General features: G+C 38.4%; 1 non-coding gene across 1 annotated transcript; it reads right to left on the reverse strand.

Annotated features, from left to right (window-relative positions):
• Window positions 1-72247: 72247 nt before the first annotated feature.
• On the reverse strand, window positions 72248-72355 carry LOC148548319 (small nucleolar RNA R71). The gene has a single exon (XR_015897877.1). It is a non-coding gene; the product is annotated as a small nucleolar RNA R71 (small nucleolar RNA).
• Between the last annotated feature and the right edge of the window lie 71824 nt (window positions 72356-144179).

The raw sequence follows: 144179 nt of genomic DNA on the forward strand, positions 1-144179 counted from the left end.
AACTCCCATATCCAAACTCTAAGTTTGGTGTTGGAGAGTCTCAACAAAGATCTGCACATCTGTGAGGCTCCATGAGAGCCCACTGTCAAGCTATTGACATTAAAGAAGCGCTTGTTGGGAGGCAACCCAATTTTTATTTATCTAACTATATTTTTCTTAGTTATATGTCTTTGTAGGTTCATGATCATGTGGAGTCACAAAATAAATATAAAAATTGAAAACGGAATCAAAAACAGCAGAAAAAAAATCACACCCTGGAGGAGCATCTGTCTCGCGTTCAGCGCCAGAACAGAGCATGGTGCTGGTGCTGAATGCCCAAAATGGGCAGCTTCTGGGCGCTGAACGCCAGAACAGGCATGGTTCTGGCGTTCAACGCCAGAAATGGCACACAAATGGGCGTTGAATGCCCAAAATGGCCACCAACCTGGCGCTGAACGCCTAGAGTTGTGTGCAAAGGCATTTTACATGCCTAATTGGTGCAGGGATGTAAATCATTGAACACCTCAGGATCTGTGGATCCCACAGGATCCACTCAGGATCTGTGGACCCCACAGGATCCCCACCTACCTCCACTTACTTCTTCTCACCACTCTCTTTCACACAACCCCATAAACACTCTTCCCCAAAAACCCCTCACCAATCACCTCTTCACCACTCACATTCATCCACTCTTCCTCATAAACCTACCTCATAAACCCCACCTACCTTCAAAATTCAAAACCAATTTTCCACCCAAACCCACCCATATGGCCGAACCTTAACCCCCCTCCCTTCCCTATATAAAGTCCTCCATTCTTCATCAAATTCATACAACACACCCCTCTACACCCCTCTTGGCCGAAACCACATCTCCCTCTCCCTCTCCATATTTCTTCTTCTTCTTCTTCTATTCTTTTGTTTATTGCTCGAGGGCGAGCAATATTCTAAGTTTGGTGTGGTAAAAGCATAACTTTTTTTGTTTTTCCATTACCATTGATGGCATCTAAGACCGGAGAATCCTCTAGAAGAGGGAAAGGGAAGACAAAAGCTTCCACATCCGAGTCATGGGAGATGGAAAGGTTCATCTCCAAAGCCCATCAAGACCACTTCTATGATGTTGTGGCCAAGAAGAAGGTGATCCCTGAGGTCCCTTTCAAACTCAAAAGAAATGAGTATCCGGAGATCCGACATGAAATTCAAAGAAGAGGTTGGGAAGTTCTAACAAATCCCATCCAACAAGTGCGCATCCTAATGGTTCAAGAGTTCTATGCCAATGCATGGATCACCAAGAACCATGATCAAAGTAAGAACCCAGATCCAAAGAACTATGTTACAATGGTTCGGGGGAAATACTTGGATTTTAGTCCGGAAAATATGAGGTTGGCGTTTAACTTGCCCATGATGCAAGGAGATGAACGCCCCTACACTAGAAAGGTCAACTTTAATCAAAGGTTGGACCAAGTCCTTATGGACATATGTGTAGAAGGAGCTCAATGGAAGATTGACTCCAAAGGCAAGCCGGTTCAACTAAGAAGATTGGACCTCAAGCCTGTAGCTAGAGGATGGTTGGAGTTCATTCAATGCTCAATCATTCCCACTAGCAACCGGTCTGAAGTTACTATAGACCGGGCCATCATGATCCATAGCATCATGATTAGAGAAGAGGTGGAAGTTCATGAGATTATACCTCAAGAACTCTACAAGGTGGCTGACAAGTCCTCTACTATGGCAAGGTTAGCCTTTCCTCACCTCATCTGCCACCTATGCAATTCGGCTGGGATTGACATAGAGGGAGATATCCTCATTAAAGAGGACAAGCCCATCACTAAGAAAAAGATGGAGCAAGCAAGAGAGCCCAGTCATAGAGCTCAAGAGGCGCAAGAAGCTCATTTCCATGAGATCCCGGAGATGCCTCAAATGCACTTTCCTCCACAAAACTATTGGGAGCAAATCAACACCTCCCTAGGAGAATTGAGTTCCAATATGGGACAACTAAGGGTGGAACATCAAGAGCACTCCATCATGCTTCATGAAATAAGAGAAGATCAAAAAGCAATGAGGGAGGAGCAACAAAGACAAGGAAGAGACATAGAAGAGCTCAAGGACATCATTGGTTCCTCAAAAAGGAAACGCCACCATCACTAAGGTGGATTCATTCCTTGTTCTTGCTTTCTCTGTTTTTTCGTTTTCTATGTTATGTGCTTATCTATGTTTGTGTCTTCATTACATGATCATTAGTAGTTAGTAACTATGTCTTAAAAGTTATGAATGTCCTATGAATCCATCACCTCTCTTAAATGAAAAATGTTTTAATTCAAAAGAACAAGAAGTACATGAGTTTCGAATTTATCCTTGAACTTAGCTTAATTATATTGATGTGGTGACAATGCTTCTTGTTTTCTGAATGTATGCTTGAACAGTGCATATGTCTTTTGAAGTTGTTGTTTAAGAATGTTAAATATGTTGGCTCTTGAAAGAATGATGACTAGGAGACATGTTATTTGATAATCTGAAAAATCATAAAAATGATTCTTGAAGCAAGAAAAAGCAGTAAAGAACAAAGCTTGCAGAAAAAAAAGAGAAAAAAAAAGTAGGCGAAAAAAAAATAGAAATAAAAGGAAAAAGCAAGCAGAAAAAGCCAAAAGCTCTTAAAACCAAGAGGCACGAGCAAAAAGCCAATAACCCTTAAAACCAAAAGGCAAGGGCAAATAAAAAGGATCCCAAGGCTTTGAGCATCAGTGGATAGGAGGGCCTAAAGGAATAAAATCCTGGTCTAAGCGGCTAAACCAAGCTGTCCCTAACCATGTGCTTGTGGCGTGTAGGTGTCAAGTGAAAACTTGAGACTGAGCGGTTAAAGTCAAGGTCCAAAGCAAAAACAAAGAGTGTGCTTAAGAACCCTGGACACCTCTAATTGGGGACTTTAGCAAAGCTGAGTCACAATCTGAAAAGGTTCACCCAATTATGTGTCTGTGGCATTTATGTATCCGGTGGTAATACTGGAAAACAAAGTGCTTAGGGCCACGGCCAAGACTCATAAAGAAGCTGTGTTCAAGAATCATCATACTGAACTAGGAGAGTCAATAACACTATTCGAAATCTGAAGTTCCTATAGATGCCAATCATTCTGAACCTCAATGGATAAAGTGAGATGCCAAAACTATTCAAGAGGCAAAAAGCTATAAGTCCCGCTAATATGATTGAAGCTATGTTTCATTGATAGTTGGAATTTATAGTATATTCTCTTCTTTTTATCCTATTTGATTTTCAGTTGCTTGGGGACAAGCAACAATTTAAATTTGGATTACCTTATAATCCTTTGATCACGTTTTGGGGGCTGGCCATCTCGGCCATGCCTGGACCTTTCACTTATGTATTTTTAACGGTAGAGTTTCTACACTCCATAGATTAAGACGTGGAGCTCTGCTGTTCCTCAAAGATTAATGCAAGTACTACTGTTTTCTATTCAATTCATCTTATTTCGCTTCTAAGATATCCATTCGCACCCAAGAACGTGATGAAGGTGATGATTATGTGTGACGCTCATCACCATCTCCCCTATGAACACGTGCCTGACAAACACTTCCGTTCTACATGAAATAAGCTAGAATGAATATCTCTTAGATCTCTTAACCAGAATCTTCGTGGCGTAAGCTAGAATGATGGCGGCATTCAAGAGAATCCGGAAGGTCTAAACCTTGTCTGTGGTATTCCGAGTAGGATTCAATGATTGAATGACTGTGACGAGCTCCTAACTCGCGATTGCAGGGCGTTAGTGACAGACGCAAAAGGATAGTAAATCCTATTCCAGCATGATCGAGAACCGACAGATGAATAGCCGTGCCGTGACAGGGTGCGTGAGCATATTATTCACTGAGAGGATAAGATGAAGTCATTGGCAAGGGTGATGCCTCCAGACGATTAGCCGTGCCGTGACAGGGCATTGGATCATTTTCCCGAGAGATGACCAAAAGTAGCCATTGACAGTGGTGATGTATCACATAAAGCCAGCCATGGAAAGGAGTGAGATTGATTGGATGAAGATAGTAGGAAAGCAGAGGTTCAGAGGAACGAAAAGCATCTCCATTCGCTTATCTGAAATTCCTACCAATGATTTACATAAGTATCTCTATCCCTATTCTATTATTTATTATTCGAAAACTCCATGATTATTTTATATCCGCCTGACTGAGATTTGCAAGGTGACCATAGCTTGCTTCATACCAACAATCTCCGTGGAATTCGACCCTTACTCACGTAAGGTATTACTTGGACGACCCAGTGCACTTGCTGGTTAGTTGTATCGAAGTTGTGACAAATTATGAATGTGTAATCACGATTACGCGTACCAAGTTGCTCACGTGCCAGGAATAGTTTGAGCCTGGACATCACAATTTCGTGCACCAATGTTAGCTTTCCAATGCAACTGGAACCGCCTCATTTGGGCCTTTGTAGCTCAAGTTATGGTAAATTTAGTACGAAGAGGTCAGGGTTGACAGCTTAACAATTCCTTCAATTTCTTGTATTCCTTCCACTTTTGCATGCTTCCTTTCCATCTTCTAAGCCATTCCTGCCCTATAAACCCTGAAATCACTTAACACACATATCAAGGCGTTGAATGGTAATAAGAGAGGATTAATAATTAGCAATTTTAAGGCCAAAGAAGCATGTTTTCAATCAAAGCACAAAATTAGGAAGGAAAATGTAAAACATGCAATTTATATGCATAAGTGTGAGAATAATGGATAAAATCCACTGAATTTAGCATAAAATGTACCACAAAATAGTGGTGCATCAAATCTCTCCACACTTAAATATTAGCATGTCCTCATGCTAAGCTTAAGAGAAGCTATAAAGATGTGAAGAGGAATGGTAAAACTTATGAAATGCAACATATCTATATGAATGCAACTAAATGCAAAAATACTTCTACCTACTTGGTTAAAAGTAAACAAATTCTCCAAGACAAACATAAATCAGATTCCACTAATTCAAATCACACAATAAAAGACAAGTAAACTTGTAATAAGATAGCTCATGAAAGCCGGGAACAGAGAATCAAGCATTGAACCCTCACTGGAAGTGTATATGCACTCTAATCACTCAAGTGTCTAGGGTTAATTCACTCTAATCTCCTCTAGTCATACTTTCTAAAACTTTGTTCTTCATCTAACTAATCAACAAATATTTAATGTACAAATGCAAACACCATGAGGGCTTTTTAAGGTTGTAATGGGGCTAAGGTAAGGGTGAGGATACATGTATGGCCAAGTGAGTTATACTTTGAATATTTGACTAACCTAAATTTTCACCTAACACACACATATACTCTATATAATTCTAAAATCATGCCTAGCTACCCAAAATCTCACTTTTGTATATTTCACATACTCATGCATCAATTTTTAATTCCATCATATGTGCATTGATCTTTTTATTGAACTTAGCATTGGGGTGATTTTATCCTGTATTCATTTATTTCTTTTTTCTCTTTCTTTTTTTTATCATAAATGAAAATATAATATATTCAATACATATGGTTTTTCTGATTTCATATGAGTAAGCACCCAAATTTCCAATATTTGTCAATAAAAACACAACACTATCTTAAGCTAACCATACTTAGTTGACACACACTATCTTAAGCTAACCAAAAATTCAAATCGGGTAATTAATTATTTTTTCGCTTAAGGCTAGTGATGTGGTAATATAAAGAACAAATGGGGATTAAAAAGGCTCAAAGTGGCAAATAAAGGTAAATAAAATGGTGGGCTATTTGGGATAAGTGAGCTAGTAACAAATGATGGCCTCAATCATATGTATGCATGGATATACACTAAACAATGGACATATAGAATGAAACAAACCATAGATTGCAATCATAAAGAAGAAAACACACAAGAATAAAAATCATGGTTAAATAATGTAACCATATATTTAAGCTCAAAATCTCACAGGTTGTGTGTTCTTAGCTATAAACCATTTTCCAAATTATAATCTTCAAATAAGTTTAACAAAAAAGTTTTAATTTAAATTAGTGAAATGCTATAAAAAGTGTCTTGAAAAAGAACTTATCACTCCAACCAAGTAGTGGTAGAAGAACATGCACAAAATCAAACAAACATGCAATCAAACATGCAAATGCAACAACAAATTTAACAAGAAAAATTAAACATTGGTGTTGAAATAGGAATAACTAACCCACAGAAGTCGATATCGACCCCATTTATTCTAGGAGACACGCGGGAGGGGTGCTGGGCACATAGCCACCAACATACTATGAACAAGAGCCATTCCAAGGTGCGTACCAAGACAATGGATATGGTGGACCCCCTTGTAGTTACCAACAAGCACCACCATATGCATATGAACCCCTTCCTCAACATAGCTTTAAACCACCATACTCACATATCAAGGCATCGAATGGTAATAAGAAAGGGTTAATAATTAGCAATTTTAAGGCCAAAGAAGCATGTTTTCAATCAAAGCACAGAATTAGGAAAGAAAATGTAAAACATACAATTTATATGCATAAGTGTGAGAATAATGGATAAAATCCACTCAATTTAGCATAAAATATATCACGAAATAGTGATGCATCACTTACCTTTAGCAACTGGAGAAGACGACACTACAACTCCTTCTTACGCTGTTGGAATGCGAGGAAGGCGTTGCTAGAATTAATGGCAATCACTTGCTAGCTCATATGGAAGAGGAGAAATAGAGTGCTCTCTGAGGAAAAACCATTCTTGGTGGATATTGTAGCATCTTCTATACTAAAGTTATGCACCAAAGTCCAACTCTCTCACAATCCCTAAATTCTGAAATGTTACTTTCCTTTTCTTCTTTGAGTTTATTTATTTATGGTACTACTCTTTTTTTAGAGTGTTGGGAGAACACCCAATTTCTTTCTTTGTCCTATATATGGACACATGTAACTTTTTTTTAATTGATGAATGAAGTTATCTATCTTAGGAAAAAAAATAAATTCAAGAGATGACGATTAAACAATCTAAACAATATAAAACTTACTATTGTCACTAAGAATTCAATTTGAGAGATGACGTTTAAACAATCTATCATTATTTTAGGCAACATACTTCAATCATATGATTATTTCTATTATGCTCTAATATAGGTGTTCTAAACAAAAATAGTTTACTGAGAATATAACTAAATGAGAATATTACGTTACTAGCTCATTGAAGCTTAACGAGTATATCATTAAAATAAATAAAGTCATTAACTCGTAAAGCTGTTAAATCATGACATTAAAAACATACATTAAAGGAAATAAATACCTAATAACTATTACATCAGAAAGGTATAATAAAGGGAAAAGTGGAACTCAACATGTAATACATCTTTCTCACTATTTGTGAAGAACACTATTGACTTAAGCATTAGAGTGTCTTTGTAGGTTGTCTTCTAAGCCTAGTATCAACGTTGCTCAGATTTGGATCTCCGAATCTCATAAGCCCATGACCTCAGCAAAAGGCACAAACATTTGGTGTCGTCTATAGAGATCTTATGTCCTTGATACCATGGTTGATCACAAGATACAATCAGTCATTAGTCCGAATACTCCCATCAAAATACCATGAGGAGAGGATGGATATGAAATGGATCCTAATACAGAAGAACAACATCATCAAGCTCAAAACACTGGAGGTCCTCATTTCGCTGGCTTAGCTGAGGATTATGTATATGCCCTGCAAGAAATCATAAATGTGCCATTGAGTGCAATAATTAGAACACAAACTTGCAAAGCAATCACAATCGCAGCATTCTCGATCCCGAAGTTGTACGACAAGGGATCATTGTGATAGTCATGAAAAGGGGACTCTAGAAAGAACTCATGCTCGATGACTAGAAGATGATCGTTGTTGTTCGCATTCACCTCAAAGGGTTAGGAGGGATTCTCCCCGACATAAGGAAGGACGTCGTGATCCTGAGAAAAAGGTCAAGGACTGAATCTCGTTCAGCCCAATCTAAAAGGAAATGGACTCCATAAAGGAGTCCGAGTCCTGAAAGACACAAGAATACTCGAGAGCATGTAATAATGAGACAAATCCCATTTTCCCCTCATGTTTTGCAAATTCAATTGCCAAAACATTTTGATAAACCAATATATTTGAAGTATGAAGAAAAGTTGGATCCTCAAGAACACATAGATGATTTTGGGCGAGAATGAACCTGGAGGGATTACGGGATGATATATGATGTAAAGCTTTATAAGTGACATTATCAAGACTAATGATGGTGTGGTTTAATACTTTGCTCTCTATGTCAATATCTTCTTTTGAAGATATCAAAACAAAATTTCTAACTCATTTCATTACCAAAAGAACTTAGGCCAAACACCCAATTTCATTCTTTATGTAGAACAAAGAGTGGGTGAGATCATTCAAGATCATTTGGATCGGTTTAATAAAGCACTGTTGGTGGTTAACCAATGAACTCTTTAAGTCGTGTGCTTATGCCTTATTGCTGGTTTGCTAGAAGGTGATTTCAGACATATTTGACATCCAATAATGTCAAATCTATGGAGGAGATTCATCAAATCTCTTTGGAGTATATGTGGGATGAGAACATCTTGAGGGTGCTGTTGACTAAATGGAAAAGGTTGCTTCTTATTAGGGTTAAGTACCATTTTGGTCCCTAAGGTATACGCTGAAAATTATTTTCGTCCCAAACCTTTTTTTGCATACAAAATCATCCCTAAGGTTTAACTTGGTTTTAAAATCATCCTTACCTTAGGGACCAAAACTGTGTACGGAGGTAGCGATGGAAGTGGGGACAAAGGTGGATCGTGGACAGCTTCTTTTTCTTCTTCCCTTCCCTCTTCTTCTTCTTCCCTCCCCCTTTCACAAGAGCAGAAACACTCTCTTTCTCTTCTTTTTTCCTTTTTTTTATTTTATAATTTTTTATTATGAGTAACTTGGTCTAAAATTTTAATATTTAAGTAAAAAGGACGATTTTAAAACTTGGTTTTAAACCTTAGGGACGATTTTGTATGCAAAAAAGGTTGGAGACGAAAAACATTTTCGGCCTATACCTTAGGGACCAAAATCGTACTTAACCTTTCTTATTACCTAACATTAATAACACAATTGATTCAGCCTTGGGATATCAAGTATTAAGTTTCTTCTAAGCTTATAGTGGTTATATTCAGATACCAATGCATCTACCTAATGAAGATAAAACTGCTTTCATTATCCCAGAAAGGATATACTATTATACTGTGATGCCATTTGGTATAATAAATGTAAGAGCCACTTATCAAAGACTGATGACTAAGGTGTTCAAGTAACAAATTGGGAAAACATAGAAGTTTATATTGACGACATGAATAAAGATAAAAAAAGATTCTAATTTGATTGTTGATTACAAGAGATCTTTGATTGTCTTTGACTTCACCAGATGAGGTTAAATCCAGCTAAATATGCTTTCGTAGTCTGGAAAGATAAATTTCTAAGCTTTATGGTAACTCAAAGGAGTATTGAAGCAAACCCTGAAAAGTGTCAAGCTATTTTAGATATATCGAGTTCTCAAAACCTCAAAGAGATACAAAGACTCACAGGTCGGTTAGCCGCCTTGTCTAGATTATTGGGAGCTTTCGCTGAAAAAGCGAAGCCATTTTTTAATTTAATGAGGAAAGGTGTAGATTTTATATGGACAGAGGAATGTGTGACTACTTTTCAGCATTTTAAAAATTTGCTGTTGTCTCCTCTTGTTCTAGCAAAATCGGAACCTGGAGAACACTTATTTTATACTTGTCTATGACTGGGGAAAGTGTGGTTTTAATTCTAGTCCTTGAGGATGCAAGTAAGCGTCAACGACCTGTATATTTTATTGGTAAGGTCCTCTAAGGACTTGAATTAAAATATTCAAAATTAGAGAAGCTGGCTTTTGCATTATTAACGTCGGTGTGTCGGTTACGTCAATACTTTCAAAGTTACTTAATCATAGTACGAATCGACCAACAAATCAAAAAAGTTTTGCAAAAGCCAAATTTAGGAGGTTAAATGGTAAGTTAGTCCATAGAGTTATCTCAGTTTGACATACAATACAAACCATGTTTTGCCACTAAGGCCAAGCGATGGTAGATTTTTTGGTTGAAATGACTCATTCGGTTAATGAGGTACTGAGATTGGAAGTTTACGTGGATGGAGCCTCTAATGTAAAAAATGGAGGTGCCGATCTCATCCTAATTAAAGGAAAAGACATGGTAATTGAAGCCTCAATAAGATTTTACTTTCCTATTTCTAATAATCAAGCTAAGTGTGAGGCTTTGCTTGCAGGCTTGGCATTAGCTCGTGATGCTGGAGCAACGGACATCACTGTATTTAGTGATTCACAGATTGTAACGTCATAAGTAAATGGCAAATATTAAGCTAGGATCTTGATAAACACCAATTTTGTGGTTTATCTTGTATATAATTTGGTGGATTTTATCAATATTTTCACACTTATTCATATAAATTGCATGTTTTTATGTTTCCTTCCTAATTATGCTTCATGGTTTAAAACATGCTTTTTTAACCCCAAAAATGCTGAATTTTAATCCTCTTCCATGATCATTCGATGCTGGGATGTGTTTGTTAAGTGGATTCAGGATCTATAGGGCAAGAATGGCCTAGAAGATGGAAAGGAAGCATGCACAAGTGGAAGGGACATGAAGAATAAAGCTTTGGAAAAAGTTGGTGGCGACATGATAAACCACTATTTTATGGTTTATCTTGTGCTAAATTGAGTGGATTTTATTAATTAATCTCACACTTATTCATTGAAATTGCATTTTTTCATTCCCTTCCTATTTTAGTGCAATGACTGAAAACATGCTTCTTTGGCCTTAAATTTCTGATCTTTAATCTTCTCTTATTACCATTTGATGCCGTGATCTGTGTGTTAAGTATTTTTCAGGATTGAAAGGAAGCATGCAAAAGTGGAAGGAACACAAGAAACTAAGGAGCTGAGCAGCAAGGATCGACGCGCATGCATGTATGACGCGTGCGCGCGACTTGGAGCATTTTACAGCGACGCGTATGCAAGACTGACGCGTACGCGTGGCCGACGCGTACGCGTGATAGAGCGTCACATGCTACACTGATAAGAACTCGCAGGGGGCAATTTTGGGTTGATTTTGGACCCAGTTTCAAGACCAAAAACACAAACTAGAGGCAGGGGTGTAGCTAAGACACACTTCACTTTTACTTTCACTTTAGTTTTAGTTAGTGTTGGAATTCTAGGGGGAAAACACTACTTCTTCTAGGGTTTTTAGCATTCTTAGTTTTTGGCTTTTGGATTGGATATTGAGAGAGCTGCTACTACCTTTGATTGAAGTTTTCATCATTATAGTTTGCCTTTCTATCACTCTACTCATTTGTTTTCTATTTAATTGCTTGTGGTCATATTTGGATATTGTTAATTTTGAGTTTATTAATGCAATGAACTATTTTTATATTTAATTCCATTACTCTTTTGATTTCTTTCAATTCATTATTAGCTCCAAATTTGCTTTTATTAATTTAATTTTAATTACCATGTCTCCTATTTATTCTTATTCCATATTGTTGAAAATGGCATTCATGTTATTGATTTAAAGCTCTCAACTCGGATTGGAAGTTAATTAATTGGACACCCTTGAGTTGGAATACTCAAGTATTAATTTGTGATTGGGGATTGCTGGCTGACTCAATTTTCACTAACTCTAATCCTTCCCTAGGAAGGGATTATTAGGACTTGTGAATCAGAGTCAGTGTTACCCACTTGACTCTCCTTTATTAGTTAGAGGATAACTAAGTGGAAGCAACAATCTTTCACTGTTATACTTGAAAAAAACCAACAAGGATAGAAACTCCAATTAATCTTCTCCTAGGCAAGGCCTTTTAATTCAAATACATAACACCTCTTGTCATCATACATTGCTTTAATTTATGCTCATTTAATTTTTCCGTTCTCAACCTTAAAAATACTCAGAAAATTCCTAATCAATAATTTACACCATTGTGTCAACTCTTTGAGAAACGACCTGGGAATTCTACTCCCAGTTATTTAATCTTAATTGTGACACAAATTAAATTGATAGTGAAAATTTTGTCGGTTAAGATTGTACTGACAATGCTACTTTTATAAGAATTTCTTAACCGGCATTTTTCCACCCATCAATTTTTGGCGCTGTTGCCGGAGAGTTGCAATAGTGTGCTAAATTATTGGTTGGTCTAAATATTTTTATTTTTATATAATTGCAATTTTTTTATTATTTTATTCGTGTGCTTTCCGTTTATTAATAGTTTTATTATTAAATTTTCTGAATATATTTTATTACCATGAGCTCAATGTTTCTTTCATTGAATGACGCATTCGTTACCAGATCCGAGCTTAGCCGCATTTGATCCTGAGATGGAAAAGACTATTTCACGTATTAGGCGAGCTCGGTGTCGGTTAGCCTCTAAGGGTGGTGAAGAGGTTTCGGCCAATTCACCAGTCTTATCTGAGGTTGAATCTGAACCATCATTTGAGGAAGAAACTAGTCCCTCTTCTACTGATTCTATTGAGGCCTCTTCTGTTGATTTAAGTGCAGATACTATGGCAGAGCCTAGAAGGATTACTCTCCAGGAAGCAGGAGCTCTGGACTTTACACTGCAACCATATCAAGCGCATCATCCGAATTTGGCTGCGGATTTTGAACTGAAGACCGCATTGATTAATCTACTGCCTAAGTTTCATGGCTTACCTGCTCAAGAGCATATCAAGCACCTCAGAGATTTTCAGATAGCCTGCGCAACTACTAGGCGGCATGGTGGGGATGAGGTTACCATTTGGTTATATGCCTTCCCATTTTCTCTTGAGGGAAAGGCAAGGGAGTAGTTCTACACTCAGCCGGAAGCTGTTGTTACTAATTGGGATTTGCTCAGAAGGGAATTCCTGGACAAGTTCTTTCCAGCAGAGGTTACAGATAGATTGCGGAAGGAAATATCCTGCATCATCCAAGGTGAATCAGAGACTCTCTACGAGTATTGGGAACGCTTCAGGAATCTCTTTGACTCATGTCTCCATCACAATATTGACCAGTTAGTGTTGATTAGCTATTTCTGCCAAGGCATGAAGCCTCAAGACAAGAGCATCTTAGATGCTGCAAGTAATGGCTCTCTGACAAAGTACAAGACGGCAACAAAAGCGTGGCAACTGATCACCGATCTAGCTGAGTCTACCCGAATGCAAGGCAAAGGAACAATCATCCCAAGGCTATTGCGAAAGTTTCCTCTAGTAGTGATACTGCTGCTCTCACTACTCTGGGAGAGATGACCAATATACTGAAGCAACTCCAGCTTAATCAACAACAATCTCAGCCTCCTCCACAACAACATTGTCAACAGTTAGTCCCTCAGAGAGTGTGTGGAATATGCGCTTGCTATTCTCACTACACTGATGAATGCCCACAACTCCAAGAAGACAACACCTTGGCAGCTACCAATACTTACTACAACTGTCCGAATCAAGGGTACTATCAACAAGGTGGTAATTATAACCAAGGATGGAGAGACAATTCCAACCAATGATGGAGAGACAATTCCAGCCAATGATGGAGGGACAACTACAACCAAGGAGGCAGAGACAATGGTGGAAATCCAAGGTGAAACAATAACTCTCAACAGAATCGGTACCAATAAAATCCCCCATACCAACAGCAAAACCAAGGCCAAAGTTACCGGACACCTCACCAAAGACAAGCTCAAACACCCCAACATAACCAACCACAAGCCCCTCAAATTACCTACCCTCCTTCTTCCTCTAACTAAGATGAAACACTTCGTTCTATCCTTCAAGGACAAAAAGAGCTTCAAAATTTACTTACCTCTAGCCTCACCGGTCTTACCTCTACTTTTCAAGCCCTTATAACCCGTATGGAACCACCCTCTACCCCCAACAATCAACCTTCAAGCTCTAGTGAACTTCTCTCTCAACCTTTACCCAACCCCAAGGGTGGAATCAATTCCATCACTTTGAGGTCCGGAACTACATTGCAAGAGAGGAGTCCCGAGGAGCCAAGCTGAAGAGAAGTGATGGGAAGCAGAAGCTGGTGAATTAAAAATTTATTAAAATGGTTACGTTGCAAGTATAGTTCTTAAGTCACCGAAAATCTGCCTATCAATTTAGAAATGTGTCACAGAAAGTTTAAATTAAAATTACTGGGAGTTTTAAGTCCCAGGTCGTCTCCCAACGAGTTGCAGAGAAGTGTGCTGTTTTATTAATCAGATGTTCCAAGAAGTTGAGCTAGGTAAATTGGAAATTAAATTGAGGAATTTTAAATAATATAAATAAAAGCCTTGACTGGGAATCAATTGGTTAGAATCTCTATCATTGATGGTGTGATTGTAAGATTAATTTATAATTAATGGTTGTTCTGTTTGGTTATCCCTGACTAGGTAAGGGAAAGTCAAACAAGTGGGAATGCCAGATCTGTTCACAAGTTGCAACCCACTTAGTTCAAAGGGATTGGCGTCGGTGACAGGATAGCAATCCAACATTTAACCCAATTACAAATTTTCTTTCAATCCTTCCAACTCAAGAGTTCCTTTTAATCAACTCCCCATCAAGTAAGGAAACTACTCACGCATTGCAAATAAAGAATCCATAGCATATGAAAGGGAATTAAAAGAAGACATGATTATTGGAATAGAAATTGAATTAAAAAGAAATAATCCTTGCATTAATTAATCATAAAAGTATCTGAATGACAAAATTGAACATAACAAAGAACATGGAAGATTAAAACCAAGTTAAGAGAACAAACTAGAATGATGAATTCTTGATGAAGAAATAACTCTTCTCAATGTTCCAATGCTAAGACCAATTGAAAATTAAAATCCAAAAAAAACTAGAGAGAAAAACCTAAGAGAGTGAAAAACTAGATCTAAAACTGCTGAATGAATGTGTCTCCTTTGTTTCTGCATATTCCCTGACTCTAGTCTGTTGTTCCGGGCCGCAAACTGGGCCGAAATAAGGTCCAAAATCGCCCCCAGCGGATTCTGCAAATTATGCAGATCGCACATGTCACGCGATCGCGTCATCCATGCGGACGCGTCGCTTGCGCTTTTTTTTTCTCTCCACGCGTTCGCGTCGTCCACGCTACCGCGTTGCTTGCGCTTTCCAATCCGCGTGGCCGCGCAAGCCATGTCGCCGCGTCGCTGCGATTTGCGCTCCTTCACGCGGTCGCGTGAGCCATGCGATCGCGTCACTTCTCGCTGGTTATCTCCTTAAATTCTTGTGTTCCTTCCATTTTTGCTAGCTTCCTCTTCGATCTCCATCTCATTCATGCCCTATAAGGCCTGAAACACTTAACACACAGATCACAGATCACAAAACCACACAATTAAACATAATATAAACCATAAAATAGTGATTTATCAACCTCCCCACACTTAAACATTAGCATGTCCTCATGCTAAATTGAAGGAGACAAGGAAATAAGTATGAACATGCAGAAACTCATGAAATGCAATGCAATCCTACGTATATAAATAAATGCAACTATATGATTATTGTCCACTTGATCAAAAGTAAATAAGCCCTTCAAAACAGTTACAAATCAAATTCCACTAATTCTATCATTATACAATAAAACTGATAAAAGTGCAAGAAGATAGCTTATGGAAGAAGGAAACATGAAATTTTAAGCATTGAACCCTCACTGATAATGTATGTACGCTCTAATCTCTAGTGTATAGGGTAATCACTCTATCCTTCTCCAGTCATGTTTTCTAACTTTTGTTCTTCTCCTAACCAATCAACAACAGTTAATATACCAATGCAAACATCATGAGGTCTTTTCAGGGTTGTAATGGGGCCAAGGTGCAGGTAAGGATATACATATGGCTGAGTGAGCTTTATAAATTGAATCTTTAATTAACCTAAGCTCTCACCTAATATACATATATTCTATATACTTTTAAATTCATGCCTAGCTACCTATAATTCCCTTTTTCAACCCATACTCATGTTTCAACTTTGTATTTTAATTCTATCCTATGTGCATTGATCTTTGAATTCTAAATTTAACATTGGGGTAATTTTGTCCCCTTATTTATTGATATTATTTTTTTTTGAATAAATAAAGCTTATCAATGCACATAGATTTTTCATTCTTATATTTTCACATGAGTGGGTATCCAAATTCCCTTGAAATTTTCATGGCATATTCCCTCAACAACTTTTGTTCCCGTAATTTCCCATACTTAACTAGCACACACAATTCTATCTTAAGCTAACCAAAGATTCAATTTGGGATATATAATTTTTTTTCAGCTTAAGGTTAGTAATGTGCTAAAATATAGAACAAATGGGGTTTCAAAGGCTCAAAGTGGTTAACAAGGGTAATTGAAAAGGGTAGGCTTGATTTGGATGAGTGAGTTTAAACAAATAATGGCCTCAATCATGTGCAAGCATGTAAATATAATAAATATTGGACATATAAGATAAAACAAAATATAGATTACAATCATAGAGAAGTAAACACACAAGAATAAAATAATTATGGTTAAATGATGTAACCATACATAAAGGCTCAAATCTTTCACAGGTTGTGTGTTCTTTAACTCAAACATCATGTTCCAAATACAACTCAAGCAAATTTATCATAAAAAATTTTTGAAGAATTAGTGAAATTTTATTCCAAAGATAGATTTTTAAAAGAAACTTATTGTCATTTCAATCAAGTAGAACATGCATGCAACTATTCTAACCTATGCAATTTATTCTATTCTATAAAAGAAAGAAAATCTAACTAAAATATCCTAATTATTGGTGCCAGAGAAGAGAATTTACCTCCGGAAGTCAGGTAATGACCGACCTCCCCACACTTAAGGCTTTGCACCGTCCTCGGTGCCATCTGTCAGGAACAGGGGTAGGCTGGTGGCAGTATCTCCATAGTCGGGACCGTCATGGCTCCTAGTGCTAGTAAAGGAAGTGGAGTCCGGGGTGTCTGAGTCTCTGAAGCGTCCCTTGAGTAGCTCCTTGAGGTGTTTGAATAGGCGCTCATTACGGCGCTCTCTCAGCTTTGCTTTTTGTTCTTGCCGATCCAACCGTTCGATTATCTGCTGGAGTAATTTCTCAGTTGTAGATGCTTGTGGTGTTGAAGAAGGATTATCTTCAACTGGCTCAGTAGGCTGGTTTGTAGTGGCTGCTGAAAGTCTGAGGTATTTCCCGTTAGGGACATATTGATCATCCCGTGGAAGCATGGCTTTGGTGTCTCCAACTTTGTAGGAGACTCCGGCTGCTGAGACAAGATCTGAGACGAAGGCGGGGAAAGGTAAGTTGCCCGCAATTTGTACGTGTTCCATAGCATTCCGGATATGTCTTGAGAGATTCAGAGGTTGGTCTGTAAGGATGCACCATTGTAGAACAGCCATGTCTGCAGTGAAAGAGGACTCATGAGTGCTCGGAAAGATGTAATGGGACATGATCTGTGCCCATACGCGAGCCTCCAAGGTAAGTGCGGAAGCCAAGATTTCCTTAGGGTGGGTACGGTGGTATCCGTAGATCCAACGGCTGCCAGGTAATGCAATGACTCCGAGAATGGAGTCTCAGTCAAATTGGTATCTCTGGCGCTGAAGGGTGGCTTCTTGAAAAGCATCTATTCCTGCTGGAATAGGGGGAAGACTAAGAACTTGCTGAATGGCCTCTTCTGTGATGGGAACTTGCTTCTGCCGGACATAAACAGACTGCAGGGTCGGTATGTAGAAGTTGGAGTAGAACTCAACTACCCAAGAGAGATTGACCTGCCTTGGCTGTCTCCGTAGGAAACCCCATTGTCTTCGCTCAATTTGCGGCTCAACAAAGGCGGCAATATTGGACAGGAGGATAAGAAGGTATTCATTGTTATAGTTCCTTTCGGCTAGGATAGGGAACATCTGCTCACAGTAGCGATTGGGAAATCGCGCAGTGTCCTTTGCTGGAAAGGCTTTCTCCTTGTCGTCAACCTTTATTATCCTCTTAACTCTTTTTGTTGAGGGCTTGACTGCGGTTGAAGAAGGCTCTGCCACTAATGCTCTTTTAGTTCCTCTTCTTGCTGGTGGTTTGGAAGTAGCTTTCTCTTTTCCTTTCTTGGTGGCCATCCTGAAAGAAAGGGAGAGAAAGGAATTTAAATTCAAAAAGATAGAGCAAGGAAGAGGGTATTGTAAGTGATAGTCAATGCACAATAAAGATAAATGGCATTAACACATGGTCCGGATTACATGTGAAAAGCTCATCACTGGCAATATAGCAAGTGCATGTAGGACAATGGAATGCAAGAGGTTTATTGGCATGCAGGCAAAGGCATGAGTAGCATATATCAAACATTCAATGTCCAGTTTAGATTACCATTTGTAACAAACTATCACGTTTGTATTGACAATTAAATTTAATTAATAAAATAATAAGGGAAAGTTGTGAAAAGTAAGCATTGAATAGTATAGGAACATAGAGAAGTGCATAATGCCACATGGGCTTTTTCACAAACACATAGCATGCATGTTAAACAAGATGTAAAAAGTATGAAATTGAACATGCAAGCAATCCCCTAAAAAAATAATAATAATAATTGTTAAATAAATTGTAACAAGTCACAAGCATATGGTGAGGGATAATGACTCAAAAAATTTCTAACACCATGTAAAAAGGGAAAAGAAGAATAAAGAAAATAAAAGTTTGAAAAGAAAAAGAAAAGAAAAAAAATATAATAATATATACATAATATAATAAGAATGATAGAAAAGAGAAGAAGGAAGAAGAAGGTAAAACCTTGTTAATGGTGGTGAGAGAGATAGAGAGTGAAAGATGAGATAGAAGGGGGAAGGGGGAAAGAAGAAAGAAGGAGGGAAAAGAAAAATTAGGATTTGGAGGAAAGAAAGATAAGATAATTTGGCAATTGAGGTTTAGCTGTGCGGCGCATGCAACGCGGCCGCCTGGGGCACGCGTTCGCGTGGGCACGCGTCAGGGAAGGGGACGCGATCGCGTCGGTTACGCGGTCGCGTGACCTATGTTGCGCTGCTGGCGCGAGTGCAGCCTCGCTCCAGCACAACTCTCTATTTGATTTATTTTAATTGCCAAAATTGGGTGACGCGATCGCGTCGGTCACGCGATCGCGTGAGTGTGCATCAGAGAATAGTCGACGCGGCCGCGTCGTTGACGCGGACGCGTGACAAGGATTGTGCTTCCAGCACCAATCCAGCGCCACTCTCGCACAATATAGCATTGTGCACCCTTTTACGTCGAAAATGCAGGGCACGCGGCCGCGTGGGGCACTTGGTCGCGTGGAAGGCCATGATTTCCATGCGACGCGGTCACGTGGGTCAATTTGTGCCATTGGCACGACTCCAGCGCTCCTCCTGCGTAACTTTCTGTTCATTTTTATTTTTCTGTACCCCTCCTGCTACGCGGACGCGTCGCTAGTGCGATCGCGTCACGCGGCAAAATATTTTTTTTTAAAAGAAATATAAAGACATGCATATGAAAGAGCACGAAAGCACGAATAAAGAGAAGAGTTATTTAAGGAAGAAAAACTAAAAGTGAAGAAAAGAACAATCATACCGCGGTGGGTTGTCTCCCACCAAGCACTTTGGTTTTACGTCCGTAAGTTGGACGCTCCAATAGCTCAATCTGCTGCGATGTGGGGATCTTCCAAGCGGAAGATCTCAAGCTCCTTAATTTTCTGCACCTTTTCACCATGGTACAGCTTCAGACGTTGTCCATTAACCTTAATAAGTTCAGAGCTTGAAGGATGGCTTAGGTGATAAACTCCGTACGGTTCAGCCTTCTCTATTTTGTATGGACCTTCCCATTTTGATCTCAACTTACCGGGCATGAGCCTTAGTCGAGATTTGTAAAGGAGAACAAAATCTCCAGGTTGGAACTCTCTCTTCTTGATGTTTTGATCATGCACAGCTTTCATCTTTTTCTTGTATATTCTGGAGTTCTCATAAGCTTCTAGGCGAAGGTTCTCCAGTTCCTGTAGTTGCAACTTTCTTTCAGTTCCGGCTTTCTCAATTTCCATGTTGCACTCTTTAACTGCCCAGAAGGCTCTGTGTTCTATTTCAACTGGGAGATGGCAAGCTTTTCCATAAACCAAGCGGAAGGGACTCATCCCAATGGGTGTCTTGTATACTGTTATATATGCCCACAGTGCATCTTGTAGTCTGGTGCTCCAGTCTTTTCTATGAGGCTTTACTATCTTCTGCAAGATACGCTTAATTTCTCTGTTTGACACCTCGGCTTGCCCATTAGTTTGGGGGTGGTAAGCTGTTGCAACTTTATGGATTATCCCATACTTCTTCATCAATCCTGTTAGTCTCTTGTTACAAAAATGGGTGCCTTGATCGCTCACGATCGCTCGTGGTGATCCAAAGCGGCATATAATATGGTTTCTCACAAAGGAAACAACAGTGTTAGCATCATCAGTGCGGGTAGGAATTGCTTCCACCCATTTGGAAACATAATCCACAGCTAACAATATATAAAAATATCCACTAGAATTTGGAAATGGACCCATGAAGTCAATGCCCCAAACATAAAAAATTTCAAAGAAAAGCATATATTGTTGAGGCATCTCATCCCTCTTGGATATGTTACCAAATTTCTGGCATGGGTGACAAGATTTACAAAACTCAGCAGCATCTCTAAAAAGAGTAGGCCACCAGAATCCACAGTCTAAGATCTTTCTAGCTGTTCTTTGAGGGCCAAAGTGTCCTCCACTCTCAGATGAGTGACAGGCCTCTAAAATGGACTGGAATTCTGATTGAGGTATACATCGTCTAATTATCTGGTCAGCGCCACACCTCTATAAATATGGGTCATCCCATATATAATATTTAGACTCGTTTTTCAGCTTGTCTCTTTGATGTTTAGAGAAATGTGGAGGAAATGTGCGGCTAACTAAATAATTAGCAACAGGTGCATACCAAGGGACTACCTCAGATACTGCTTGCAGGTTGTCAAAAGGAAAATTATCATCTATAGGAGTAGAATCATCCTTAATATGTTCAAGGCGACTCAAGTGGTCTGCTACTAAATTTTGATTGCCACTCCTATCCTTTATTTCTAAATCAAATTCTTGTAACAGCAGTATCCAATGTATAAGTCTTGGTTTGGATTCCTTTTTAGCTAATAGATACTTTAGAGCTGCATGGTCTGAATACACTACTACTCTAGTACCAAGTAAATAAGCTCGGAATTTATCCAGAGCGAAAACAATAGCAAGTAGCTCTTTCTCAGTAGTAGTATAATTGGACTGGGCAGTGTCTAAAGTCTTAGACGCATAGGCAATAACAAAAGGGTCCTTACCTTCACGCTGAGCCAGCACCGCTCCTACTGCATGGTTGGAAGCATCGCACATAATTTCAAACGGCTGGCTCCAGTCGGGTCCTCTCACAATTGGGGCTTGAGTTAGAGCAGTCTTCAGCTTATCAAATGCTTGTTTGCAATCTTCACTGAACTCGAACTCAATGTCCTTCTGCAGTAATCTGGATAAGGGAAGTGCCACCTTACTAAAGTCTTTAATAAATCTCCTGTAGAAACCTGCATGGCCAAGGAACGAACAGACTTCCCTCACAGAAGAGGGGTAAGGTAAACTAGAAATAACATTCACCTTTGCTGGGTCTACAAAAATGCCGTTATTAGATACCACATGTCCTAATACAATCCCTTGCTTTACCATAAAGTGGCATTTTTCGAAATTTAATACAAGGTTTGTATTAACGCATCTATCTAATACTCTAGATAATCCATCTAAGCAAAGGTTAAAAGAATCACCATAAACGCTAAAATCGTCCATAAAAACTTCCATACAGTCCTCAATAAGATCAGAGAAAAGGTTCATCATGCACCTTTGGAAAGTAGCTGGTGCATTGCACAAGCCAAAGGGCATTCTCTTATAAGCATAAGTCCCAAAAGGACATGTAAAAGTAGTCTTTTCCTGATCCTCAGGAGCTATATGAATCTGGAAATAACCTGTGTAACCATCTAGAAAGCAATAATGTGATTTACCTGACAGGCGATCTAGCATTTGATCAATGAATGGAAGTGGGTAGTGATCCTTACGGGTAGCTTGGTTGAGACTCCTGTAGTCAATGCAGACTCTCCAAGCTATCTGAACTCTAGTTGCTATGAGCTCTCCATGCTCATTCTTCACGGTAGTGACTCCGGACTTCTTGGGCACCACTTGTACTGGGCTTACCCATTCACTGTCTGAAATGGGATATATGATACCGGCCTCCAATAGTCTGGTCACTTCCTTTTTGACAACTTCCAAGATGGTGGGATTCAATCTTCTTTGTGGTTGACGGACATGTCTTGCTCCCTCTTCTAAAAATATTCTGTGCTCGCATACTTGAGGGTTGATTCCTACTATGTCTGCCAAACTCCACCCAATTGCCTTCTTATGCTTCCTCAGTACATCAAGTTACTGCTCTTCTTGTTGAGAAGTCAGTTCCCTTGCAATAATAACCGGAAGCTTCTGCTCATCCTCAAGATAAGCGATTTGAGATGTGGAGGGAGAGGTTTCAATTCTAACTTTTGATCATGGGTAGGATCTGGATTATCTGGGGCTTACGAAAATGGCGAAGTGTCCTTATTGTCAGTTAAGAGGGTCCCCACACTTGGACCTTGTCCAGTGTGCCTCTCTTCAAACTCTTCTTTTTGAACTTCAGCCACACTTTCGTCTATGACATCACACTGGAAGATAGAACGATCTTCTGGGGGGTTGTCAATGACTCCATTCAGATTGAAGATTACTATGCGGCCATCTATTTCAAAGGAGTATGTTCCTGAAAAAGCATCTAATTTGAATTTTGATGTCTTCAGGAATGGTCTTCCAAGTAGGATTGATGATGGCTTATCTGAATCATTATGGGGCATCTCCAAGATATAAAAATCAGTGGGAAATGTGAACCCTTTAATGTTCACCAAAACATCTTCAGCAACTCCAGCCACTGTAATAATGCTTTTATCTGCTAACACAAAACGAGCTGCCGACCTTTTTAAGGGAGGGAGCCTTAAAACATCATATATAGACAAAGGCATTATACTGACACATGCTCCTAAATCACACATGCAATCATAAATTACTACACCACCAATAGTACAACTAACTATGCAAGGACCTGGATCACTACATTTTTCAGGTAATCCTCCCATTAAAGCAGATATAGAACTACCTAAAGGAATAGTTTATAATTCATTAATTTTGTCTTTATGGATACATAAGTCTTTTAGAAACTTTGCATATTTAGGTACCTGCTGAATAACATCAAAAAGGGGAACAGTTACCTCAACCTTTTTGAATATTTCTACCATTTAAGATCAGGTTCCAGCTGCTTCCTGGGCTTCCTTGCAAGTTGTGAAAATGGAATGGGAGTAGTGTTTTCTGTGGTGCTTGTGCCTTTTGGTGCTTCTTCCTATGGTTGAGCTATCTCTTCTTCAGTCATGTCCTGTATATCCTCTTCCTCTTCAACATCTTCGATTTCTACCACCTCTTCAGCTGAGGCGTATTCTGGTGAGCTTGGTTCCTCCTGATTCCTCTCCTGCAGTGTGGTTCCGGACCTCAGGGTGATGGCATTAATGGCTCCCTTCGGATTGGGTAATGGTTGAGAGGGGATTCCAGTGGTGCTTGAAGGTTGGTTACTGGAATTTTGTGCTGAACCAAGTTGTGTCAATAAAGCTTGTAGAGTAGAGGTGAAACCATTCAGACTGGCGTTAATATTGTTCATGATGGTATTTTCCATGGCCAGTTGTCTTTTCTCAAACGCTTGTAATAAATCTTCATTAGAAGATACAGAAGAATGAGTAAATTGAGAGGTTTGCTGCTGATTGTTCGGTGGTCCTTGGTTTTGCCTCAGGTGAGGTGCTCGGTAAGGTTGATTTTGCTGCCTGTTGTTGTTATTATTCCACCTCTGATTTTCCTGATTATCTCTGCCTCCCCTATTATTGTTGTTTCTCTAATTCTGATTTGAATTGTCCTACCATCCATGGTTATTATTTCCACTTTGATTATACCCTTGGTTGGGGCGGTCATAGAAGTTGTGAGTGGATGCCACCATGTTGTCTTCTTGTTGGAGCTGCGGGCATTCATCAGTGTAATGACTGTAATCAGCACAAATTCCGTAAATTCTTTGTGGGACTAGTTGTTGGTTTTGCTGCGGTTGAGTTTGCTGAGCTTGTTGATTTAACTGCATTTGCTTCAGTAGGTTGGTCATTTCACAGATGCTTCGATTTAGAGCAGCAGTCTCTATGCCAGAAGATACTTCTGCAACGGCCCTTGAACGGCCTTGCTTTTGTCTGTGGTTCCGAGTAGATTCAGCTAAATCACTGATCAATTGCCAAGCTTCATCAGTAGTCTTGTACTTCTTCATAGACCCATTGCTGGCACTTTCCAATGTGGTCTTATCTTGGGGCCTCATTCCTTGTGTGACATAGTTGAGTAGCACGATCTTGTCGATCATGTGGTGGGGGCATGCTTCCAGAAGATTATTGAAGCGCTCCCAGTATTCAAAGAGAGTCTCATTGTGGTGGGGGCATGCTTCCAGAAGATTATTGAAGAGCTCCCAATATTCAAACAAGTGGGAATGCCAGATCTGTTCATAAGTTGCAACCCACTTAGTTCAAAGGGATTGGCATCGGTGACAGGATAGCAATCCAACATTTAACTCAATTAAAAATTTTCTTTCAATCCTTCCAACTCAAGAGTTCCTTTTAATCAACTCCCCATCAAGTAAGGAAACTACTCACGCATTGTAAATAAAGAATCCATAGCATATGAAAGGGAATTAAAAGAAGACATGATTATTGGAATAGAAATTGAATTAAAAAGAAATAATCCTTGCATTAATTAATCATAAAAGTATCTGAATGACAAAATTGAACATAACAAAGAACATGGAAGATTAAAACCAAGTTAAGAGAACAAACTAGAATGATGAAGTCTTGATGAGGAAATAACTCTTCTCAATGTTCCAATGCTAAGACCAATTGAAAATTAAAATCCAAAAAAAACTAGAGAGAAAAACCTAAGAGAGTGAAAAACTAGATCTAAAACTGCTGAATGAATGTGTCTCCTTTGTTTCTGCATATTCCCTGACTCTAGTCTGTTGTTTCGGGCCGCAAACTGGGCCGAAATAAGGTCCAAAATCGCCCCCAGCGGATTATGCAGATCGCACATGTCACGCGATCGCGTCATCCATGCGGACGCGTCGCTTGTGCTTTTTTTTTTTCTCTCCACCCGTTCGCATCGTCCACGCTACCGCGTCGCTTGCACTTTCCAATCCGCGCGGCCGCGCAAGCCATGCAGCCGCGTCACTGCGATTTGCGCTCCTTTGCGCGGTCGCGTGAGCCATGCGACCGCGTCACTTCTCGCTGGTTATCTCCTCAAATTCTTGTGTTCCTTCCATTTTTGCTAGCTTCCTCTTTGATCTCCATCTCATTCATGCCCTATAAGGCCTGAAACACTTGACACACAGATCACGGCATCGAATTGAATAAAGGAGAATTAAAAGTAAATAATTAAAGTCTCTAGGAAGCAATTTTCAAACATGTACTGAATTTAGGAAGGAAATCTAAATGCATGCTAAATTGATGAATAAGTGGGCAAGGATCATGACAAAACCACACAATTAAACATAATATAAACCATAAAATAGTGGTTTATCAAGAAGACATTCAAGTTGAAGACATTGTTGAGGTAGAAGATGTTGAAGAAGAGGATGAGGTACAAGATGCGGTTGAAGAAGAAGTTGCTCAACCAAGGAATGGAATATCTAAGGAAGATGATGTTGTGAGAGAAGCCATTCCCATTTCTTTCCACACCTTGCTTGGAGGACTAAGAAGCAAGTGGAGCTAGACCCCAAAATGGTGGAGATCTTCAAAAAGGTTGAGGTAACTATTCCCCCTTTTGATTCTAATCGCCAGGTTCCTAAATATGCTAAGTTTCTAAAAGATTTGTGCATGAATAATAATAAGATACATGATTTAGAAACTATTCCTTTAGGTAGCTATTTCTGCTTTAATGGGTGCTATCCAGAGAAATGTGGTGATCTCGGTCCTTGATGGTTACTTGTACTATAGGAGGAGTATAATTTGTTGACTGCATGTGTGATTCAGGTGCATGTGTTAGTATTGTGCCATTATCTGTATATGATGCTTTAAAGCTCCCACCCTTGAAAAGGTCGGCAGAACGTTTTGTTTTGGCAGATAAAAGCATAATCTCAGTGGTTGGCATTGCGGAAGACGTCTTGGTGAGCATTAAGGGGTTGATGTTTCCTATTGACTTCTATATTCTAGAGATGCCCCCTAATGACTCAAGAAGACCTTTACCATCTTGCTTGGAAGGCCATTTTTGAAGACTTCGCGGTTTAAATTGGATGCCTTCTGATAAACCACTATTTTATGGTTTGTAATGTGTTTAATTGTGTGGTTTTATCATGATCTTTACCCACTTATTCATATGATTAGCATGCATTTATATTTCCTTCCTAAAATTATTACATGATTGAAACTTGCTTCCTAGATACTTTTAATTATGTATTTTAATTCTCCTTTATTCCATTCGATGCCGTGATCTGTGTGTTAAGTGTTTCAGGCTTTATAGGGCATGAATGAGTTGGAGATTAGAAAGGAAGCTTGCAAAAATGGAAGGAACACAAGAGATTAAGGAGATGACCAGCGAGAAGTGACGCGGCCGCATGGCTCACGCGACCGCGCGGAAGAGAGAAAATCGCAGTGACGCGGCCACATGGCTCACGCGACTGCGCGGATTGGAATAGCACAAGTGACGCGGAGGCATGGATGATGCGCCCGCATGGCAAAGCAAAACGCCGCATGACGCGTTCGCATGAATGACGCGATCGCGTGACATGCGCAATCTGCATAATCTGCAGAATTCGTTGGGGGCGATTTTGGACCCTGTTTTGACCCTGTTTTCGGCCCAGAAAGGCAGACTAGAGCCAGAGAACATGCAGAAACGAAAAAACAACATTCATTCTACACAATTTTAGTTTTGGATCTAGTTTTACTCCTCCTCTAGGTTTTTTCTCTCCACACATTCATAGTTCATAGGATTTTTTTATTTCTATTGCTCTTTGCATTGGGATATTGAGAAGAGTTATTACCTCATCAAGACTTCGTCATTCTAGTTCATTTTCTTTACTTGGCTTTACTCTTCCATGTCCTTTAATTTACTCAATTTTACTATTGGATTATTTTAGAATTTATTAATACAAGAGTTACTTTTATTTTTAATTGATTCCTTTGAGTTTTATTTATCATGTCTTTCTTTAATTCCCTTTCCTATGTTATGAGTTCTACATTCACAATGAGCGAGTAGTTCCCTAACTTGATGGGGAGTTGATTGAAAGGAACCCTTGAGTTAGAATGCTCAAAAGAGAGATTGTAATTGGGTTTTATTGTTGGATGGCTCTCTAGTCACTAACGCCAGTCCTTCCAAGTAAGCGGATTGGGACTTGTGAATAGAAACAGCATTCCAACTTGTTTGACTTTCCCTTACCTAGTAAGGGATAACTAAATAGAACAACCTTCAATTATCAATTAATCTTGAGAGTACTACAATAAGAATAGGGCTTCCAACTAATCTACTCCCAGTCAAGGCTTTTATTTAAATTACTTAATTTTCCCAATTTAAATTCCTGTTTATTCAACTCAAACTCTTTTTGAAAACCTCTGATTAATAAATTAGCACACCTTTCTGCAACTCGTTGGGAGATGACCTGGGATTCATACTCCTAGTATTTTAATTTTAATTTTTGTGACAACCCTTCTAAATTGATAAGCGGAATTCTGGTTAGTTAAGAACTATACTTGCAACGCACATCTTATAACAATTCTTAACTCGCCAATTTCCGCCACGTCAATTTTTGGTGCCGTTGCCGGGGAGTTACAATAGAGTGCTAAAGTTATTGATTGGATTTTATTTATTTGCATTTTATTTTATTTTGCTACTATGAGCTGCTTGTTTCTTTCGTTAGATGACGCGTTCACTTCCTGATCCAAGCTTGCCAGTATTCGATCTTGAGATTGAAAGAACTATTTCACGAATAAGGCAAGCTTGGCGTCGGTTAGTCCTCTCTGAGGGCGGATCTGAAACGTCATTTGAGGAAGAAACCAGCCCCCGTTCTACTGATTCGGTCGATTTACGTATAGGTGACATGGCAGCACCTAGGAGAGTTACTATCCAGGAGGCTGGAGCCCCTGATTTTACAATGCAACCATTTCAAGCGCATCACCCAGCGGTGGCTACAGACTTTGAAATAAAGACTGCACTGCTCAATCTGATGCCCAAGTTTCATGGCTTACCTGCTCAAGAGCCTATCAAGCACCTGAGAGAATTTCAAGCAGCCTGTTCTACTGTCAGGCGTGATGGTGCGGATAAAACTTCTATTTTGCTAAAAGCCTTCCCGTTTTCTCTTGAGGGAAAGGCAAGAGAGTGGTACTACACTCAACCCGCAGCAACTGTATCCAACTGGGATACACTGAGAAGAGAATTCTTGGAAAAATTCTTTCCAGCTGAAGTTACTGATAAACTGAGGAAAGATATTTCCATGATTGTTCAGGATGAATCTGAGACTCTCTATGAATACTAGGAGCGCTTCAATAATCTTCTGGAAGCATGCCCCCACCACATGATTGACAAGATAGTATTACTCGGTTACGTCACACAGGGCATGAGGCCCCAAGATAAGACCACATTGGAAAGTGCTAACAATGGGTCTATGAAAAAGTACAAGACCACTGATGAGGCATGTCAATTGATCAGCAACTTAGCTGAATCTACTCGGAATTGTAACAACCCTAATTTTCGAGTACATGAGATCTTTTCTGAAAGTACGGATTTCTCCGGAAGATCAGTAAAGGGAACACCTCTGTTATATCATCAAGCATCTCAATCCACATTATCATTATGTCATCCTTAAGCTAGAACCTCCTCTGAGGCAAGCTCGATAATGCAATCGGGAAGAACCTAGTTTTTGAACCGTATCGGTTGGCAGTTTTGATTATGATTTTCGAAAATAGTCTCTGTTTGATGAACCGGACTCGAACATGAGAGAAGAGATATAATATTATAATATTATCATTATATTAGTATTAGAACATGCTTGAATGATATTATAAGGTTACTTGGTCTGTTTTTGTTAAAAACAGAAAATCAGTTTAACCGGATTTACGGTTTACTGGTGCAGGTTAGCACCAGCACTCTCTGATGAATTTAGCAATGCTAAGGCATCATCATACATGTTCTATTCTCATAATAAATATGTTACTAGTGTCATTTATGCTAGTAGCTCAAAAAATAATTTTTAGAGATGTTTTTACGAGTGTTCCGATACACCTAGTTTTAGTAGTTATACACCAGAGATATTTTAATATTATTTTAACCCACCACCAAGCCAACCAATCACAACTCACCTTACACCCCCAAGACACTCCAAGGCTGGTCATTTACTCCCTTTGGCCGAAATTGAAAGGAGAAAAAAGAGAGAAAACTTCATGAACACTTAATCTTCAAAGTTTGATTTCTTCTGAACCAAAACTCAAATCAAAGCTCCGATTTCACCAAAATGATCATCTCTTCTTCCTCTACATAACTATGTGACTTATCAAGGCTGGAAATAAGGTTAGATGGCTGTTTTCCTCCCTCTACAATTCGGTTTTCAAGGAAAACCATACAAAACATGTGTTTTCTTGATGTTCTTCCTTAGGAATCATGCTTAACTTGACTTTAGGGCCAAGAAACGTGAATATCCACCAAGTCTAAGGTGAGATATCTCTTCCTAACATACTGAGTGAGATTTGGTCAGTTGAGAGTTTTTGTTTTTAAAGTTGTTCTTGATGTGATTTAGGAGGAAAAAGTGCTTAAGGACCACCTGAAAGTTTAACCGAATTAGGAGCAGCAAAACCAGGTAGGGTGTCACGAAATTAATCTTGATTATTTGTGTTTGAGTTGTGTGAATGTTTTATAAATTGGCTGTGCTAAAAATTGGTTGCTTATATGATTGATTCTTGGTGAAAATTTGGTGAAATTTTGATGAAATTTGATGAAATTCAAGCTTTAAAGTTCATGTTCTTGGGGCAGCTGGAAAAACGAAACCATAAGCTTAAATTGAGGTTCAATTTGTGTTGAAATCATGTAGAAAATATGGGGTTTTAGTGGCTGCTAATTTATTATGAATTATAGTAAAAATCGGATGCTGAAAAGACTAAAAAATGGGTAAAAACAGAGAAAGAATCTGAAGAATTTATGAAGAACATGAAGAACACTTTGAGTGTGGTGAAGAACAATGAATAACACCTTTTTGATTCAAAAAAGGGCAAGGAACTAATTAATTTGGTGTTTGAGGGGTTATATGGTAATTTCTGGAAGTTAGGGTGGTAAAAGTAGAAATATTAAAAGTTACGGGTGGTAAAAAGTGAATTTTAAAGGTTAAAAATAAAAGTAAGTTAATTTTCGAAAATTTAGTATTAAAATAATAAATAATAATAAAATATTAAATAATAATATTTAATTAAAAATAATATTTTAATAAAAATAATAAAATAATGCAGAAAAGACAGTTTTCTGTAAAAGCTTTAGAAAGACAACTTTAAGTGCAGAATCTCATAATTACCTTCATAAAACACTTAGGGAGTGGTAATAACATGATAGTGAGGCAAAGATAAAGAAAAGATAAAAAGTTAAAGAAAAGATAAAAACCAAAGAAAATTCTATAAAGTTTTAATGACAGAAAAACAGACAGAAATTAGTGAACGAACTAGGGCAACATAGTTAGTCCTTGAGTTGCGACTAGGGTTAGGTATTATATGAAAAGTTAAACTGTTTCAGTATAGACTTAATGAACCTATACTTGGGACAGGCATACTATTCATACCAAAATTTACATAAGCTTTAAATGCATACGTTAAGCAGAAAAATCAGAGCAGAATAAAGAAACACAGAGAACAGAGTAAATAGAGAAAAGTAAAGAGATACAGAGAAAATAGTAATCAAAGCAGAGTAAAAAGACAAAGTGAAAAGAGTAATATGATAAAGAGAAATGGTTTGAGCCAAGATATTGTGAAAGTGAAAGATGTAAAGTTTGTATAGTATGATTGAATAGAGAAAGAAAGAAGTACTGCATAAGAATGTGAAAGTGATGATGAATAATGAGAATGATATTGAATGATGATAATGAGGAAAGAGTATTATAACAAAGAGAATAGAGGAGAAGAGTATAAAAATAAAGAGTTAAGTCTTGTGGCATGATATTCTATTACATGTTCATCTGATGCTTTTCTATTGGCCCTAGAGGTCCTGTAGGCCCAAGTTCACCTACAGTAAGTTGTTATTCCTATAGGCCGAAGTTCACCTGCAGTGAATATCAATTGTGTATCTCAGGGTGTTGCTCCTGTAGGCCGAAGTTCACCTACAGAGAGTTGTGATACCTGTAAGCCGAAGTTCAATTACAGAGGTGCTATTTTTGTAGGCCGAAGTTCACCTACAGAAAGTTGTTGTGATTAAACCATTTCTGTAAGCCGAAGTTCACTTATAGAGGTGTTATTTCTGTAGGCCGAAGTTCACCTACAGAAAGTTGTTGTGTTGTGTTTAGACTATTCCTGTAAGCCGAAGTTCACTTACGGGAGTGCTATTTCTGTAGGCCAAAGTTCACCTACAGAAAATAAGCTATATCTAGGACTAGTTCCTAGGTAATGTCGAACTGCAATGTGTAAACCGACACGTGCTCATGGCCTGCATAGGACAGACATGCATCATACTTGGTTGCGCATTTCCTCTGTTATGATTGTTGTTTGAATGTATGCTTTCTTTGTTTTCATTCTATTCTCTGTGTCTGTGTTTTGTTTCCTTGTATTCTTTTGTTTGTGTTTTGCTTTCTTAGTTTCTTTATTTCTCTGTATCTTCTGTTTACTATTTCTCTTTATTCTGCTATATGTCTGCTAAGCGACACGGAATTAATGAACTTAACTAATAACCCCGGCCCTACTAAGAACTCCCCAGTTCTTACCCCTTCTCTCTCCCTTCCCCCTTCAGATGGAAGCAGGAGTACCCTTCCGTAATCTATTGATGACCGTTTCGCAAAGAGTATTCCGCTCTAGGTAGTCTTCTGAGTTTAGGGTGAATCTCTTTATCTGTTTATATGTATATACTATGAGACCAGCCAATGTCTGCACCCCCGTTCGTATGCGCACTTTAGCCTAAATCCTGTGTACGAGACTCCTGTTGTGTGGCTACCTGATGAGGTACCAGAGAGACGTCATATGGCAACGTCTGATCGTGTAGAGGAATAGTAGATGATGTTCTATCCTTTGGTGACGTTCTACCTGACTTGAGTTTTGAAGACTTAGAACGCAATTTCCCTCGCTTTAGTATTTTAGAGGGACTAGGCGAGTATAGAGTCTAGGCTAGCCTAGGTGCCAGCTTAGGGACCTCTTGAACAGGTCAGGACCTGGGATGTTGTATGTATGTATATGTATATAGTTATTATCTAGCTATATCATGGGGTGTTCTATCTAAAAGTCTATACTCTAATAAAGGCTGGATCACTGAATGCTGTTAGCTGCTTGTGATGTATTTATGTGTGATTGTTTATAACTGTTTTATCTGTTTTTATTTGGAATTGATTATAAATGATTATGTTTATTAATCCAAACGTTTTCAGGAAAAAAAGTACCTCACTAACTAACTACGCTTTTAACAACGAATCAGGCTCATATAATAAATAATAGATAATAATTAGGATGACAAATTGGTAGCACTCGGTTTCTGGTATGTCCTAGGCGTACTGAAAATTGGGTCGTTATAATTTGGTATCAGAGCTGTTCGTTCCCAGTAGAGCCTGGGGAGTGGACTGACTATGCTTCGTTGCATACTCTGCTTGTGTGTCTCATGCTGTTAGGGTATCTTCAAGATACATTTGGCATGAATGTCTATGAGTGCTCATTTTGGCAATGTTCGTGCCTAGCTTGAGATATTAAGACTGATCACCTTAATGTTGATTGTTTGGTGCGGATAAGACCTCAATGACTGTGAATAGACATGGTTTAATCGAGCTCTAAAAGACAAATCGACGTCAGCCACAACTATCTTCATAGTTGTTATGATCTTCATGGCTATGGCTATGTGATATTTAGATGCTGTAAGGAACGAACTGATATCTTCGTCAGGATGGCTTGAAGGAAATAGACTGCTTAAAGATGGATTCTTGCATGTGGCTGAAATTTTGAGGGCAAAATTTTCTTTTAGGAGGGTAGAATGTAACAACCCTGATTTTCGAGTAGATGAGATCTTTTCTGAAAGTACGGATTTCTCCGGAAGATTAGTAAAGGGAACACCTCTGTTATATCATCAAGCATCTCAATCCTCATTATCATTATGTCATCCTTAAGCTTGAACCTCCTCTGAGGCAAGATCGATAATGCAATCGGGAAGAACCTAGTTTTTGAACCGTATCGGTTGGCAGTTTCGATTCTGATTTTCGTAAATAGTCTCTGTTTGATGAACCGGACTCGAACATGAGAGAAGAGATATAATATTATAATATTATCATTATATTAGTATTAGAACATGCTTGAATGATATTATAAGGTTACCTGGTCTGTTTTTGTTAAAAGCAGAAAATCGGTTTAACCGGGTTTACGGTTTACTGGTGCAGCTTAGCACCAGTACTCTCTGATGAATTTAGCAATGCTAAGGGCTCATCATACATGTTCTATGCTCATAATAAATATGTTACCAGTGTTATTTATGCTAGTAGCTCAGAAAATAATTTTTAGAGATGTTTTTACGAGTGTTCCGATACACCTAATTTTAGTAGTTGTACACAGAGATATTTTAATATTATTTTAACCCACCTCCAAGCCAACCAATAACAACTCACCTTACATCCCCAAGAAACTCCAAGGCTGGTCATTTACTCCCTTTGGCCGAAATTGAAAGGAGAGAAAAGAGAGAAAACTTCATGAACACTTAATCTTCAAAGCTTGATTTCTTCTGAACCAAAACTCAAATCAAAGCTCCGATTTCACCAAAATGATCATCTCTTCTTCCTCAACATAACCATGTGACTTATCAAGGCTGGAAATAAGGTGAGATGGCTGTCTCCCTCCCTCTTCAATTTGGTTTTCAAGGAAAACCATGAAAACATGTGTTTTCTTGATGTTCTTCCTTAGGGATCATGCTTAACTTGACTTGAGGGCCAAGAAACGTGAATTTCCACCAAGTATAGGGTGAGATATCTCTTCCTTACATACTGAGTGAGATTTGGTCAGTTGAGAGTTTTTGGACTTAAAGTTGTTCTTGATGTGATTTAGGAGGAAAAAGTGCATAAGGACCACCTGAAAGTTTAACCGAATTAGGAGCAGAAAAACCAGGTAGGGTGTCATGAAATTAATCTTGATTATTTGTGTTTGAGTTGTGTGTATCTTGTATAAATTGTCTATGCTAAAAATTGGTTGCTTATATGATTGATTCTTGGTGAAAATTTGGTGAAATTTTGATGAAATTTGATGAAATTCAAGCTTTAAAGTTCATGTTCTTGAGGCAGCTGGAAAAACGAAACCCTAAGCTTAAATTGAGGTTCAATTTGTGTTGAAATCATGTAGAAAAGATGGGGTTTTAGTGGCTGCGAATTTATTATGAATTATAGTAAAAATCGGTTGCTGAAAAGACTGAAAAACGGGTAAAAACAGAGAAAGAATCTGAAGAATTTATGAAGAACATGAAGAACACTTTGAGTGTGGTGAAGAACAATGAAGAACACCTTTTTTATTCATAAAAGGGCAAGGAAGTAATTAATTTGGTGTTTGAGGGGTTATATGGTAATTTCTGGAAGTTAGGGTGGTAAAAGTAGAAATATTAAAAGTTACGGGAGGAAAAAAGTGAATTTTAAAGGTTAAAAATAAAAGTAAGTTAATTTTCGAAAATTTGGTATTAAAATAATAAATAATAATAAAATATTAAATAATAATATTTAATTAAAAATAATATTTTAATAAAAATAATAAAATAATGCGGAAAAGACAGTTTTCTGTAAAAGCTTTAGAAAGACAACTTTAAGTGCAGAATCTCATAATTACCTTCATAAAACATTTAGGGAGTGGTAATAACATGATAGTGAGGCAAAGATAAAGAAAAGATAAAAAGTTAAAGAAAAGATAAAAACCAAAGAAAATTCTGTAAAGTTTTAATGACAGAAAAACAGACAGAAATTAGTGAACGAACTAGGGCAACATAGTTAGTCCTTGAGTTGCGACTAGGGTTAGGTATTATATGAAAACTTAAACTGTTTCAGTATAGACTTAATGAACCTATACTTGGGACAGGCATACTATTCATACCGAAATTTACATAAGCTTTAAATGCATACGTTAAGCAGAAAAATCAGAGCAGAATAAAGAAACACAAGAACAGAGTAACCAGAGAAAAGTAAAGAGATACAGAGAAAAGAGTAATCAAAGCAGAGTAAAAAGACAAAGTGAAAAGAGTAATATGATAAAGAGAAATGGTTTGAGCCAAGATATTGTGAAAGTGAAAGATGTAAAGTTTGTATAGTATGAATGAATAGAGAAAGAAAGAAGTACTGCATAAGAATGTGAAAGTGATGATGAATAATGAGAATGATATTGAATGATGATAATGAGAAAAAAGTATTATAACAAAGAGAATAGAGGAGAAGAGTATAAAAATAAAGAGTTAAGCCTTGTGGCATGATATTCTATTACATGTTCATCTGATGCTTTTCTATTGGCCCTAGAGGTCTTGTAGGCCCAAGTTCACCTACAGTAAGTTGTTATTCCTGTAGGCCGAAGTTCACCTGCAGTGAATATCAATTGTGTATCTCAGGGTGTTGCTCCTGTAGGCCGAAGTTCACCTACAGAGAGTTGTGATACCTGTAAGCCGAAGTTCACTTACAGAGGTGCTATTTTTGTAGGCCGAAGTTCACCTACAGAAAGTTGTTGTGATTAAACCATTTCTGTAAGCCGAAGTTCACTTATAGAGGTGTTATTTCTGTAGGCCGAAGTTCACCTACATAAAGTTGTTGTGTTGTGTTTAGACTATTCCTGTAAGCCGAAGTTCACTTACGGGAGTGCTATTTCTGTAGGCCAAAGTTCACCTACAGAAAATAAGCCATATCTAGGACTAGTTCCTAGGTAATGTCGGACCGCAAGGTGTAAACCGACACGTGCTCATGGCCTGCATAGGACAGACATGCATCATACTTGGTTGCGCATTTCCTCTATTATGATTGTTGTTTGAATGTATGCTTTCTTTGTTTTCATTCTATTCTCTGTGTCTGTGTTTTGTTTCCTTGTATTCTTTTGTTTGTGTTTTGCTTTCTTAGTTTCTTTATTTTTCTGTATCTTCTGTTTACTATTTCTCTGTATTCTGCTATATGTCTGCTAAGCGACACGGAATTAATGAACTTAACTAATAACCCCGGCCCTACTAAGAACTCCCCAGTTCTTACCCCTTCTCTCTCCCTTCCCCCTTCAGATGGAAGCAGGAGTACCCTTCCGTAATCTATTGATGACCGTTTCGCAAAGAGTATTCCGCTCTAGGTAGTCTTCTGAGTTTAGGGTGAATCTCTTTATCTGTTTATATGTATATACTATGAGACCAGCCAATGTCTGCACCCCCGTTCGTATGCGCACTTTAGCCTAAATCCTGTGTACGAGACTCCTGTTGTGTGGCTACCTGATGAGGTACCAGAGAGACGTCATATGGCAACGTCTGATCGTGCAGAGGAATAGTAGATGATGTTCCATCTTTTGGTGACGTTCTACCTGACTTGAGTTTTGAAGACTTAGAACGCAATTTCCCTCGCTTTAGTAGTTTAGAGGGACTAGGCGAGTATAGAGTCTAGGCTAGCCTAGGTGCCAGCTTAAGGACCTCTTGAACAGGTCAGGACCTGGGATGTTGTATGTATGTATATGTATATAGTTATTATCTAGCTATATCTAGGGGTGTTCTATCTAAAAGTCTATACTCTAATAAAGGCTGGATCACTGAATGCTGTTAGCTGCTTGTGATGTATTTATGTGTGATTGTTTATAACTGTTTTATCTGTTTTTATTTGGAATTGATTATAAATGATTATGTTTATTAATCCAAACGTTTTCAGGAAAAAAAAGTACCTCACTAACTAACTACGCTTTTAACAACGAATCAGGCTCATATAATAAATAATAGATAATAATTAGGATGACAAATTGGTAGCACTCGGTTTCTGGTATGTCCTAGGCGTACTGAAAATTGGGTCGTTATAATTTGGTATCAGAGCTGTTCGTTCCCAGTAGAGCCTGGGGAGTGGACTGACTATGCTTCGTTGCATACTCTGCTTGTGTGTCTCATGCTGTTAGGGTATCTTCAAGATACATTTGGCATGAATGTCTATGAGTGCTCATTTTGGCAATGTTCGTGCCTAGCTTGAGATATTAAGACTGATCACCTTAATGATGATTGTTTGGTGCGGATAAGACCTCAATGACTGTGAATAGACATGGTTTAATCGAGCTCTAAAAGACAAATCGACGTCAGCCACAACTATCTTCATAGTTGTTATGATCTTCATGGCTATGGCTATGTGATATTTAGATGTTGTAAGGAACGAACTGATATCTTCGTCAGGATGGCTTGAAGGAAATAGACTGCTTAAAGATGGATTCTTGCATGTGGCTGAAATTTTGAGGGCAAAATTTTCTTTTAGGAGGGTAGAATGTAACAACCCTGATTTTCGAGTACATGAGATCTTTTCTGAAAGTACGGATTTCTCCGGAAGATCAGTAAAGGGAACACCTCTGTTATATCATCAAGCATCTCAATCCTCATTATCATTATGTCATCCTTAAGCTTGAACCTCCTCTGAGGCAAGATCGATAATGCAATCGGGAAGAACCTAGTTTTTGAACCGTATCGGTTGGCAGTTTCGATTCTGATTTTCGTAAATAGTCTCTGTTTGATGAACCGGACTCGAACATGAGAGAAGAGATATAATATTATAATATTATCATTATATTAGTATTAGAACATGCTTGAATGATATTATAAGGTTACCTGGTATGTTTTTGTTAAAAACAGAAAATCGGTTTAACCAGGTTTACGGTTTACTGGTGCAGCTTAGCACCAGCACTCTCTGATGAATTTAGCAATGCTAAGGCCACATCATACATGTTCTATGCTCATAATAAATATGTTACCAGTGTTATTTATTCTAGTAGCTCAGAAAATAATTTTTAGAGATGTTTTTACGAGTGTTCCGATACACCTAGTTTTAGTAGTTGTACACAGAGATATTTTAATATTATTTTAACCCACCTCCAAGCCAACCAATAACAACTCACCTTACATCCCCAAGACACTCCAAGGCTGGTCATTTACTCCCTTTGGCCGAAATTGAAAGGAGAGAAAAGAGAGAAAACTTCATGAACACTTAATCTTCAAAGCTTGATTTCTTTTGAACCAAAACTCAAATCAAAACTCTGATTTCACCAAAATGATCCTCTCTTCTTCCTCTACATAACCATGTGACTTATCAAGGCTGAAAATAAGGTGAGATGGCTGTCTCCCTCCCTCTTCAATTTGGTTTTCAAGGAAAACCATGAAAACTTGTGTTTTCTTGATGTTCTTCCTTAGGGATCATGCTTAACTTGACTTGAGGGCCAAGAAACATGAATTTCCACCAAGTCTAAGGTGAGATATCTCTTCCTAACATACTGAGTGAGATTTGGTCAGTTGATAGTTTTTGTATTTAAAGTTGTTCTTGATGTGATTTAGGAGGAAAAAGTGCTTAAGGACCACCTGAAAGATAACTGAATTAGGAGCAGAAAAATCAGATAGGGTGTCACGAAATTAATCTTGATTATTTGTGTTTTAGTTGTGTGAATCTTGTATAAATTGTCTGTGCTAAAAATTGGTTGCTTATATGATTGATTCTTGGTGAAAATTTGGTGAAATTTTGATGAAATTTGATGAAATTCAAGCTTTAAAGTTCATGTTCTTGGGGCAGCTGGAAAAACGAAACCCAAAGCTCAAATTGAGGTTCAATTTGTGTTGAAATCATGTAGAAAAGATGGGGTTTTAGTGGCTGCTAATTTATTATGAATTATAGTAAAAATCGGTTGCTGAAAAGACTGAAAAACGGGTAAAGACAGAGAAAGAATCTGAAGAATTTATGAAGAACATGAAGAACACTTTGAGTGTGGTGAAGAACAATGAAGAACACCTTTTTTATTCATAAAAGGGCAAGGAAGTAATTAATTTGGTGTCTGAGGGGTTATATGGTAATTTCTGGAAGTTAGGGTGGTAAAAGTAGAAATATTAAAAGTTACGGGTTGTAAAAAGTGAATTTTAAAGGTTAAAAACAAAAATAAGTTAATTTTCGAAAATTTAGTATTAAAATAATAAATATTAAAAAAATATTAAATAATAATATTTAATTAAAAATAATATTTTAATAAAAATAATAAAATAATACGGAAAAGGCAGTTTTCTGTAAAAGCTTTAGAAAGACAACTTTAAGTGCAGAATCTCATAATTACCTTCATAAAACACTTAGGGAGTGGTAATAACATGATAGTGAGGCAAAGATAAAGAAAAGATAAAAAGTTAAAGAAAAGATAAAAACCAAAGAAAATTCTATAAAGTTTTAATGACAGAAAAACAGACAGAAATTAGTGAACGAACTAGGGCAACATAGTTAGTCCTTGAGTTGCGACTAGGGTTAGGTATTATATGAAAAGTTAAACTGTTTCAGTATAGACTTAATGAACCTATACTTGGGACAGGCATACTATTCATACCAAAATTTACATAAGCTTTAAATGCATACGTTAAGCAGAAAAATCAGAGCAGAATAAAGAAACACAGAGAACAGAGTAAATAGAGAAAAGTAAAGAGATACAGAGAAAATAGTAATCAAAGCAGAGTAAAAAGACAAAGTGAAAAGAGTAATATGATAAAGAGAAATGGTTTGAGCCAAGATATTGTGAAAGTGAAAGATGTAAAGTTTGTATAGTATGATTGAATAGAGAAAGAAAGAAGTACTGCATAAGAATGTGAAAGTGATGATGAATAATGAGAATGATATTGAATGATGATAATGAGAAAAGAGTAATATAACAAAGAGAATAGAGTAGAAGAGTATAAAAATAAAGAGTTAAGCCTTGTGGCATGATATTCTATTACATGTTTATCTGATGCTTTTCTATTGGCCCTAGAGGTCCTGTAGGCCAAAGTTCACCTACAGTAAGTTGTTATTCCTGTAGGCCGAAGTTCACCTGCAGTGAATATCAATTGTGTATCTCAGGGTGTTGCTCCTGTAGGCCGAAGTTCACCTACAGAGAGTTGTGATACCTGTAAGCCGAAGTTCACTTACAGAGGTGCTATTTCTGTAGGCCGAAGTTCACTTACAGAAAGTTGTTGTGATTAAACCATTTCTGTAGGCCGAAGTTCACCTACAGAAAGTTGTTGTGTTGTGTTTAGACTATTCTTGTAAGCCGAAGTTCACTTACGGGAGTGCTATTTCTGTAGGCCGAAGTTCACCTACAGAAAATAAGCCATATCTAGGACTAGTTCCTAGGTAATGTTTGGCTGCAAGGTGTAAACCGACACGTGAGCTCATGGCCTGCATAGGACAGACATGCATCATACTTGGTTGCGCATTTCCTCTGTTATGATTGTTGTTTGAATGTATGCTTTCTTTGTTTTCATTCTATTCTCTGTGTCTATGTTTTGTTTCCTTGTATTCTTTTGTTTGTGTTTTGCTTTCTTAGTTTCTTTATTTATCTGTATCTTCTGTTTACTATTTCTCTGTATTCTGCTATATGTCTGCTAAGCGACACGGAATTAATGAACTTAACTAATAACCCCGGCCCTACGAAGAACTCCCCAGTTCTTACCCCTTCTCTCTCCCTTCCCCCTTCAGATGGAAGCAGGAGTACCCTTCCGTAATCTATTGATGACCGTTTCGCAAAGAGTATTCCGCTCTAGGTAGTCTTCTGAGTTTAGGGTGAATCTCTTTATCTGTTTATATGTGTATACTATGAGACCAGCCAATGTCTGCACACCTGTTCGTATGCGCACTTTAGCCTAAATCCTGTGTACGAGACTCCTGTTGTGTGGCTACCTGATGAGGTGCCAGAGAGACGTCATATGGCAACGTCTGATCGTGCAGAGGAATAGTAGATGATGTTCCATCTTTTGGTGACGTTCTACCTGACTTGAGTTTTGAAGACTTAGAACGCAATTTCCCTCGCTTTAGTAGTTTAGAGGGACTAGGCGAGTATAGAGTCTAGGCTAGCCTAAGTGCCAGCTTAGGGACCTCTTGAACAGGTCAGGACCTGGGATGTTGTATGTATGTATATGTATATAGTTATTATCTAGCTATATCTAGGGGTGTTCTATCTAAAAGTCTATACTCTAATAAAGGCTGGATCACTGAATGCTGTTAGCTGCTTGTGATGTATTTATGTGTGATTGTTTATAACTGTTTTATCTGTTTTTATTTGGAATTGATTATAAATGATTATGTTTATTAATCCAAACGTTTTCAGGAAAAAAAAGTACCTCACTAACTAACTACGCTTTTAACAACGAATCAGGCTCATATAATAAATAATAGATAATAATTAGGATGACAAATTGGTAGCACTCGGTTTCTGGTATGTCCTAGGCGTACTGAAAATTGGGTCGTTATAATTTGGTATCAGAGCTGTTCGTTCCCAGTAGAGCCTGGGGAGTGGACTGACTATGCTTCGTTGCATACTCTGCTTGTGTGTCTCATGCTGTTAGGGTATCTTCAAGATACATTTGGCATGAATGTCTATGAGTGCTCATTTTGGCAATGTTCGTGCCTAGCTTGAGATATTAAGACTGATCACCTTAATGTTGATTGTTTGGTGCGGATAAGACCTCAATGACTGTGAATAGACATGGTTTAATCGAGCTCTAAAAGACAAATCGACGTCAGCCACAACTATCTTCATAGTTGTCATGATCTTCATGGCTATGGCTATGTGATATTTAGATGTTGTAAGGAACGAACTGATATCTTCGTCAGGATGGCTTGAAGGAAATAGACTGCTTAAAGATGGATTCTTGCATGTGGCTGAAATTTTGAGGGCAAAATTTTCTTTTAGGAGGGTAGAATGTAACAACCCTGATTTTCGAGTACATGAGATCTTTTCTGAAAGTACGGATTTCTCCGGAAGATCAGTAAAGGGAACACCTCTGTTATATCATCAAGCATCTCAATCCTCATTATCATTATGTCATCCTTAAGCTTGAACCTCCTCTGAGGCAAGATCGATAATGCAATCGGGAAGAACCTAGTTTTTGAACCGTATCGGTTGGCAGTTTCGATTCTGATTTTCGTAAATAGTCTCTGTTTGATGAACCGGACTCGAACATGAGAGAAGAGATATAATATTATAATATTATCATTATATTAGTATTAGAACATGCTTGAATGATATTATAAGGTTACCTGGTATGTTTTTGTTAAAAACAGAAAATCGGTTTAACCAGGTTTACGGTTTACTGGTGCAGCTTAGCACCAGCACTCTCTGATGAATTTAGCAATGCTAAGGCCACATCATACGTGTTCTATGCTCATAATAAATATGTTACCAGTGTTATTTATGCTAGTAGCTCAGAAAATAATTTTTAGAGATGTTTTTACGAGTGTTCCGATACACCTAGTTTTAGTAGTTGTACACAGAGATATTTTAATATTATTTTAACCCACCTCCAAGCCAACCAATAACAACTCACCTTACATCCCCAAGACACTCCAAGGCTGGTCATTTACTCCCTTTGGCCGAAATTGAAAGGAGAGAAAAGAGAGAAAACTTCATGAACACTTAATCTTCAAAGCTTGATTTCTTTTGAACCAAAACTCAAATCAAAACTCTGATTTCACCAAAATGATCCTCTCTTCTTCCTCTACATAACCATGTGACTTATCAAGGCTGAAAATAAGGTGAGATGGCTGTCTCCCTCCCTCTTCAATTTGGTTTTCAAGGAAAACCATGAAAACTTGTGTTTTCTTGATGTTCTTCCTTAGGGATCATGCTTAACTTGACTTGAGGGCCAAGAAACATGAATTTCCACCAAGTCTAAGGTGAGATATCTCTTCCTAACATACTGAGTGAGATTTGGTCAGTTGAGAGTTTTTGTATTTAAAGTTGTTCTTGATGTGATTTAGGAGGAAAAAGTGCTTAAGGACCACCTGAAAGTTAACCGAATTAGGAGCAGAAAAATCAGGTAGGGTGTCACGAAATTAATCTTGATTATTTGTGTTTTAGTTGTGTGAATCTTGTATAAATTGTCTGTGCTAAAAATTGGTTGCTTATATGATTGATTCTTGGTGAAAATTTGGTGAAATTTTGATGAAATTTGATGAAATTCAAGCTTTAAAGTTCATGTTCTTGGGGCAGCTGGAAAAATGAAACCCAAAGCTCAAATTGAGGTTCAATTTGTCTTGAAATCATGTAGAAAAGATGGGGTTTTAGTGGCTGCTAATTTATTATGAATTATAGTAAAAATCGGTTGCTGAAAAGACTGAAAAACGGGTAAAGACAGAGAAAGAATCTGAAGAATTTATGAAGAATATGAAGAACACTTTGAGTGTGGTGAAGAACAATGAAGAACACCTTTTTTATTCATAAAAGGGCAAGGAAGTAATTAATTTGGTGTCTGAGGGGTTATATGGTAATTTCTGGAAGTTAGGGTGGTAAAAGTAGAAATATTAAAAGTTACGGGTTGTAAAAAGTGAATTTTAAAGGTTAAAAACAAAAATAAGTTAATTTTCGAAAATTTAGTATTAAAATAATAAATATTAAAAAAATATTAAATAATAATATTTAATTAAAAATAATATTTTAATAAAAATAATAAAATAATACGGAAAAGGCAGTTTTCTGTAAAAGCTTTAGAAAGACAACTTTAAGTGCAGAATCTCATAATTACCTTCATAAAACACTTAGGGAGTGGTAATAACATGATAGTGAGGCAAAGATAAAGAAAAGATAAAAAGTTAAAGAAAAGATAAAAACCAAAGAAAATTCTATAAAGTTTTAATGACAGAAAAACAGACAGAAATTAGTGAACGAACTAGGGCAACATAGTTAGTCCTTGAGTTGCGACTAGGGTTAGGTATTATATGAAAAGTTAAACTGTTTCAGTATAGACTTAATGAACCTATACTTGGGACAGGCATACTATTCATACCAAAATTTACATAAGCTTTAAATGCATACGTTAAGCAGAAAAATCAGAGCAGAATAAAGAAACACAGAGAACAGAGTAACTAGAGAAAAGTAAAGAGATACAGAGAAAATAGTAATCAAAGCAGAGTAAAAAGACAAAGTGAAAAGAGTAATATGATAAAGAGAAATGGTTTGAGCCAAGATATTGTGAAAGTGAAAGATGTAAAGTTTGTATAGTATGATTGAATAGAGAAAGAAAGAAGTACTGCATAAGAATGTGAAAGTGATGATGAATAATGAGAATGATATTGAATGATGATAATGAGAAAAGAGTAATATAACAAAGAGAATAGAGGAGAAGAGTATAAAAATAAAGAGTTAAGCCTTGTGGCATGATATTCTATTACATGTTCATCTGATGCTTTTCTATTGGCCCTAGAGGTCCTGTAGGCCAAAGTTCACCTACAGTAAGTTGTTATTCCTGTAGGCCGAAGTTCACCTGCAGTGAATATCAATTGTGTATCTCAGGGTGTTGCTCCTGTAGGCCGAAGTTCACCTACAGAGAGTTGTGATACCTGTAAGCCGAAGTTCACTTACAGAGGTGCTATTTCTGTAGGCCGAAGTTCACTTACAGAAAGTTGTTGTGATTAAACCATTTCTGTAGGCCGAAGTTCACCTACAGAAAGTTGTTGTGTTGTGTTTAGACTATTCTTGTAAGCCGAAGTTCACTTACGGGAGTGCTATTTCTGTAGGCCGAAGTTCACCTACAGAAAATAAGCCATATCTAGGACTAGTTCCTAGGTAATGTTTGGCTGCAAGGTGTAAACCGACACGTGAGCTCATGGCCTGCATAGGACAGACATGCATCATACTTGGTTGCGCATTTCCTCTGTTATGATTGTTGTTTGAATGTATGCTTTCTTTGTTTTCATTCTATTCTCTGTGTCTATGTTTTGTTTCCTTGTATTCTTTTGTTTGTGTTTTGCTTTCTTAGTTTCTTTATTTATCTGTATCTTCTGTTTACTATTTCTCTGTATTCTGCTATATGTCTGCTAAGCGACACGGAATTAATGAACTTAACTAATAACCCCGGCCCTACTAAGAACTCCCCAGTTCTTACCCCTTCTCTCTCCCTTCCCCCTTCAGATGGAAGCAGGAGTACCCTTCCGTAATCTATTGATGACCGTTTCGCAAAGAGTATTCCGCTCTAGGTAGTCTTCTGAGTTTAGGGTGAATCTCTTTATCTGTTTATATGTATATACTATAAGACCAGCCAATGTCTGCACCCCTGTTCGTATGCGCACTTTAGCCTAAATCCTGTGTACGAGACTCCTGTTGTGTGGCTACCTGATGAGGTGCCAGAGAGACGTCATATGGCAACGTCTGATCGTGCAGAGGAATAGTAGATGATGTTCCATCTTTTGGTGACGTTCTACCTGACTTGAGTTTTGAAGACTTAGAACGCAATTTCCCTCGCTTTAGTAGTTTAGAGGGACTAGGCGAGTATAGAGTCTAGGCTAGCCTAGGTGCCAGCTTAGGGACCTCTTGAACAGGTCAGGACCTGGGATGTTGTATTTATGTATATGTATATAGTTATTATCTAGCTATATCTAGGGGTGTTCTATCTAAAAGTCTATACTCTAATAAAGGCTGGATCACTGAATGCTGTTAGCTGCTTGTGATGTATTTATGTGTGATTGTTTATAACTGTTTTATCTGTTTTTATTTGGAATTGATTATAAATGATTATGTTTATTAATCCAAACGTTTTCAGGAAAAAAAAGTACCTCACTAACTAACTACGCTTTTAACAACGAATCAGGCTCATATAATAAATAATAGATAATAATTAGGATGACAAATTGGTAGCACTCGGTTTCTGGTATGTCCTAGGCGTACTGAAAATTGGGTCGTTATAATTTGGTATCAGAGCTGTTCGTTCCCAGTAGAGCCTGGGGAGTGGACTGACTATGCTTCGTTGCATACTCTGCTTGTGTGTCTCATGCTGTTAGGGTATCTTCAAGATACATTTGGCATGAATGTCTATGAGTGCTCATTTTGGCAATGTTCGTGCCTAGCTTGAGATATTAAGACTGATCACCTTAATGTTGATTGTTTGGTGCGGATAAGACCTCAATGACTGTGAATAGACATGGTTTAATCGAGCTCTAAAAGACAAATCGACGTCAGCCACAACTATCTTCATAGTTGTTATGATCTTCATGGCTATGGCTATGTGATATTTAGATGTTGTAAGGAACGAACTGATATCTTCGTCAGGATGGCTTGAAGGAAATAGACTGCTTAAAGATGGATTCTTGCATGTGGCTGAAATTTTGAGGGCAAAATTTTCTTTTAGGAGGGTAGAATGTAACAACCCTGATTTTCGAGTACATGAGATCTTTTCTGAAAGTACGGATTTCTCCGGAAGATCAGTAAAGGGAACACCTCTGTTATATCATCAAGCATCTCAATCCTCATTATCATTATGTCATCCTTAAGCTTGAACCTCCTCTGAGGCAAGATCGATAATGCAATCGGGAAGAACCTAGTTTTTGAACCGTATCGGTTGGCAGTTTCGATTCTGATTTTCGTAAATAGTCTCTGTTTGATGAACCGGACTCGAACATGAGAGAAGAGATATAATATTATAATATTATCATTATATTAGTATTAGAACATGCTTGAATGATATTATAAGGTTACCTGGTATGTTTTTGTTAAAAACAGAAAATCGGTTTAACCAGGTTTACGATTTACTGGTGCAGCTTAGCACCAGCACTCTCTGATGAATTTAGCAATGCTAAGGCCACATCATACATGTTCTATGCTCATAATAAATATGTTACCAGTGTTATTTATGCTAGTAGCTCAGAAAATAATTTTTAGAGATGTTTTTACGAGTGTTCCGATACACCTAGTTTTAGTAGTTGTACACAGAGATATTTTAATATTATTTTAACCCACCTCCAAGCCAACCAATAACAACTCACCTTACATCCCCAAGACACTCCAAGGCTGGTCATTTACTCCCTTTGGCCGAAATTGAAAGGAGAGAAAAGAGAGAAAACTTCATGAACACTTAATCTTCAAAGCTTGATTTCTTTTGAACCAAAACTCAAATCAAAACTCTGATTTCACCAAAATGATCCTCTCTTCTTCCTCTACATAACCATGTGACTTATCAAGGCTGAAAATAAGGTGAGATGGCTGTCTCCCTCCCTCTTCAATTTGGTTTTCAAGGAAAACCATGAAAACTTGTGTTTTCTTGATGTTCTTCCTTAGGGATCATGCTTAACTTGACTTGAGGGCCAAGAAACATGAATTTCCACCAAGTCTAAGGTGAGATATCTCTTCCTAACATACTGAGTGAGATTTGGTCAGTTGAGAGTTTTTGTATTTAAAGTTGTTCTTGATGTGATTTAGGAGGAAAAAGTGCTTAAGGACCACCTGAAAGTTAACCGAATTAGGAGCAGAAAAATCAGGTAGGGTGTCACGAAATTAATCTTGATTATTTGTGTTTTAGTTGTGTGAATCTTGTATAAATTGTCTGTGCTAAAAATTGGTTGCTTATATGATTGATTCTTGGTGAAAATTTGGTGAAATTTTGATGAAATTTGATGAAATTCAAGCTTTAAAGTTCATGTTCTTGGGGCAGCTGGAAAAACGAAAGCCTAAGCTTAAATTGAGGTTCAATTTGTGTTGAAATCATGTAGAAAAGATGGGGTTTTAGTGGCTGCTAATTTATTATGAATTATAGTAAAAATCGGTTGCAGAAAAGACTGAAAAACGGGTAAAGACAGAGAAAGAATCTGAAGAATTTATGAAGAACATGAAGAACACTTTGAGTGTGGTGAAGAACAATGAAGAACACCTTTTTTATTCATAAAAGGGCAAGGAAGTAATTAATTTGGTGTCTGAGGGGTTATATGGTAATTTCTGGAAGTTAGGGTGGTAAAAGTAGAAATATTAAAAGTTACGGGTTGTAAAAAGTGAATTTTAAAGGTTAAAAACAAAAATAAGTTAATTTTCGAAAATTTAGTATTAAAATAATAAATATTAAAAAAATATTAAATAATAATATTTAATTAAAAATAATATTTTAATAAAAATAATAAAATAATACGGAAAAGGCAGTTTTCTGTAAAAGCTTTAGAAAGACAACTTTAAGTGCAGAATCTCATAATTACCTTCATAAAACACTTAGGGAGTGGTAATAACATGATAGTGAGGCAAAGATAAAGAAAAGATAAAAAGTTAAAGAAAAGATAAAAACCAAAGAAAATTCTATAAAGTTTTAATGACAGAAAAACAGACAGAAATTAGTGAACGAACTAGGGCAACATAGTTAGTCCTTGAGTTGCGACTAGGGTTAGGTATTATATGAAAAGTTAAACTGTTTCAGTATAGACTTAATGAACCTATACTTGGGACAGGCATACTATTCATACCAAAATTTAGATAAGCTTTAAATGCATACGTTAAGCAGAAAAATCAGAGCAGAATAAAGAAACACAGAGAACAGAGTAACTAGAGAAAAGTAAAGAGATACAGAGAAAATAGTAATCAAAGCAGAGTAAAAAGACAAAGTGAAAAGAGTAATATGATAAAGAGAAATGGTTTGAGCCAAGATATTGTGAAAGTGAAAGATGTAAAGTTTGTATAGTATGATTGAATAGAGAAAGAAAGAAGTACTGCATAAGAATGTGAAAGTGATGATGAATAATGAGAATGATATTGAATGATGATAATGAGAAAAGAGTAATATAACAAAGAGAATAGAGGAGAAGAGTATAAAAATAAAGAGTTAAGCCTTGTGGCATGATATTCTATTACATGTTCATCTGATGCTTTTCTATTGGCCCTAGAGGTCCTGTAGGCCAAAGTTCACCTACAGTAAGTTGTTATTCCTGTAGGCCGAAGTTCACCTGCAGTGAATATCAATTGTGTATCTCAGGGTGTTGCTTCTGTAGGCCGAAGTTCACCTACAGAGAGTTGTGATACCTGTATGCCGAAGTTCACTTACAGAGGTGCTATTTCTGTAGGCCGAAGTTCACTTACAGAAAGTTGTTGTGATTAAACCATTTCTGTAGGCCGAAGTTCACCTACAGAAAGTTGTTGTGTTGTGTTTAGACTATTCTTGTAAGCCGAAGTTCACTTACGGGAGTGCTATTTCTGTAGGCCGAAGTTCACCTACAGAAAATAAGCCATATCTAGGACTAGTTCCTAGGTAATGTTTGGCTGGAAGGTGTAAACCGACACGTGAGCTCATGGCCTGCATAGGACAGACATGCATCATACTTGGTTGCGCATTTCCTCTGTTATGATTGTTGTTTGAATGTATGCTTTCTTTGTTTTCATTCTATTCTCTGTGTCTGTGTTTTGTTTCCTTGTATTCTTTTGTTTGTGTTTTGCTTTCTTAGTTTCTTTATTTCTCTGTATCTTCTGTTTACTGTTTCTCTGTATTCTGCTATATGTCTGCTAAGCGACACGGAATTAATGAACTTAACGAATAACCCCGGCCCTACTAAGAACTCCCCAGTTCTTACCCCTTCTCTCTCCCTTCCCCCTTCAGATGGAAGCAGGAGTACCCTTCCGTAATCTATTGATGACTGTTTCGCAAAGAGTATTCCGCTCTAGGTAGTCTTCTGAGTTTAGGGTGAATCTCTTTATCTGTTTATATGTATATACTATGAGACCAGCCAATGTCTGCACCCCCGTTCGTATGCGCACTTTAGCCTAAATCCTGTGTACGAGACTCCTGTTGTGTGACAACCTGATGAGGTACCAGAGAGACGTCATATGGCAACGTCTGATCGTGCAGAGGAATAGTAGATGATGTTCCATCTTTTGGTGACGTTCTACCTGACTTGAGTTTTGAAGACTTAGAACGCACTTTCCCTCGCTTTAGTAGTTTAGAGGGACTAGGCGAGTATAGAGTCTAGGCTAGCCTAGGTGCCAGCTTAGGGACCTCTTGAACAGGTCAGGACCTGGGATGTTGTATGTATGTATATGTATATAGTTATTATCTAGGGGTGTTCTAACTAAAAGTCTATACTCTAATAAAGGCTGGATCACTGAATGCTGTTAGCTGCTTGTGATGTATTTATGTGTCATTGTTTATAACTGTTTTATCTGTTTTTATTTGGAATCGATTATAAATGATTATGTTTAATAATCCAAACGTTTTCAGCAAAAAAAGTACCTCACTAACTAACTACGCTTTTAACAACGAATCAGGCTCATATAATAAATAATAGATAATAATTAGGATGACAAATTGGTAGCACTCGGTTTCTGGTATGTCCTAGGCGTACTGAAAATTGGGTCGTTATAATTTGGTATCAGAGCTGTTCGTTCCCAGTAGAGCCTGGGGAGTGGACTGACTATGCTTCGTTGCATACTCTGCTTGTGTGTCTCATGCTGTTAGGGTATCTTCAAGATACATTTGGCATGAATGTCTATGAGTGCTCATTTTGGCAATGTTCGTGCCTAGCTTGAGATATTAAGACTGATCACCTTAATGTTGATTGTTTGGTGCGGATAAGACCTCAATGACTGTGAATAGACATGGTTTAATCGAGCTCTAAAAGACAAATCGACGTCAACCACAACTATCTTCATAGTTGTTATGATCTTCATGGCTATGGCTATGTGATATTTAGATGCTGTAAGGAACGAACTGATATCTTCGTCAGGATGGCTTGAAGGAAATAGACTGCTTAAAGATGGATTCTTGCATGCGGCTGAAATTTTGAGGGCAAAATTTTCTTTTAGGAGGGTAGAATGTAACAACCCTGATTTTCGAGTACATGAGATCTTTTCTGAAAGTACGGATTTCTCCGGAAGATCAGTAAAGGGAACACCTCTGTTATATCATCAAGCATCTCAATCCTCATTTTCATTATGTCATCCTTAAGCTTGAACCTCCTCTGAGGCAAGATCGATAATGCAATCGGGAAGAACCTAGTTTTTGAACCGTATCGGTTGGCAGTTTCGATTCTAATTTTTGTAAATAATCTCTGTTTGATGAACCGGACTCGAACATGAGAGAAGTGATATAATATTATAATATTATCATTATATTAGTATTAGAACATGCTTGAATGATATTATAAGGTTACCTGGTCTATTTTTGTTAAAAACAGAAAATCGGTTTAACCGGGTTTACGGTTTACTGGTGCAGCTTAGCACCAGCACTCTCTGATGAATTTAGCAATGCTAAGGCCTCATCATACATGTTCTATGCTCATAATAAATATGTTACCAGTGTTATTTATGCTAGTAGCTCAGAAAATAATTTTTAGAGATGTTTTTACGAGTGTTCCAATACACCTAGTTTTAGTAGTTGTACACAGAGATATTTTAATATTATTTTAACCCACCTCCAAGCCAACCAATAACAACTCACCTTACATCCCCAAGACACTCCAAGGCTGGTCATTTACTCCCTTTGTCCGAAATTGAAAGGAGAGAAAAGAGAGAAAACTTCATGAACACTTAATCTTCAAAGCTTGACTTCTTCTGAACCAAAACTCAAATCAAAACTCTGATTTCACCAAAATGATCCTCTCTTCTTCCTTAGGGATCATGCTTAACTTGACTTGAGGGCCAAGAAACGTGAATTTCCACCAAGTCTAAGGTGAGATATCTCTTCCGAACATACTGAGTGAGATTTGGTCAGTTGAGAGTTTTTGGATTTAAAGTTGTTCTTGATGTGATTTAGGAGGAAAGAGTGCTTAAGGACCACCTGAAAGTTAACCGAATTAGGAGCAGAAAAATCAGGTAGGGTGTCACAAAATTAATCTTGATTATTTGTGTTTTAGTTGTGTGAATCTTGTATAAATTGTCTGTGCTAAAAATTGGTTGCTTATATGATTGATTCTTGGTGAAAATTTGGTGAAATTTTGATGAAATTTGATGAAATTCAAGCTTTAAAGTTCATGTTCTTGGGGCAGCTGGAAAAACGAAACCCTAAGCTTAAATTGAGGTTCAATTTGTGTTGAAATCATGTAGAAAAGATGGGGTTTTAGTGGCTGCTAATTTTTTATGAATTATAGTAAAAATCGGTTGCTGAAAAGACTGAAAAACGGGTAAAAACAGAGAAAGAATCTGAAGAATTTATGAAGAACATGAAGAACACTTTGAGTGTGATGAAGAACAATGAAGAACACCTTTTTGATTCATAAAAGGGCAAGGAAGTAATTAATTTGGTGTTTGAGGGGTTATATGGTAATTTCTGGAAGTTAGGGTGGTAAAAGTAGAAATATTAAAAGTTACGGGTGGTAAAAAGTGAATTTTAAAGGTTAAAAACAAAAATAAGTTAATTTTCGAAAATTTAGTATTAAAATAATAAATATTAATAAAATATTAAATAATAATATTTAATTAAAAATAATATTTTAATAAAAATTATAAAATAATACGGAAAAGGCAGTTTTCTGTAAAAGCTTTAGAAAGACAACTTTAAGTGCAGAATCTCATAATTACCTTCATAAAACACTTAGGGAGTGGTAATAACATGATAGTGAGGCAAAGATAAAGAAAAGATAAAAGGTTAAAGAAAAGATAAAAACCAAAGAAAATTCTATAAAGTTTTAATGACAGAAAAACAGACAGAAATTAGTGAACGAACTAGGGCAACATAGTTAGTCCTTGAGTTGCGAATAGGGTTAGGTATTATATGAAAAGTTAAACTGTTTCAGTATAGACTTAATGAACCTATACTTGGGACAGGCATACTATTCATACCAAAATTTACATAAGCTTTAAATGCATACGTTAAGCAAAAAAATCAGAGCAGAATAAAGAAACACAGAGAACAGAGTAACCAGAGAAAAGTAAAGAGATACAGAGAAAAGAGTAATCAAAGCAGAGTAAAAAGACAAAGTGAAAAGAGTAATATGATAAAGAGAAATGGTTTGAGCCAAGATATTGTGAAAGTGAAAGATGTAAAGTTTGTATAGTATGATTGAATAGAGAAAGAAAGAAGTACTGCATAAGAATGTGAAAGTGATGATGAATAATGAGAATGATATTGAATGATGATAATGAGAAAAGAGTATTATAACAAAGAGAATAGAGGAGAAGAGTATAAAAATAAAGAGTTAAGCCTTGTGGCATGATATTCTATTACATGTTCATCTGATGCTTTTCTATTGGCCCTAGAGGTCTTGTAGGCCCAAGTTCACCTACAGTAAGTTGTTATTCCTGTAGGCCGAAGTTCACCTGCAGTGAATATCAATTGTGTATCTCAGGGTGTTGCTCCTGTAGGCCGAAGTTCACCTACAGAGAGTTGTGATACCTGTAAGCCGAAGTTCACTTACAGAGGTGCTATTTCTGTAGGCCGAAGTTCACTTACAGAAAGTTGTTGTGATTAAACCATTTCTGTAGGCCGAAGTTCACCTATAGAAAGTTGTTGTGTTGTGTTTAGACTATTCCTGTAAGCCGAAGTTCACTTACGGGAGTGCTATTTCTGTAGGCCGAAGTTCACCTACAGAAAATAAGCCATATCTAGGACTAGTTCCTAGGTAATGTCGGGCTACAGGGTGTAAACCGACACGTGAGCTCATGGCCTGCATAGGACAGACATGCATCATACTTGGTTGCGCATTTCCTCTGTTATGATTGTTGTTTGAATGTAAGCTTTCTTTGTTTTCATTCTATTCTCCGTGTCTGTATTTTGTTTCCTTGTATTCTTTTGTTTGTGTTTTGCTTTCTTAGTTTCTTTATTTATCTATATCTTCTGTTTACTATTTCTCTGTATTCTGCTATATGTCTGCTAAGCGACACGGAATTAATGAACTTAACTAATAACCCAGGCCCTACTAAGAACTCCCCAGTTCTTATCCCTTCTCTCTCCTTTCCCCCTTCAGATGGAAGCAGGAGTACCCTTCCGTAATCTACTGATGACCGTTTTGCAAAGAGGATTCCGCTCTAGGTAGTCTTCTGAGTCTAGGGTGAATCTCTTTATCTGTTTATATGTATATACTATGAGACCAGCTAATGTCTGCACCCCCATTATTATGCGCACTTTAGCCTAAATCCTGTGTACGAGACTCCTGTTATGTGGCTACCTGATGAGGTACCAGAGAGACGTCATATGGCAACGTCTGATCGTGCAGAGGAATAGTAGATGATGTTCCATCTTTTGGTGACGTTCCACCTGACTTGAGTTTTGAAGACTTAGACCGCACTTTCCCTCGCTTTAGTAGTTTAGAGGGACTAGGCGAGTATAGAGTCTAGGCTAGCCTAGGTGCCAGCTTAGGGACCTCTTGAACAGGTCAGGACCTGGGATGTTGTATGTATGTATATGTATATAGTTATTATCTAGGGGTGTTCTAACTAAAAGTCTATACTCTAATAAAGGCTGGATCACTGAATGCTGTTAGCTGCTTGATATGTATTTATGTGTGATTGTTTATAACTGTTTTATCTGTTTTTATTTGTGAATTGATTATAAATGATTATGTTTATTAATCCAAATGTTTTCAAGAAAAAAAAAGTACCTCACTAACTAACTACGCTTTTAACAACGAATCAGGCTCATATAATAAATATTAGATAATAATTAGGATGACAAATTGGTAGCACTCGGTTTCTGGTATGTCCTAGTTCGTACTGAAAATTGGGTCATTACAGGAATCACAGGCAGAAACAAGGCCGTTCAAAAGCCGTTGCAGAAGTATCCTCTAGTATAGAGACTGCTGCTCTAACTCAGAGTATCTGTGAAATGACCAACTTGCTGAAGCAGATGCAATTGAATCAACAACAAGTTCAGCAAGCTCAACCTTCTCCACCACAGCAAGGCCAACAGTTAGTCCCACAGAGAGTTTGTGGAATCTGTGCTGATTATAGCCTCTATACTGATGAATGTCCACAGCTCCAGCAGGAAGACAATACCGTGGCAGCCACTCATAACTTCTATGACCGCCCCAACCAAGGGTACAATCAAGGTGGCAATTACAACCATGGATGGCAGGACAATTCTAACCAGAATTGGAGGGACAACAACAGCAACAGAGGAGGCAGAGACAATCAGGAAAATCAGAGGTGGAATAATAACAACAACAGATAGCAGAACCAGAACCAGCCTTACAGAGCACCTCACCTGAGACAATCCCAAGGACCACAGAAATACCTGATGACAACTCATCTTAGCCTAGTTTCACTAGCCTTTTTCTTTTGTTTTCACTTGAATTGTGCACTTTCTTGAGCTACAAGTAAGCTAATTTGGGTAGATTTTCATGCTTCCTTTGATTGAATCAACCATGTATGAATTCATGCTATTTCATGAGGTTTTAGGCTATAATTGTCACATATTATGATAAAATGAATATCTCATGATTTTAAGCATAGCTTTGATGTGTTTGGTTGATTAATGATAGGTGAAGAAAGCTTGGAGAATGGTTGAAGCAAGAAGGAATGGCTAGGAGTAAAGAGAGGACAATGGAATAAGTGAAAATGAACCAGGAAGCAAAAAGCTGGACCAAAAGTTAGCCTCAAACTTTTGCACAAACTTTTGGGTGAAAAGTTAGCCCCAACGTTAGCCCATAACTTTTGGGCTAACGTTGGCACATGAAAGTTACTCCCTGGGCACCAAAAGTTTGCGCCAACGTTAGCCCCTAACTTTGTGGCTAACGTTGGCATGAGAAAAACACTCCCTGGGCACCAAAAGTTTGCGCCAACGTTAGCCTCTAACTTTTGGGCTAACGTTGGCACATGAAAAACACAAAGGGGGAGCAAAAGTTTGCGCCAACGTTAGCCCCTAACTTTTGGGCTAACGTTGGCGCCATAAGTGCACTAAGGAAGGCCAACGTTGGAGCAAAAGTTAGACCCCTAACTTTTGCACCAACGTGGGTATCAGCAAAATATGGGGGCTGATATGAAAAGTTGGACCAAAAGTTTGCCTCAAACTTTTGGTCAAACTTTTACTCAAACTTTTGCAAAACTCCAACCCGATTCACTTGGTTCACTTTGGTTCCTCTCCAAACTCCAAGAGCAATCAACCAAGGCCTCTCTCAACCCAATTCCACCAAGAGCAAAGGCCCAACTCAAGGCTTGAAGATCATTTGAAGAAAGTGTATAAATAGGATAGAATTCAAGTTATTAAGGGAGCTTTCCTTTTGAGTTTTCATAATAGTTTTCGGAGAGCTTTGGATATTGAGTGATCTTTAATTTCTTAGTTTCGGGGAAGGAGAATTCCATTCTCTTCCTCTGAGTTTTATTGCTTTCAATTTCAATTACAACTATCTTGGATCTTGGGTTGAAGAATTGAAGAAATTCTGTTTCAATCTCATCCTTGGATCTCTCTGTTTATTTACTGCTTAATTGAATTTCAGTTTCGGTTAATTGTTCTTCATCTACTTTCTTTGCAATTTACTTTTCCCTTGCAATTGTTCTTGTTGGATCAAGGAAGGTAGTGAGATCTAGACCTGGTTTTCTAGTCTCTGGACCCCTGAGATTTGAAATTCCAATTTACATTCTGTTTTTGCTTTTCATGTTCATTTACTTGTTTTGCTTCAGATCCGATTCAACCCAAACACTCTTTTACTTTTCTGTTTGATGCAATTTACTTTTCCTTGTTTAAATTCTGCAAATCCAATCCCCAATTCCCTTTACAATTCCAGCCGTTTACATTTCTTGCACTTTAAGATTCCGCAATTTACATTTCTTGCATTCTAAGTTTCTGCCATTTAATTTCTTGTTCTTTAAGATTCAGCACTTTAATTTCTTGCTCTCTTTAATTTCATGCAATTTACCCATTCCCTTTACTTTCCATGCAATTTAATTTCTGCAAATCACAAATCACTCAACCAAATCTTGATTCGCTTGACTAAATCAACCACTAAACTAAAAATTGCTCAATCCTTCAATCCCTGTGGGATCGACCTCACTCCCGTGAGTTATTATTACTTGATGCGACCCGGTGCACTTGCCGGTTAGATTTGGGTGTTTTGGAGAAATTCGTTTCTCTACGAAAATATCCCATCAAGTTTTTGGCGCCGTTGCCGGGGATTGATTAGATTGACAATGATTAAGTGAGGTGGTGATCTAGATCTAGCATTTTTATTTTCTGTTTCTCTAATTTTCAATTAACCCACTAACTGTTTGAATTTTTGCCTGAGATGACTGAAACTTCGCTTTAGCAACAAAGAAAAGTTTTCCGGGAAATTTCTGGCTCTATGCAATGCTCTTGCTTACACAAGAGAAGCAATTTCTGCCACTAATCTCCCAAGTCCATCAACTGTTTGATACTTTGTGCCAGCTAACCTTCTGAATCACATTCTGAGCTTGAAAATATTCAATCATCACTTGAATTGTTTGTGACTGTGCAGATCATGGATGGGAACTTAGCAAATTCTAGCAATCATGAGAGTAATATCCCCACCTTGGATGATAATGTAACCCATAGTTCGAAGCAACTATCCATAGCCATGAATGATGTTGCCCAATGGTTTGAAGCTTTTCCACAAGGAAACATTATCGGATGGGAAGAACTGATGAGTGAACTCCTAGTCAAGTTAAACCCATCACAGAGAGTTGTTAAGCCAGAGGCAGAAGTACATCCATTCACACAAGAGAAAGAAATTGAAGGTGCTCGTGCAGTCATAAGCCAAAACAAGCAGATGCATCAGCAGACTCTACAACAACTAGACATGATGGCCAGAAAAATCACTGAGTTGAGACATGCTGTAGTACATACATACAACCTGACTCAAAGCTCATATGGGTGTAATCAAGCTGAACACAGTTTTGGGGTCATTAACCATGAGCAACTACAACCTCCAAGCAATCACTCTAGCATGCTCCAACACAAACCTCAAAATGATGTGTACAATCCACCTTGGAGAACTCATTCTAATGGGAGGGGGGTTGAGAACCAAAACCAAAGACCAATGGACTTCAACAGCAACAATCCCAGCTTCAAAAATTAATTTAAAATACACCCCCACAACAACAATCACACGCACTTCCAACCCCGTCCTACCTCACCATTCGCCCAAAATGACCTTCATCGATCACCACAATTGACACAGCCACAACCACTCCCAACCTTTCAAAGAATCTATATTCTAGAAATGCTGATGGAGAGATCCATAAAAATTCAAGAAATGATGGCAATAGAGCAGGAAGAAATAAAGAAACATCAAGAGATGATAAGCAAGAACCAAGAGGCTTCACTCAGAAGACTTGAAAGGCAGATAGAACAACTGGTTCAAAACCTTGCTGAATTGGAAGAGAAGAAGGGGACTCTGAACCCAAAGAGCCATGAAAAGGATGCTGGATTAAAAGAGAAGGGAGTCATGGAGGAAAGTAAGAAGGCTATGGAAAGAGAAACAGAAAGAAGGAAGCCCATAGCAAGAGAAGGAAACCTAAGGCAACAGAAGCCTCAACTTCCATGATCAGAGGATGAAGGATGTCAAGCTAGTGACAATAAAAGAGCGCTTGTTGGGAGGCAACCCAACCTGAGGTAGTTTTCTGTTCATAACTATTTTAATAAAAAGGTTAATTAGTTCTATCTATAATGCAAGAAGCTAAGTTTGGTGTTGCACACCAAAACAATCTAAAAGGAGAATGCAGGATTCTAAGTTTGGTGTTTCACCAAAATCCCATTATAAAACACATTCTCACTCTCTGCATAATGCTGGCTTCAAGCATGGTGGATGAACTAGTTAATTATTCTGCTGTTTCCTAGTTTTCAGTTTTATTGCTTTTGAAAAAGAATAAGAAAAGAAAAAAGTTATTACACATGGTTAATTTGATGCATGAAACCCATGTGCAAGGTACTAAGTTTGGTGTTCTCACACCAAAGTAAGTTCAAAAGCCCATAAATAAATCAGCCAGACTAACCATTGTTTCCAAATGCTTGGGGAACAAGCAACTTTCAATATCATTGCAGAGGTCCATACGAGCTTTTGGAAGGATTAAGAATCATCAACCAAAGAAACAAAAGATGAACCTAAAGGCCAGCAATGATGATGATGAGAAGAAGGAAAGCAAGCGAACTCCAAAAGGTTGTATTGTTAAGTGATTATCTTACATCAAACACTGCTATGATTGAGAGTGGTTTAGTTTCCCTGATTATCTGTCTACATAGCATAGTTTTTCTGTAATTCAATAAGCAAGATGCTTGATTATTCACAACATTTTTCTCTTCAAAACTTGTTTGTACTCAATGATTCAAGAATTGCATCACATGAAAGTTCTTTGAAAAGAAGGATTGAGGAATTAAACAATTTTGAGGCAAGCAAAAGATTAAGAGAAGTGGTGGTTCTAGTTGTATGATTATGTATTGAGGTTGCATGCTTGTGAAAACTTGCATGGGAGCTCATAGGCAGGACATGAAGTTCAAAGAAGTATTGTGGAGATTCTCAAAAATCTATTAATCCAAGAAGCAGCAAACAAAACAAAAGAAAATAAAGATAATACAAAAGCAAAAAGAACATGGCCCAAGGCTCTGAGCATCAATTACTAGGCAGAAAAAGAAAGAAGAAACAAAACTCAAAGAGTTGTTAGCCTAGTAAATGCTTGTGGTTGAGCTGTGTCAAGGAAAGAGGCTTGAGCAAGTAAATCCTTAGGGGTGCTTTAACACCTAATACCTTAAAACCAACAGGTTTAGGAGTATTGATTGAAAGCGTATCTAAAGAGCCGCTTTGAGACATGACACTTAGAGTCAAGGCCAAAGTACAGAAACTATAAGCTGCTTCAAGGTGACTACATATAAAGAGATCTCCATGATACCATTTGGATGAAAATCCTAAGACCTAAGACTCCCAATATGTGAGGACTAGTGAGCACTGAAGCCCTTGCAAGAGCATATGATTTAGAGTTCACCCCATTGACACTTAATCACTTCACTCACAGGACCTTACAATTTATTCTTCAATCCGTCTTAAGTGAAAGAACCTATGAGCATAATTCATTTCTTGCTTGGGGACAAGCAAGCTTTAAGTTTGGTGTTGTGATGACAAGTCATCTTAGCCTAGTTTCACTAGCCTTTTTCTTTTGTTTTCACTTGAATTGTGCACTTTCTTGAGCTACAAGTAAGCTAATTTGGGTAGATTTTCATGCTTCCTTTGATTGAATCAACCATGTATGAATTCATGCTATTTCATGAGGTTTTAGGCTATAATTGTCACATATTATGATAAAATGAATATCTCATGATTTTAAGCATAACTTTGATGTATTTGGTTGATTAATGATAGGTGAAGAAAGCTTGGAGAATGGTTGAAGCAAGAAGGAATGGCTAGGAGTAAAGAGAGGACAATGGAATAAGTAAAAATGAACCAGGAAGCAAAAAGCTGGACCAAAAGTTAGCCTCAAACTTTTGCACAAACTTTTGGGTGAAAAGTTAGCCCCAACGTTAGCCCCTAACTTTTGGGCTAACGTTGGCACATGAAAGTTACTCCCTGGGCACCAAAAGTTTGCGCCAACGTTAGCCCCTAACTTTGTGGCTAACGTTGGCATGAGAAAAACACTCCCTGGGCACCAAAAGTTTGCGCCAACGTTAGCCTCTAACTGTTGGGCTAACGTTGGCACATGAAAAATACAAAGGGGGAGCAAAAGTTTGCGCCAACGTTAGCCCCTAACTTTTGGGCTAACGTTGGCGCCATAAGTGCACTAAGGAAGGCCAACGTTGGAGCAAAAGTTAGACCCCTAACTTTTGCACCAAAATGGGTATCAGCAAAATATGGGGGCTGATATGAAAAGTTGGACCAAAAGTTTGCCTCAAACTTTTGGTCAAACTTTTACTCAAACTTTTGCAAAACTCCAACCCGGTTCACTTGGTTCACTTTGGTTCCTCTCCAAACTCCAAGAGCAATCAACCAAGGCCTCTCTCAACCCAATTCCACCAAGAGCAAAGGCCCAACTCAAGGCTTGAAGATCATTTAAAGAAAGTGTATAAATAGGATAGAATTCAAGTTATTAAGGGAGCTTTCCTTTTGAGTTTTCATAATAGTTTTCGGAGAGCTTTGGATATTGAGTGATCTTTAATTTCTTAGTTTCGGGGAAGGAGAATTCCATTCTCTTCCTCTGAGTTTTATTGCTTTCAATTTCAATTACAACTGTCTTGGATCTTGGGTTGAAGAATTGAAGAAATTCTGTTTCAATCTCATCCTTGGATCTCTCTGTTTATTTACTGCTTAATTGAATTTCAGTTTCGGTTAATTGTTCTTCATCTACTTTCTTTGCAATTTACTTTTCCCTTGCAATTGTTCTTGTTGGATTAAGGAAGGTAGTGAGATCTAGACCTGGTTTTCTAGTCTCTGGACCCCTGAGATCTGAAATTCCAATTTACATTCTGTTTTTGCTTTTCATGTTCATTTACTTGTTTTGCTTCAGATCCGATTCAACCCAAACACTCTTTTACTTTTCTGTTTGATGCAATTTACTTTTCCTTGTTTAAATTCTGCAAATCCAATCCCCAATTCCCTTTACAATTCCAGCCGTTTACATTTCTTGCACTTTAAGATTCCGCAATTTACATTTCTTGCATTCTAAGTTTCTGCCATTTAATTTCTTGTTCTTTAAGATTCAGCACTTTAATTTCTTGCTCTCTTTAATTTCATGCAATTTACCCATTCCCTTTACTTTCCATGCAATTTAATTTCTGCAAATCACAAATCACTCAACCAAATCTTGATTCGCTTGACTAAATCAACCACTAAACTAAAAATTGCTCAATCCTTCAATCCTTGTGGGATCGACCTCACTCCCGTGAGTTATTATTACTTGATGCGACCCGGTGCACTTGCCGGTTAGATTTGGGTGTTTAGGAGAAATTCGTTTCTCTACGAAAATATCCCATCAATACCCAACAGCAGACCTCTCAAATTACCTATCCTTCCTCATCTTCTAATAATGATTTACTATAATCCATTGATCGGAGACAACAGACCATGGAAAATAACATTAATGCCACTTTAAATGGTCTGAACACTACTTTGCAAGCTCTTGTCTCACAGATTGGATCAATGAATAACTCCAATAACCAGCCTTTGAACTCCAGTGGAATTCCCTCTCAACCATTACCCAATCCAAAGGGTGGCATTAATGCCATCACCCTAAGGTCCGGAACCACACTGCAGGAGAGGAACTAGGAGGAGCCAAGCCCACCAGAACACACCTCAGCTGAAGAGGTTCAACCACAGGAGGAAGTTCCACCAGAAGACATACAAGACATAGCTGAAAAAGAAGAAGTTCAACCACAGGAGGAAGCATCAAAAGGCGCAGACACTGCAGAAGACACCACTCCTATTCCATTTCCACAACTTACAAGGAAGCCCAGGAAGCAGCTAGAACCTGATCCAAAAATGGTAGAGATATTCAAAAAGGTTGAGGTAACTGTTCCTCTATTTGATGTTATTCAACAGGTACCTAAATATGCAAAGTTTATAAAAGATTTATGTATACATAAAGACAAAATTAATGAATTAGAAACTATTCCTTTAGGTAGTTCCATATCTGCTTTAATGGGAGGTTTACCTGAAAAGTGTAGTGACCCAGATCCTTGTATGGTTAATTGTACTATTGGTGGTGTGATAATTTTTGACTGCATGTGTGATTTAGGAGCATGTGTGAGTATAATGCCCTTGTCTATATATGATATTTTGAGGCTCCCTCCCTTAAAAAGGTCAGCAGCTCGTTTTGTGTTAGCAAATAAAAGTATTATTACAGTGGTTGGAGTTGCTGAAGATGTATTAGTGGGCATTAAGGGACTCACATTCCCCACTGATTTTTATATTCTAGAGATGCCCCAAAATGACTGAGAGAAGCCGTCATCAATCCTACTTGGAAAACCTTTCCTGAAGACATCAAAGTTCAAATTGGATGCTTTTTCAGGAACATACTCTTTTGAAATAGATGGCCGATTAGTAAGTTTCAATCTGAATGGAGTTATGAAGCACCCTCCAGAAGATCATTCTATTTTCCAATGTGACATCATTGACGAAACCATAGCTGCAGTTCACCAGGAGGAGTTAGAGGAGAAGCACACAGGACAAGGTCCGAGTGTGGGGACACTCTTGAACGACAATGAGGGCACTTTGCCATTATCACTAGCTTCAGACAATCCAGAGCCTAACCATGAGCAGAAGTTAGATTTGAAACCCCTTCCTCTACACCTCAAATATGGTTACCTTGAGGACAAGCAAAAGTGTCCAGTTATCATTGCAAGGGAACTCACTTCTCAATAAGAAGAGCAGTTACTTAGTGTGCAGAGGAGGCACAAGAAGGCAATTGGGTGAAGTTTGGAGGATATAGTAGGTATCAACCCTCAAGTATGTGAGCATAGAATATTTTTAGAAGAGGGAGCAAGGGCAGTTCGTCAACCTCAGAGAAGATCGAACCCCACTATCTTAGAGGTTGTCAAAAAGGAAGTGACCAGACTACTGGAGGCAGATATCATCTATCCCATCTCAGACCGTGAATGGGTAAGCCCAGTACAAGTAGAGCCAAAGAAGTTTGGAGTCACTACAGTGAAGAATGAGCATGGAGAGCTCATAGCAACCAGAGTACAGAACGATTGGAGGGTCTGCATTGACTACAGACACCTCAACCAAGCAACTCGTAAGGATCACTATCCTCTTCCATTCATTGATCAAATGTTGGATCGCCTGTCAGGTAAATCACATTATTGTTTTTTAGATGGTTACATAGGTTATTTCCAGATTCATATAGCTCCTGAGGATCAGGAAAAGACTACTTTTACATGTCCTTTTGAGACTTATGCTTACAAGAGAATGCCCTTTGGCTTGTGCAATGCACCAGCTACCTTCCAAAGGTGCATGATGAGTCTTTTCTCAGATCTTATTGAGGACTGTATGGAAGTTTTTATGGATGATTTTAGTGTTTATGGCGATTCCTTTAGCCTTTGCTTAGATGGATTATCTAGAGTATTAGATAGATGTGTCAGTACAAACCTTGTATTAAATTTTGAAAAATGTTACTTTATGGTTAAACAAGGTATTGTACTAGGACATGTTGTGTCTAATACTGGCATTTCTGTAGATCCAGCAAAGGTGGATGTTATTTCTAGTTTATCTTACCCCTCTTCTGTGAGGGAAGTCCGTTCGTTCCTTGGCCATGCAGGTTTTTACAGGAGATTCATTAAGGACTTCAGTAAGGTAGCACTTCCCTTATCCAGACTACTGCAGAAGGATATTGAGTTCGAGTTCAGTGAGGATTGCAAACAAGCGTTTGATAAGCTAAAGACCGCCCTGACTCAAGCTCCAATTGTGAGAGGACCAGACTGGAGCCAGCCATTTGAAATAATGTGTGACGCCTCCAACTATGCAGTAGGAGCAGCACTGGCTCAGCGTGAAGATAAGGATCCTTTTGTTATCGCTTATACGTCTAAAACTTTAGATGCCGCTCAGTCCAGTTACACTACAACTGAGAAAGAGCTTCTTGCTATTGTTTTTGCTCTAGATAAATTCCGAGCCTATTTACTTGGTACTAAAGTAGTAGTGTATTCAGACCACGCAGCTCTAAAGTATCTATTAGCTAAAAAGGAGTCCAAACCAAGGCTTATACGTTGGATACTGCTATTACAAGAATTTGATTTGGAAATTAAGGATAGGAGCGGTAACCAGAATCTAGTGGTAGACCACTTGAGTCGTCTTGAGCACATTAAGGATGATTCTAATCCTATAAATGATAATTTCCCATTTGATAACCTGCAAGCAGTATCTGAGATAGTCCCTTGGTATGCACTTGTAGCTAATTATCTAGTTAGCCGCACTTTTCCTCCAAACTTTTCTAAGCATCAAAGAGACAAGCTGAAAAGTGAGTCTAAATATTATATATGGGATGACCCATATTTATGGAGATGTGGCGCTGACTAAGTAATTAGACGGTGTGTGCCTCAATTAGATTTCCAGTCCATCTTAGAGGCCTGTCACTCATCTGAGAGTGGAGGACATTTTGGCCCTCAAAGAACAGCTAGAAAAATCTTAGACTGTGGATTCTGGTGGCCTACTCTTTTTAGAGACGCTGCTGAATTTTGTAGATCTTGTTTCCCATGCCAAAAATTTGGTAATAAATCCAGGAGAGATGAGATGCCTCAACAAATTATGCTTTTCTGTGAAATTTTTGACGTCTGGGGCATTGACTTCATGGGTCCATTTCCAAATTCTAATGGTTATTTTTATATATTGTTAGCTGTGGATTACATTTCCAAATGGGTGGAAGCAATTCCTACCCGCACTGATGATGCTAACACTGTTGTTTCCTTTATGAGAAACCACATTATCTGTCGCTTTGGATCACCACGAGCAATCATGAGCGATCAAGGCACCCATTTTTGTAACAGGAGACTAACAGGATTAATGAAGAAGCATGGGATCATTCATAAGGTTGCAACAGCATACCATCCTAAGACAAATGGGCAAGCCGAGGTGTCAAACAAAGAGATAAAGTGTATCTTGCAGAAGATAGTCAAACCTCATAGAAGAGATTGGAGCACCAGGCTATAAGATGCACTCTGGGCATACAGAACAGCATACAAGACACCCATTGGGATGAGTCCTTTCCGCTTAGTCTATGAAAAAGCTTGTCATCTCCCTATTGAAGTAGAGTACAAAGCCTTTTGGGCAGTAAAGGAGTGCAACATGGGAATTGAGGAAGCCGGAGCTGAAAGGAAGTTACAACTACAAGAACTGGAAAACCTTTGCCTAGAAGCTTATGAGAACTCAAGACTATACAAGGAGAAGATGAAGGCTGTACACTTTCAGCACATCAAGAGAAAAGAGTTCCAACCTAGGGACTTAGTCCTCCTTTACAAATCTCGACTGAGGCTCATGCCAGGCAAGTTGAGATCAAGATGGGAAGGTCCATACAGAGTAGAGAAGGCCGAACCGTACGGAGTTTATCACCTAAGCCATCCTTCAAGCTCTGAACTCATCAAAGTCAATGGACATCGTTTGAAGCTATACCATGGAGAGAGGATGCAGAAGGACAAGGAGCTCGAGATCTTCCTCTTGGAAGATCCTCACATAGCCGAAGATTGAGCTAGTGGAGCGTCCAACTTACGGACGTTAAACAAAAGTGCTAGGTGGGAGACAACCCACCATGGTATGATCGTTCTTTTCTTTATTTTTAGTTTTTCTATTTAATAACTCTTCTCTTTATTAGTACATTTCGTGAATTGGCATTTACATACTTTTATTTTTTAAAAAAAAAAATTTACGCGATGTGACCGCCTTAATGACACGTCCGCGTCGCAGGAGATGGGAGGAATTAATAAAACGAACAGAGAGTCATGCAGGAGCGTGGCTGAAGGCGTGCCGACGGCACAAATTGCCCCACGCGACCGCGTCGAGTGGGAACATTGGCCTCCCACGGGACCGCGTCACCCACGCAGCCGCGTGCCCTGGAATTCGACGTAAAAAGGGTGCATGACCGAAAGTTGTGCTAGAGTGGTGCTGGATTGATGCTGAATGCACAATTCTTCCCACGCGGCCGTGTGACCGACGCAACCGCGTCACATCCTTCTAATGGCCACTCACGCGATCGCATGCCCCACGCGATCACGTCACCCGAGATTTGGCAACAATATAATTTCGAACAGAGAGTTGTGCGAGCGCGAGGCTGCCTTCGCGCCAGTGGCATAAAACGGGTCACGCGACCGCGTGACTGACGCGACCGCGTCAATCAGTATCAGCGCAAGTCGCGCGACCGCGTGCCCCACGCGACCGCGTCGCTTGCGCCGCACAGCTTCCCTGATTTGCCACTTATCCTATCTTCTTCTCCCCAAATCCTATTTTCTCTTTTCCCTCCTTATTTCTTCCTCCCCCCTTCTTCCTTCCTCCTTCTTTCTCACTTTTTACACTCTCACTCTCTCTCTCACCCCATTAACAAGGTTTTCTTTTCTTCTTCCCTTCTTACTTTTCTATTTTTCTTCTTAGTTTTACATGTTATCTTCTTTTCTTTTCTTTTTACTTTCATTATTCATATTTTCTTTTTCTTTCTTTTTCCTTTTTACTTGGTGTTAGAAATTTATTTGAGTCATTATTTCTCATTATATGCTTGTGGACTGTTGTAAAATTGTTTGGCAATTATATACCTTTTTAAAAGGGTTGCTTGCATGTTTAATTTAATATTTTCTATACCCTATTCACCATGCATGCTATGTGTTTGTGAAAAAGCCAATATGGCCTTATGCTTTTTTCTACATTATTCTATTCTACTATTCAATGCTTATTTTTCACAAAACTCCTTTTATATTTTATTCATTGAAAATAATTGTCAATACAAATATGATGGTTTGTTACAAGTGATGTTTGATCTATGCTACTCATGCCTTTGCCAGCATGCCAATAAACACCTTGCATTCACTTGTCATCATATGCACTAGCTATTTCCATTGATGCCTTTTCACATGTAGTCATGACCATGTGTTAACATCATTTACCTTTTACTGTGCATTCCTAACCACCCTTTTCCGTTCTCTTCCTTGCTCTATCTCTTCGAATTTAATTTACTTTCTCTTCCCTTTTCAGAATGGCCACCAAGAAGGGTAAAGAGAAAGCTACTCCCAAATCAACAGCAAGGAGAGGAACAAAGAGAGCACTAGTGGCAGAGCCTTCTTCAACTGCGGTAAAGCCCTCAACAAAGAGACTTAAGAGGATTATAAAGGTTGGTGATAAAGAAAAAGCCTTCCCAGCAAAGGACACTGCGCGATTTCCCAATCGCTACTGCATGGAGACTATGGCAAATTACATCTCATTTTGAAGCCCCGGATGTTTGATGAGCGGATAATTTATACGCCTTTTGACATTGTTTTTAGTATGTTTTTAGTAGGATCTAGTTACTTTTAGGGATGTTTTCAGTAGTTTTTATGTTAAATTCACATTTCTAAACTTTACTATGAGTTTGTGTGTTTTTCTGTGATTTCAGGTATTTTCTGGCTGAAATTGAGGGACTTGAGCAGAAATCAGATTCAGAGGTTGAAGAAGGACTGCTGATGCTGTTAGATTCTGACCTCCCTGCACTCAAAGTGGATTTTCTGGAGCTACAGAACTCGAAATGGCGCGCTTCCAATTGCGTTGGAAATTAGACATCCAGGGCTTTCCAGCAATATATAATAGTCCATACTTTGGCCAAGAATAGACGACGTAAACTGGCGTTCAACGCCAGCTTTCTGCCCAAATCTGGCGTCCAGCGACAGAAAAGGAGCCAAAACCAGAGTTGAACGCCCAAACTGGCACAAAAACTGGCGTTCAACTCCAAGAAGGACCTCTACACGTGCAACACTCAAGCCCAGCCCAAGCACACACTAAGTGGGCCCCGGAAGTGGATTTATGCATCAATTACTTACTCATGTAAACCCTAGTAGCTAGTTTATTATAAATAGGACCTCTTACTATTGTATTTGACATCTTTGGATTACCTTATGATCCTTTGATCACGTTTTGGGGGCTGGCCATCTTGGCCATGCCTGGACCTTTCACTTATGTATTTTTAACGGTAGAGTTTCTACACTCCATAGATTAAGGTGTGGAGCTCTGCTGTTCCTCAAAGATTAATTCAAGTACTACTGTTTTCTATTCAATTCATCTTATTTTGCTTCTAAGATATCCATTCGCACCCAAGAACGTGATGAAGGTGATGATTATGTGTGACGCTCATCACCATCTCCCCTATGAACACGTGCCTGACAAACACTTCCGTTCTACATGAAATAAGCTAGAATGAATATCTCTTAGATCTCTTAACCAGAATCTTCGTGGCGTAAGCTAGAATGATGGTGGCATTCAAGAGAATCCGGAAGGTCTAAACCTTGTCTGTGGTATTCCGAGTAGGATTCAATGATTGAATGACTGTGACGAGCTCCTAACTCGCGATTGCAGGGCGTTAGTGACAGACGCAAAAGGATAGTAAATCCTATTCCAGCATGATCGAGAACCGACAGATGAATAGCCGTGCCGTGACAGGGTGCGTGAGCATATTATTCACTGAGAGGATAAGATGAAGCCATTGGCAAGGGTGATGCCTCCAGACGATTAGCCGTGCCGTGACAGGGCATTGGATCATTTTCCCGAGAGATGACCAAAAGTAGCCATTGACAGTGGTGATGTATCACATAAAGCCAGCCATGGAAAGGAGTGAGATTGATTGGATGAAGATAGTAGAAAAGCAGAGGTTCAGAGGAACGAAAAGCATCTCCATTCGCTTATCTGAAATTCCTACCAATGATTTACATAACTATCTCTATCCCTATTCTATTATTTATTATTCGAAAACTCCATGATTATTTTATATCCGCCTGACTGAGATTTGCAAGGTGACCATAGCTTGCTTCATACCAACAATCTCCGTGGGATTCGACCCTTACTCACGTAAGGTATTACTTGGACGACCCAGTGCACTTGCTGGTTAGTTGTATCGAAGTTGTGACAAATTATGAATGTGTAATCACGATTACGCGTACCAAGTTGCTCACGTGCTAGGAATAGTTTGAGCCTGGACATCACAATTTCGTGCACCAAGTTTTTGGCGCCGTTGCCGGGGACTTAATTGTTCCTGTTTGGCGCCAAGAATCGTCTGAGATCCCAATCCCGGCAACAACACCAAGTTTTTGGCGCCGTTGCCGGGGATTGTTCGAGTTTGGACAACTGACGGTTCATCTTGTTGCTCAGATTAGGTAATTTTCTTTTTGTTTTGTTTTCAAAAATCTTTCAAAAATCTTTCAAAAATCTTTCAAAAATATTTTCCTTTGTTTTTGAAAAAAAAATGTTTTCAAAAACATTTTATTCAAAATTTTTAAGAATGAATTCTAGTGTTTCATGAAGCATATGAAGCCTGGCTGGCTGTAAAGCCATGTCTAAATTTATTTGGACTGAGGCAGCAATTTGTTATCAAGAGCAATATACTCTGATGTTAAATGCTGAAGCTTGGCTGGCCATTGGCCATGTCTAGTGTTTTGGACCGGAGCTTTCATTGAAAGCTTGGCTGGCTAGTGAGCCATGTCTAATTCCTGGACTGAAGCTTTAGACTAAGAATGCAAGATTCCTGGAATTCATATTAAAAATTTTGGAATCCTTATTTTCCTTTTTCAATTAATCTTCGAAAAATCCAAAAAAAATTAGAAAATCATAAAAATCAAAAACATTTTTTGTGTTTCTTGTTTGAGTCTTGAGTCATGTTATAAGTTTGGTGTCAATTGCATGTGCATCTTGCATTTTTCGAAAATTTCATGCATTCATAGTGTTCTTCATGATCTTCAAGTTGTTCTTGGTAAGTCTTCTTGTTTGATCTTGATGATTTTTTGTTTTGTGTTGTATGGTGTTTTTCATATGCATTCTTGAATTCTTAGTGTCTAAGCATTAAAGAATTCTAAGTTGGTGTCTTGCATGTTTTCTTTGCATTAAAAATTTTTCAAAAATGTGTTCTTGATGTTCATCATGATCTTCAAAGTGTTCTTGGTGTTCATCTTGACATTCATAGCATTCTTGCATGCATCACATGTTTTGATCTAAAAATTTCATGCATTGCATCATTTTTCCTGTTTTCCTCTCTCATCATAAAAATTCAAAAAAAAACAAAAAAAAAACAAAAAATATCTTTTCCTTGTTTCTCTCATCAAATTCGAAAATTTGAGTTGACTTTTTCAAAAAATTTTAAAATCAAGTTGTTTCTTATGAGTCAAATCAAATTTTCAATTTGAAAATCTTATCTTTTTCAAAATCTTTTTCAAAAATCAAATCTTTTTCAAAATTCTTAGTTATTTTCGAAAATTCCAAAAATATTTTTCAAAAATCTTTTTCTTATTTTTATACCAAATTTTCGAAAATAACATAATCAATTAATGTTTTGGTTCAAAAATTTCAAGTTTGTTACTTACTTGTTAAGAAAGATTCAAACTTTAAGTTCTAGAATCATATCTTGTGATTTCTTATGAATCAAGTCATTAATTGAGATTTTAAAAATAAAATCTTTTTCAAAACTAATTTCAAAAATATCTTCTTATCTTATCTTTTTCAAAAAGTTGGTTTCAAAATATCTTTTCTAACTTCCAAACTTCTTATCTTTTCAAAATTCATTTCAACTAACTAACTAACTTTTTGTTTGTTTCTTAACTTTTTCAAAACCACCTAACTAACTCTCTCTCTCTCTCTAATTTTCGAAAATATATCCCCTCTTTTTCAAAAATTTCTTTTTTATTAACTAATTATTTTTATTTTTTATTTTAAAAAAAAAATTTTTTTTCGAAAAAAAATACTAACCTTTTTCAAAAACTATTTTCAAAAATCACTAACTCTTTTTCAAAAATTATTTTTCGAAAATTTTCCCTCTCTCATCTTATTCTATTTATTTATTCATCTACTAACATCTCATCTCACATCTCAACCCTCCTCACAGATGTGTTTCTTCCATTACATTACATTCTTTGTCTCCCCCTCTTTTCTTCCACTCACAAAGGAATCCCTATACTGTGGTATAAAGGATTTCTATTATTATTATTTTTCTGTGCCCTCTTCTTTGTCATATGAGCAGGAGCAAGGACAAGAACATTCTTGTTAAAATAGATCCAGAACCTGAAAGGACTCTGAAGAGAAAATTAAGAGAAGCTAAAATACAACAATCCAGAGATAACCTTTCAGAAATTTTCGAACAGGAAGAGGAGATGGCAGCCGAAAATAATAATAATGTAAGGAAGATGCTTGGTGACTTTACTACACCTAATTCCAATTTACATGGAAGAAGCATCTCCATTCCTGCCATTGGAGCAAACAACTTTGAGCTGAAACCTCAATTAGTTTCTCTGATGCAGCAGAACTGCAAGTTTCACGGACTTCCATCTGAAGATCCTTTTCAGTTCTTAACTGAATTCTTGCAGATATGTGATACTGTTAAGACTAATGGAGTAGATCCTGAAGTCTACAGGCTCATGCTTTTCCCTTTTGCTGTAAGAGACAGAGCTAGAATATGGTTGGACTCTCAACCTAAAGATAGCCTGAGCTCTTGGGATAAGCTGGTCACGGCTTTCTTAGCCAAGTTCTTTCCTCCTCAAAAGCTGAGCAAGCTTAGAGTGGATGTTCAGACTTTCAAACAGAAAGAAGGCGAATCCCTCTATGAAGCTTGGGAAAGATACAAACAGTTGACCAAAAAGTGTCCTTCTGACATGCTTTCAGAATGGACCATCCTGGATATATTCTATGATGGTTTATCTGAGCTATCAAAAATGTCACTGGACACTTCTGCAGGTGGATCCATTCACCTAAAGAAAACGCCTGCAGAAGCTCAAGAACTCATTGACATGGTTGCTAATAACTAGTTCATGTACACTTCTTAAAGGAATCCTGTGAGTAATGGGACGCCTATGAAGAAGGGAGTTCTTGAAGTTGATACTCTGAATGCCATATTGGCTCAGAACAAAATATTGACTCAGCAAGTCAATATGATTTCTCAGAGTCTGAATGGAATGCAAGCTGCATCCAACAGTACTCAAGAGGCTTCTTATGAAGAGGAAGCTTATGATCCTGAGAACCCTGCAATAGCAGAGGTAAATTATTTAGGTAAACCTTATGGAAACACCTATAACTCATCATGGAGAAATCATCCAAATTTCTCATGGAAGGATCAAAAGCCTCAACAAGGCTTTAATAATGGTGGAAGAAACAGGTTTAACAATAATAAACCTTTTCCATCATCTACTCAGCAACAGACAGAGAACTCTGAACAAAATGCTTCTAATTTAGCAAATCTAGTCTCTGATCTATCTAAGGCCACTGTAAGTTTCATGAATGAAAAGGTCTTCCATTAGAAATGTGGAGGCACAAGTGGGCCAGCTGAGTAAAAGGATCACTGAGATCCCTCCTAGTACTCTCCCAAGCAATACAGAAGAGAACCCAAAAGGAGAGTGCAAGGCCATTGACATAAGCACCATGGCCGAACCTACAAGGGGAGTGGAGGACGTGAATCCTAAGGAGGAAGACCTCCTGGGACGTCCAGTGATCAATAAGGAGCTTCCCTCTGAGGAACCAAAGGACTCTGAGGCTCATCTAGAGACCATAGAGATTCCATTGAACCTCCTTATGCCCTTCATGAGCTCTAATGAGTATTCCTCTTCTGAAGAGAATGAGGATGTTACTGAGGAGCAAACTGCCAAGTTTCTTGGTGCAATCATGAAGCTGAATGCCAAATTATTTGGCATTGATACTTGGGAAGTTGAACCTCCCTTGTTTATCAATGAACTAAGTGATCTGGATCAACTGACATTGCCTCAGAAGAGACAGGATCCTGGAAAGTTCATAATATCCTGTACCATAGGCACCATGATCTTTAAGGCTCTGTGTGACCTTGGTTCAGGAATAAACCTCATGCCCCTCTCTGTAATAGAGAAACTGGGAATCTATGGGGTGCAAGCTGCTAAAATCTCATTAGAGATGGCAGACAGTTCAAGAAAATAGGCTTATGGACAAGTAGAGGACGTGTTAGTAAAGGTTGAAGGCCTTTACATCCCTGCTGATTTCATAGTCCTGGATACTGGAAAGGAAGAGGATGAATCCATCATCCTAGGAAGACCTTTCCTGGCCACAGCAAGAGCTATGATTGATGTTGACAGAGGTGAAATAGTCCTTCAATGGAATGAGGACTCCCTTATGTTTAAAACTCAAGGATCTCCCTCTGCAACCATGGAGAGGAAGCAGAAAAAGCTTCTCTCAAAGCAGAGTCAACCAGAGCCCCCACAGTCAAACTCTAAGTTTGGTGTTGGGAGGCCACAACCAAACTCTAAGTTTGGTGTTGAACTCCCATATCCAAACTCTAAGTTTGGTGTTGGAGAGTCTCAACAAAGATCTGCACATCTGTGAGGCTCCATGAGAGCCCACTGTCAAGCTATTGACATTAAAGAAGCGCTTGTTGGGAGGCAACCCAATTTTTATTTATCTAACTATATTTTTCTTAGTTATATGTCTTTGTAGGTTCATGATCATGTGGAGTCACAAAATAAATATAAAAATTGAAAACAGAATAAAAAACAGCAAAAAAAAAATCACACCCTGGAGGAGCATCTGTCTGGCGTTCAGCGCCAGAACAGAGCATGGTGCTGGTGCTGAACGCCCAAAATGGGCAGCTTCTGGGCGCTGAACGCCAGAACAGGCATGGTTCTGGCGTTCAACGCCAGAAATGGCACACAAATGGGCGTTGAATGCCCAAAATGGCCACCAACCTGGCGCTGAACGCCTAGAGTTGTGTGCAAAGGCATTTTACATGCCTAATTGGTGCAGGGATGTAAATCATTGAACACCTCAGGATCTGTGGATCCCACAGGATCCACTCAGGATCTGTGGACCCCACAGGATCCCCACCTACCTCCACTTACTTCTTCTCACCACTCTCTTTCACACAACCCCATAAACACTCTTCCCCAAAAACCCCTCACCAATCACCTCTTCACCACTCACATTCATCCACTCGTCCTCATAAACCTACCTCAAAAACCCCACCTACCTTCAAAATTCAAAACCAATTTCCCACCCAAACCCACCCATATGGCCGAACCTTAACCCCCCTCCCTTCCCTATATAAAGTCCTCCATTCTTCATCAAATTCACACAACACACCCCTCTACACCCCTCTTGGCCGAAACCACATCTCCCTCTCCCTCTCCATATTTCTTCTTCTTCTTCTTCTATTCTTTTGTTTATTGCTCGAGGGCGAGCAATATTCTAAGTTTGGTGTGGTAAAAGCATAACTTTTTTTGTTTTTCCATTACCATTGATGGCATCTAAGATCGGAGAATCCTCTAGAAGAGGAAAAGGGAAGACAAAAGCTTCCACATCCGAGTCATGGGAGATGGAAAGGTTCATCTCCAAAGCCCATCAAGACCACTTCTATGATGTTGTGGCCAAGAAGAAGGTGATCCCTGAGGTCCCTTTCAAACTCAAAAGAAATGAGTATCCGGAGATCCGACATGAAATTCAAAGAAGAGGTTGGGAAGTTCTAACAAATCCCATCCAACAAGTCCGCATCCTAATGGTTCAAGAGTTCTATGCCAATGCATGGATCACCAAGAACCATGATCAAAGTAAGAACCCGGATCCAAAGAACTATGTTACAATGGTTCGGGGGAAATACTTGGATTTTAGTCCGGAAAATGTGAGGTTGGCGTTTAACTTGCCCATGATGCAAGGAGATGAACGCCCCTACACTAGAAAGGTCAACTTTAATCAAAGGTTGGACCAAGTCCTTATGGACATATGTGTAGAAGGAGCTCAATGGAAGATTGACTCCAAAGGCAAGCCGGTTCAACTAAGAAGATTGGACCTCAAGCCTGTAGCTAGAGGATGGTTGGAGTTCATTCAATGCTCAATCATTCCCACTAGCAACCGGTCTGAAGTTACTATAGACCGGGCCATCATGATCCATAGCATCATGATTAGAGAAGAGGTGGAAGTTCATGAGATTATACCTCAAGAACTCTACAAGGTGGCTGACAAGTCCTCTACTATGGCAAGGTTAGCCTTTCCTCACCTCATCTGCCACCTATGCAATTCGGCTGGGATTGACATAGAGGGAGATATCCTCATTAAAGAGGACAAGCCCATCACTAAGAAAAAGATGGAGCAAGCAAGAGAGCCCAGTCATGGAGCTCAAGAGGCGCAAGAAGCTCATTTCCATGAGATCCCGGAGATGCCTCAAATGCACTTTCCTCCACAAAACTATTGGGAGCAAATCAACACCTCCCTAGGAGAATTGAGTTCCAATATGGGACAACTAAGGGTGGAACATCAAGAGCACTCCATCATGCTTCATGAAATAAGAGAAGATCAAAAAGCAATGAGGGAGGAGCAACAAAGACAAGGAAGAGACATAGAAGAGCTCAAGGACATCATTGGTTCCTCAAAAAGGAAACGCCACCATCACTAAGGTGGATTCATTCCTTGTTCTTGCTTTCTCTGTTTTTTTCGTTTTCTATGTTATGTGCTTATCTATGTTTGTGTCTTCATTACATGATCATTAGTAGTTAGTAACTATGTCTTAAAAGTTATGAATGTCCTATGAATCCATCACCTCTCTTAAATGAAAAATGTTTTAATTCAAAAGAACAAGAAGTACATGAGTTTCGAATTTATCCTTGAACTTAGCTTAATTATATTGATGTGGTGACAATGCTTCTTGTTTTCTGAATGTATGCTTGAACAGTGCATATGTCTTTTGAAGTTGTTGTTTAAGAATGTTAAATATGTTGGCTCTTGAAAGAATGATGACTAGGAGACATGTTATTTAATAATCTGAAAAATCATAAAAATGATTCTTGAAGCAAGAAAAAGCAGTAAAGAACAAAGCTTGCAGAAAAAAAAAAGAGAAAAAAAAAAGTAGGCGAAAAAAAAATAGAAATAAAAGGAAAAAGCAAGCAGAAAAAGCCAAAAGCTCTTAAAACCAAGAGGCACGAGCAAAAAGCCAATAACCCTTAAAACCAAAAGGCAAGGGCAAATAAAAAGGATCCCAAGGCTTTGAGCATCAGTGGATAGGAGGGCCTAAAGGAATAAAATCCTGGTCTAAGCGGCTAAACCAAGCTGTCCCTAACCATGTGCTTGTGGCGTGTAGGTGTCAAGTGAAAACTTGAGACTGAGCGGTTAAAGTCAAGGTCCAAAGCAAAAACAAAGAGTGTGCTTAAGAACCCTGGACACCTCTAATTGGGGACTTTAGCAAAGCTGAGTCACAATCTGAAAAGGTTCACCCAATTATGTGTCTGTGGCATTTATGTATCCGGTGGTAATACTGGAAAACAAAGTGCTTAGGGCCACGGCCAAGACTCATAAAGAAGCTGTGTTCAAGAATCATCATACTGAACTAGGAGAGTCAATAACACTATTCGAAATCTGAAGTTCCTATAGATGCCAATCATTCTGAACCTCAATGGATAAAGTGAGATGCCAAAACTATTCAAGAGGAAAAAAGCTATAAGTCCCGCTAATATGATTGCAGCTATGTTTCATTGATAGTTGGAATTTATAGTATATTCTCTTCTTTTTATCCTATTTGATTTTCAGTTGCTTGGGGACAAGCAACAATTTAAGTTTGGTGTTGTGATGAGCGGATAATTTATACGCTTTTTGACATTGTTTTTAGTATGTTTTTAGTAGGATCTAGTTACTTTTAGGGATGTTTTCAGTAGTTTTTATGTTAAATTCACATTTCTGGACTTTACTATGAGTTTGTGTGTTTTTCTATGATATCAGATATTTTCTGGCTGAAATTGAGGGACTTGAGCAGAAATCAGATTCAGAGGTTGAAGAAGGACTGCTGATGCTGTTGGATTCTGACCTCCCTGCACTCAAAGTGGATTTTCTGGAGCTACAGAACTTGAAATGGCGCGCTTCCAATTGCGTTGGAAAGTAGACATCCAGGGCTTTCCAGAAATATATAATAGTTCATACTTTGGCCAAGAATAGACGACGTAAACTGGCGTTCAACGCCAGCTTTCTGCCCAAATCTGGCGTCTAGCGCCAGAAAAGGAGCCAAAACCAGAGTTGAACGCCCAAACTAGCACAAAAACTGGCGTTCAACTCCAAGAAGGACCTCTACACGTGCAACACTCAAGCCCAGCCCAAGCACACACTAAGTGGGCCCAGGAAGTAGATTTATGCATCAATTACTTACTCATGTAAACCCTAGTAGCTAGTTTATTATAAATAGGACCTATTACTATTGTATTTGACATCTTTGGATTACCTTATGATCCTTTGATCACGTTTTGGGGGCTGGCCATCTCGGCCATGCCTGGACCTTTCACTTATGTATTTTTAACGGTAGAGTTTCTACACTCCATAGATTAAGGTGTGGAGCTCTGCTGTTCCTCAAAGATTAATGCAAGTACTACTGTTTTCTATTCAATTCATCTTATTTCGCTTCTAAGATATCCATTCGCACCCAAGAACGTGATGAAGGTGATGATTATGTGTGACGCTCATCACCATCTCCCCTATGAACATGTGCCTGACAAACACTTCCGTTCTACATGAAATAAGCTAGAATGAATATCTCTTAGATCTCTTAACCAGAATCTTCGTGGCGTAAGCTAGAATGATGGCGGCATTCAAGAGAATCCGGAAGGTCTAAACCTTGTCTGTGGTATTCCGAGTAGGATTTAATGATTGAATGACTGTGACGAGCTCCTAACTCGCGATTGCAGGGCGTTAGTGACAGACGCAAAAGGATAGTAAATCCTATTCCAGCATGATCGAGAACCGACAGATGAATAGCCGTGCCGTGACAGGGTGCGTGAGCATATTATTCACTGAGAGGATAAGATGAAGTCATTGGCAAGGGTGATGCCTCCAGACGATTAGCCGTGCCGTGACAGGGCATTGGATCATTTTCCCGAGAGATGACCAAAAGTAGCCATTGACAGTGGTAATGTATCACATAAAGCCAGCCATGGAAAGGAGTGAGATTGATTGGATGAAGATAGTAGGAAAGCAGAGGTTCAGAGGAACGAAAAGCATCTCCATTCGCTTATCTGAAATTCCTACCAATGATTTACATAAGTATCTCTATCCCTATTCTATTATTTATTATTCGAAAACTCCATGATTATTTTATATCCGCCTGACTGAGATTTGCAAGGTGACCATAGCTTGCTTCATACCAACAATCTCCGTGGAATTCGACCCTTACTCACGTAAGGTATTACTTGGACGACCCAGTGCACTTGCTGGTTAGTTGTATCGAAGTTGTGACAAATTATGAATGTGTAATCACGATTACGCGTACCAAGTTGCTCACGTGCCAGGAATAGTTTGAGCCTGGACATCACTATTTCGTGCACCAATGTTAGCTTTCCAATGCAACTGGAACCGCCTCATTTGGGCCTTTGTAGCTCAAGTTATGGTAAATTTAGTACGAAGAGGTCAGGGTTGACAGCTTAACAATTCCTTCAATTTCTTGTATTCCTTCCACTTTTGCATGCTTCCTTTCCTGAAAGACACAAGAATACTCGAGAGCATGTAATAATGAGACAAATCCCATTTGCCCCTCATGTTTTGCAAATTCAATTGCCGAAACATTTTGATAAACCAATATATTTGATGTATGAAGAAAAGTTGGATCCTCAAGAACACATAGATGATTTTGGGCGAGAATGAACCTGGAGGGATTACGGGATGATATATGATGTAAAGCTTTATAAGTGACATTATCAAGACTAATGATGGTGTGGTTTAATACTTTGCTCTCTATGTCAATATCTTCTTTTGAAGATATCAAAACAAAATTTCTAACTCATTTCATTACCAAAAGAACTTAGGCCAAACACCCAATTTCATTCTTTATGTAGAACAAAGAGTGGGTGAGATCATTCAAGATCATTTGGATCGGTTTAATAAAGCACTGTTGGTGGTTAACCAATGAACTCTTTAAGTCGTGTGCTTATGCCTTATTGCTGGTTTGCTAGAAGGTGATTTCAGACATATTTGACATCAAATAATGTCAAATCTATGGAGGAGATTCATCAAATCTCTTTGGAGTATATGTGGGATGAGAACATCTTGAGGGTGCTGTTGACTAAATGGAAAAGGTTGCTTCTTATTAGGGTTAAGTACCATTTTGGTCCCTAAGGTATACGCTGAAAATTATTTTCATCCCAAACCTTTTTTTGCATACAAAATCATCCCTAAGGTTTAACTTGGTTTTAAAATCATCCTTACCTTAGGGACCAAAACTGTGTACGGAGGTAGCGATGGAAGTGGGGACAAAGGTGGATCGTGGACAGCTTCTTTTTCTTCTTCCCTTCCCCCTTCTTCTTCTTCCCTCCCCCTTTCACAAGAGCAGAAACACTCTCTTTCTCTTCTTTTTTCCTTTTTTTTATTTTATAATTTTTTATTATGAGTAACTTGGTCTAAAATTTTAATATTTAAGTAAAAAGGACGATTTTAAAACTTGGTTTTAAACCTTAGGGATGATTTTGTATGCAAAAAAGGTTGGAGACGAAAAACATTTTCGGCCTATACCTTAGGGACCAAAATCGTACTTAACCTTTCTTATTACCTAACATTAATAACACAATTGATTCAGCCTTGGGATATCAAGTATTAAGTTTCTTCTAAGCTTATAGTGGTTATATTCAGATACCAATGCATCTACCTAATGAAGATAAAACTGCTTTCATTATCCCAGAAAGGATATACTATTATACTGTGATGCCATTTGGTATAATAAATGTAAGAGCCACTTATCAAAGACTGATGGCTAAGGTGTTCAAGTAACAAATTGGGAAAACATAGAAGTTTATATTGACGACATGAATAAAGACCAAAAAAGATTCTAATTTGATTGTTGAGTACAAGAGATCTTTGATTGTCTTTGACTTCACCAGATGAGGTTAAATCCAGCTAAATATGCTTTCGTAGTCCGGAAAGATAAATTTTTAAGCTTTATGGTAACTCAAAGGAGTATTGAAGCAAACCCTGAAAAGTGTCAAGCTATTTTAGATATATCGAGTTCTCAAAACCTCAAAGAGATACAAAGACTCACAGGTCGGTTAGCCGCCTTGTCTAGATTATTGGGAGCTTTCGCTGAAAAAGCGAAGCCATTTTTTAATTTAATGAGGAAAGGTGTAGATTTTATATGGACAGAGGAATGTGTGACTACTTTTCAGCATTTTAAAAATTTGCTGTTGTCTCCTCTTGTTCTAGCAAAATCGGAACCTGGAGAACACTTATTTTATACTTGTCTATGACTGGGGAAAGTGTGGTTTTAATTCTAGTCCTTGAGGATGCAAGTAAGCGTCAACGACCTGTATATTTTATTGGTAAGGTCCTCTAAGGACTTGAATTAAAATATTCAAAATTAGAAAAGCTGGCTTTTGCATTATTAACGTCGGTGTGTCGGTTCCGTCAATACTTTCAAAGTTACTTAATCATAGTACGAATCGACCAACAAATCAAAAATGTTTTGCAAAAGCCAAAGTTAGGAGGTTAAATGGTAAGTTAGTCCATAGAGTTATCTCAGTTTTACATACAATACAAACCATGTTTTGCCACTAAGGCCAAGCGATGGTAGATTTTTTGGTTGAAATGACTCATTCGGTTAATGAGGTACTGAGATTGGAAGTTTACGTGGATGGAGCCTCTAATGTAAAAAATGGAGGTGCCGATCTCATCCTAATTAAAGGAAAAGACATGGTAATTGAAGCCTTAATAAGATTTTACTTTCCTATTTCTAATAATCAAGCTAAGTGTGAGGCTTTGCTTGCAGGCTTGGCATTAGCTCGTGATGCTGGAGCAACGGACATCACTGTATTTAGTGATTCACAGATTGTAACGTCATAAGTAAATGGCAAATATTAAGCTAGGATCTTGATAAACACCAATTTTGTGGTTTATCTTGTATATAATTTGGTGGATTTTATCAATATTTTCACACTTATTCATATAAATTGCATATTTTTGTGTTTCCTTCCTAATTATGCTTCATGGTTTAAAACATGCTTTTTTAACCCCAAAAATGCTGAATTTTAATCCTCTTCCATGATCATTCGATGCTGGGATGTGTTTGTTAAGTGGATTCAGGATCTATAGGGCAAGAATGGCCTAGAAGATGGAAAGGAAGCATGCACAAGTGGAAGGGACATGAAGAATAAAGCTTTGGAAAAAGTTGGTGGCGACATGATAAACCACTATTTTATGGTTTATCTTGTGCTAAATTGAGTGGATTTTATTAATTAATCTCACACTTATTCATTGAAATTGCATTTTTTTCATTCCCTTCCTATTTTAGTGCAATGACTGAAAACATGCTTCTTTGGCCTTAAATTTCTGATCTTTAATCTTCTCTTATTACCATTTGATGCCGTGATCTGTGTGTTAAGTATTTTTCAGGATTGAAAGGAAGCATGCAAAAGTGGAAGGAACACAAGAAACTAAGGAGCTGAGCAGCAAGGATCGACGCGCATGCATGTATGACGCGTGCGCGCGACTTGGAGCATTTTACAGCAACGCGTATGCAAGACTGACGCGTACGCGTGGCCAACGCGTACGCGTGATAGTGCGTCACATGCTACACTGATAAGAACTCGCAGGGGGCGATTTTGGGTTGATTTTGGACCCAGTTTCAAGCCCAAAAACACAAACTAGAGGCAGGGGTGTAGCTAAGACACACTTCACTTTTACTTTCACTTTAGTTTTAGTTAGTGTTGGAATTCTAGGGGGAAAACACTACTTCTTCTAGGGTTTTTAGCATTCTTAGTTTTTGGCTTTTGGATTGGATATTGAGAGAGCTGCTACTACCTTTGATTGAAGTTTTCATCATTATAGTTTGCCTTTCTATCACTCTACTCATTTGTTTTCTATTTAATTGCTTGTGGTCATATTTGGATATTGTTAATTTTGAGTTTATTAATGCAATGAACTATTTTTATATTTAATTCCATTACTCTTTTGATTTCTTTCAATTCATTATTAGCTCCAAATTTGCTTTCATTAATTTAATTTTAATTACCATGTCTCCTATTTATTCTTATTCCATATTGTTGAAAATGGCATTCATGTTATTGATTTAAAGCTCTCAACTCGGATTGGAAGTTAATTAATTGGACACCCTTGAGTTGGAATACTCAAGTATTAATTTGTGATTGGGGATTGCTGGCTGACTCAATTTTCACTAACTCTAATCCTTCCCTAGGAAGGGATTATTAGGACTTGTGAATCAGAGTCAGTGTTACCCACTTGACTCTCCTTTATTAGTTAGAGGATAACTAAGTGGAAGCAACAATCTTTCACTGTTATACTTGAAAAAAACCAACAAGGATAGAAACTCCAATTAATCTTCTCCTAGGCAAGGCCTTTTAATTCAAATACATAACACCTCTTGTCATCATACATTGCTTTAATTTATGCTCATTTAATTTTTCCGTTCTCAACCTTAAAAATACTCAGAAAATTCCTAATCAATAATTTACACCATTGTGTCAACTCTTTGAGAAACGACCTGGGAATTCTACTCCCAGTTATTTAATCTTAATTGTGACACAAATTAAATTGATAGTGAGAATTTTGTCGGTTAAGATTGTACTGACAATGCTACTTTTATAAGAATTTCTTAACCGGCATTTTTCCACCCATCAATTTTTGGCGCTGTTGCCGGAGAGTTGCAATAGTGTGCTAAATTATTGGTTGGTCTAAATATTTTTATTTTTATATAATTGCAATTTTTTTATTATTTTATTCGTGTGCTTTCCGTTTATTAATAGTTTTATTATTAAATTTTCTGAATATATTTTATTACCATGAGCTCAATGTTTCTTTCATTGAATGACGCATTCGTTACCAGATCCGAGCTTAGCCGCATTTGATCCTGAGATGGAAAAGACTATTTCACGTATTAGGCGAGCTCGGCGTCGGTTAGCCTCTAAGGGTGGTGAAGAGGTTTCGGCCAATTCACCAGTCTTATCTGAGGTTGAATCTGAACCATCATTTGAGGAAGAAACTAGTCCCTCTTCTACTGATTCTATTGAGGCCTCTTCTGTTGATTTAAGTGCAGATACTATGGCAGAGCCTAGAAGGATTACTCTCCAGGAAGCAGGAGCTCTGGACTTTACACTGCAACCATATCAAGCGCATCATCCGAATTTGGCTGCGGATTTTGAACTGAAGACCGCATTGATTAATCTACTGCCTAAGTTTCATGGCTTACCTGCTCAAGAGCATATCAAGCACCTCAGAGATTTTCAGATAGCCTGCGCAACTACTAGGCGGCATGGTGGGGATGAGGTTACCATTTGGTTATATGCCTTCCCATTTTCTCTTGAGGGAAAGGCAAGGGAGTAGTTCTACACTCAGCCGGAAGCTGTTGTTACTAATTGGGATTTGCTCAGAAGAGAATTCCTGGACAAGTTCTTTCCAGCAGAGGTTACAGATAGATTGCGGAAGGAAATATCCTGCATCATCCAAGGTGAATCAGAGACTCTCTACGAGTATTGGGAACGCTTCAGGAATCTCTTTGACTCATGTCTCCATCACAATATTGACCAGTTAGTGTTGATTAGCTATTTCTGCCAAGGCATGAAGCCTCAAGACAAGAGCATCTTAGATGCTGCAAGTAATGGCTCTCTGACAAAGTACAAGACGGCGACAAAAGCGTGGCAACTGATCACCGATCTAGCTGAGTCTACCCGAATGCAAGGCAAAGGAACAATCATCCCAAGGCTATTGTGAAAGTTTCCTCTAGTAGTGATACTGCTGCTCTCACTACTCTAGGAGAGATGACCAATATACTGAAGCAACTCCAGCTTAATCAACAACAATCTCAGCCTCCTCCACAACAACATTGTCAACAGTTAGTCCCTCAGAGAGTGTGTGGAATATGCGCTTGCTATTCTCACTACACTGATGAATGCCCACAACTCCAAGAAGACAACACCTTGGCAGCTACCAATACTTACTACAACTGTCCGAATCAAGGGTACTATCAACAAGGTGGTAATTATAACCAAGGATGGAGAGACAATTCCAACCAATGATGGAGAGACAATTCCAGCCAATGATGGAGGGACAACTACAACCAAGGAGGCAGAGACAATGGTGGAAATCCAAGGTGAAACAATAACTCTCAATAGAATCGGTACCAATAAAATCCCCCATACCAACAGCAAAACCAAGGCCAAAGTTACCGGACACCTCACCAAAGACAAGCTCAAACACCCCAACATAACCAACCACAAGCCCCTCAAATTACCTCTACTTTTCAAGCCCTTATAACCCGTATGGAACCACCCTCTACCCCCAACAATCAACCTTCAAGCTCTAGTGAACTTCTCTCTCAACCTTTACCCAACCCCAAGGGTGGAATCAATTCCATCACTTTGAGGTCCGGAACTACATTGCAAGAGAGGAGTCCCGAGGAGCCAAGCTGAAGAGAAGTGATGGGAAGCAGAAGCTGGTGAATTAAAAATTTATTAAAATGGTTACGTTGCAAGTATAGTTCTTAACTCACCGAAAATCTGCCTATCAATTTAGCAATGTGTCACAGAAAGTTTAAATTAAAATTACTGGGAGTTTTAAGTCCCAGGTCGTCTCCCAACGAGTTGCAGAGAAGTGTGCTGTTTTATTAATCAGATGTTCCAAGAAGTTGAGCTAGGTAAATTGGAAATTAAATTGAGGAATTTTAAATAATATAAATAAAAGCCTTGACTGGGAATCGATTGGTTAGAATCTCTATCATTGATGGTGTGATTGTAAGATTAATTTATAATTAATGGTTGTTCTGTTTGGTTATCCCTTACTAGGTAAGGGAAAGTCAAACAAGTGGGAATGCCAGATCTGTTCACAAGTTGCAACCCACTTAGTTCAAAGGGATTGGCGTCGGTGACAGGATAGCAATCCAACATTTAACCCAATTACAAATTTTCTTTCAATCCTTCCAACTCAAGAGTTCCTTTTAATCAACTCCCCATCAAGTAAGGAAACTACTCACGCATTGCAAATAAAGAATCCATAGCATATGAAAGGGAATTAAAAAAAGACATGATTATTGGAATAAAAATTGAATTAAAAAGAAATAATCCTTGCATTAATTAATCATAAAAGTATCTGAATGACAAAATTGAACATAACAAAGAACATGGAAGATTAAAACCAAGTTAAGAGAACAAACTAGAATGATGAAGTCTTGATGAAGAAATAACTCTTCTCAATGTTCCAATGCTAAGACCAATTGAAAATTAAAATCCAAAAAAAACTAGAGAGAAAAACCTAAGAGAGTGAAAAACTAGATCTAAAACTGCTGAATGAATGTGTCTCCTTTGTTTCTGCATATTCCCTGACTCTAGTCTGTTGTTCCGGGCCGCAAACTGGGCCGAAATAAGGTCCAAAATCGCCCCCAGCGGATTCTGCAAATTATGCAGATCGCACATGTCACGCGATCGCGTCATCCATGCGGACGCGTCGCTTGCGCTTTTTTTTTCTCTCCACGCGTTCGCGTCGTCCACGCTACCGCGTCGCTTGCGCTTTCCAATCCGCGTGGCCGCGCAAGCCATGCGGCCGCGCAAGCCATGCGGCCGCGTCGCTGCAATTTGCGCTCCTTCACGCGGTCGCGTGAGCCATGCGATCGCGTCACTTCTCGCTGGTTATCTCCTCAAATTCTTGTGTTCCTTCCATTTTTGCTAGCTTCCTCTTCGATCTCCATCTCATTCATGCCCTATAAGGCCTGAAACACTTAACACACAGATCACGGTATCGAATGGAATAAAGGAGAATTAAAAGTAAATAATTAAAGTCTCTAGGAAGCAATTTTCAAACATGTACTGAATTTAGGAAGGAAATCTAAATGCATGCTAAATTGATGAATAAGTGGGCAAGGATCATGACAAAACCACACAATTAAACATAATATAAACCATAAAATAGTGGTTTATCAACCTCCCCACACTTAAACATTAGCATGTCCTCATGCTAAATTGAAGGAGACAAGGAAATAAGTATGAACATGCAGAAACTCATGAAATGCAATGCAATCCTACGTATATAAATAAATGCAACTATATGATTATTGTCCACTTGATCAAAAGTAAATAAGCCCTTCAAAACAGTTACAAATCAAATTCCACTAATTCTATCATTATACAATAAAACTGATAAAAGTGCAAGAAGATAGCTTATGGAAGAAGGAAACATGAAATTTTAAGCATTGAACCCTCACTGATAATGTATGTACGCTCTAATCTCTAGTGTATAGGGTAATCACTCTATCCTTCTCCAGTCATGTTTTCTAACTTTTGTTCTTCTCCTAACCAATCAACAACAGTTAATATACCAATGCAAACATCATGAGGTCTTTTCAGGGTTGTAATGGGGCCAAGGTGCAGGTAAGGATATACATATGGCTGAGTGAGCTTTATAAATTGAATCTTTAATTAACCTAAGCTCTCACCTAATATACATATATTCTATATACTTTTAAATTCATGCCTAGCTACCTATAATTCCCTTTTTCAACCCATACTCATGTTTCAACTTTGTATTTTAATTCTATCCTATGTGCATTGATCTTTGAATTCTAAATTTAACATTGGGGTAATTTTGTCCCCTTATTTATTGATATTATTTTTTTTTTGAATAAATAAAGCTTATCAATGCACATAGATTTTTCATTCTTATATTTTCACATGAGTGGGTATCCAAATTCCCTTAAATTTTCATGGCATATTCCCTCAACAACTTTTGTTCCCGTAATTTCCCATACTTAACTAGCACACACAATTCTATCTTAAGCTAACCAAAGATTCAATTTGGGATATATAATTTTTTTTCAGCTTAAGGTTAGTAATGTGGTAAAATATAGAACAAATGGGGTTTCAAAGGCTCAAAGTGGTTAACAAGGGTAATTGAAAAGGGTAGGCTTGATTTGGATGAGTGAGTTTAAACAAATAATGGCCTCAATCATGTGCAAGCATGTAAATATAATAAATATTGGACATATAAGATAAAACAAAATAGAGATTACAATCATAGAGAAGTAAACACACAAGAATAAAATAATTATGGTTAAATGATGTAACCATACATAAAGGCTCAAATCTTTCACAGGTTGTGTGTTCTTTAACTCAAACATCATGTTCCAAATACAACTCAAGCAAATTTATCATAAAAAATTTTTGAAGAATTAGTGAAATTTTATTCCAAAGATAGATTTTTAAAAGAAACTTATTGTCTTTTCAATCAAGTAGAATATGCATGCAACTATTCTAACCTATGCAATTTATTCTATTCTATAAAAGAAAGAAAATCTAACTAAAATATCCTAATTATTGGTGCCAGAGAAGAGAATTTACCTCCGGAAGTCAGGTAATGACCGACCTCCCCACACTTAAGGCTTTGCACCGTCCTCGGTGCCATCTGTCAGGAACAGGGGTAGGCTGGTGGCAGTATCTCCATAATCGAGACCGTCATGGCTCCCAGTGCTAGTAAAGGAAGTGGAGTCCGGGGTGTCTGAGTCTCTGAAGCGTCCCTTGAGTAGCTCCTTGAGGTGTTTGAATAGGCGCTCATTACGGCGCTCTCTCAGCTTTGCTTTCTGTTCTTGCCGATCCAACCGTTCGATTATCTGCTGGAGTAATTTCTCAGTTGTAGATGCTTGTGGTGTTGAAGAAGGATTATCTTCAACTGGCTCAGTAGGCTGGTTTGTAGTGGCTGCTGAAGGTCTGAGGTATTTCCCGTTAGGGACATATTGATCATCCCGTGGAAGCATGGCTTTGGTGTCCCTAACTCTGTAGGAGACTCCGGCTGCTGAGACAAGATCTGAGACGAAGGCGGGGAAAGGTAAGTTGCCCGCAATTTGTACGTGTTCCATAGCATTCCGGATATGTCTTGAGAGATTCAGAGGTTGGTCTGTAAGGATGCATCATTGTAGAACAGCCATATCTGCAGTGAAAGAGGACTCATGAGTGCTCGGAAAGATGTAATGGGACATGATCTATGCCCATACGCGAGCCTCCAAGGTAAGTGCGGAAGCCAAGATTTCCTTAGGGTGGGTACGGTGGTATCCGTAGATCCAACGGTTGCCAGGTAATGCAATGACTCCGAGAACGGAGTCTCAGTCAAATTGGTATCTCTGGCACTGAAGGGTGGCTTCTTGAAAAGCATCCATTCCTGCTGGAATAGGGGGAAGACTCAGAACTTGCTGAATGGCCTCTTCTGTGATGGGAACTTGCTTCTGCCGGACATAAACAGACTGCAGGGTCGGTATGTAGAAGTTGGAGTAGAACTCAACTACCCAAGAGAGATTGACCTGCCTTGGCTGTCTTCGTAGGAAACCCCATTGTCTTCGCTCAATTTGTGGCTCAACAAAGGCGGCAATATTGGACGGGAGGATAAGAAGGTATTCATTGTTATAGTTCCTTTCGGCTAGGATAGGGAACATCTGCTCACAGTAGCGATTGGGAAATCGCGCAGTGTCCTTTGCTGGAAAGGCTTTCTCCTTGTCGTCAACCTTTATTATCCTCTTAACTCTTTTTGTTGAGGGCTTGACTGCGGTTGAAGAAGGCTCTGCCACTAATGCTCTTTTAGTTCCTCTTCTTGCTGGTGGTTTGGAAGTAGCTTTCTCTTTTCCTTTCTTGGTGGCCATCCTGAAAGAAGGGGAGAGAAAGGAATTTAAATTCAAAAAGATAGAGCAAGGAAGAGGGTATTGTAAGTGATAGTCAATGTACAATAAAGATAAATGGCATTAACACATGGTCCGGATTACATGTGAAAAGCTCATCACTGGCAATATAGCAAGTGCATGTAGGACAATGGAATGCAAGAGGTTTATTGGCATGCAGGCAAAGGCATGAGTAGCATATATCAAACATTCAATGTCCAGTTTAGATTACCATTTGTAACAAACTATCACGTTTGTATTGACAATTAAATTTAATTAATAAAATAATAAGGGAAAGTTGTGAAAAGTAAGCATTGAATAGTATAGGAACATAGAGAAGTGCATAATGCCACATGGGCTTTTTCACAAACACATAGCATGCATGTTAAACAAGATGTAAAAAGTATGAAATTGAACATGCAAGCAATCTCCTAAAAAAATAATAATAATAATTGTTAAATAAATTGTAACAAGTCACAAGCATATGGTGAGGGATAATGACTCAAAAAATTTTTAACACCATGTAAAAAGGGAAAAGAAGAATAAAGAAAATAAAAGTTTGAAAAGAAAAAGAAAAGAAAAAGAATATAATAATATATACATAATATAATAAGAATGATAGAAAAGAGAAGAAGGAAGAAGAAGGTAAAACCTTGTTAATGGTGGTGAGAGAGATAGAGAGTGAAAGATGAGATAGAAGGGGGAAGGGGGAAAGAAGAAAGAAGGAGGGAAAAGAAAAATTAGGATTTGGAGGAAAGAAAGATAAGATAATTTGGCAATTGAGGTTTAGCTGTGCGGCGCATGCAACGCGGCCGCCTGGGGCACGCGTTCGTGTAGGCACGCGTCAGGGAAGGGGACGCGATCGCGTCGGTTATGCGGTCGCGTGACCTATGTTGCGCTGCTGGCGCGAGTGCAGCCTCGCTCCAGCACAACTCTCTATTTGATTTATTTTAATTGCCAAAATTGGGTGACGTGATCGCGTCGGTCACGCGATCGCGTGAGTGTGCATCAGAGAATAGTCGACGCGGCCGCGTCGTTGACGCGGACGCGTGAAAAGGATTGTGCTTCCAGCACCAATCCAGCGCCACTCTCGCACAATATAGCATTGTGCACCCTTTTACGTCGAAAATGCAGGGCACGCGGCCGCGTGGGGCACGCGGTCGCGTGGAAGGCCATGATTTCCATGCGACGCGGTAACGTGGGTCAATTTGTGCCATTGGCACGACTCCAGCGCTCCTCCTGCGTAACTTTCTGTTCATTTTTATTTTTCTGTACCCCTCCTGCTACGCGGACGCGTCGCTGGTGCGATCGCGTCACGCGGCAAAATATTTTTTTTTAAAAGAAATATAAAGACATGCATATGAAAGAGCACGAAAGCACGAATAAAGAGAAGAGTTATTTAAGGAAGAAATACTAAAAGTGAAGAAAAGAACAATCATACCGCGGTGGGTTGTCTCCCACCAAGCACTTTGGTTTTACGTCCGTAATTTGGACGCTCCAATAGCTCAATCTGCTGCGATGTGGGGATCTTCCAAGCGGAAGTTCTCAAGCTCCTTATTTTTCTGCACCTTTTCACCATGGTACAGCTTCAGACGTTGTCCATTAACCTTAATAAGTTCAGAGCTTGAAGGATGGCTTAGGTGATAAACTCCGTACGGTTCAGCCTTCTCTATTTTGTATGGACCTTCCCATTTTGATCTCAACTTACCGGGCATGAGCCTCAGTCGAGATTTGTAAAGGAGAACAAAATCTCTAGGTTGGAACTCTCTCTTCTTGATGTTTTGATCATGCACAGCTTTCATCTTTTTCTTGTATATTCTGGAGTTCTCATAAGCTTCTAGGCGAAGGTTCTCCAGTTCCTGTAGTTGCAACTTTCTTTCAGTTCCGGCTTTCTCAATTTCCATGTTGCACTCTTTAACTGCCCAGAAGGCTCTGTGTTCTATTTCAACTGGGAGATGGCAAGCTTTTCCATAAACCAAGCGGAAGGGACTCATCCCAATGGGTGTCTTGTATACTGTTATATATGCCCACAGTGCATCTTGTAGTCTGGTGCTCCAGTCTTTTCTATGAGGCTTTACTATCTTCTGCAAGATACGCTTAATTTCTCTGTTTGACACCTCGGCTTGCCCATTAGTTTGGGGGTGGTAAGCTGTTGCAACTTTATGGATTATCCCATGCTTCTTCATCAATCCTGTTAGTCTCTTGTTACAAAAATGGGTGCCTTGATCGCTCACGATCGTTCGTGGTGATCCAAAGCGGCATATAATATGGTTTCTCACAAAGGAAACAACAGTGTTAGCATCATCAGTGCGGGTAGGAATTGCTTCCACCCATTTGGAAACATAATCCACAGCTAACAATATATAAAAATATCCACTAGAATTTGGAAATGGACCCATGAAGTCAATGCCCCAAACATCAAAAATTTCACAGAAAAGCATATATTGTTGAGGCATCTCATCCCTCTTGGATATGTTACCAAATTTCTGGCATGGGTGACAAGATTTACAAAACTCAGCAGCATCTCTAAAAAGAGTAGGCCACCAGAATCCACAGTCTAAGATCTTTCTAGCTGTTCTTTGAGGGCCAAAGTGTCCTCCACTCTCAGATGAGTGACAGGCCTCTAAAATGGACTGGAATTCTGATTGAGGTATACATCGTCTAATTATCTGGTCAGCGCCACACCTCCATAAATATGGGTCATCCCATATATAATATTTAGACTCGCTTTTCAGCTTGTCTCTTTGATGTTTAGAGAAATGTGGAGGAAATGTGCGGCTAACTAAATAATTAGCAACAGGTGCATACCAAGGGACTACCTCAGATACTGCTTGCAGGTTGTCAAAAGGAAAATTATCATCTATAGGAGTAGAATCATCCTTAATATGTTCAAGGCGACTCAAGTGGTTTGCTACTAAATTTTGATTGCCACTCCTATCCTTTATTTCTAAATCAAATTCTTGTAACAGCAGTATCCAATGTATAAGTCTTGGTTTGGATTCCTTTTTAGCTAATAGATACTTTAGAGCTGCATGGTCCGAATACATTACTACTCTAGTACCAAGTAAATAAGCTCGGAATTTATCCAGAGCGAAAATAATAGCAAGTAGCTCTTTCTCAGTAGTAGTATAATTGGACTGGGCAGTGTCTAAAGTCTTAGACGCATAGGCAATAACAAAAGGGTCCTTACCTTCACGCTGAGCCAGCACCGCTCCTACTGCATGGTTGGAAGCATCGCACATAATTTCAAACGGCTAGCTCCAGTCGGGTCCTCTCACAATTGGGGCTTGAGTTAGAGCAGTCTTCAGCTTATCAAATGCTTGTTTGCAATCTTCACTGAACTCGAACTCAATGTCCTTCTGCAGTAATCTGGATAAGGGAAGTGCCACCTTACTAAAGTCTTTAATAAATCTCCTGTAGAAACCTGCATGGCCAAGGAACGAACAGACTTCCCTCACAGAAGAGGGGTAAGGTAAACTAGAAATAACATTCACCTTTGCTGGGTCTACAAAAATGCCGTTATTAGATACCACATGTCCTAATACAATCCCTTGCTTTACCATAAAGTGGCATTTTTCGAAATTTAATACAAGGTTTGTATTAACGCATCTATCTAATACTCTAGATAATCCATCTAAGCAAAGGTTAAAAGAATCACCATAAACGCTAAAATCGTCCATAAAAACTTCCATACAGTCCTCAATAAGATCAGAGAAAAGGCTCATCATGCACCTTTGGAAAGTAGCTGGTGCATTGCACAAGCCAAAGGGCATTCTCTTATAAGCATAAGTCCCAAAAGGACATGTAAAAGTAGTCTTTTCCTGATCCTCAGGAGCTATATGAATCTGGAAATAACCTGTGTAACCATCTAGAAAGCAATAATGTGATTTACCTGACAGGCGATCTAGCATTTGATCAATGAATGGAAGTGGGTAGTGATCCTTACGGGTAGCTTGGTTGAGACGCCTGTAGTCAATGCAGACTCTCCAAGCTATCTGAACTCTAGTTGCTATGAGCTCTCCATGCTCATTCTTCATGGTAGTGACTCCGGACTTCTTGGGCACCACTTGTACTGGGCTTACCCATTCACTGTCTGAAATGGGATATATGATACCGGCCTCCAATAGTCTGGTTACTTCCTTTTTGACAACTTCCAAGATGGTGGGATTCAATCTTCTTTGTGGTTGACGGACAGGTCTTGCTCCCTCTTCTAAAAATATTCTGTGCTCGCATACTTGAGGGTTGATTCCTACTATGTCTGCCAAACTCCACCCAATTGCCTTCTTATGCTTCCTCAGTACATCAAGTTACTGCTCTTCTTGTTGAGAAGTCAGTTCCCTTGCAATAATAACCGGAAGCTTCTGCTCATCCTCAAGATAAGCGATTTGAGATGTGGAGGGAGAGGTTTCAATTCTAACTTTTGATCATGGGTAGGATCTGGATTATCTGGGGCTTACGAAAATGGCGAAGTGTCCTTATTGTCAGTTAAGAGGGTCCCCACACTTGGACCTTGTCCAGTGTGCCTCTCTTCAAACTCTTCTTTTTGAACTTCAGCCACACTTTCGTCTATGACATCACACTGGAAGATAGAACGATTTTCTGGGGGGTTGTCAATGACTCCATTCAGATTGAATATTACTATGCGGCCATCTATTTCAAAGGAGTATGTTCCTGAAAAAGCATCTAATTTGAATTTTGATGTCTTCAGGAATGGTCTTCCAAGTAGGATTGATGATGGCTTATCTGAATCATTATGGGGCATCTCCAAGATATAAAAATCAGTGGGAAATGTGAACCCTTTAATGTTCACCAAAACATCTTCAGCAACTCCAGCCACTGTAATAATGCTTTTATCTGCTAACACAAAACGAGCTGCCGACCTTTTTAAGGGAGGGAGCCTTAAAACATCATATATAGACAAAGGCATTATACTGACACATGCTCCTAAATCACACATGCAATCATAAATTACTACACTACCAATAGTACAACTAACTATGCAAGGACCTGGATCACTACATTTTTCAGGTAATCCTCCCATTAAAGCAGATATAGAACTACCTAAAGGAATAGTTTATAATTCATTAATTTTGTCTTTATGGATACATAAGTCTTTTAGAAACTTTGCATATTTAGGTACCTGCTGAATAACATCAAAAAGGGGAATAGTTACCTCAACCTTTTTGAATATTTCTACCATTTAAGATCAGGTTCCAGCTGCTTCCTGGGCTTCCTTGCAAGTTGTGAAAATGGAATGGGAGTAGTGTTTTCTGTGGTGCCTGTGCCTTTTGGTGCTTCTTCCTGTGGTTGAGCTATCTCTTCTTCAGTCATGTCCTGTATATCCTCTTCCTCTTCAACATCTTCGATTTCCACCACCTCTTCAGCTGAGGCGTATTCTGGTGAGCTTGGTTCCTCCTGATTCCTCTCCTGCAGTGTGGTTCCGGACCTCAGGGTGATGGCATTAATGCCTCCCTTCGGATTGGGTAATGGTTGAGAGGGGATTCCAGTGGTGCTTGAAGGTTGGTTACTGGAATTTTGTACTGAACCAAGTTGTGTCAATAAAGCTTGTAGAGTAGAGGTGAAACCATTCAGACTGGCGTTAATATTGTTCATGATGGTATTTTCCATGGCCAGTTGTCTTTTCTCAAACGCTTGTAATAAATCTTCATTAGAAGATACAGAAGAATGAGTAAATTGAGAGGTTTGCTGCTGATTGTTCGGTGGTCCTTGGTTTTGCCTCAGGTGAGGTGCTCGGTAAGGTTGATTTTGCTGCCTGTTGTTGTTATTATTCCACCTCTGATTTTCCTGATTATCTCTGCCTCCCCTATTATTGTTTTTTCTCCAATTCTGGTTTGAATTGTCCTACCATCCATGGTTATTATTTCCACTTTGATTATACCCTTGGTTGGGGCGGTCATAGAAGTTGTGAGTGGATGCCACCATGTTGTCTTCTTATTGGAGCTGCGGGCATTCATCAGTGTAATGACTGTAATCAGCACAAATTCCACAAATTCTTTGTGGGACTAGTTGTTGGTTTTGCTGTGGTTGAGTTTGCTAAGCTTGTTGATTTAACTGCATTTGCTTCAGTAGGTTGGTCATTTCGCAGATGCTTCGATTTAGAGCAGCAGTCTCTATGCCAGAAGATACTTCTGCAACGGCCCTTGAACGGCCTTGCTTTTGTCTGTGGTTCCGAGTAGATTCAGCTAAATCACTGATCAATTGCCAAGCTTCATCAGTAGTCTTGTACTTCTTCATAGACCCATTGCTGGCACTTTCCAATGTGGTCTTATCTTGGGGCCTCATTCCTTGTGTGACATAGCTGAGTAGCACGATCTTGTCGATCATGTGGTAGGGGCATGCTTCCAGAAGATTATTGAAGCGCTCCCAGTATTCAAAGAGAGTCTCATTGTGGTGGGGGCATGCTTCCAGAAGATTAATGAAGAGCTCCCAGTATTCAAACAAGTGGGAATGCCAGATCTGTTCATAAGTTGCAACCCACTTAGTTCAAAGGGATTGGCGTCGGTGACAGGATAGCAATCCAACATTTAACCCAATTAAAAATTTTCTTTCAATCCTTCCAACTCAAGAGTTCCTTTTAATCAACTCCCCATCAAGTAAGGAAACTACTCACGCATTGTAAATAAAGAATCCATAGCATATGAAAGGGAATTAAAAGAAGACATGATTATTGGAATAGAAATTGAATTAAAAAGAAATAATCCTTGCATTAATTAATCATAAAAGTATCTGAATGACAAAATTGAACATAACAAAGAACATGGAAGATTAAAACCAAGTTAAGAGAACAAACTAGAATGATGAAGTCTTGATGAGGAAATAACTCTTCTCAATGTTCCAATGCTAAGACCAATTGAAAATTAAAATCCAAAAAAAAACTAGAGAGAAAAACCTAAGAGAGTAAAAAACTAGATCTAAAACTGCTGAATGAATGTGTCTCCTTTGTTTCTGCATATTCCCTGACTCTAGTCTGTTGTTTCGGGTCGCAAACTGGGCCGAAATAAGGTCCAAAATCGCCCCCAGCGGATTATGCAGATCGCACATGTCACGCGATCGCGTCATCCATGCGGACGCGTCGCTTGTGCTTTTTTTTTTCTCTCCACGCGTTCGCATCGTCCACGCTACCGCGTCGCTTACACTTTCCAATCCGCGCAGCCGCGCAAGCCATGCGGCCGCGTCACTGCGATTTGCGCTCCTTCGCACGGTCGCGTGAGCCATGCGACCGCGTCACTTCTCGCTGGTTATCTCCTCAAATTCTTGTGTTCCTTCCATTTTTGCTAGCTTCCTCTCTGATCTCCATCTCATTCATGCCCTATAAGGCCTGAAACACTTGACACACAGATCACGGCATCGAATTGAATAAAGGAGAATTAAAAGTAAATAATTAAAGTCTCTAGGAAGCAATTTTCAAACATGTACTGAATTTAGGAAGGAAATCTAAATGCATGCTAAATTGATGAATAAGTGGGCAAGGATCATGACAAAACCACACAATTAAACATAATATAAACCATAAAATAGTAGTTTATCAAGAAGACATTCAAGTTGAAGACATTGTTGAGGTAGAAGATGTTGAAGAAGAGGATGAGGTACAAGATGCAGTTGAAGAAGAAGTTGCTCAACCAAGGAATGGAATATCTAAGGAAGATGATGTTGTGAGAGAAGCCATTGCCATTTCTTTCCACACCTTGCTTGGAGGACTAAGAAGCAAGTGGAGCTAGACCCCAAAATGGTGGAGATCTTCAAAAAGGTTGAGGTAACTATTCCCCCTTTTGATTCTAATCGCCAGGTTCCTAAATATGCTACGTTTCTAAAAGATTTGTGCATGAATAATAATAAGATACATGATTTAGAAACTGTTCCTTTAGGTAGCTATTTCTGCTTTAATGGGTGCTATCCGGAGAAATGTGGTGATCTCGGTCCTTGATGGTTACTTGTACTATAGGAGGAGTACAATTTGTTGACTGCATGTGTGATTCAGGTGCATGTGTTAGTATTATGCCATTATCTGTATATGATGCTTTAAAGCTCCCACCCTTGAAAAGGTCGGCAGAACATTTTGTTTTGGCAGATAAAAGCATAATCTCAGTGGTTGGCATTGCGGAAGACGTCTTGGTGAGCATTAAGGGGTTGATGTTTCCTATTGACTTCTATATTCTAGAGATGCCCCCTAATGACTCAAGAAGACCTTTACCATCTTGCTTGGAAGGCCATTTTTGAAGACTTCGCGGTTTAAATTGGATGCCTTCTGATAAACCACTATTTTATGGTTTGTAATGTGTTTAATTGTGTGGTTTTATCATGATCTTTACCCACTTATTCATATGATTAGCATGCATTTATATTTCCTTCCTAAAATTATTACATGATTGAAACTTGCTTCCTAGAGACTTTTAATTATGTATTTTAATTCTCCTTTATTCCATTCGATGTCGTGATCTGTGTGTTAAGTGTTTCAGGCTTTATAGGGCATGAATGAGTTGGAGATTAGAAAGGAAGCTTGCAAAAATGGAAGGAACACAAGAGATTAAGGAGATGACTAGCGAGAAGTGACGCGGCCGCATGGCTCACGCGACTGCGCGGATTGGAATAGCACAAGTGACGCGGAGGCATAGATGATGCGCCTGCATGGCAAAGCAAAACGCCGCATGACGCGTTCGCATGAATGACGCGATCGCGTGACATGCGCAATCTGCATAATCTGCAGAATTCGTTGGGGGCGATTTTGGACCCTGTTTTGACCCTGTTTTCGGCCCAGAAAGGCAGACTAGAGCCAGAGAACATGCAGAAACGAAAAAACAACATTCATTCTACACAATTTTAGTTTTGGATCTAGTTTTACTCCTCCTCTAGGTTTTTTCTCTCTACACATTCATAGTTCATAGGATTTTTTTATTTCTATTGCTCTTTGCATTGGGATATTGAGAAGAGTTATTACCTCATCAAGACTTCGTCATTCTAGTTCATTTTCTTTACTTGGCTTTACTCTTCCATGTCCTTTAATTTACTCAATTTTACTATTGGATTATTTTAGAATTTATTAATACAAGAGTTACTTTTATTTTTAATTGATTCCTTTGAGTTTTATTTATCATGTCTTTCTTTAATTCCCTTTCCTATGTTATGAGTTCTACATTCACAATGAGCGAGTAGTTCCCTAACTTGATGGGGAGTTGATTGAAAGGAACCCTTGAGTTGGAATGCTCAAAAGAGAGATTGTAATTGGGTTTTATTGTTGGATGGCTCTCTAGTCACTAACGCCAGTCCTTCCAAGTAAGCGGATTGGGACTTGTGAATAGAAACAGCATTCCAACTTGTTTGACTTTCCCTTACCTAGTAAGGGATAACTAAATAGAACAACCTTCAATTATCAATTAATCTTGAGAGTACTACAATAAGAATAGGGCTTCCAACTAATCTACTCCCAGTCAAGGCTTTTATTTAAATTACTTAATTTTCCCAATTTAAATTCCTGTTTATTCAACTCAAACTCTTTTTGAAAACCTCTGATTAATAAATTAGCACACCTTTCTGCAACTCGTTGGGAGATGACCTGGGATTCATACTCCCAGTATTTTAATTTTAATTTTTGTGACAACCCTTCTAAATTGATAAGCGGAATTCTGGTTAGTTAAGAACTATACTTGCAACGCACATCTTATAACAATTCTTAACTCGCCAATTTCCACCACGTCAATTTTTGGTGCCGTTGCCGGGGAGTTACAATAGAGTGCTAAAGTTATTGATTGGATTTTATTTATTTGCATTTTATTTTATTTTGCTACTATGAGCTGCTTGTTTCTTTCGTTAGATGACGCGTTCACTTCCTGATCCAAGCTTGCCAGTATTCGATCTTGAGATTGAAAGAACTATTTCACGAATAAGGCAAGCTCGGCGTCGGTTAGTCCTCTCTGAGGGCGGATCTGAAATGTCATTTGAGGAAGAAACCAGCCCCCATTCTACTGATTCGGTCGATTTACATATAGGTGACATGGCAGCACCTAGGAGAGTTACTATCCAGGAGGCTGGAGCCCCTGATTTTACAAAGCAACCATTTCAAGTGCATCACCCAGCGGTGGCTACAGACTTTGAAATAAAGACTGCACTGCTCAATCTGATGCCCAAGTTTCATGGCTTACCTGCTCAAGAGCCTATCAAGCACCTGAGAGAATTTCAAGCAGCCTGTTCTACTGTCAGGCGTGATTGTGCGGATAAAACTTCTATTTTACTAAAAGCCTTCCTGTTTTCTCTTGAGGGAAAGGCAAGAGAGTGGTACTACACTCAACCCGCAGCAACTGTATCCAACTGGGATACACTGAGAAGAGAATTCTTGGAAAAATTCTTTCCAGCTGAAGTTACTGATAAACTGAGGAAAGATATTTCCATGATTGTTCAGGATGAATCTGAGACTCTCTATGAATACTAGGAGCACTTCAATAATCTTCTGGAAGCATGCCCCCACCACATGATTAACAAGATAGTATTACTCGGTTACGTCACACAGGGCATGAGGCCCCAAGATAAGACCACATTGGAAAGTGCTAACAATGGGTCTATGAAAAAGTACAAGACCACTGATGAGGCATGTCAATTGATCAGCAACTTAGCTGAATCTACTCGGAATTGTAACAACCCTGATTTTCGAGTACATGAGATCTTTTCTGAAAGTACGGATTTCTCCGGAAGATCAGTAAAGGGAACACCTCTGTTATATCATCAAGCATCTCAATCCACAATATCATTATGTCATCCTTAAGCTAGAACCTCCTCTGAGGCAAGCTCGATAACGCAATCGGGAAGAACCTAGTTTTTGAACCGTATCGGTTGGCAGTTTTGATTATGATTTTCGAAAATAGTCTCTGTTTGATGAACCGGACTCGAACATGAGAGAAGAGATATAATATTATAATATTATCATTATATTAGTATTATAACATGCTTGAATGATATTATAAGGTTACTTGGTCTGTTTTTGTTAAAAACAGAAAATCAGTTTAACCGGATTTACGGTTTACTGGTGCAGGTTAGCACCAGCACTCTCTGATGAATTTAGCAATGCTAAGGCATCATCATACATGTTCTATTCTCATAATAAATATGTTACTAGTGTCATTTATGCTAGTAGCTCAAAAAATAATTTTTAGAGATGTTTTTACGAGTGTTCCGATACACCTAGTTTTAGTAGTTATACACCAGAGATATTTTAATATTATTTTAACCCACCACCAAGCCAACCAATCACAACTCACCTTACACCCCCAAGACACTCCAAGGCTGGTCATTTACTCCCTTTGGCCGAAATTGAAAGGAGAAAAAAGAGAGAAAACTTCATGAACACTTAATCTTCAAAGCTTGATTTCTTCTGAACCAAAACTCAAATCAAAGCTCCGATTTCACCAAAATGATCATCTCTTCTTCCTCTACATAACTATGTGACTTATCAAGGCTGGAAATAAGGTTAGATGGCTGTTTTCCTCCCTCTACAATTCGGTTTTCAAGGAAAACCATACAAAACATGTGTTTTCTTGAAGTTCTTCCTTAGGAATCATGCTTAACTTGACTTGAGGGCCAAGAAACGTGAATATCCACCAAGTCTAAGGTGAGATATCTCTTCCTAACATACTGAGTGAGATTTGGTCAGTTGAGAATTTTTGGATTTAAAGTTGTTCTTGATGTGATTTAGGAGGAAAAAGTGCTTAAGGACCACCTGAAAGTTTAACCGAATTAGGAGCAGCAAAACCAGGTAGGGTGTCACGAAATTAATCTTGATTATTTGTGTTTGAGTTGTGTGAATGTTTTATAAATTGGCTGTGCTAAAAATTGGTTGCTTGTATGATTGATTCTTGGTGAAAATTTGGTGAAATTTTGATGAAATTTGATGAAATTCAAGCTTTAAAGTTCATGTTCTTGGGGCAGCTGGAAAAACATAACCATAAGCTTAAATTGAGGTTCAATTTGTGTTGAAATCATGTAGAAAATATGGGGTTTTAGTGGCTGCTAATTTATTATGAATTATAGTAAAAATCGGTTGCTGAAAAGACTAAAAAATGGGTAAAAACAGAGAAAGAATCTGAAGAATTTATGAAGAACATGAAGAACACTTTGAGTGTGGTGAAGAACAATGAAGAACACCTTTTTGATTCAAAAAAGGGCAAGGAACTAATTAATTTGGTGTTTGAGGGGTTATATGGTAATTTCTGGAAGTTAGGGTGGTAAAAGTAGAAATATTAAAAGTTACGGGTGGTAAAAAGTGAATTTTAAAGGTTAAAAATAAAAGTAAGTTAATTTTTGAAAATTTAGTATTAAAATAGTAAAAAATAATAAAATATTAAATAATAATATTTAATTAAAAATAATATTTTAATAAAAATAATAAAATAATGCGAAAAAGGCAATTTTCTGTAAAAGCTTTAGAAAGACAACTTTAAGTGCAGAATCTCGTAATTACATTCATAAAACACTTAGGGAGTGGTAATAACATGATAGTGAGGCAAAGATAAAGAAAAGATAAAAAGTTAAAGAAAAGATAAAAACCAAAGAAAATTCTGTAAAGTTTTAATGACAGAAAAACAGACTGAAATTAGTGAACGAACTAGGGCAACATAGTTAGTCCTTGAGTTGTGACTAGGGTTAGGTATTATATGAAAAGTTAAACTGTTTCAGTATAGACTTAATGAACCTATACTTGGGACAGGCATACTATTCATACCGAAATTTACATAAGCTTTAAATGCATACGTTAAGCAGAAAAATCAGAACAGAATAAAGAAACACAGAGAACAGAGTAACCAGAGAAAAGTAAACAGATACAGAGAAAAGAGTAATCAAAACAGAGTAAAAAGACAAAGTGAAAAGAGTAATATGACAAAGAGAAATGGTTTGAGCCAAGATATTGTGAAAGTGAAAGATGTAAAGTTTGTATAGTATGATTGAATAGAGAAAGAAAGAAGTACTGCATAAGAATGTGAAAGTGATGATGAATAATGAGAATGATATTGAATGATGATAATGAGAAAAGAGTAATATAACAAAGAGAATAGAGGAGAAGAGTATAAAAATAAAGAGTTAAGCCTTGTGGCATGATATTCTATTACATGTTCATCTGATGCTTTTCTATTGGCCCTAGAGGTCCTGTAGGCCCAAGTTCACCTACAGTAAGTTGTTATTCCTGTAGGCCGAAGTTCACCTGCAGTGAATATCAATTGTGTATCTCAGGGTGTTGCTCCTGTAGGCCGAAGTTTACCTACAGAGAGTTGTGATACCTGTAAGCCGAAGTTCACTTACAGAGGTGCTATTTTTGTAGGCCGAAGTTCACCTACAGAAAGTTGTTGTGATTAAACCATTTTTGTAAGCCGAAGTTCACTTACAGAGGTGTTATTTCTGTAGGCCGAAGTTCACCTACAGAAAGTTGTTGTGTTGTGTTTAGACTATTCCTGTAAGCCGAAGTTCACTTACGGGAGTGCTATTTCTGTAGGCCAAAGCTCACCTACAGAAAATAAGCCATATCTAGGACTAGTTCCTAGGTAATGTTGGGCTGCAAGGTGTAAACCGACACGTGAGCTCATGGCCTGCATAGGACAGACATGCATCATACTTGGTTGCGCATTTCCTCTGTTATGATTGTTGTTTGAATGTATGCTTTCTTTGTTTTCATTCTATTCTCTGTGTCTGTGTTTTGTTTCCTTGTATTCTTTTGTTTGTGTTTTGCTTTCTTAGTTTCTTTATTTATCTGTATCTTCTGTTTACTGTTTCTCTGTATTCTGCTATATGTCTGCTAAGCGACACGGAATTAATGAACTTAACTAATAACCCCGGTCCTACTAAGAACTCCCCAGTTCTTACCCCTTCTCTCTCCCATCCCCCTTCAGATGGAAGCAGGAGTACCCTTCCGTAATCTACTGATGACCGTTTCGCAAAGAGGATTCCGCTCTAGGTAGTCTTCTGAGTTTAGGGTGAATCTCTTTATCTGTTTATATGTATATACTATGAGACCAGCCAATGTCTGCACCCCCGTTCGTATGCGCACTTTAGCCTAAATCCTGTGTACGAGAATCTTGTTGTGTGGCTACCTGATGAGGTACCAGAGAGACGTCATATGGCAACGTCTGATCGTGCAGAGGAATAGTAGATGATGTTCCATCTTTTGGTGACGTTCTACCTGACTTAGAGTTTTGAAGACTTAGAACGCACTTTCCCTCGCTTTAGTAGTTTAGAGGGACTAGGCGAGTATAGAGTCTAGGCTAGCCTAGGTGCCAGCTTAGGGACCTCTTGAACATGTCAGGACCTGGGATGTTGTATGTATGTATATGTATATAGTTATTATCTAGCTATATCTAGGGGTGTTCTATCTAAAAGTCTATACTCTAATAAAGGCTGGATCACTGAATGCTGTTAGCTGCTTGTGATGTATTTATGTGTGATTGTTTATAACTGTTTTATCTGTTTTTATTTGGAATTGATTATAAATGATTATGTTTATTAATCCAAATATTTTTAGGAAAAAAAAGTACCTCACTAACTAACTACGCTTTTAACAACGAATCAGGCTCATATAATAAATAATAGATAATAATTAGGATGACAAATTGGTAGCACTCGGTTTCTGGTATGTCCTAGGCGTACTGAAAATTGGGTCGTTATAATTTGGTATCAGAGCTGTTCGTTCCCAGTAGAGCCTGGGGAGTGGACTGACTATGCTTCGTTGCATACTCTGCTTGTGTGTCTCATGCTGTTAGGGTATCTTCAAGATACATTTGGCATGAATGTCTATGAGTGCTCATTTTGGCAATGTTCGTGCCTAGCTTGAGATATTAAGACTGATCACCTTAATGTTGATTGTTTGGTGCGGATAAGACCTCAATGACTGTGAATAGACATGGTTTAATCGAGCTCCAAAAGACAAATCGACGTGAGCCACAACTATCTTCATAGTTGTTATGATCTTCATGGCTATGGCTATGTGATATTTAGATGCTGTAAGGAACGAACTGATATCTTCGTCAGGATGGCTTGAAGGAAATAGACTGCTTGAAGATGGATTCTTGCATGCGGCTGAAATTTTGAGGGCAAAATTTTCTTTTAGGAGGGTAAAATGTAACAACCCTGATTTTTGAGTACATGAGATCTTTTCTGAAAGTACGGATTTCTCCGGAAGATCAGTAAAGGGAACACCTCTGTTATATCATCAAGCATCTCAATCCTCATTATCATTATGTCATCCTTAAGCTAGAACCTCTTATGAGGCAAGCTCGATAATGCAATCTGGAAGAACCTAATTTTTGAACCGTATCGGTTCGCAGTTTCGATTCTGATTTTCTTAAATAGTCTCTGTTTGATGAACCGGACTCGAAGATGAGGGAAGAGATATAATATTATAATATTATCATTATATTAGTATTATAACATGCTTGAATGATATTATAAGGTTACCTGGTCTGTTTTTGTTAAAAACAGAAAATCGGTTTAACCGGGTTTACGGTTTACTGGTGCAGCTTAGCACCAGCACTCTCTGATGAATTTAGCAATGCTAAGGCTTCATCATACATGTTATATTCTCATAATAAATATGTTACTAGTGTTATTTATGCTAGTAGCTCAGAAAATAATTTTTAGAGATGTTTTTACGAGTGTTCCGATACACCTAATTTTAGTAGTTGTACACAGAGATATTTTAATATTATTTTAACCCACCTCCAAGCCAACCAATCCCAACTTACCTTACACCCCCAAGACACTCCAAGGCTGGTCATTTACTCCCTTTGGCCAAAATTGAAAGGAGAGAAAAGAGAGAAAACTTCATGAACACTTAATCTTCAAAGCTTGATTTCTTCTGAACCAAAACTCAAATCAAAGCTCCGATTTCACCAAAATGATCATCTCTTCTTCCTCAACATAACCATGTGACTTATCAAGGCTGGAAATAAGGTGAGATGGCTGTCTACCTCCCTCTTCAATTTGGTTTTCAAGGAAAACCATGAAAACATGTGTTTTCTTGATGTTCTTCCTTAGGGATCATGCTTAACTTGACTTGAGGGCCAAGAAACGTGAATTTCCACCAAGTATAAGGTGAGATATCTCTTCCTTACATACTGAGTGAGATTTGGTCAGTTGAGAGTTTTTGGACTTAAAGTTGTTCTTGATGTGATTTAGGAGGAAAAAGTGCATAAGGACCACCTGAAAGTTTAACCGAATTAGGAGCAGAAAAACACAGGTAGGGTGTCATGAAATTAATCTTGATTATTTGTGTTTGAGTTGTGTGTATCTTGTATAAATTGTCTATGCTAAAAATTGGTTGCTTATATGATTGATTCTTGGTGAAAATTTGGTGAAATTTTGATGAAATTTGATGAAATTCAAGCTTTAAAGTTCATGTTCTTGAGGCAGCTGGAAAAACGAAACCCTAAGCTTAAATTGAGGTTCAATTTGTGTTGAAATCATGTAGAAAAGATGGGGTTTTAGTGGCTGCGAATTTATTATGAATTATAGTAAAAATCGGTTGCTGAAAAGACTGAAAAATGGGTAAAAACAGAGAAAGAATCTGAATAATTTATGAAGAACATGAAGAACACTTTGAGTGTGGCGAAGAACAATGAAGAACACCTTTTTTATTCATAAAAGGGCAAGGAAGTAATTAATTTGGTGTTTGAGGGGTTATATGGTAATTTCTGGAAGTTAGGGTGGTAAAAGTAGAAATATTAAAAGTTACGGGTGGTAAAAAGTGAATTTTAAAGGTTAAAAATAAAAGTAAGTTAATTTTCGAAAATTTAGTATTAAAATAATAAATAATAATAAAATATTAAATAATAATATTTAATTAAAAATAATATTTTAATAAAAATAATAAAATAATACGGAAAAGACAGTTTTCTGTAAAAGCTTTAGAAAGACAACTTTAAGTGCAGAATCTCATAATTACCTTCATAAAACATTTAGGGAGTGGTAATAACATGATAGTGAGGCAAAGATAAAGAAAAGATAAAAAGTTAAAGAAAAGATAAAAACCAAAGAAAATTCTGTAAAGTTTTAATGACAGAAAAACAGACAGAAATTAGAGAACGAACTAGGGCAACATAGTTAGTCCTTGAGTTGCGACTAGGGTTAGGTATTATATGAAAACTTAAACTGTTTCAGTATAGACTTAATGAACCTATACTTGGGACAGGCATACTATTCATACCGAAATTTACATAAGCTTTAAATGCATACGTTAAGCAGAAAAATCAGAGCAGAATAAAGAAACACAAGAACAGAGTAACCAGAGAAAAGTAAAGAGATACAGAGAAAAGGGTAATCAAAGCAGAGTAAAAAGACAAAGTGAAAAGAGTAATATGATAAAGAGAAATGGTTTGAGCCAAGATATTGTGAAAGTGAAAGATGTAAAGTTTGTATAGTATGATTGAATAGAGAAAGAAAGAAGTACTGCATAAGAATGTGAAAGTGATGATGAATAATGAGAATGATATTGAATGATGATAATGAGGAAAGAGTATTATAACAAAGAGAATAGAGGAGAAGAGTATAAAAATAAAGAGTTAAGCCTTGTGGCTTGATATTCTATTACATGTTCATCTGATGCTTTTCTATTGGCCCTAGAGGTCCTGTAGGCCCAATTTCACCTACAGTAAGTTGTTATTCCTGTAGGCCGAAGTTCACCTGCAGTGAATATCAATTGTGTATCTCAGGGTGTTGCTCCTGTAGGCCGAAGTTCACCTACAGAGAGTTGTGATACCTGTAAGCCGAAGTTCACTTACAGAGGTGCTATTTTTGTAGGCCGAAGTTCACCTACAGAAAGTTGTTGTGATTAAACCATTTCTGTAAGCCGAAGTTCACTTATAGAGGTGTTATTTCTGTAGGCCGAAGTTCACTTACAGAAAGTTGTTGTGTTGTGTTTAGACTATTCCTGTAAGCCGAAGTTCACTTACGGGAGTGCTATTTCTGTAGGCCAAAGTTCACCTACAGAAAATAAGCCATATCTAGGACTAGTTCCTAGGTAATGTCGGACTGCAAGGTGTAAACCGACACGTGCTCATGGCCTGCATAGGACAGACATGCATCATACTTGGTTGCGCATTTCCTCTGTTATGATTGTTGTTTGAATGTATGCTTTCTTTGTTTTCATTCTATTCTCTGTGTCTGTGTTTTGTTTCCTTGTATTCTTTTGTTTGTGTTTTGCTTTCTTAGTTTCTTTATTTCTCTGTATCTTCTGTTTACTGTTTCTCTGTATTCTGCTATATGTCTGCTAAGTGACACGGAATTAATGAACTTAACTAATATCCCCGGCCCTACTAAGAACTCCCCAGTTCTTACCCCTTCTCTCACCCTTCCCCCTTCAGATGGAAGCAGGAGTACCCTTCCGTAATCTATTGATGACCGTTTCGCAAAGAGGATTCCGCTCTAGGTAGTCTTCTGAGTTTAGGGTGAATCTCTTTATCTGTTTATATGTATATACTATGAGACCAGCCAATGTCTGCACCCCCGTTCGTATGCGCACTTTAGCCTAAATCCTGTGTACGAGACTCCTGTTGTGTGGCTACCTGATGAGGTACCAGAGAGACGTCATATGGCAACGTCTGATCGTGTAGAGGAATAGTAGATGATGTTCCATCTATTGGTGACGTTCTACCTGACTTGAGTTTTGAAGACTTAGAACGCACTTTCCCTCGCTTTAGTAGTTTAGAGGGACTAGGCGAGTATAGAGTCTAGGCTAGCCTAGCTGCCAGCTTAGGGACCTCTTGAACAGGTCAGGACCTGGGATGTTGTATGTATGTATATGTATATAGTTATTATCTAGGGGTGTTCTAACTAAAAGTCTATACTCTAATAAAGGCTGGATCACTGAATGCTGTTAGCTGCTTGTGATGTATTTATGTGTGATTGTTTATAACTGTTTTATCTGTTTTTATTTGAAATTGATTATAAATGATTATGTTTATTAATCCAAATGTTTTCAGGAAAAAAAAAGTACCTCACTAACTAACTACGCTTTTAACAACGAATCAGGCTCATATAATAAATAATAGATAATAATTAGGATGACAAATTGGTAGCACTCGGTTTCTGGTATGTCCTAGGCGTACTGAAAATTGGGTCGTTATAATTTGGTATCAGAGCTGTTCGTTCCCAGTAGAGCCTGGGGAGTGGATTGACTATGCTTCGTTGCATACTCTGCTTGTGTGTCTCATGCTGTTAGGGTATCTTCAAGATACATTTGGTATGAATGTCTATGAGTGCTCATTTTGGCAATGTTCGTGCCTAGCTTGAGATATTAAGACTGATCACCTTAATGTTGATTGTTTGGTGCGGATAAGACCTCAATGACTGTGAATAGACATGGTTTAATCGAGCTCTAAAAGACAAATCGATGTCAGCCACAACTATCTTCATAGTTGTTATGATCTTCATGGCTATGGCTATGTGATATTTAGATGCTGTAAGGAACGAACTGATATCTTCGTCAGGATGTCTTGAAGGAAATAGACTGCTTAAAGATGGATTCTTGCATGTGGCTGAAATTTTGAGGGCAAAATTTTCTTTTAGGAGGGTAGAATGTAACAACCCTGATTTTCGAGTACATGAGATCTTTTCTGAAAGTACGGATTTCTCCGGAAGATCAGTAAAGGGAACACCTCTGTTATATCATCAAGCATCTCAATCCTCATTATCATTATGTCATCCTTAAGCTTGAACCTCCTCTGAGGCAAGATCGATAATGCAATCGGGAAGAACCTAGTTTTTGAACCGTATCGGTTGGCAGTTTCGATTCTGATTTTCGTAAATAGTCTCTGTTTGATGAACCGGACTCGAACATGAGAGAAGAGATATAATATTATAATATTATCATTATATTAGTATTAGAACATGCTTGAATGATATTATAAGGTTACCTGGTCTATTTTTGTTAAAAACAGAAAATCGGTTTAACCGGGTTTACGGTTTACTGGTGCAGCTTAGCACCAGCACTCTCTGATGAATTTAGCAATGCTAAGGCCTCATCATACATGTTCTATGCTCATAATAAATATGTTACCAGTGTTATTTATGCTAGTAGCTCAAGAAATAATTTTTAGAGATGTTTTTACGAGTGTTCCGATACACCTAGTTTTAGTAGTTGTACACAGAGATATTTTAATATTATTTTAACCCACCTCCAAGCCAACCAATAACAACTCACCTTACATCCCCAAGACACTACAAGGCTGGTCATTTACTCCCTTTGGCCGAAATTGAAAGGAGAGAAAAGAGAGAAAACTTCATGAACACTTAATCTTCAAAGCTTGATTTCTTCTGAACCAAAACTCAAATCAAAGCTCCGATTTCACCAAAATGATCATCTCTTCTTCCTCAACATAACCATGTGACTTATCAAGGCTGGAAATAAGGTGAGATGGCTGTCTCCCTCCCTCTTCAATTTGGTTTTCAAGGAAAACCATGAAAACATGTGTTTTCTTGATGTTCTTCCTTAGGGATCATGCTTAACTTGACTTGAGGGCCAAGAAACGTGAATTTCCACCAAGTATAAGGTGAGATATCTCTTCCTTACATACTGAGTGAGATTTGGTCAGTTGAGAGTTTTTGGACTTAAAGTTGTTCTTGATGTGATTTAGGAGGAAAAAGTGCATAAGGACCACCTGAAAGTTTAACCGAATTAAGAGCAGAAAAACCAGGTAGGGTGTCATGAAATTAATCTTGATTATTTGTGTTTGAGTTGTGTGTATCTTGTATAAATTGTCTATGCTAAAAATTGGTTGCTTATATGATTGATTCTTGGTGAAAATTTGGTGAAATTTTGATGAAATTTGATGAAATTCAAGCTTTAAAGTTCATGTTCTTGAGGCAGCTGGAAAAACGAAACCCTAAGCTTAAATTGAGGTTCAATTTGTGTTGAAATCATGTAGAAAAGATGGGGTTTTAGTGGCTGCAAATTTATTATGAATTATAGTAAAAATCGGTTGCTGAAAAGACTGAAAAACGGGTAAAAACAGAGAAAGAATCTGAAGAATTTATGAAGAACATGAAGAACACTTTGAGTGTGGTGAAGAACAATGAAGAACACCTTTTTTATTCATAAAAGGGTAAGGAAGTAATTAATTTGGTGTTTGAGGGGTTATAATGTAATTTCTGGAAGTTAGGGTGGTAAAAGTAGAAATATTAAAAGTTACGGGTGGTAAAAAGTGAATTTTAAAGGTTAAAAATAAAAGTAAGTTAATTTTCGAAAATTTAGTATTAAAATAATAAATAATAATAAAATATTAAATAATAATATTTAATTAAAAATAATATTTTAATAAAAATAATAAAATAATGCGGAAAAGACAGTTTTCTGTAAAAGCTTTAGAAAGACAACTTTAAGTGCAGAATCTCATAATTACCTTCATAAAACATTTAGGGAGTGGTAATAACATGATAGTGAGGCAAAGATAAAGAAAAGATAAAAAGTTAAAGAAAAGATAAAAACCAAAGAAAATTCTGTAAAGTTTTAATGACAGAAAAACAGACAGAAATTAGTGAACGAACTAGGGCAACATAGTTAGTCCTTGAGTTGTGACTAGGGTTAGGTATTATATGAAAACTTAAACTGTTTCAGTATAGACTTAATGAACCTATACTTGGGACAGGCATACTATTCATACCGAAATTTACATAAGCTTTAAATGCATACGTTAAGCAGAAAAATCAGAGCAGAATAAAGAAACACAAGAACAGAGTAACCAGAGAAAAGTAAAGAGATACAGAGAAAAGAGTAATCAAAGCAGAGTAAAAAGACAAAGTGAAAAGAGTAATATGATAAAGAGAAATGGTTTGAGCCAAGATATTGTGAAAGTGAAAGATGTAAAGTTTGTATAGTATGATTGAATAGAGAAAGAAAGAAGTACTGCATAAGAATGTGAAAGTGATGATGAAGAATGAAAATGATATTGAATGATGATAATGAGGAAAGAGTATTATAACAAAGAGAATAGAGGAGAAGAGTATAAAAATAAAGAGTTAAGCCTTGTGGCATGATATTCTATTACATGTTCATCTGATGCTTTTCTATTGGCCCTAGAGGTCCTGTAGGCCCAAGTTCACCTACAGTAAGTTGTTATTCCTGTAGGCCGAAGTTCACCTGCAGTGAATATCAATTGTGTATCTCAGGGTGTTGCTTCTGTAGGCCGAAGTTCACCTACAGAGAGTTGTGATACCTGTAAGCCGAAGTTCACTTACAGAGGTGCTATTTTTGTAGGCTGAAGTTCACCTACAGAAAGTTGTTGTGTTGTGTTTAGACTATTCCTGTAAGCCGAAGTTCACTTACGGGAGTGCTATTTCTGTAGGCCAAAGTTCACCTACAGAAAATAAGCCATATCTAGGACTAGTTCCTAGGTAATGTCGGACTGCAAGGTGTAAACCGACACGTGCTCACGGCCTGCATAGGACAGACATGCATCATACTTGGTTGCGCATTTCCTCTATTATGATTGTTGTTTGAATGTATGCTTTCTTTGTTTTCATTCTATTCTCTGTGTCTGTGTTTTGTTTCCTTGTATTCTTTTGTTTGTGTTTTGCTTTCTTAGTTTCTTTATTTCTCTGTATCTTCTGTTTACTATTTCTCTGTATTCTGCTATATGTCTACTAAGGGACACGGAATTAATGAACTTAACTAATAACCCCGGCCCTACTAAGAACTCCCCAGTTCTTACCCCTTCTCTCTCCCTTCCCCCTTCAGATGGAAGCAGGAGTACCCTTCCGTAATCTATTGATGACCGTTTAGCAAAGAGGATTCCGCTCTAGGTAGTCTTCTGAGTTTAGGGTGAATCTCTTTATCTGTTTATATGTATATACTATGAGACCAGCCAATGTCTGCACCCCCGTTCGTATGCGCACTTTAGCCTAAATCCTGTGTATGAGACTCCTGTTGTGTGGCTACCTGATGAGGTACCAGAGAGACGTCATATGGCAACGTCTGATCGTGCAGAGGAATAGTAGATGATGTTCCATCTTTTGGTGACGTTCTACCTGACTTGAGTTTTGAAGACTTAGAACGCACTTTCCCTAGCTTTAGTAGTTTAGAGGGACTAGGCGAGTATAGAGTCTAGGCTAGCCTAGGTGCCAGCTTTGGGACCTCTTCAACAGGTCAGGACCTGGGATGTTGTATGTATGTATATGTATATAGTTATTATCTAGGGGTGTTCTAACTAAAAGTCTATACTCTAATAAAGGCTGGATCACTGAATGCTGTTAGCTGCTTGTGATGTATTTATGTGTGATTGTTTATAACTGTTTTATCTGTTTTTATTTGGAATTGATTATAAATGATTATGTTTATTAATCCAAACGTTTTCAGGAAAAAAAAGTACCTGACTAACTAACTACGCTTTTAACAACGAATCAGGCTCATATAATAAATAATAGATAATAATTAGGATGACAAATTAGTAGCACTCGGTTTCTGGTATGTCCTAGGCGTACTGAAAATTGGGTCGTTATAATTTGGTATCAGAGCTGTTCGTTCCCAGTAGAGCCTGGGGAGTGGACTGACTATGCTTCGTTGCATACTCTGCTTGTGTGTCTCATGCTGTTAGGGTATCTTCAAGATACATTTGGCATGAATGTCTATGAGTGCTCATTTTGGCAATGTTCCTGCCTAGCTTGAGATATTAAGACTGATCACCTTAATGTTGATTGTTTGGTGCGGATAAGACCTCAATGACTGTGAATAGACATGGTTTAATCGAGCTCTAAAAGACAAATCGACGTCAGCCACAACTATCTTCATAGTTGTTATGATCTTCATGGCTATGGCTATGTGATATTTAGATGCTGTAAGGAACGAACTGATATCTTCGTCAGGATGGCTTGAAGGAAATAGACTGCTTGAAGATGGATTCTTGCATGCGGCTGAAATTTTGAGGGCAAAATTTTCTTTTAGGAGGGTAGAATGTAACAACCCTGATTTTTGAGTACATGAGATCTTTTCTGAAAGTACGGATTTCTCCGGAAGATCAGTAAAGGGAACACCTCTGTTATATCATCAAGCATCTCAATCCTCATTATCATTATGTCATCCTTAAGCTAGAACCTCTTCTGAGGCAAGCTCGATAATACAATCGGGAAGAACCTAGTTTTTGAACCGTATCGGTTGGCAGTTTCGATTCTGATTTTCGTAAATAGTCACTGTTTGATGAACCAGACTCGAACATGAGGGAAGAGATATAATATTATAATATTATCATTATATTAGTATTAGAACATGCTTGAATGATTTTATAAGGTTACCTGGTTTGTTTTTGTTAAAAACAGAAAATCGGTTTAACCGGGTTTACGGTTTACTGGTGCAGCTTAGCACCAGCACTCTCTGATGAATTTAGCAATGCTAAGGCCTCATCATACATGTTATATTCTCATAATAAATATGTTACTAGTGTTATTTATGCTAGTAGCTCTGAAAAGGCAGTTTTCTGTAAAAGCTTTAGAAAGACAACTTTAAGTGCAGAATCTCATAATTACCTTCATAAAACATTTAGGGAGTGGTAATAACATGATAGTGAGGCAAAGATAAAGAAAAGATAAAAAGTTAAAGAAAAGATAAAAACCAAAGAAAATTCTGTAAAGTTTTAATGACAGAAAAACAGACAGAAATTAGTGAACGAACTAGGACAACATAGTTAGTCCTTGAGTTGCGACTAGGGTTAGGTATTATATGAAAACTTAAACTGTTTCAGTATAGACTTAATGAACCTATACTTGGGACAGGCATACTATTCATACCGAAATTTACTTAAGCTTTAAATGCATACGTTAAGCAGAAAAATAAGAGCAGAATAAAGAAACACAAGAACAGAGTAACCAGAGAAAAGTGAAGAGATACAGAGAAAAGAGTAATCAAAGCAGAGTAAAAAGACAAAGTGAAAAGAGTAATATGATAAAGAGAAATGGTTTGAGCCAAGATATTGTGAAAGTGAAAGATGTAAAGTTTGTATAGTATGATTGAATAGAGAAAGAAAGAAGTACTGCATAAGAATGTGAAAGTGATGATGAATAATGAGAATGATATTGAATGATGATAATGAGAAAAGAGTATTATAACAAAGAGAATAGAGGAGAAGAGTATAAAAATAAAGAGTTAAGCCTTGTGGCATGATATTCTATTACATGTTCATCTGATGCTTTTCTATTGGCCCTAGAGGTCCTGTAGGCCCAAGTTCACCTACAGTAAGTTGTTATTCCTGTAGGCCGAAGTTCACCTGCAGTGAATATCAATTGTGTATCTCAGGGTGTTGCTCCTATAGGCCGAAGTTCACCTACAGAGAGTTGTGATACCTGTAAGCCGAAGTTCACTTACAGAGGTGCTATTTTTGTAGGCCGAAGTTCACCTACAGAAAGTTGTTGTGATTAAACCATTTCTGTAAGCCGAAGTTCACTTATAGAGGTGTTATTTCTGTAGGCCGAAGTTCACTTACAGAAAGTTGTTGTGTTGTGTTTAGACTATTCCTGTAAGCCGAAGTTCACTTACGGGAGTGCTATTTCTGTAGGCCAAAGTTCACCTACAGAAAATAAGCCATATCTAGGACTAGTTCCTAGGTAATGTCGGACTGCAAGGTGTAAACCGACACGTGCTCATGGCCTGCATAGGACAGACATGCATCATACTTGGTTGCGCATTTCCTCTGTTATGATTGTTGTTTGAATGTATGCTTTCTTTGTTTTCATTCTATTCTCTGTGTCTGTGTTTTGTTTCCTTGTATTCTTTTGTTTGTGTTTTGCTTTCTTAGTTTCTTTATTTCTCTGTATCTTCTGTTTACTGTTTCTCTGTATTCTGCTATATGTCTGCTAAGCGACACGGAATTAATGAACTTAACGAATAACCTCGGCCCTACTAAGAACTCCCCAGTTCTTACCCCTTCTCTCTCCCTTCCCCCTTCAGATGGAAGCAGGAGTACCCTTCCGTAATCTATTGATGACCGTTTCGCAAAGAGGATTCCGCTCTAGGTAGTCTTCTGAGTTTAGGGTGAATCTCTTTATCTGTTTATATGTATATACTATGAGACCAGCCAATGTCTGCACCCCCGTTCGTATGCGCAATTTAGCCTAAATCCTGTGTACGAGACTCCTGTTGTGTGGCTACCTGATGAGGTACCAGAGAGACGTCATATGGCAATGTCTGATCGTGCAGAGGAATAGTAGATGATGTTCCATCTTTTGGTGACGTTCTACTTGACTTGAGTATTGAAGACTTAGAGCGCACTTTCCCTCACTTTAGTAGTTTAGAGGGACTAGGCGAGTATAGAGTCTAGGCTAGCCTAGGTGCCAGCTTAGGGACCTCTTGAACAGGTCAGGACCTGGGATGTTGTATGTATGTATATGTATATAGTTATTATCTAGGGGTGTTCTAACTAAAATTCTATACTCTAATAAAGGCTGGATCACTGAATGTTGTTAGCTGCTTGTGATGTATTTATGTGTGATTGTTTATAACTGTTTTATCTGTTTTTATTTGGAATTGATTATAAATGATTATGTTTATTAATCCAAACGTTTTCAGCAAAAAAAGTACCTCACTAACTAACTACGCTTTTAACAACGAATCAGGCTCATATAATAAATAATAGATAATAATTAGGATGACAAATTGGTAGCACTCGGTTTCTGGTATGTCCTAGGCGTACTGAAAATTGGGTCGTTATAATTTGGTATCAGAGCTGTTCGTTCCCAGTAGAGCCTGGGGAGTGGACTGACTATGCTTCGTTGCATACTCTGCTTGTGTGTCTCATGCTGTTAGGGTATCTTCAAGATACATTTGGCATGAATGTCTATGAGTTCTCATTTTGGCAATGTTCGTGCCTAGCTTGAGATATTAAGACTGATCACCTTAATGTTGATTGTTTGGTGCGGATAAGACCTCAATGACTGTGAATAGACATGGTTTAATCGAGCTCTAAAAGACAAATCGACGTGAGCCACAACTATCTTCATAGTTGTTATGATCTTCATGGCTATGGCTATGTGATATTTAGATGCTGTAAGGAACGAACTGATATCTTCGTCAGGATGGCTTGAAGGAAATAGACTGCTTAAAGATGGATTCTTGCATGCGGCTGAAATTTTGAGGGCAAAATTTTCTTTTAGGAGGGTAGAATGTAACAACCCTGATTTTCGAGTACATGAGATCTTTTCTGAAAGTACGGATTTCTCCGGAAGATCAGTAAAGGGAACACCTCTGTTATATCATCAAGCATCTCAATCCTCATTATCATTATGTCATCCTTAAGCTTGAACCTCCTCTGAGGCAAGATCGATAATGCAATCGGGAAGAACCTAGTTTTTGAACCGTATCGGTTGGCAGTTTCGATTCTGATTTTTGTAAATAATCTCTGTTTGATGAACCGGACTCGAACATGAGAGAAGAGATATAATATTATAATATTATCATTATATTAGTATTAGAACATGCTTGAATGATATTATAAGGTTACCTGGTCTGTTTTTGTTAAAAACAGAAAATCGGTTTAACCGGATTTACGGTTTACTGGTGCAGCTTAGCACCAGCACTCTCTGATGAATTTAGCAATGCTAAGGCCTCATCATACATGTTCTATGCTCATAATAAATATGTTACCAGTGTTATTTATGCTAGTAGCTCAGAAAATAATTTTTAGAGATGTTTTTACGAGTGTTCCAATACACCTAGTTTTAGTAGTTGTACACAGAGATATTTTAATATTATTTTAACCCACCTCCAAGTCAACCAATAACAACTCACCTTACATCCCCAAGACACTCCAAGGCTGGTCATTTACTCCCTTTGTCCGAAATTGAAAGGAGAGAAAAGAGAGAAAACTTCATGAACACTTAATCTTCAAAGCTTGACTTCTTCTGAACCAAAACTCAAATCAAAACTTTGATTTCACCAAAATGATCCTCTCTTCTTCCTCTACATAACCATGTGACTTATCAAGGCTGAAAATAAGGTGAGATGGCTGTCTCCCTCCCTCTTCAATTTGGTTTTCAAGGAAAACCATGAAAACATGTGTTTTCTTGATGTTCTTCCTTAGGGATCATGCTTAACTTGACTTGAGGGCCAAGAAACGTGAATTTCCACCAAGTATAAGGTGAGATATCTCTTCCGAACATACTGAGTGAGATTTGGTCAGTTGAGAGTTTTTGGATTTAAAGTTGTTCTTGATGTGATTTAGGAGGAAAAAGTGCTTAAGGACCACCTGAAAGTTAACCAAATTAGGAGCAGAAAAATCAGGTAGGGTGTCACGAAATTAATCTTGATTATTTGTGTTTTAGTTGTGTGAATCTTGTATAAATTGTCTGTGCTAAAAATTGGTTGCTTATATGATTGATTCTTGGTGAAAATTTGGTGAAATTTTGATGAAATTTGATGAAATTCAAGCTTTAAAGTTCATGTTCTTGGGGCAGCTGGAAAAACGAAACCCTAAGCTTAAATTGAGGTTCAATTTGTGTTGAAATCATGTAGAAAAGATGGGATTTTAGTGGCTGCTAATTTTTTATGAATTATAGTAAAAATCGGTTGCTGAAAAGACTGAAAAACGGGTAAAAACAGAGAAAGAATCTGAAGAATTTATGAAGAACATGAAGAACACTTTGACTGTGATGAAGAACAATGAAGAACACCTTTTTGATTCATAAAAGGGCAAGGAAGTAATTAATTTGGTGTTTGAGGGGTTATATGGTAATTTCTGGAAGTTAGGGTGGTAAAAGTAGAAATATTAAAAGTTACGGGTGGTAAAAAGTGAATTTTAAAGGTTAAAAACAAAAATAAGTTTATTTTCGAAAATTTAGTATTAAAATAATAAATATTAATAAAATATTAAATAATAATATTTAATTAAAAATAATATTTTAATAAAAATAATAAAATAATACGGAAAAGGCAGTTTTCTGTAAAAGCTTTAGAAAGACAACTTTAAGTGCAGAATCTCATAATTACCTTCATAAAACACTTAGGGAGTGGTAATAACATGATAGTGAGGCAAAGATAAAGAAAAGATAAAAGGTTAAAGAAAAGATAAAAACCAAAGAAAATTCTATAAAGTTTTAATGACAGAAAAACAGACAGAAATTAGTGAACGAACTAGGGCAACATAGTTAGTCCTTGAGTTGCGACTAGGGTTAGGTATTATATGAAAAGTTAAACTGTTTCAGTATAGACTTAATGAACCTATACTTGGGACAGGCATACTATTCATACCAAAATTTACATAAGCTTTAAATGCATACGTTAAGCAGAAAAATCAGAGCAGAATAAAGAAACACAGAGAACAGAGTAACCAGAGAAAAGTAAAGAGATACAGAGAAAAGAGAAATCAAAGCAGAGTAAAAAGACAAAGTAAAAAGAGTAATATGATAAAGAGAAATGGTTTGAGCCAAGATATTGTGAAAGTGAAAGATGTAAAGTTTGTATAGTATGATTGAATAGAGAAAGAAAGAAGTACTGCATAAGAATGTGAAAGTGATGATGAATAATGAGAATGATATTGAATGATGATAATGAGAAAAGAGTATTATAACAAAGAGAATAGAGGAGAAGAGTATAAAAATAAAGAGTTAAGCCTTGTGGCATGATATTCTATTACATGTTCATCTGATGCTTTTCTATTGGCCCTAGAGGTCCTGTAGGCCCAAGTTCACCTACAGTAAGTTGTTATTCCTGTAGGCCGAAGTTCACCTGCAGTGAATATCAATTGTGTATCTCAGGGTGTTGCTCCTGTAGGCCGAAGTTCACCTACAGAGAGTTGTGATACCTGTAAGCCGAAGTTCACTTACAGAGGTGCTATTTCTGTAGGCCGAAGTTCACTTACAGAAAGTTGTTGTGATTAAACCATTTCTGTAGGCCGAAGTTCACCTACAGAAAGTTGTTGTGTTGTGTTTAGACTATTCCTGTAAGCCGAAGTTCACTTACGGGAGTGCTATTTCTGTAGGCCGAAGTTCACCTACAGAAAATAAGCCATATCTAGGACTAGTTCCTAGGTAATGTCGGGCTACAGGGTGTAAACCGACACGTGAGCTCATGGCCTGCATAGGACAGACATGCATCATACTTGGTTGCTCATTTCCTCTGTTATGATTGTTGTTTGAATGTAAGCTTTCTTTGTTTTCATTCTATTCTCCGTGTCTGTATTTTGTTTCCTTGTATTCTTTTGTTTGTGTTTTGCTTTCTTAGTTTCTTTATTTATCTGTATCTTCTGTTTACTATTTCTCTGTATTCTGCTATATGTCTGCTAAGCGACACGGAATTAATGAACTTAACTAATAACCCCGGCCCTACTAAGAACTCCCCAGTTCTTATCCCTTCTCTCTCCCTTCCCCCTTCAGATGGAAGCAGGAGTACCCTTCCGTAATCTACTGATGACCGTTTTGCAAAGAGGATTCCGCTCTAGGTAGTCTTCTGAGTCTAGGGTGAATCTCTTTATCTGTTTATATGTATATACTATGAGACCAGCTAATGTCTGCACCCCCATTCGTATGCGCACTTTAGCCTAAATTCTGTGTACGAGACTCCTGTTATGTGGCTACCTGATGAGGTACCAGAGAGACGTCATATGGCAACGTCTGATCGTGCAGAGGAATAGTAGATGATGTTCCATCTTTTGGTGACGTTCCACCTGACTTGAGTTTTGAAGACTTAGAACGTACTTTCCCTCGCTTTAGTAGTTTAGAGGGACTAGGCGAGTATAGAGTCTAGGCTAGCCCAGGTGCCAGCTTAGGGACCTCTTGAACAGGTCAGGATCACTGAATGCTGTTAGCTGCTTGATATGTATTTATGTGTGATTGTTTATAACTGTTTTATCTGTTTTTATTTGTGAATTGATTATAAATGATTATGTTTATTAATCCAAACGTTTTCAAGAAAAAAAAAGTACCTCACTAACTAACTACGCTTTTAACAACGAATCAGACTCATATAATGAATATTAGATAATAATTAGGATGACAAATTGGTAGCACTCGGTTTCTGGTATGTCCTAGGCGTACTGAAAATTGGGTCATTACAGGAATCACAGGCAGAAACAAGGCTGTTCAAAAGCCGTTGCAGAAGTATCCTCTAGTATAGAGACTGCTGCTCTAACTCAGAGTATTTGTGAAATGACTAACTAGCTGAAGCAGATGCAATTGAATCAACAACAAGTTCAGCAAGCTCAACCTTCTCCACCACAGCAAGGCCAACAGTTAGTCCCACAGAGAGTTTGTGGAATCTGTGCTGATTATAGCCACTATACTGATGAATGTCCACAGCTCCAGCAGGAAGACAATACCGTGGCAGCCACTCATAACTTCTATGACCGCCCCAACCAAGGGTACAATCAAGGTGGCAATTACAACCATGGATGGCAGGACAATTCTAACCAGAATTGGAGGGACAACAACAGCAACAGAGGAGGCAGAGACAATCAGGAAAATCAGAGGTGGAATAATAACAACAACAGGCAGCAGAACCAGAACCAGCCTTACAGAGCACCTCACTTGAGACAATCCCAAGGACCACAGAAATACCTGATGACAACTCATCTTAGCCTAGTTTCACTAGCCTTTTTCTTTTGTTTTCACTTGAATTGTGCACTTTCTTGAGCTACAAGTAAGCTAATTTGGGTAGATTTTCATGCTTCCTTTGATTGAATCAACCATGTATGAATTCATGCTATTTCATGAGGTTTTAGGCTATAATTGTCACATATTATGATAAAATGAATATCTCATGAATTTAAGCATAGCTTTGATGTGTTTGGTTGATTAATGATAGGTGAAGAAAGCTTGGAGAATGGTTGAAGCAAGAAGGAATGGCTAGGAGTAAAGAGAGGACAATGGAATAAGTGAAAATGAACCAAGAAGCAAAAAGTTGGACCAAAAGTTAGCCTCAAACTTTTGCACAAACTTTTGGGTGAAAAGTTAGCCCCAACGTTAGCCCCTAACTTTTGGGCTAACATTGGCACATGAAAGTTACTCCCTGAGCACCAAAAGTTTGCGCCAACGTTAGCCCCTAACTTTGTGGCTAACGTTGGCATGAGAAAAACACTCCCTGGGCACCAAAAGTTTGCGCCAACGTTAGCCTCTAACTTTTGGGCTAACGTTGGCACATGAAAAACACAAAGGGGGAGCAAAAGTTTGCGCCAACGTTAGCCCCTAACTTTTGGGCTAACGTTGGCGCCATAAGTGCACTAAGGAAGGCCAACGTTGGAGCAAAAGTTAGACCCCTAACTTTTGCACCAACGTGGGTATCAGCAAAATATGGGGGCTGATATGAAAAGTTGGACCAAAAGTTTGCCTCAAACTTTTGGTCAAACTTTTACTCAAACTTTTGCAAAACTCCAACCCGATTCACTTGGTTCACTTTGGTTCCTCTCCAAACTCCAAGAGCAATCAACCAAGGCCTCTCTCAACCCAATTCCACCAAGAGCAAAGGCCCAACTCAAGGCTTGAAGATCATTTGAAGAAAGTGTATAAATAGGATAGAATTCAAGTTATTAAGGGAGCTTTCCTTTTGAGTTTTCATAATAGTTTTCGGAGAGCTTTGGATATTGAGTGATCTTTAATTTCTTAGTTTCGGGGAAGGAGAATTCCATTCTCTTCCTCTGAGTTTTATTGCTTTCAATTTCAATTACAACTGTCTTGGATCTTGGGTTGAAGAATTGAAGAAATTCTGTTTCAATCTCATCCTTGGATCTCTCTGTTTATTTACTGCTTAATTGAATTTCAGTTTCGGTTAATTGTTCTTCATCTACTTTCTTTGCAATTTACTTTTCCCTTGCAATTGTTCTTGTTGGATCAAGGAAGGTAGTGAGATCTAGACCTGGTTTTCTAGTCTCTGGACCCCTGAGATCTGAAATTCCAATTTACATTCTGTTTTTGCTTTTCATGTTCATTTACTTGTTTTGCTTCAGATCCGATTCAACCCAAACACTCTTTTACTTTTCTGTTTGATGCAATTTACTTTTCCTTGTTTAAATTCTGCAAATCCAATCCCCAATTCCCTTTACAGTTCCAGCCGTTTACATTTCTTGCACTTTAAGATTCCGCAATTTACATTTCTTGCATTCTAAGTTTCTGCCATTTAATTTCTTGTTCTTTAAGATTCAGCACTTTAATTTCTTGCTCTCTTTAATTTCATGCAATTTACCCATTCCCTTTACTTTCCATGCAATTTAATTTCTGCAAATCACAAATCACTCAACCAAATCTTGATTCGCTTGACTAAATCAATCACTAAACTAAAAATTGCTCAATCCTTCAATCCCTGTGGGATCGACCTCACTCCCGTGAGTTATTATTACTTGATGCGACCCGGTGCACTTGCCGGTTAGATTTGGGTGTTTTGGAGAAATTCGTTTCTCTACGAAAATATCCCATCAAGTTTTTGGCGCCGTTGCCGGGGATTGATTAGATTGACAATGATTAAGTGAGGTGGTGATCTAGATCTAGCATTTTTATTTTCTGTTTCTCTAATTTTCAATTAACCCACTAACTGTTTGAATTTTTGCCTGAGATGACTGAAACTTCGCTTTAGCAACAAAGCAAAGTTTTCCGGGAAATTTCTGGCTCTATGCAATGCTCTTGCTTACACAAGAGAAGCAATTTCTGCCACAAATCTCCCAAGTCCATCAACTGTTTGATACTTTGTGCCAGCTAACCTTCTGAATCACATTCTGAGCTTGAAAATATTCAATCATCACTTGAATTGTTTGTGACTGTGCAGATCATGGAGGGGAACTTAGCAAATTCTAGCAATCATGAGAGTAATATCCCCACCTTGGATGATAATGTAACCCATAGTTCGAAGCAACTATCCATAGCCATGAATGATGTTGCCCAATGGTTTGAAGCTTTTCCACAAGGAAACATTATCGGATGGGAAGAACTGATGAGTGAACTCCTAGTCAAGTTAAACCCATCACAGAGAGTTGTTAAGCCAGAGGCAGAAGTACATCCATTCACACAAGAGAAAGAAATTGAAGGTGCTCATGCAGTCATAAGCCAAAACAAGCAGATGCATCAGCAGACTCTACAACAACTAGACATGATGGCCAGAAAAATCATTGAGTTGAGACATGCTGTAGTACATACATACAACCTGACTCAAAGCTCATATGGGTGTAATCAAGCTGAACACAGTTTTGGGGTCATTAACCATGAGCAACTACAACCTCCAAGCAATCACTCTAGCATGCTCCAACACAAACCTCAAGATGATGTGTACAATCCACCTTGGAGAACTCATTCTAATGGGAGGGGGGTTGAGAACCAAAACCAAAGACCAAGGGACTTCAACAGCAACAATCCCAGCTTCAAAAATCAACTTAAAACACACCCCCACAACAACAATCACACGCACTTCCAACCCCGTCCTACCTCACCATTCGCCCAAAATGACCTTCATCGATCACCACAATTGACACAGCCACAACCACTCCCAACCTTTCAAAGAATCTATATTCTAGAAATGCTGATGGAGAGATCCATAAAAATTCAAGAAATGATTGCAATAGAGCAGGAAGAAATAAAGAAACATCAAGAGATGATAAGCAAGAACCAAGAGGCTTCACTCAGAAGACTTGAAAGGCAGATAGAACAACTGGTTCAAAACCTTGCTGAATTGGGAGAGAAGAAGGGGACTCTGAACCCAAAGAGCCATGAAAAGGATGCTGGATTAAAAGAGAAGGGAGTCATGGAGGAAAGTAAGAAGGCTATGGAAAGAAAAACAGAAAGAAGGAAGCCCATAGCAAGAGAAGGAAACCTAAGGCAACAGAAGCCTCAACTTCCATGATCAGAGGATGAAGGATGTCAAGCTAGTGACAATAAAAGAGCGCTTGTTGGGAGGCAACCCAACCTGAGGTAGTTTTCTGTTCATAACTATTTTAATAAAAAGGTTAATTAGTTCTATCTATAATGCAAGAAGCTAAGTTTGGTGTTGCACACCAAAACAATCTAAAAGGAGAATGCAGGATTCTAAGTTTGGTGTTTCACCAAAATCCCATTATAAAACACATTCTCACTCTCTGCATAATGCTGGCTTCAAGCATGGTGGATGAACTAGTTAATTATTCTGCTGTTTCCTAGTTTTCAGTTTTATTGCTTTTGAAAAAGAAGAAGAAAAGAAAAAAGTTATTACACATAGTTAATTTGATGCATGAAACCCATGGGCAAGGTACTAAGTTTGGTGTTCTCACACCAAAGTAAGTTCAAAAGCCCATAAATAAATCAGCCAGACTAACCATTGTTTCCAAGTGCTTGGGGAACAAGCAACTTTCAATATCATTGCAGAGGTCCATACGAGCTTTTGGAAGGATTAAGAATCATCAACCAAAGAAACAAAAGATGAACCTAAAGGCCAGCAATGATGATGATGAGAAGAAGGAAAGCAAGCGAACTCCAAAAGGTTGTATTGTTAAGTGATTATCTTACATCAAACACTGCTATGATTGAGAGTGGTTTAGTTTCCCTGATTATCTGTCTACATAGCATAGTTTTTCTGTAATTCAATAAGCAAGATGCTTGATTATTCACAACATTTTTCTCTTCAAAACTTGTTTGTACTCAATGATTCAAGAATTGCATCACATGAAAGTTCTTTGAAAAGAAGGATTGAGGAATTAAACAATTTTGAGGCAAGCAAAAGATTAAGAGAAGTGGTGGTTCTAGTTGTATGATTATGTATTGAGGTTGCATGCTTGTGAAAACTTGCATGGGAGCTCATAGGCAGGACATGAAGTTCAAAGAAGTATTGTGGAGATTCTCAAAAATCTATTAATCCAAGAAGCAGCAAACAAAACAAAAGAAAATAAAGATAATACAAAAGCAAAAAGAACATGGCCCAAGGCTCTGAGCATCAATTACTAGGCAGAAAAAGAAAGAAGAAACAAAACTCAAAGAGTTGTTAGCCTAGTAAATGCTTGTGGTTGAGCTGTGTCAAGGAAAGAGGCTTGAGCAAGTAAATCCTTAGGGGTGCTTTAACACCTAATACCTTAAAACCAACAGGTTTAGGAGTATTGATTGAAAGCTTATCTAAAGAGCCGCTTTGAGACATGACACTTAGAGTCAAGGCCAAAGTACAGAAACTATAAGCTGCTTCAAGGTGACTACATATAAAGAGATCTCCATGATACCATTTGGATGAAAATCCTAAGACCTAAGACTCCCAATATGTGAGGACTAGTGAGCACTGAAGCCCTTGCAAGAGCATATGATTTAGAGTTCACCCCATTGACACTTAATCACTTCACTCATAGGACCTTACAATTTATTCTTCAATCCGTCTTAAGTGAAAGAACCTATGAGCATAATTCATTTCTTGCTTGGGGACAAGCAAGCTTTAAGTTTGGTGTTGTGATGACAAGTCATCTTAGCCTAGTTTCACTAGCCTTTTTCTTTTGTTTTCACTTGAATTGTGCACTTTCTTGAGCTACAAGTAAGCTAATTTGGGTAGATTTTCATGCTTCCTTTGATTGAATCAACCATGTATGAATTCATGCTATTTCATGAGGTTTTAGGCTATAATTGTCACATATTATGATAAAATGAATATCTCATGATTTTAAGCATAGCTTTGATGTGTTTGGTTGATTAATGATAGGTGAAGAAAGCTTGGAGAATGGTTGAAGCAAGAAGGAATGGCTAGGAGTAAAGAGAGGACAATGGAATAAGTGAAAATGAACCAGGAAGCAAAAAGCTGGACCAAAAGTTAGCCTCAAACTTTTGCACAAACTTTTGGGTGAAAAGTTGGCCCCAACGTTAGCCCCTAACTTTTGGGCTAACGTTAGCACATGAAAGTTACTCCTTGGGCACCAAAAGTTTGCGCCAACGTTAGCCCCTAACTTTGTGGCTAACTTTGGCATGAGAAAAACACTCCCTGGGCACCAAAAGTTTGCGCCAACGTTAGCCTCTAACTTTTGGGCTAACGTTGGCACATGAAAAACACAAAGGGAGAGCAAAAGTTTGCGCCAACGTTAGCCCCTAACTTTTGGGCTAATGTTGGCGCCATAAGTGCACTAAGGAAGGCCAACGTTGGAGCAAAAGTTAGACCCCTAACTTTTGCACCAAAATGGGTATCAGCAAAATATGGGGGCTGATATGAAAAGTTGGACCAAACTTTTGGTCAAACTTTTACTCAAACTTTTGCAAAACTCCAACCCGGTTCACTTGGTTCACTTTGGTTCCTCTCCAAACTCCAAGAGCAATCAACCAAGGCCTCTCTCAACCCAATTCCACCAAGAGCAAAGGCCCAACTCAAGGCTTGAAGATCATTTGAAGAAAGTGTATAAATAGGATAGAATTCAAGTTATTAAGGGAGCTTTCCTTTTGAGTTTTCATAATAGTTTTCGGAGAGCTTTGGATATTGAGTGATCTTTAATTTCTTAGTTTCGGGGAAGGAGAATTCCATTCTCTTCCTCTGAGTTTTATTGCTTTCAATTTCAATTACAACTGTCTTGGATCTTGGGTTGAAGAATTGAAGAAATTCTGTTTCAATCTCATCCTTGGATCTCTCTGTTTATTTACTGCTTAATTGAATTTCAGTTTCGGTTAATTGTTCTTCATCTACTTTCTTTGCAATTTACTTTTCCCTTGCAATTGTTCTTGTTGGATCAAGGAAGGTAGTGAGATCTAGACCTGGTTTTCTAGTCTCTGGACCCCTGAGATCTGAAATTCCAATTTACATTCTGTTTTTGCTTTTCATGTTCATTTACTTGTTTTGCTTCAGATCCGATTCAACCCAAGCACTCTTTTACTTTTCTGTTTGATGCAATTTACTTTTCCTTGTTTAAATTCTGCAAATCCAATCCCCAATTCCCTTTACAATTCCAGCCGTTTACATTTCTTGCACTTTAAGATTCCGCAATTTACATTTCTTGCATTCTAAGTTTCTGCCATTTAATTTCTTGTTCTTTAAGATTCAGCACTTTAATTTCTTGCTCTCTTTAATTTCATGCAATTTACCCATTCCCTTTACTTTCCATGCAATTTAATTTCTGCAAATCACAAATCACTCAACCAAATCTTGATTCGCTTGACTAAATCAACCACTAAACTAAAAATTGCTCAATCCTTCAATCCCTGTGGGATCGACCTCACTCCCGTGAGTTATTATTACTTGATGCGACCCGGTGCACTTTCCGGTTAGATTTGGGTGTTTTGGAGAAATTCGTTTCTCTACGAAAATATCCCATCAATACCCAATAGCAGACCTCTCAAATTACCTATCCTTCCTCATCTTCTAATAATGATTTACTATAATCCATTGATCGGAGACAACAGACCATGGAAAATAACATTAATGCCACCTTAAATGGTCTGAACACTACTTTGCAAGCTCTTGTCTCACAGATTGGATCAATGAATAACTCCAATAACCAGCCTTTGAACTCCAGTGGAATTCCCTCTCAACCATTACCCAATCCAAAGGGTGGCATTAATGCCATCACCCTAAGGTCCGGAACCACACTGCAGGAGAGGAACTAGGAGGAGCCAAGCCCACCAGAACACACCTCAGCTGAAGAGGTTCAACCACAGGAGGAAGTTCCACCAGAAGACATACAGGACATAGCTGAAAAAGAAGAAGTTCAACCACAGGAGGAAGCATCAAAAGGCGCAGACACTGCAGAAGACACCACTCCTATTCCATTTCCACAACTTACAAGGAAGCCCAGGAAGCAGCTAGAACCTGATCCAAAAATGGTAGAGATATTCAAAAAGGTTGAGGTAACTGTTCCTCTATTTGATGTTATTCAACAGGTACCTAAATATGCAAAGTTTCTAAAAGATTTATGTATACATAAAGACAAAATTAATGAATTAGAAACTATTCCTTTAGGTAGTTCCATATCTGCTTTAATGGGAGGTTTACCTGAAAAGTGTAGTGACACAGATCCTTGTATGGTTAATTGTACTATTGGTGGTGTGATAATTTCTGACTGCATGTGTGATTTAGGAGCATGTGTGAGTATAATTCCCTTGTCTATATATGATATTTTGAGGCTCCCTCCCTTAAAAAGGTCAGCAGCTCGTTTTGTGTTAGCAGATAAAAGTATTATTACAGTGGTTGGAGTTGCTGAAGATGTATTAGTGGGCATTAAGGGACTCACATTCCCTACTGATTTTTATATTCTAGAGATGCCCCAAAATGACTGAGAGAAGCCGTCATCAATCCTACTTGGAAAACCTTTCCTGAAGACATCAAAGTTCAAATTGGATGCTTTTTCAGGAACATACTCTTTTGAAATAGATGGCCGATTAGTAAGTTTCAATCTGAATGGAGTTATGAAGCACCCTCCAGAAGATCATTCTATTTTCCAGTGTGACATCATTGACGAAACCATAGCTGCAGTTCACCAGGAGGAGTTAGAGGAGAAGCACACAGGACAAGGTCCGAGTGTGGGGACACTCTTGAACGACAATGAGGGCACTTTGCCATTATCACTAGCTTCAGACAATCCAGAGCCTAACCATGAGCAGAAGTTAGATTTGAAACCCCTTCCTCTACACCTCAAATATGGTTACCTTGAGGACAAGCAAAAGTGTCCAGTTATCATTGCAAGGGAACTCACTTCTCAATAAGAAGAGCAGTTACTTAGTGTGCAGAGGAGGCACAAGAAGGCAATTGGGTGAAGTTTGGAGGATATAGTAGGTATCAACCCTCAAGTATGTGAGCATAGAATATTTTTAGAAGAGGGAGCAAGGGCCGTTCGTCAACCTCAGAGAAGACCGAACCCCACTATCTTAGAGGTTGTCAAAAAGGAAGTGACCAGACTACTGGAGGCAGATATCATCTATCCCATCTCAGACCGTGAATGGGTAAGCCCAGTACAAGTAGAGCCAAAGAAGTCTGGAGTCACTACAGTGAAGAATGAGCATGGAGAGCTCATAGCAACCAGAGTACAGAACGATTGGAGGGTCTGCATTGACTACAGACACCTCAACCAAGCAACTCGTAAGGATCACTATCCTCTTCCATTCATTGATCAAATGTTGGATCGCCTGTCAGGTAAATCACATTATTGTTTTTTAGATGGTTACATAGGTTATTTCCAGATTCATATAGCTCCTGAGGATCAGGAAAAGACTACTTTTACATGTCCTTTTGAGACTTATGCTTACAAGAGAATGCCCTTTGGCTTGTGCAATGCACCGGCTACCTTCCAAAGGTGCATGATGAGTCTTTTCTCAGATCTTATTGAGGACTGTATGGAAGTTTTTATGGATGATTTTAGTGTTTATGGCGATTCCTTTAGCCTTTTCTTAGATGGATTATCTAGAGTATTAGATAGATGTGTCAGTACAAACCTTGTATTAAATTTTGAAAAATGTCACTTTATGGTTAAACAAGGTATTGTACTAGGACATGTTGTGTCTAATATTGGCATTTCTGTAGATCCAGCAAAGGTGGATGTTATTTCTAGTTTACCTTACCCCTCTTTTGTGAGGGAAGTCCGTTCGTTCCTTGGCCATGCAGGTTTTTACAGGAGATTCATTAAGGACTTCAGTAAGGTAGCACTTCCCTTATCCAGACTACTGCAGAAGGATATTGAGTTCGAGTTCAGTGAGGATTGCAAACAAGCGTTTGATAAGCTAAAGACCGCCCTGACTCAAGCTCCAATTGTGAGAGGACCAGACTGGAGCCAGCCATTTGAAATAATGTGTGACGCCTCCAACTATGCAGTAGGAGCAGCACTGGCTCAGCGTGAAGATAAGGATCCTTTTGTTATCGCTTATGCGTCTAAAACTTTAGATGCCGCTCAGTCCAGTTACACTACAACTGAGAAAGAGCTTCTTGCTATTGTTTTTGCTCTGGATAAATTCCGAGCCTATTTACTTGGTACTAAAGTAGTAGTGTATTCAGACCACGCAGCTCTAAAGTATCTATTAGCTAAAAAGGAGTCCAAACCAAGGCTTATACGTTGGATACTGCTATTACAAGAATTTGATTTGGAAATTAAGGATAGGAGCGGTAACCAGAATCTAGTGGTAGACCACTTGAGTCGTCTTGAGCACATTAAGGATGATTCTAATCCTATAAATGATAATTTCCCATTTGATAACCTGCAAGTAGTATCTGAGATAGTCCCTTGGTATGCACCTGTAGCTAATTATCTAGTTAGCCGCACTTTTCCTCCAAACTTTTCTAAGCATCAAAGAGACAAGCTGAAAAGTGAGTCTAAATATTATATATGGGATGACCCATATTTATGGAGATGTGGCGCTGACTAGGTAATTAGACGGTGTGTGCCTCAATCAGATTTCCAGTCCATCTTAGAGGCCTGTCACTCATCTGAGAGTGGAGGACATTTTGGCCCTCAAAGAACAGCTAGAAAAATCTTAGACTGTGGATTTTGGTGGCCTACTCTTTTTAGAGACGCTACTGAATTTTGTAGATCTTGTTTCCCATGCCAAAAATTTGGTAATATATCCAGGAGAGATGAGATGCCTCAACAAATTATGCTTTTCTGTGACATTTTTGACGTCTGGGGCATTGACTTCATGGGTCCATTTCCAAATTCTAATGGTTATTTTTATATATTGTTAGCTGTGGATTACATTTCCAAATGGGTGGAAGCAATTCCTACCCGCACTGATGATGCTAACACTGTTGTTTCCTTTGTGAGAAACCACATTATCTGTCGCTTTGGATCACCACGAGTAATCATGAGCGATCAAGGCACCCATTTTTGTAACAGGAGACTAACAGGATTAATGAAGAAGCATGGGATCATTCATAAGGTTGCAACAGCATACCATCCTAAGACAAATGGGCAAGCCGAGGTGTCAAACAAAGAGATAAAGTGTATCTTGCAGAAGATAGTCAAACCTCATAGAAGAGATTGGAGCACCAGGCTATAAGATGCACTCTGGGCATACAGAACAGCATACAAGACACCCATTGGGATGAGTCCTTTCCGCTTAGTCTATGAAAAAGCTTGTCATCTCCCTGTTGAAGTAGAGTACAAAGCCTTTTGGGCAGTAAAGGAGTGCAACATGGGAATTGAGGAAACCGGAGCTGAAAGGAAGTTGCAACTGCAAGAACTGGAAAACCTTTGCCTAGAAGCTTATGAGAACTCAAGACTATACAAGGAGAAGATGAAGGCTGTACACTTTCAGCACATCAAGAGAAAAGAGTTCCAACCTAGGGACTTAGTCCTCCTTTACAAATCTCGACTGAGGCTCATGCCAGGCAAGTTGAGATCAAGATGGGAAGGTCCATACAGAGTAGAGAAGGCCGAACCGTACGGAGTTTATCACCTAAGCCATCCTTCAAGCTCTGAACTCATCAAAGTCAATGGACATCGTTTGAAGCTATACCATGGAGAGAGGATGCAGAAGGACAAGGAGCTCGAGATCTTCCTCTTGGAAGATCCTCACATAGCCGAAGATTGAGCTAGTGGAGCGTCCAACTTACGGACGTTAAACAAAAGTGCTAGGTGGGAGACAACCCACCATGGTATGATCGTTCTTTTCTTTATTTTAGTTTTTCTATTTAATAACTCTTCTCTTTATTAGTACATTTCGTGAATCGGCATTTACATACTTTTATTTTTTTAAAAAAAAATTTACGCGATGTGACCGCCTTAATGACGCGTCCGCGTCGCAGGAGATGGGAGGAATTAATAAAACGAACAGAGAGTCATGCAGGAGCGTGGCTGAAGGCGTGCCGATGGCACAAATTGCCCCACGCGACCGCGTCGCTGACGCGTCCGCGTCGAGTGGGAACATTGGCCTCCCACGCGACCGCGTCACCCACGCAACCGCGTGCCCTGGAATTCGACGTAAAAAGGGTGCATGACCGAAAGTTGTGCTAGAGTGGTGCTGGATTGATGCTGAACGCACAATTCTTCCCACGCGGCCGTGTGACCGACGCAACCGCGTCACATCCTTCTAATGGCCACTCACGCGATCGCATGCCCCACGCGATCACGTCACCCGAGATTTGGCAACAATATAATTTCGAACAGAGAGTTGTGCGAGCGCGAGGCTGCCTTCGCGCCAGTGGCATAAAACGGGTCACGCGACCGTGTGACTGACGCGACCGCGTCAATCAGTATCAGCGCAAGTCGCGCGACCGCGTGCCCCACGCGACCGCGTCGCTTGCGTCGCAGAGCTTCCCTGATTTTCCACTTATCTTATCTTCTTCTCCCCAAATCCTATTTTCTCTTTTCCCTCCTTATTTCTTCCTCCCCCCTTCTTCCTTCCTCCTTCTTTCTCACTTTTTACACTCTCACTCTCTCTCTCACCCCATTAACAAGGTTTTCTTTTCTTCTTCCCTTCTTACTTTTCTATTTTTCTTCTTAGTTTTACATGTTATCTTCTTTTCTTTTTTTTTTACTTTCATTATTCATATTTTCTTTTTCTTTCTTTTTCCTTTTTACTTGGTGTTAGAAATTTATTTGAGTCATTATTTCTCATTATATGCTTGTGGACTGTTGTAAAATTGTTTGGCAATTATATACCTTTTTAAAAGGGTTGCTTGCATGTTTAATTTAATATTTTCTATACCCTATTCACCATGCATGCTATGTGTTTGTGAAAAAGCCAATATGGCCTTATGCATTTTTCTACATTATTCTATTCTACTATTCAATGCTTATTTTTCACAAAACTCCTTTTATATTTTATTCATTGAAAATAATTGTCAATACAAATGTGATGGTTTGTTACAAGTGATGTTTGATCTATGCTACTCATGCCTTTGCCAGCATGCCAATAAACACCTTGCATTCACTTGTCATCATATGCACTAGCTATTTTCCATTGATGCCTTTTCACATGTAGTCATGACCATGTGTTAACATCATTTACCTTTTACTGTGCATTCCTAACCACCCTTTTCCGTTCTCTTCCTTGCTCTATCTCTTCGAATTTAATTTACTTTCTCTTCCCTTTTCAGAATGGCCACCAAGAAGGGCAAAGAGAAAGCTACTCCCAAATCAACAGCAAGGAGAGGAACAAAGAGAGCACTAGTGGCAGAGCCTTCTTCAACTGCGGTAAAGCCCTCAACAAAGAGACTTAAGAGGATTATAAAGGTTGGTGATAAAGAAAAAGCCTTCCCAGCAAAGGACACTGCGCGATTTCCCAATCGCTACTGTGAGCAGATGTTCCCCATCCTGGCAGAAAGGAGCTACAACAACAAATACCTTCTTATCCTCCCGCCCAATATTGCTACCTTTGTTGAGCCGCAAATTGCACAAAGACAATGGGGTTTCCTCAAAAGACAGCCGAGGCAGGTCAATCTTTCTTGGGTAGTCGAGTTCTACTCCAACTTCCACCTGCCAACCCTGCAGTTTGTCTTTGTCCGTCAGAAGCAAGTCCCCATTACAGAAGAGGCCATTCAAAAAGCTTTAGGTCTTCCCCATGTTCCAGAAGGATTGGACGCCTTTCAAGAAGACGCACTCAAGCGCCAGATGTACCAATTTGACTGGGACGCTGTTCTCAGAGTTATCGCACTACCTGTCAGCCGTTGGATCTACGGATACCATCGTACCCGCCCTAAGGGAATATCGGCTTCAGCACTTACCTTGGAGGCTCGCGTATGGGCACAGATCATGTTCCATTACGTCTTTTACTGTGCACTCACGAGTCCTCCTTCACTGTGGACATGGCCGTTCTACTATGGTGCATCCTTACAGACCAGCCTCTGAACCTACCAAGACACATCCGGAATGCCATGGACACGTACAAATCACGGGCAACTTACATTTCCCCGCCTTGGTCTCAGATCTTGTCTCAGCAGCCGTAGTTTCCTTCAGAGCTGGGGACACCAAAGCCATGCTTTCACAGGATGATCAATATGTCCCTAATGGGAAATATATCAGATCCTCAGCAGCCACTACAAGCCAGCCTATTGAACCGGCTGCAGACATTCCTCCTTCAGCACCACAAGCACCTACAACAGACCAACTGCTCCATCAGATACTCGAAAGGTTGGATCGGCAGGAACACAAAGCTAAGATGAGAGAGCGCCGTCACAAGCACCGATTCACATACCTCAAGGAGCTGATTACGGGAAAATTCAAGGACTCAGACACCCCGGACTCCACTTCCTTTACCAGCACAGGGAGCCATGATGGTCCCGACTGTGGAGATACTGCTACCAGCCCACCCCTGTTCCTGACAGATGGCACCGAGGACGGTGCAAAGCCTTAAGTGTGGGGAGGTCGGTCAGTACCTGACTTCCGGAGGTAATTTCTCTTCCCTAAACACCAATAAATTAGGATATTTAGTTAGTTTTTCTTTTATAGAATAGGATAAATTGCATAGTAATAGATTAGTTGCATGCATGTTCTACTTGATTGAAAAGACAATAAGTTTCTTCTAAGACTCTATTTTTTGGAACAAAATTTCACAAATTTTAATTAAAATTTTTATGTTAAATTTGCTTGAAGTTGTATTTGGAACATGATTTTTGAGCTAAAGAACACACAACCTGTAAGATTTGAGCCTTTATGCATGGTTACATTATTTAACCATAATTATTTTATTCTTGTGTGTTTACTTCTCTATGATTGTAATCTATATTTTGTTTCATCCTATATGTCCAATATTTATTATATTTATATGTTTGTATATGATTGAGGCCATTAATTGTTTAGCTCACTTATCCAAATTAAGCCTACCCTTTCAATTACCTTTGTTAGCCACTTTGAGCCTTTGAATCCCATTTGTTCTATATTTTGCCACATTACTAGCCTTAAGTGGAAAATAATTATATATCCCAAACTGAATCTTTGGTTAGCTTAAGATAGAATTGTGTGTGCTAATTAAGTATGGGAAATTGTGGGAACAAAAGATAATAAGGGAATGTGTCATGATAATATAATGGAAATTTGGAGACCTACTCATGTGAAACTATAAAAAAAAAATTAGAAATCTATGTGCATTGATAAGCTATGTTTATTTTTATGCTTATGAAAAAAAAACCAAAAAAAAATATATTCAATAAATAAATAAGGGGACAAAATTACCCCAATGTAAGGTTAAGAATTCAAAGATCAATGCATGTATGATAAAATTAAGATAAAAAGTTGATACATGAGTATGGAATGTGAAAGGGAAATTATGGGTAGCTAGGTATGAATTCTAAAGTTATATAGAATATATATACAGGTTATGTTAAAGCTTGGGTTAATTAAAGATTCAGTTTATAAGCTTACTTAGCCATATATGTATCCTTACCATTACCTTTCATTACAACCTTGAAAAGACCTCATGATGTTTGCATTGATATATTAAATGTTGTTGATTGATTAAGAGAAGAACAAAAAAAATTAGAAAGCATGATTAGAGAAGGATAGAGTGATTGCCCTATACACTAGAGAGATTAGAGCGTACATACATCACCAGTGAGGGTTCAATGCTTAAAATTCTATGTTCCCTGCTTTCATGAGCTACCTTCTTGCATTTTTATCTGTTCTTACTGCATGAGAATTGAATTAGTGGAATTTAATTTGTAATTATTTTGAAGAGCTTATTTACTATTGATCAAGTGAACAATAATCATATAGTTGCATTTACATATATAGGTTGCATTGCATTGCATGGGTTTTTACATGTTTCTACTCATTTGTTTTATCTCCTTCAACTAAGCATGAGGACATGCTAATGTTTAAGTGTGAGGAGGTTGATAAACCACTATTTTATGGTTTGTAATGTGTTTAATTGCATGGTTTTATCATGATCTTTACCCACTTATTCATATGATTAGCATGCATTTATATTTCCTTTCTAAAATTATTACATGATTGAAAACTTGCTTCCTAGAGACTTTTAATTATGTATTTTAATTCTCCTTTATTCAATTTGATGCCGTGATCTGTGTGTTAAGTGTTTCAGGCTTTATAGGGCATGAATGAGTTGGAGATTGGAAAGGAAGCTTGCAAAAATGGAAGGAACACAAGAGATTAAGGAGATGACCAGCGAGAAGTGACGCGGCCGCATGGCTCACGCGACCGCGCGGAAGAGAGGAAATCGCAGTGACGCGGCCGCATGGCTCACGCGACCGTGCGGATTGGAATACCACAAGTGACGCGGAGGCGTGGACGAAGCACCCGCGTGGTAAAGCAAAACGCAGCATGACGCGTCCGCATGAATGACGCGATCGGTTGACATGCGCGATCCGCATAATCTGCAAAATTCACTGGGGGCGATTTTGGGCCCTGTTTTGACCCATTTTTCGGCCCAGAAAGGCAGAATAGAGCCAGAGAACATGCAGAAATGAAAAAACAACATTCATTCTACACAATTTTAGTTTTGGATCTAGTTTTACTCCTCCTCTAGGTTTTTTCTCTCCACACATTCATAGTTCATAGGATTTTTTTATTTCTATTTCTCTTTGCATTGGGATATTGAGAAGAGTTATTACATCACTAAGACTTCGTCATTCTAGTTTGTTTTCTTTACTTGGCTTTACTCTTCCATGTCCTTTGATTTACTCAATTTTACTATTGGATTATTTTAGAATTTATTAATACAAAAGTTACTTTTATTTTTAATTGATTCCTTTGAGTTTTATTTATCATGTCTTTCTTTAATTCCCTTTCCTATGTTATGAGTTCTACATTCACAATGAGCGAGTAGTTCCCTAACTTGATGGGGAGTTGATTGAAAGGAACCCTTGAGTTGAAATGCTCAAAAGAGAGATTGTAATTGGATTTATTGTTGGATGGCTCTCTAGTCACTAACGCCAGTCCTTCCAAGTAAGCGGATTGGGACTTGTGAATAGAAACAACATTCCAACTTGTTTGACTTTTCCTTACCTAGTAAGGGATAACTAAACAGAACAACCTTCAATTATCAATTAATCTTGAGAGTACTACAACAAGAATAGGGCTTCCAACTAATCTACTCCCAGTCAAGGCTTTTATTTAAATTACTTAATTTCCCCAATTTAAATTCCTGTTTATTCAACTCAAACTCTTTTTGAAAACCTCTTATTAATAAATTAGCACACCTTTCTGCAACTCGTTGGGAGACGACCTGGGATTCATACTCCCAGTATTTTAATTTTAATTTTTGTGACAACCCTTCTAAATTGATAAGCAAATTTCTGGTTGGTTAAGAACTATACTTGTAACGCACATCTTATAACAATTCTTAACTCGCCAATTTTCGCCACGTCACCTTCTCGGGTACCTATTCATTTGAGATAGATGGCAGAGCAGTGAGCTTCAACCTAGAAAAAGCTATGAAGCATCCACCGGAAGATCACCCCATCTTCCAGTGTGTCATTATTGATGAGACTGTAGCTGAAGTTCACCAAGAGGCGGTAGAAGAGAAGAATATGGAGCAAGGTGCAAGTGTGGGAAAGCCCTCTGAGTATACTGAAGACACCTTGCTACCTCCAATGTTCCGGATGATCAAGTTCCAAGCCATGAGCTAAAAATAGAGTTGAAGCCCCTTCCATCTCACCTCAAGTATGCTTATCTTGAGGATAATTAGAAGCTCCTGGTGATTATTGCAAAGGAACTCACTTCTCAACAAGAGGAGCGGTTGCTAAGTGTGCTTAGAAGACACAAGAAAACTATTGGGTGGAGTTTGGCGGACATAGTAGGCATAAGCCCTCAAGTTTGTGAGCACCGCATATTTATAGAGGAGGGAGCAAGGCCTATCTGTCAACCTCAAAGATGGCCATGAAGAACGAAACTCTTGTGCGATCTAGAATTTTCACAAATAAATTCGCGTTGTAAGTATAGCTTTTAGACCGACAAGAATTCCTTTCTTACAAAAGTTTGGTTGTCACAAGTAACAAAACCCAATAAAATTTATAACCGAAGTATTTAAACCTCGGGTCGTCTTCTCAAGGATTTGCAGGGAAGTATGATTTATTATTGGTTATAGAAACAGTATAATTTTGGGTTTTTAAAATAAGGAACAGGTAATTTAAATGACAAGAAAAATAAATTAATAATTATAAAAATCTCTTGCAAGGTATAAGAACTGGAAATCCTATCCTAGTTATTCTTATCAGGTGTGATGAGAATTGTTATTGCTCCCACTTAGTTAACCCTTACTAAATAAAGGTAAGTCAAGTGGATTAATTAACTTGATTCCTCAGTCCTAGTCAACTCATATGGAAAGACTAGATTTAGAGGGATCCAAATCAATCAGCAATCCTAATTTCCAATCAACTGCTGAGTTTGATAACTCAAGTGTTACCAATTACTTAACCAAAACCAAAAGAAGAAAATAAATCATAAATTAAATTGAAAGCATTATAAATAGAATAAAACAATCATAAATCTGAAATACCTCAAATAATATTAAATAGAATATTCAATCTTAACATAGGAAAAATCATAAATCAAATTGAAAAGATAAATAACAATTAAAGTAATAGAATAAATAAAACTAGAAAGTAAATTAAAGGAACATTGAACCTGAGAAGAAGTTGAAATCCTAATCCTAAAACTTGAGAGAGGAGAGAGCCTCTCTCTCTAAAAACTACATCTAAAACCTAATAATTGTGTATTATGAATGTTTGATTCATGAATGAATGGATTCCCCCACTTTATAGCCTCTAATCTGTGTTTTCTGGGCCGAAAAATGGGCCAGAAACAGCCCAGAAATCGCTGGGGGCGAAATCTGCCCGCGGATTTTCGTCACTGCAACGCGTCCGCGTGGAGCACGCGTTTGTGTCGCCTATATGTACGGCCACTATGGGAAATTATATATCAAATTGAAGCCGCAGACGTTAGCTTTCCAACGCAACTAAAACCGCATCATTTGGACCTCTATAGCTCAAGTTATGGTCGATTTAGTACCAGAAGGTCAGGCTGGACAGCTTTAACAGTTCCTTCAGTTCCTTGTATTCCTTCCACTTTTGCATGCTTCCTTACCATCCTCTAAGCCATTCCTGCCCTGTAATCTCTGAAATCACTTAACACACATATCAAGGTATCTAATGGTAATAAGAGAGGATTAATATTAGCAAATATAAGGTCAAAGAAGCATGTTTTCAATCATAGCACAAAATCTGGAAGGAGAATGTAAACTCATGCAAATCATATGAATACGTGAGTAAAGAATTGATATAAATCACTCAATTGAGCATAAGATAAACCATAAAATAGTGGTTTATCACCCCACCATTTTGGAAGTTGTGAAGAAGGAAGTGACCCGACTGCTTGAAACCGACATCATCTATCCAATCTCGGATAGCGAATGGGTTAGCCCAGTACAGGTGGTCACGAAGAAGTCTGGTGTCAAAACAGTAAAGAATGAGCATGGGGAACTTATGGCTACAAGAGTGCAGAATTCCTGGAGGGTGTGCATTGACTACAGGCGTCTGAACCAGGCCACTCGCAAGGATCACTACCCACTACCTTTCATCGATCAAATGCTTGATCGCCTGTCAGGTAAATCACACTACTATTTTCTAGATGATTATACTGGTTACTTTCAAATCCATATTGCTCTAGAAGATCAGGAGGAAACAACTTTTACATGTCCCTTTAAAATGTATGCATATAAGAGAATGACTTTTGGCTTATGTAATGCACTGGCTACGTTTCAAAGGTGCATGATGAGTATCTTCTCAGATCTTCTTGAGTATTATATGGAAGTTTTTATGGATGACTTTAGTGTCTATGGTGAGTCCTTTGACCATTGTTTGGATAGTCTAGCTAGAGTATTAGAAAGGTGTGTTAGTTCAAATCTTGTGCTTAATTTTGAAAAATGTCATTTTATGGTGAAGCAAGGTATTGTTCTAGGACATGTTGTTTCTAATATTAGTATATCTGTTGATCCTGCAAAAGGTAGATGTTATTTCTGGTGTACCTTACCCCTCCTCTGTGAGGGAAGTCCATTCATTTCCTGGTCATGTAGGTTTCTACCGGCGTTTTATCAAGGACTTCAGTAAGGTTGCACTACCATTGTCCCGACTACTGCAGAAGGACGTAGAGTTTGACTTGAGTGAAGATTGCATGGAAGCATTTGACAAGCAGAAAATTGCCTTGACCCAAGCTCCTATTGTGAGAGGGCTTGACTGGAGTAGGCCATTCGAGATCATGTGTGACGCATCAAACTTCGCGGTAGGAGCGACGCGGGCTCAGCGCGAAGGTAAGGACCCATACATTATTGCTTATACTTCTAAGACTTTAGATGGTGCCCAGTCTAATTAGACTACCACTGAAAAAGAGCTTTTAGCTATTGTTTTTGCTTTGGATAAATTCTGAGCTTATTTACTTGGAACTAAGGTGGTAGTATATTCAGACCATGCAGCTTTAAAATTTTTGTTAGCTAAGAAAGAGTCTAAACCAAGGTTAATCCGTTGGATATTGTTGTTGCAAGAATTTGATTTAGAGATCAAAGATAATAGTTGTTCTCAAAATTTAGTGGCGGACCACTTAAGTCACCTAGAACATATTAAAAGTGACTCCACTCCTATCAATGATTCTTTTCCACTTGATAGCTTGCAAGCAATATCTGAGGTGATTCCTTGGTATGTACCGATAGCTAATTATTTGGTTAGTCGTACCTTTCCTCCTAATTTTTCTAAGCATCAAAGGGACAAGCTTAAAAGCGAGTCCAAGTATTACATATGGGATGATCCATATTTGTGGAGATGTGGTGCTGACCAAATAATTAGAAGATGTGTGCCACAATCTAAATTCCAGTCAATTTTAGAGGCTTGCCACTCTTCTGAGAGTGGTGGACACTTTGGTCCTTAAAGAACTGATAGAAAAATTTTAGACTGCGGATTTTGGTGGCCTACACTTTTTAAGGATGCTACTGTTTTCTGTGACTCTTGCCCCGAATGCCAAAGGTTTGGAAATATATCCAAGAGGGATGAGATGCCCTAACAACTTATGTTATTTTGTGAAATTTTTTATGTTTGGGGTATTGACTTCATAGGTCCATTTCCGAACTCTAATGGTTTCTTATACATTTTGTTAGCTGTTAATTATATTTCTAAATTGGTGGAAGCAATTCCTGCGCATACTGATGATGCTAACGTTGTTGTTTCTTTTGTTTGCAATAATATTATTTGTCGCTTTGGATCACCATGAGCAATTGTGAGTGATCAAGGCTCTCATTTTTGTAACAGGAGAATGACAGGTTTACTGAAAAAGCATGGCATTATTCACAAGGTGGCGACGGTTTACCATCACCAAACCAATGGGCAAGCCAAGGTGTCTAACAGAGAGATCAAGCGCATATTAGAGAAGATTTTCAAGCCTCATAGAAGAGACTAGAGTACTAGACTTGTAGATGCGCTTTGGGCTTATCGGACGGCTTACAAGACATCCATCAGAATGAGTCCATTCCGCCTAGTCTACGGAAAGGCTTGTCGCCTTCCGGTGGAGGTGAAACACAAGGCCTACTGGGCGGTGAAGGAATGCAACTTAGGATTGGGGGGAGCCGGTATTGAAAGGAAGCTGCAACTATAGGAATTGGAGTGCTTTTGACTAGAAGCATATGAGAACTCAAGGCTCTATAAAGAGAGGGTGAAGGCGGTGCATGACAAGAACATCAAGAAAAGAGAGTTTAAAGCTGGGGATTTAGTCCTCCTCTATAACTCAAGGTTGAGACTCATGCCAGGCAAGTTGAGATCAAGGTGGGAAGGACCTTATAGGGTAGAAAAAGCTGAGCCATATTGGGTCTTCCACCTGAGTCACCCTTCAAGCCCCACCTTCTTCAAAGTCAATGACCACCGCTTGAAGCTATATCATGGTGAGAAGATAAAGAATAACAAGGAGCTGGAGATCTTCCTCTTGGTAGATCCAGCAAAGGAAGAGGACTGAGCTTGTGGACCGTCCAACTTAAGGACGTTAAAGAAAAGTGCTGGGTAGGAGGCAACCCACCATGGTATGATCGTCCTTTTTTATTAATTCTATTATATTTTTATCAGTGTTAATTTCCAGTTCTGCATAATTATTTGTATTCTGCATTAAAAAAAAGTGCTATGACGCACACGCGTCATATGTAAATGCACTCTCTATGTCATTGAATAGAGAGTTATGCGGGAACTTTGCGGGAGGGGTGCCTAGTGCACAAGCCACCCCACGTGTACGCGTGCCCCACACGTACGCGTGCCCCACACATATGCGTCACCTGCAATCTTGCCAATACACGCGTAAGCGTTAGTGACGCGTACGCGTGGGATGAAAATCGGCGTAATATGGCTAATTGAACAGAAAGTTGTGCTGCCCTAGGGCTGGAGTCATGTGTCTGGCACGACCATGGGTCACGCGTATGCGTGACCGACGCTTATGCGTCCCAAGCATTTTTGCCCACCCACGCGTATGCGTGGGCGACGCGTGCGCGTCATATGCGCCGCATCACTTACTCAGCGTGCCGGCCAGATTTCTTTTCTCTCACCCCTCTCTTCTTTCTCTAATCCTAATTCTTCTTCTTTCTTCTTCATTCTTTCTACTTCTTCCTTCCTTCTTCTTCCCTTCTCTCACCACCACCGGCGTACCACCACCGGAGACCACCAACTCTAGCAGCTACAATTTTCTTTCCTTTTGTTCTCCCCGTCTTACTCTTCTCTCATTCTTACTCCCATTCATCTTCCTATTTTCATCTTCTTCTCAACGTTTCTTTTCTTCTTCTCTTCTACTCTTTCATTCTTCTTTTATTTATTGAATTTGATTATTTTATTTATCTTTTATTTTATATTAGCTTTGTTATGTATAATTTATTTTTTCATTCCTTTATCTTGCATTTTTATGTTGATATTGGAGTTTTATTTGGGTGATTATTTTTGCTACCTTTTAGCTTGTGGATATTATGAGGAGTGCTTTGACAATTGACATGTTATTTTGGATCTCATATACACTTGGATTAATTACCTTAATTTTTATTTTTAAATTGCACACCAAGTGTTTGTAGAAAAGCTCTCATGGCATTTTGATTTCTTGTCTATGTTATTCTTACACTTTAATGCCTCTTTTTCACAACCCTTGCAATCCATGTGTGTTGAGTATATTAGTTATTAATTGTCAACATACAAGTGCTCACTATTTTGTTACATTTGATAATTGATGCTTGAGCTATGCTTCTCATGCTTGTTACTTGCATGCTTTTAACCCTCTTACATCTAGTTGTTATGATATGCCTTCATGATTTTCATTGATGTCTTCCTTACATGATGTAGCTACCATGTATTTAAGACATTCTCTTTTCCTTTGGCATTCATTATTACTTGGACTTTTTTCCTTCCGGCTGTTAGCTATCTATATTTGACATTATTTCTCTTTCTTCCTTCTTTAGGATGGCCACCAAGAGAGGGAAAGAGAAGGCTTCTAACAAGACACCGGTGAATAGAGGAACTAAAAGAGCATCAGCTAAGGCGCAACCATCTACAAGCGTCAAGCCACCTACTAAGCGGGTGAAGAGGACCATCAAAGTTGATGAAGCGGAGAAGGCATTTCCTGCACGGGATTCTGGACAGTTCACTAACCATTACTGTGAGCAGATGTTCTCCTTCTTATTAGAGAGAAACTATAATAATGAACACCTACTCATCCTTCCAACACACTTCGTTGACTTTGTGGAGCCCCGCATTGAAAGGCGACAGTGGGAATTCTTAAGGAGATAACTGCGGGAGGCCAATCTCTCTTGGGTAGTTGAATTCTACTCCAACTTCCACTCGCCTAACCTGTAGTCTGTCTATGTTCGTCAAAAGCAAGTCCCTATCTTCGAAGGTGCCATTTAGAGAGTATTGGATCTTCCACCTAGCCTAAAGGGGTTGGATGCCTATCAAGAGGCCCAACTTAAGCGCCAGACATATCAGTTTGACTGGGACAGTGTCCTTGGAGTCATAGCACAACCTGACAGCACTTGGATCTATGGACAATACCGTGCAAAACCCAAGAGCATCTCTACCCAAGCACTTACCTTGGAGGTTCACGTGTGGGAACAGATCATGTCCTACTATA

The sequence above is a fragment of the Arachis ipaensis genome, chromosome B8 (assembly GCF_059453495.1).
Source record: "Arachis ipaensis isolate K30076 ecotype BB chromosome B8, ASM5945349v1, whole genome shotgun sequence".
In the NCBI taxonomy this organism is placed as follows: domain Eukaryota; kingdom Viridiplantae; phylum Streptophyta; class Magnoliopsida; order Fabales; family Fabaceae; genus Arachis; species Arachis ipaensis.